General features: G+C 40.8%; 1 protein-coding gene across 4 annotated transcripts; it reads left to right on the top strand.

The window, feature by feature from the left end:
- The first annotated feature begins 53,217 nt into the window (after positions 1 to 53,217).
- On the top strand, positions 53,218 to 129,849 carry LOC148040335 (DNAse I-like superfamily protein). 4 transcript variants are annotated; one of them, XM_087698476.1, is made up of 15 exons: positions 53,218 to 53,634; positions 83,889 to 84,055; positions 84,139 to 84,204; positions 84,283 to 84,335; positions 84,418 to 84,499; positions 84,728 to 84,762; positions 84,888 to 84,972; positions 85,316 to 85,408; positions 106,479 to 106,511; positions 106,591 to 106,673; positions 126,230 to 126,563; positions 126,643 to 126,728; positions 128,395 to 128,479; positions 129,299 to 129,407; positions 129,514 to 129,849. In XM_087698476.1, exons 1-14 carry the CDS (start codon positions 53,265 to 53,267, stop codon positions 129,389 to 129,391), a joined length of 1,665 nt encoding a protein of 554 aa, XP_087554602.1. In that variant the 5' UTR covers positions 53,218 to 53,264; the 3' UTR covers positions 129,392 to 129,407; positions 129,514 to 129,849. The 4 variants fall into 4 exon arrangements, with proteins under 4 accessions (XP_087554602.1, XP_087554610.1, XP_087554592.1 ...); XM_087698484.1 differs by adding an exon at positions 55,398 to 55,490 and having other exon boundaries at positions 129,299 to 129,846; XM_087698466.1 differs by having other exon boundaries at positions 129,299 to 129,844.
- The last annotated feature ends 14,330 nt before the right edge of the window (positions 129,850 to 144,179 follow it).

Genomic DNA, 144,179 nt, shown 5'->3' with positions numbered 1-144,179 from the left:
TGGTACTATGCAGAGTTTTCCAATCACCCTTACCCATCATGCACATGGCACGTTTAGTATATTTGTACATCTCTCTTCATACTTGGCAACGAATACTTATTCCTAATGCATCAGATCACATGTGACTTGCGCATATGAAAGTCTAGGTTTCTATCCATCGGTGCAATTGCATCTTACGAACGGAAACTAACATTTCATGTGTTTCTTTTAATCATGGTTGCAAAGCATGAATTCTAAATGACTATTCATGCACTGAACTAGTTTAAAAACTATTATTTTATGTGAAATAATGGGAAAACCTTATCATTCTATGTGTGTAAAAGCTATCATCCCATGCATTTAAACTTATGCGAACTCCATACTCTACCATTTCATGCATGCAACCTAGCACTTAGAGTAAACAAAAAGTCCTAAGGCTTGTTCTTGTTCCATGCATGTAATTACCCCTTTATTTCTTCTTCTAGAAATAATATAGAATATGCTTAATCAATATTGATTTTAAAACCTAGGATATTCAAAAGAACTTGGGTTTGATTCGTGATCGTAGGCGCATTTGTTGCTTTGGTTGCTCTGCTCGCCTCTCCTGTATTACCGGTACCATTGGTAGCTTTGGCACTTACACTTCCCGCGACTCTCTTTTTGGGAGCCACTTGCCACCCGGAGTTTGGATAGTTCTAACCTTAACGTGCCTTTAAGATGACAGGTTCGGGAAGGAAAGGCCGTGAGAAGGGGTCCTTCGCCGATGAGGGGGTGGCTTGAAGAGTGGCTCCTCAAACACGGCCCTCGACACCTTCCCTACTCACCAACTCTCACTCTCTCTCTCCCTCTCTTCTTCTTCTTCTCCTCTTCTCCTTCTCTCTCTCTCTCTCTTCTTCTTCTTTACTTCTCCTTCTCTCTCTCTCCCTCTTCTTCTTTTCTTCTCTCCTTCTCCTACTCTCTTTCTCCCTCTTCTTCTTCTTCTCTTCTTCTTCTCCTTCTCTCTCTCTCCCTCTTCTTCTTCTTTTCTTCTCTCCTTCTCCTACTCTCTCTCTCACTCTTCTTCTTCTTTTCTTCTCTCCTTCTCCTACTCTCTCTCTCCCTCTTCTTCTTCTTCTTCTCTACTTCTTCTCCTTCTCTCTCTCCCTCTCCTACTCTTTTTCTCTCTCTCTCTTCTTCCTCCTCTTCTTCTTTTTCTCTCCTTCTTCCCTCTTCTTCTCCTTCTCTCTTCTCTCCTTCTTCATCTTCATCTTCTTCTTCTCGTTCTCTCTTCTCTCCTTCTTCCTCTTCTTCTTCTTCCTCTCCTTATCTCTCTCCCTCTTCTCCCTTCTTCTCCTTCTCTTCTTCTCCTCTCTCTCTTCCTCTTCTTTCTCTTCTCTTCTTCTCCTTCTCCTACTCTCTCTCCCTCTTCTTCCTCTCTACTTCACCTTCTCTCTCTCTCTCTCTCTCTTTCTCTCCTTCACCTTTGCTGAACACGAGGGGGGGGGGGGTGGGGGGGTGGGTTTTAGACATTGGCCCCACCGAGGGGGGGTTTCCACCTGACAGCAGCGAGGTGGGGGGGAGGAGAGGTCTCTGTCGGAACCCAAGGGGCACATATGCTATCGTAGGGAGGGGGGAAGGTGACAAGCTCGAGGGGGACCTACTACACGTCGATCACCAGGGCGGAGGGACGCTCTCTGTACCAGGGAGGGGGGAGGGCTACGCTTTATAGGAGGGGAAGGAGGGTCGCATGGCCACCACCCCTCCCACCTGGGGGGCTGCATGCCCCCCCTCACTTCACTTCACTCCCTCTCTCTCTCTCTCTCTCCCCGACATGCTGTCGGCGGGGAGAGAGCGAGGGATAAAAAAATTTACACCAAGGTTGATTTTTTTTTCATTAAGGGGGGGTGTTCCTATGTGGGGGGGGCTGGGGGGGGGGCAGGAATATTACAATGTTGCACCCACAATAGTTCCCAACGAACCCCAACAAAAGAGGAATCTCTTGAACCAAGTCAAACCTCCTGAATTTGATGGGAGAGGCGAGAATGTGGAAGCCAGTGCAGAAATTTGGATTGAATCCATGGAAGATTATTTTACTGCTGTTGGAATTATCCCAGACAACTAAGCCATGATAGCTAAGCTAAAATTAATTGGCAAGGCTCGACTTTGGTGGAAGCAGTGGTCCCGAGATCAAGGTGTCCCTGAAAATACCATTACTTGGGATTTGCTTAAAGAAGTTGTAAGAGGAATGTATTTACCTCCAGCTTATCGCACCTAGAAAACGAATGAGTTCTTTAATTTGAAGCAAATGGGATGGACCCTAGAGGCATATTACTCCAAGTTTGTTTGATGTTTTAAATATGCACCCTCCATGGATACTGCTCAACAAGTGTCTAAGTTTTGCAATGGGCTTAATTCTCCTCTGAACACTCGTTTGGAATCAGCGTGCCCAATAGACCTTCAAGATGCCTTGATTCGATTTGCTCCTATTCTACAAGAAGCTCGGGGAAGTTACTATATGTATATCCTCTACATCACGTGCATTCAAGGCCTATTTATAAATATCCTTATCTGTGAATTTTTCATGAATAAAACATAACCCTTTTCTATTCAATCTATAAATAAACCCTTTATATTACACCCTTCTGTATGTAAAAAATGTATGAAAATTGTATTTTAAAAATGCCTTATTTTGAACCCACACGATGCACACATATATTTACGAGTAACTTACCTGAGACAAGAAGTGCAATCAAAGCCTAAAAATAATAAGTTCTGGAGCTACAATAACTAAAACAAAGGAGGATTTAAAGGTCAAGCAAATTCACATAAAATGTTAATTAAATGGTGCATGAACTACTTGTTAGATTGCATGGACAATATCAATATAAAAATTAATTACAAAAAAATCTTCCATATTTATACTTACACAAAATTATAGCTTTTGTCTAGAATGTGTATTAGTACATGCATTAATTGATAACTGCTACCCGAGATTTGTAGTTAGATTAGTTAAGATTATAATCCGTAGAATCATGATAGAAATAGTTGTAGGTGGATATTGCATAGGTTATGAGGTAGAAAAACTACACTAGATACTAAACTATTAGGTAGTTGTGTAGATGGTTGCATAAACAAAGAACTTAGTATTACAGAAAGATCTATGCAATAGAATAGAACTGAAAGTTGTGCATTAGTTCGTAAAATGAGTAAGGGACTATATGCACACTAGAGATTAGTTAAAGTAAAATAGCTCGATATACCTATTGTCGAACGTGACAAGGTTAAGGATTGAATTACACTTGTTATATTAAAGTAAAAGTCTTGTAAATCGTCTCGTTAGGTTATCATCATCGTATTTTTCTAGGTACCAACTAAAGAAAAATCGTTATTTCCTAGATAGTTCAACATTAAGGAAATATTGGATGGGATCCAAAAATCTGAAGGACAACTTAGACCCTCCCAATCTAATGTATTACCTACTACAAACCTCAAAATTGAAATGGAGGAATATTGCATATTCTTTAAAAATAATTTATGCAATGGTATTGCTTATGTTGGGTAAGTTAGCCCTAAGTGGGAAATTCATGCCTTGTATAACAAAGTTGAAAGAGATGTACTCAACACTTCTTTATGGGGAGGAGAATCCTCATTAGATTGTAAGGTTGCCTTAGCTTAAGGTCTACATTGGCTATGTGAAGTTGTGAGTTACACAATGGTGTGATTGTCATTGCATCATTGATATATGTTTGAAAGGATTGTTTTTATTTGCTAGAATCCAGATCTCTGATTAAAAACATTGACAAACAAGATAAAAGGAAAGATTGCACTAGGCTACCCCCAAGATAGATGTGAGACCCTACTCCAATGAGGTCATGGTTATCACTTCGAGAGTCTTAGACCGACCTCGTAGCAGAAAGGTATGTCCCTAGGGATAGTCTCGGATAGTAGGAAACATGGATGCTAGGGGGGCTCTGGCTATAAATTACGCATTACTCCTAGAATCTGACAAGCCCCTTCGTGACCCAAGATGGGATCCTGGAACCCTAATACTAGTTACAAGGGTGGAATCTTGGTGGGCAAAATACCCTCGTGAAATTTTGTATATATTCCGTAGGGTGGGAAAGATAGAAATTGTAATAAACTTCTAATATAATAAATGGATTTTTTTTACTCAAGGTTTTTTTAAATTGTATGCGTGTCCGTCACATAAATTACATGAAGGAACCTTTGATTTAATGGATTAATTAAGGAAGTTGGTTGTATATATTTCAATAAATGTGTTGCAGGTAATTAAAAAACTAAAGATGATACCGTCACCAAAGGAAAGCGGGTGGGCATGACCTGCGATGGGTCCGTCCAATGGTAGGGTGGTCCCATTTAGCTGGGAGATTTTCTAAATTGGTGATAGAAATAGGGAAATAATAAATTGACCAACTGTAGGAGGGTTGACATACCGCACTCCCCTTCATCTCCCATTCTCTTTGAACCAAGTGCAATGGCAAGTCCGCTTCAGTTCAAGTGATCCTATAAGAAGTGGAAACTCAAATTACTGATGCTAATAGCTGGTTGTTAAGAGACCCGACTAATTTTAGAAACCCAAAATTCAGGTTGATCCTAGTGGGTTATGGTGGCTGAAACTCTTTTGTTGCGATGTAAACTCAGTAGGGTCTAAGTAGAAAACCCCATGATACTCCAAGGGAGCATGGGGCGTCATTTGAAAAACCTATTGATGGACTACTAAAGGTGCACCTTGGAATGAGCTTGGCAGGCACCTTACAATCCATTTGCATCTTAAAGTGTCTATTTAGGGATATTTTTATGAAAAAATATCATATAATGTAAAAAGAATGGTCCATATAATGAATCAATGTGCAATGAAGATTGAAATGCCAAGTTTTCTTTCGTGAAAAAATGAATGATTGTGCATTAAAGTGAAACATTTAAGTTTTGTTGAATATCTAAAGGTGCAAAAGCATGGGTTAGCCTGATTCTGACTTCTTGATATTGCACTGCGCTGCTAGGAAGAAGCATGGAAATAATGTCTTTGCATATCACATGAGTGGTTTTTATTTAAGACTATTCGAGCATGCTAGTGCATGACACACTGCATATGCACAAAGCACGCTATCAAAGAAGAACTCTTGGATACATAGCACTTGTCTGTTGGATTATTGACCTACCTTGAGCGAAAGAGATTCCTTTTTGTAGGTTAAAATTGCTATTTTTAGAAAAATATTGTACAAGAAAATAATAAATCTCTTGAATCAAAAAAATTAACAAAGAAAACTATGTTTCATTGTTCTTTATATTTTAAGACAGTGCATCTCGGGGCCAATCCCTAAGGTGTAGGAGAGCCATTTGAGCCACAACATTCACATGGGGGTGCTCTCTGTATGTGTAAACTGAGGTGAAGTAGTCACTTATGTATAGGAAGCTCCTTGTGCTTAGAGTCAAGATGGGCAAACTATTAGACTACAGTTTGAAACTTATGTCTAGAAATGCATTAGTTGGATAAACCATTTTGTATTATCCAGATGCTCCTAGCCGTGAGTCCATGAGGTTTGTTTGGTGTGTGTGTGTGTGTAGGAGCTCGATCGTTAAAGCCATTGTCGGGTCCATTTTTGGTCCCGATAGGTACTGAGTTTGTCCTAGTAAGTGGTGGTTTTTGAACCTTAGCTAATAGGGACTTAGTCAATTAGTGTATGCCAAAGAGTGTCGAGATAGATCAAATATATCTTGATAGAAACCCACCAAGCCAAGATTCAATGTCAAGAAATAGTCAAAAGGATTAGATAGAGAGAAATAGTCCAATATCACTAAGAGTGAGAGGTCTTATTGATCCAAATATCGTAGTTAGTCCATTAGGGGAAGGAGGAAGCTCTAGCATCCCTCTTTCCTCAAAAAGTCAATCTACTTTGAGTGGGAGTGTAACCTCCTTGACATAAACCCCTAGAGAAAACTCGATCGTTATTATGGCATAACCAATTGCGATACCTAAAAGAACGGAAAATTTTCTAGTGCTTGGTTTTTCCCTACCCATTTTTAATGGGTTAGCAAAAGAGGATACAAAACTCCATATTAGTGATTCTTAAAAGTTAATGTTTAATTATCAGATTTAGAAAACAAGACATCTTATGATGTTCTTTAATATGAATTTGAAAGGAAGACGTGCGGTGTGGTATCATGGTTTAGAAGTTGGAACCATAACTAGGATAGATATATTTTATGCGACCTTTCAAAGAGGGTTTTTCCCTGAGAGAGGTGGTCAATATTGGCTGCATGTTTTGAATGTAACATGTCAAGAGCCTCATGAGAATGCTTGAACTTATGCTAAGAAATTGAAGGAGGTGTTCTACAAATTACAAGTCTCTATTTCCATTCTACCTACTTCCCAACTCTAGTACTTCCTACATGGATTGGATTTTAATATCCAAGTACATTTAAGTAGTGTTTCTCTTGCTAATATAGATGTTGCCATTATAAGAGCGAAGGAGATAAAGACAAAATTCAACTTCCTTAATTAAACAAATTAATCACGGGTTCTTCACGTAACTTAGGCATTGACACAAAAACAATGCCAAGCAAGTTCCTTTTTCTCCAATAATTGCTTTTTATTTATCAAAATCCTGGAGTGCATCCAATATCACACCCAAAGGCTATCCCAGCAATCTACAGGATTGCTGCCCCAAGTTCCGCATGTTGACTAGTACACGAGCCTCGAGATCCCATCTTGAGTCACATCAACCTCTTGCATGGGATCCGAAGGTAAGGGATTTACAGCCAGAGCCTCCCATGGCACCCAAGCGTCCTCCCGCTCCAAGCAGTACCCACGGAGAGACCTCTCGCGGCGGGTTAGGTCCATATACTCGGCGCGGCTAACAACCCCCTTGGGTAGGATCACGCAGACGATTGGAGGTAACTGTTCCTGCCTCTCCATCAAGGCTTTCAACCTGAAGCATTAAGTGATTTCCTTGAATTAGTTCCTTGAGCAAAGAGATCAATTAATGTACCTAAGTACAAGCACAAACATTTTGGAGGTCGTTTGTACGACTAACTGCTAAGGTGTGACTTCTTTTCTCCCGGATGCTCCCAACATCCGATCTTGCGTCTTTTCGCGACTTGGCGAGATCCCAATAATTTCAAATAAGATACACAAGCAAATGGTCTTGGTAAGTTGACTTATACTTGCCCTTTTCCCTTGGGTTTTTCCTTAGAGTATCCTAGTTCCTAACTCAAGCATTAGCTGGTCAGTCAAGGCAACGAACATGCCTTATTTGCAACCCAACCAAGGGTTTTTTTAATCTCTAATTCCAACCAAGCTCAGTTAACACACATGGCAACACATGATTCTTTGTTTAGACCTTCAAGATGCAGTCTAGATGCATGCGATCCTTCCAATTCTCTTAGTGCGGTTCTATGCAGGATTTTCCAATCAACCTTAACCATTGGGCACATTGTGCGTTTAGTATAGTTGTACCTCCTAATGAATTTTATCTCTCTTTAATCCTGGCAACATACTTATTTCTAATGCACCGAATCACATGTGACTTGCGTATATGAAAGTCTAGGATTTTGTCTAATGATGCAAGTGTATCTCATGAACAGAAATTAACATTTCATGTGTTTCTTTTAACCATGATTGCGAAACATGAATTCTAAATGACTATTCATGCATTGAACTGGTTAAAAAGCTATCATTTTATGTGAAGTAAGGCGATAACCTTATCATTTTATGTGTGTAGAAGCTATCATTTCATGTGAGGTAAGGCGATAACCTTATCCTTTTATGTGAGTAAAAGCTATCATTTCATGCATAAAATCTTATGCGAATTCCAACTCTACTGTTTCGCGCATGCAACTTCGTACTTAAAGTAAACAAAACCCTAAGACTTGTTCTTGTTCCATGCATGTCACAAACCATTTCATCTCTTCCACGAGTAATAATACCTAATTAATTTTAACGCTTAGAACCTGGGTTTGATTCGTGTTTGTTGCTCCGCTCGCCTCTCCAGCATTACCGGTAGCTTGGGTGCCTACGTTTCTCACGACTTTCTTCTTGAGAGCCATTCGCCTTGCGGAGAATGGGCAGTTCGGACCTTAACGGTTTTTGGGTTGACAGGTTCGATAGGAAAGACTGCTGGATAGGGTCCTTCACTGAGAGAGTGGTTTGGGTGACTTGTTGTGGTTACTTGCCAACTCCCACTCCCTCCCCTTCTTTCTTTCTCCCTCTCTCTCTTCTTCTTCTTTTCTCTTACTCTCCCACTCTCTCTCTCCCTCTCTCTCTCTCTCTCTCTCCCACTTCTTTTCTCCTCCTTCCCTCTCTTTTCCTTCTTCTTCTCTTCTTCTCCTTCTCCTTCTCTCCCTCTTCTTCTTTTCTCTCTCCCACTCCTCCTTCCCTCTCCCACTCCTTCTTCTTCTCTTCTTCTCCTTCTTTCCCTCTTATTCCCTCTCCCCTCACTCCTTCTTTTTCTCTCCTTCTCCTTCTCTCCCTCTTCCTCTCTTTTTTTCTCCCACTCCTTTATTTCTCTCCTTCTCCTTCTCTCCTTCTTCTCTTCTCTCTCCCTCTTATTCTCTTCTCTCTCACTTCTTCCCTTCTCTCTCTCTTCTTCTCTCCACTCTCACTTCTTCGTTTCCTCTCTCCTTCTCCTTCTCTCCCTCTTCTTCTCTTCACTCTACTTCTTTCCTACTCCTTCTCTCCTTCTCCTTCTCTCTCTCTACTTCCCTTCTTCTTACTCTTCCTCACGGGGCCCCGCGCAGCTGGTGATCGAGGGGGTGGTCATGGTCGTGGCCCAGGGCCCGTTTCAGCAGCATGGTGGGTGATCAAAGGGGGGGTGGGTTATGGTCGTGGCCCAAGGCTGGTTTCAGCAACACGGCGGGTGATTAGAGGGGGGTGGTTATGGTCGTGGCCCAGGGCCCGTTTCAGCAGCACAGCGGGTGATCAGAGGGGGGTGACGTAAGGAAGGGGGGCCATAGCCTTCGTCTGCTGCCAACTATCATGGGGGAAAATGGGCAGAGTCGTTAGCTCGTCAACCAGAGGCTACCGTTGCAGCAAGTCGCGGGGGGAAAACTACATTCGGAAGACCCCCATGGGGTGGTGCAGCACCGTCGTCTCGATGGTGTGGGGTGGCTTCAACCGAGAGCCCCAGGGGAGGGAGAGAACTCCAGTCGGAGGCCCGGGACCCTACGCAACAACTGATGCGGGAGGGTGGCGATGTATCTAGACTCATCTCTCTCTGCCTGGGGAGGGGAGAAGCCTCCCCTTATATAGGGGAGGGGAGAAGGTAGGTGGCATGGCCACCCCTCCCACCTAGAGGTAACATGCCTCCCCCCCCCCATCATCCACCACTCCCACTCTCTCTCCCCTTCCCCCAATGTGCTGTCGCCGGGGAGAGAGGGGGGAGTAAAAAAATTTGTACTAAAGGTAATAGTTTTTTTTTCCCTCTTTTTTGAACTTACAGGGAGGTCCTATGGGATGTTACATCCTCTCCCCCTTAGAGGAATCGAGATGTCCTCATCTCGAGAGGACCAGGCGGTATTGTTGGTTGAGAGTATCTTCGTCCATCCAAGTGGCATCCTCTTCGGGATAATCTTTCCATTGGACGAGGTATTCTCTCAAGGCCCTTGACCTTAAATGCCTCTCCCTGACATCTAGGACTCTATCAGGCCGTAGCTCAAGGACTCCTTAGTTAGGCATTACAATTTTCTGATCATCAAGTATATGATTCGGATTAGGTAGATACTTTTTCAATAGGCTAACGTGGAATACATTATGAACCTTTAGGGTTGCGGGCAGCTGTAGTTTGTAAGCATTAGGTCCTAGGCACTTAGTGATCTTATAAGGTCCACAATACCTTGAACTTAGCTTCTTGTACTCTCCCAAGGACAGTGAACTCTTTTTAGGGCGTACGCGGATGCCATATCACCTTCAACGAAGGATCTGTCTTGCCACTTCAAGTCTGCGTAAGCCCTCTATCTATCCTTGGTGGCTTGGATGTCTTGTCTTATTGATTTGATTTGGTCATCCATGTCTTCTAGCATCTACCTTGAAGCTTCTACCCTCAAAGTTGGATCCCAGAAGCTCAAAGGAGTACGAAAATTGTGCCCATACAATGCTTGAAAAGGGATCATCTAAATACTTTGTTGGTAAGAAGCATTGTAGGCAAACTCAACGAGTGGCAAATATTGAATCCGCTTTTTGGGTTTGAGACAGTAGTATGCCCTAAGCATATCTTCAATGACTTGGTTGACTCGTTCTGTTTGACCATCAGTTTGGGGATGGTAAACTATACTGAAACATAGTTGAGTCCCAATAGCCTCGAAGATAGCCCTCCATAAGTGTGATGTGAAGAGAGTGTCACGATCACTAATGATTCTTCTGGGTAACCCATGCAGTTTGAATATTTCCTTGATGAATAATCTTGCGGTGTCTGAGGCTTTATAGTTTGTCTTGATGACAGGGATGAGATGTGCTACCTTGGTGAGCATATCTACTACAACCATGATAGAGTTATATTCTCCCTGAACTTGGGGTAGGCCAACAACAAAGTCCATACTAATGATTTCCCATTTCATTTGGGGAACGTCAAGTGGTTGCAATTTCCCAGGTATTTTGACATGTTCCACCTTAATGTGTTGACAAGACAAACATTCCGTGGCATATTTGAGAACGTTACCTTTGAGCCTATCCCAATAATAGCTCTTCCTGACCGCATTAAGGGTCTTGGCATAGCCAGGATGTCTTGAGAAAGGGGAGTCATGGGCTTTCCAAAGTATCTTCTGCTTGAGAGTTTGGCTTGCAGGGATATATAATCTTGTCCTAAAGTAGACAAGTCCACTACTAAGACAGAAAATTCTTGATACTTCGTCTTTAGCTTCGGGTCTTGATCCTTGACGGGGATCTCCCTTAGCAATTTCTGATAGACTGGGTCATGACATGCCTCTTCTCTAGCCAGCTCAAGAATTGGGTTGTTTGTCATTGATACCTTCGTGTCTAGTGATCTTGTTGTTGATGGATCTTGCAAAATAAGAGAGTTTAGAAATGCCTTACGACTGAGTGCACTGGCAACTACATTCTCTTTTCCAGGCCTGTATTTGATTTCAAAGTCGTATTCTTCCAACACTTCGATCCATCGACGTTGCCTCATGTTGAGCTTATTCTGGGTGAAGATCCATTTAAGACTCTTGTGGTCCGTCACTAAGGAAATTTTATTACCTAGTAGGTAATGTCTCCAAAGTTTGAGAGCATGGATGACAGCCAACAGCTCCAGATCGTGGGTAGCATAATTCCTTTTATGGCTCTTCAATTTCCTTGAAGAATATGCTACAGGATGACCTTCTTGCATAAGCACACATCCTAAAGCAAGTGCGCTAGCATCAATTACCACTTCAAACTCCTTACTAAATTAGGAAGTTTCAAGATAGATACTAAGCTTTGCTTTAGCTTGTCAAAGCTGGTTTGTTCGACAGGTGACCATACAATTGCTACTTGTTTAATAGATCAGTCAGAGGTGCTGCAATCAAAGCATAGTCTTTGATAAAGATCTTGTACCATCTTGTCAATCCAAGGAAGCTAATTATTTCTTTGACGGAAGTTGGTGTTGGCCATTTCAGAATGTCTCTGACCTTGGCTGGATCTACCGAAATTCCTTCCGCTGATACAATGAATCCCAAATATTCAATTTGTCACTTGAAAAATGCACACTTCTTCTTCTTAGCATAAAGCTTATGTGCTCTCATTGTTTCAAGAACAATGCGAAGCTGGGGCTCATGGTCTTTTTCCTATTTAGAGTAGACTAGAGTATCGTCAAAGAAGACGAGTATGAAGTCATCAAGATAGGGCCTAAAGATATCTTGCATTAACCTGTTGAAGGTAGCATGAGCATTTGTCAGCCCGAATGACATTACTAGGAATTCAAAGTGTCCATACCTTTCCTTGATCCTTATTTGATAATATCTAGATCTGAGATCTATCTTAGAGAAGATCTTTGCACCTTGAAGATGGTCAAGTAATTCATCTATTCTTGGAATGGGCTATTTATTTTTTATGGTTGATTGATTCAACCCTCTATAGTCAATACATAGCCGAAGCGTTCCATCTTTCTTCTTTTGGAACATCACTGGAGCTCCCCACGGCGAATTGCTAGGACGGATGTAGCCTATGTCTAACAATTGCTTGACTTGCTCTTTTAGCTCAATAGCTTCTGGAATGGACATCCTATATGGCCTCTTTGTCACTGGTACAGCTCCTAGCACCAGCTTGATTTCGTGGTCGACTTCCCTTTGAGGAGGAAGTTTTGTCAGCTCCTCAGGAAATACATCTGCGTATTCCTTTAACCATGACGGTTCTTCCCCAGATTCTTGATTCTGATCTAGCTTATTCAGTTTAATCAGATAGACAGGTAGGCCCTTTCTAACTCCTTTTATAATCCGTGTTGCTTTTGCCAACTGTATTTTTGGCTTATCAACCTCTCCTTGAGTTGTAACTAGTTCCCCTTCAGAATTTCGAAAGGAGACTTGGTCCTTTCCACAGTGGATGTAGGCATCATTGGGTATTAGCCAATCCATTTCGAGCAAACATTCATGGACACTTAGGTTTATTACCCTAAATCTCACTGAAGTCGGCTTGCCACCCAGTAGGAATTTCACCTTAGCAGTTTGCCTAGTACAAGAGACCTCACGACCATTTGCCAATTCCACAAGTAAAGTAGGTGCGTCTATTGTGGCAATCCCTAGCCTTTTTGCACAGATCGGTGAAATGAAGGAATGTGTACTGCCAGAATTGATTAGGGTTTTACCCTTCTTGTGAAGAGCAGTGGAACCGTTGCCCTCTCAATGTCAGCATCCATGGATGGATCTTCTTCATCACCCAGCTCCTTGTTGGCAACACTGGAGGTTCTCCCTCTGGCCATGACGGTGGCTCCTTGGCCATGGGCGGCTCCTTGGAATGGCCCTTGGCGATGTCCTCTACTAAGCTTGGGACATTGCCTCTTGAAGTGTCCGGGCTCATTGCAATGGAAGCAACGTAGATTACGGTCGTTACCTCGTGTAGGAACAAAGTTGTTGACATCATTGGTCCTAGCTTTCTTCCTTTGTCCCTGATTCTGACCCTGCGCTCTCTTAGTTTGAGCCTTATACATTCCCTTATTCTGATCCCTATAAGGCCAAGTCCTGTTGTTCCTTGGCTTGGTCTGCACCTCTTGTATTATTGGTGTAGCTCGAATGAGTGCGTCTTGTAGGTCCTTAGGGCGCATTGATTCCAAGCAGGGATTTATGGGTGGATTTAACCCAACACAAAACTTTGACACCTGTTGTGTTATATCCATTGGTGGCGCGTACTTTAAGAGAGAGACGAACTTTGAATAATATGCATCAAGGGATAGTCCAAGTTGCTTCAATTCATAGAGTTTGTTCATCTTCTGTGTGCGGTAGGCAAGTAGCAGATACCTCCCTCGCATAGCTTCCTTAAGCTTCTCCCAAGTGAATGTTCCTTCCGAGATCGCATGGTCTCTGCACCATTGTTTCCACCAAAGTCTTACTTCGCCTGTAAGCTTAAGTTTGGCGAGCATAGCTTGGTTAGCAGGTGTAGTTCCTGCTGCCTCAAAGTAGTCCTCCATGGACTTCCGAGATCGCTTGGTCTCTGCACCATTGTTTCCACAAAGTCTTGCTTCTCTTGTAAGCTTAAGTTTGGCGAGCATAGCTTGGTTAGCAAGTGCAGTTCCTGCTACCTCAAAGTAGTCCTCCATGGACTCGATCCAGATCTCAGTGTCAACTTGAATAGTCCTTCCCTTGCCATTGAACTCAGGTGGCTTAATTTGTTTGAGAAGGAACTTCTTCTCTTGAATCACATCTACACTTAGTGTAGGTCAGACTTGGAACCTGCACTTGGGGTTGCACCTGGGTAAAAAGATTCTTTATGTTAAAAACCTATCAAACATTTCCCATATTACGTTAATATGACCAGCACAACTTTTAGCTAAGTGACCTAATCACTTAACTCCTTTGCCAACATTTACAATCAGGATAGACAATAGTAAAAATCTTGTTTATTCATGAGGGCATATCCCTTTGAGTACATTTATTTTGGGAAAGTAGATAAGCTAATTGGTACATCAGTTTAGGAAAAATAGGATTGTGTTACAATTGGCTACAGGGGGACTGAGTAATAATATGAAGTGGGATCATGGATTTTCAAGAAATGATAAGCCATAGGAAGCTTGGGGTATCCCTTCCTTTGATATCAATTCTTCTCATAGCGCCCCAGCACTTTGATTCTGTCAGCAGGGATCACCTGAGTCACTTCTTCATACACATACTTGTTCTGCTTGACTTGCCGACCGCCATCATGTAGCGTTGCGTTTGCATGAGCTTCGACAAAGATGAACAGCTTTACGATCTTTAAATCCTCCATCCACTTGATTCTCTTCAAGTTGGTCTAAAGGAACGCAAGTCGGTGAGCTGCTATGTAGTATATTCTTGATTCTCCCGTCCACCTCCATTCCGTGTGTACAGGGGTGAAGGATTGTAGATGTGGTCTAGAATATTCATCATACCTAGCCTCTGTCGATAATCCGAAGCACGCATTGTAGTCATAAATATAACCTGGAATTTGTTCCATGCTTCGTGAGTCTCCAACCCAGTATCCATAAGTGAGTAAGGAAATGTTTTCAATCGAAAACACTGCTCTATTCCACTCACCTTCCCCTGGCTGTCCCCTTATTCCCTTTACTTTTCTCCATTAAGTTCCTTTTGTAAATCTTAGATCCTGTTAGTTCGCTCTGATACCAACTGTAATGTGTCCGCTTGTCCACTTGCGGGACACGTCTTAGCAGCCCATCGGGAGGAGGGTCATACCCTGGCACTCGCAGGGAATGACATAGGGTTTGCGATCTAGGACTTCCCGAGTCTATCCCGAGCGGAAGTGTCCAGTCGTTCCCACTTGGGATCGACCTAAGGTCAGGGTTCATTTCCTATGAATAAAGTCTCTAGGAAGAAGCTAGCATCGAGCTCCAGATGTACTACTTTGTGTAGGAACAACAGAATCGAAGCGAATTCATGCTACACTTGGTTCATGGAGAATGGAAAACGGGAGGGATGCAAAGGTCAACCTCTTTGCCATACGGCATAGTCCCATTCCTTTCCCCTAAAACAGAATAAATCGAAAATTCTACATCTATTGTCTTATTATCCCATCATTTGAGAAAAGTTCCCAACTAACCGGGACCACCCTTCCGTAGGACGGGTGGGACCTAAGTCACATCCATCGCACTTTTCTCAGTTTGCTTTAATTATCTAATCCAAATTCCTTAATTAAACAAATTAATCACGTGTTCCTTCACGTAACTTAGGCACTGACACAAAAACAATACCAAGCAAGTTCCTTTTTCTCCAATAACTGTTTTTTATTTATCAAAATCCTGGAGTGCATCCAATATCATGCCCGAAGGCTATCCCAGCAATCTACATGATTGCTGCCCCAAGTTCCACCTGTTGACTAGTACACCGGGCTCGAGATCCCATCTTGAGTCATGTTGGCCTCTTGCGTGGGAGGCAAGGGATTTACAACCAAAGCCTCCCCTGGCACCCAAGTGTCCTCCCGCTCCAAGCAGTACCCACGGAGAGACCTCTCACGGCGGGTTAGGTCCATATACTCGACGCGGCTAACAACCCCCTTGGATAGGGTCAGGTAGATAGTTGGAGGTAACTGTTCCTGCCTCTCCCTCCAAGCTTTCAACATGAAGCATTAAGTGATTTCCTTGAATTAGTTCCTTGAGCAAGGAGATCAATTAATGTACCTAAGTACAAGCATGAACATTTCAGAGGTCGTTTATACAACCGACTGCTAAGCTGTGACTTCTTTTCTCCCGGATGCTCACAGCATCCGATCTTGGGTCTTTTCGCGACTTGGCGAGATCCCAATAATTTCAATCAAGATACGCAAGCAAATGGTCTTGGTAAGTTGACTTATACTTGACCTTTTCCCTTGGGTTTTTCCTTAGAGTATCCCAGTTCCTAACTCAAGCATTAGTTGGTCAGTCAAGGCAACGGACATGCCTTATTCGCAACCCAACCAAGGGCTTTTTTAATCTCTAATTCCAACCAAGCTCAGTTAACACACATGGCAACACATGATTCTTCATTTAGACCTTCAAGATGCAGTCTAGATACATGCGATCCTTCCAATTCTCTTAGTGCGGTTCTATGGAGGATTTTCCAATCAGCCTTAACCATTGGGCACATTGTGTGTTTAGTATAGTTGTACCTCCTAACGACTTTTATCTCTCTTTAATCCTGGCAATGTACTTATTTCTAATGCATCGAATCACATGTGACTTGCGTATATGAAAGTTTAGGATTTTGTTTAACGATGCAAGTGTATCTCATGAAAAAAAATTAACATTTCATGTATTTCTTTTAACCATGATTGCGAAATGTGAATTCTAAATGACTATTCATGCATTGAACTGGTTAAAAAGCTATCATTTCATGTGAAGTAAGGTGATAACCTTATCATTTTATGTGTGTAGAAGCTATCATTTCATATGAGGTAAGGCGATAACCTTATCATTTTATGTTAGTAAAAGCTAGCATTTCATGCATAAAATCTTATGCAAATTCCAACTCTACCGTTTCGCACATGCAACTTAGTACTTAGAGTAAACAAAACCCTAAGACTCGTTCTTGTTCCATGTACGTAATGTCATAAGTTTTCAACACCCTTTTTACATGACATAAATATTTTATTTCAACTTTAGTCATGGCTGGAAGAGACTTATAACAACCCATACTATTGGTTGTACATACATATAGATTTGCTAGAGACACAGTTTCTGTAGCATGAGGAGGTTCAATCTTTTTACGTGACACAATGCCATAGCCTTCCTTTACAGTAGTGCAGCCTGAAAACCCTTGAATTCTCGGGCATTAGGAGGCACATGATAATCATGCAGTCGATCTCTGTTTTGATGATGGTTAACACACAGAGTAAGAAATTGGACAACTCATTCATTATCCTTACTTCAGATTAGAGCATAGGAAGAACCATCATCAAGAGCTTTTGTTTCCAAGCGGGCTTCAGAAATGTAAGGTTGCCCAAGAATGATAGGGCAACTACAAGAGTCTTGAACAAAAAGGTGAAAACTGTCTTTTATGTCTCCAATAGTTACCTACACATTAGGACATGTAGCATATAACTCTCGAGAAGAGTTGTTTGCAGCTCTCATTCGCCAACCTGGATCAACATCTATGGGCCATCCTCGCTTTCATAGAGACTCCTTGCCATGACATTTATCTCAAAACCATGGTCTAAGAGTGTAATACATGATGTTTCTTTTTCTCCAATTTTGATGACTGCCTTCGTTTTTTCTCTTGCCCAATGTGTACGGGAGTAGTGACTGCTTGGAATGAATTGGGCTTCTTCCTCATCATGCATGTGCTGTAGACGATCTTCCTTTTGAGACATGGGCTACCCAATTGGTTTGGACTAGCCAACCATTACATTTTCAGCCTTCACTTCTTTACTTTTTGCATCCATGATTTCTTTATCTTCGGCTTCAATTGCTGCAATTAACTCTTTAACTGCTTCAAGTTGAATTCCTTGTGTAGTCAGCTTCTCTTCATCCTACACAAAGACCCGAAGAGCTTGCAAAAAAGCATGCATTGTTTCTTCAACATCATCACCAACATATTACCTTTTTCTTTTAATTACATTAATAATTACATCATGAAATTCACGTTTAGAAATTCTGAGAATTTCACCTAAGGTAAACTCAATTTTACTTCCCAGAATCCGTTCTTCTAGAACTCATTTGAGATCTTGCAGATTCTATGTCAGACTACAATTTGTAGCCTTGCTGCTTGCCTTTCTTCTTTCCTTCGGTCTTCTTTGTTTGTGGCACATCTTCCATTTCTTGATCTGGGGTTCTTGATCTGGGGTTATATTTTCAACAAGCTTTGGTTGTTCAAGTGTTCTTCTAGTTACCCGTTTCGAAGGGCTAGAAGAGGAAGGCCCTGATTCATCTTCTCTTCTTCTCTTTTCTTCAATCAGGACTTTTTTATGATTGATGTTAGCCAAATGTGCAAAGGTAGAAAAAGAATCTACCAATTCTTTCCAACCAGTTATTCCTCGAATGCACTAATGGGCATTAGTCAAATCACCTTTGGCTACTTTGCCGCGTTCCATTTGATCTAATGCATGCATCCATACTTTAGATTGCACATTAGCTTTACATGCTTTCAAATTTGATCTAGTTGGCTCGATTTGCACCCCATAGGTAGCTGCATCAATTGCTGCGTAGGCATTCTTTAGAGCTAAATCTTCTAATCTTTTCTTTATTCTACCATTGCCAAAATTTGGCTCCAATGGAAGACCAATTTTAGCTGCATGAATTTTTCCATCTTTTCAAAAGACGAGCTTTTGTGCTTTACCCTCACGAAAAGCAGGACATTCCCTCTTGTCATGTTGTTGGCTGTCACATCAAGTACAATGCCTCTTATAGCCTTCTCTCATGGGTCTTTGAGTTGATGATCATCCTCGTTCTTCAACTTTGACATCCAGCTTCTCCACCTTCTGGAACTAATTTTTGTTAGATTTAGATGAAGGTCATGCATGCTTTTAATGAGTTCATCCATGACATCATTTTTAGAAGGAAAAAAAGAAGAAAGAGTTGGTTGATTAGTCAAAGGAATAGGGGATTTTGAAGGTAGAACAAGCTCCATCAATGGAGTTGTTGAAGTTGAAGTAGAGCCCGGTCTTAGTCTCATCTGCTCTCTTTGACCAATCATATTAACTGCATCAGTAACATCTATCTATGCAGTCTTGATTCCTGATTTGGAGGTAGCATCTTAGTAGAGCCCAATCTTAGTCGCATCCGCTCTCTTCAAGCAATCATGTTAACTGCATCAATAACATCTGTCCATGCAGTCTTGACTCCTAATTCAGAGGTAGCATCTTCTAGGCGATCAGCAATCTTCTCTTGCAGAATGGGATCTGCAGCCTTAAGGAATAATTCAATCTTCTGACCTTCCATACTTTGTTGGTCATTAGTATCAAGTTGTCGAAATTTACTTTCAAACTCATGGTATAAAGCTGTTGCAACTTAACCTTTGTTGTGAAACTTTTCTTTGTCATTAGGCCAAGTCTTCTAAGAAGAATTCTTCACGTAGGGCTTTTTTGAATGCAATCCCCAATCTGCATCTCGCTGAAAAAGACCATGGATTCTTTCTTGAAGACCATACTTGGCTAGTCTTGCAAAATAGCGACTCCATGCATGTTGCTGTACACCAAAGAAGAGAATTTTCTCAACATACAAGTGAATGAAAATAGAGACATTTTGACCATTAAATTGTTTTAATTCCCGCCCAACTTCCTCTAGGGCCTTGATAGCTATGGAATTAATCTTCTCTTCATCTTGCCTTTGTTGTTGTTGTTGTAACATTTGGATTTGTTGTTGCTGAGTCTGTTGCAGTATGCGCACCAACTGTTGTAGAGTATCTCCTGAAGAATCCCCCATCTTGGAGTTCTCTTGCACTGACCTTCATGTCGAGTTCACCAATGTCACAGCACGTAGAGTTGAAGGTCACCACATGGGTTTGGGAAGAAAACTGGACAAGATAGATAGAGATGTGTCTTCAAGAGATAAGTAGATTACATTGAATGTTTAAAGGTTCAAGAGGTACTTCACGGTCAATCACAGGGGTTTGAGAGAGAAGAATGTATGGGGGTTCAAGAGCTTAGACTCCGGAGATTGTAGAGATAAGAGAAGGGTTGAAGGTTTCAAGCCAAGTTCTTGAAGATGTTAATAGAGCGTCCAACTACATGTTCCTAGAGATCACAAGAGTATTATCTCATAAGTTCTAACTCAAATCAAGCTTGTTTTCTTGACCGTAAGAGCAATCACAAATTATAAAATCAAGTACAATATGCCATCATGTATCATAAACAACTATACATCCCACCATTCATACATGATGCCATAGCATGAATCAACTTTGCATGATTCCATTCAATGTAGACTATTAGGGACAAAAGCTTACGAGTCAATTACAAGGCTTGTAGGGCAAAGAGCCTTGCTTCAAGAGAGCTTCAAATTGAGTTCCTGATAAGGATAAGTTACCACAGTCAAGAAATAAGAGAAAAAGCTCCTCTTAATTCAACTCAAAGCATCTATGAATGATCTACAAACATTGCCCTGCCATAGGGGCACATAATACTTGCATATTTTGACAAGATGTCTTCCGTAGAGTAAGAAATGAATTAAAAGAGCACTACTGTAGCTAATTCTTTGAATATGACTGAAGATATCAGCCCTAAATTAGCTGAAATATATTTCGAAATTCACCTCTAATGATAGCATAAACTTTCCCTAACACGGTGTTGGTGCGTTTGGTATTGAAAGTCTACCACGGGGGTAAGAGACAGCAAGGTGAAGGGAGATTCATGCAAAGGAGTAGATGGAAGAGAAGGGTTCAAAGAAATAGAAGACGTAGAAGAATACTCACATAAAGAAATAGAAAATGTAGAAGCATACTAACAGAGATGAAGCCTGTCAGTTTATTTCTGCATTATGAGAAGATAAAACTCTTGTAGACAAAAACGTGTATAAAATAATACCTTCCTCTATGCTACTCAGATCGCCAATCTGATGCTTCCATTAGCTCCAAAAGGGGGGTAAAATACTAGCATACCTGGCCAGAATTTTGCCAAATCACTCCCTCTTCATCTCCCACTTTAGAGTGTTGTTCATCTCTTGAAAACAACGATCGCACATCGCACAATTTCACTAATCTTTTTTTTTACATAAAATCCTCTCAAAATATCTGAAAGCTATATGCTTTCTTATACATGTTATCCTAATCTAGAAGTTGTCTACAGTTTTATGGATTTTTACAAGAGATAATATCTAAAATATCAAAATTTGGAAAACTTGTCCAAAAATCTAATATTTTTGAGCCATGGACACTAACACTAAGGCCTAAAGTGGCATTGGCTCTATAGATCTATAAGGAAGCTACACTCTAGAGTTTTTCACACGATGTGCATATAGCAGCATAACAACAGGTATTGCCAGAGATATAGGAGTGCTCGAGGTTGCCGGAGTTGCCACTATCAACACGAAACATCAAGTGTGGCGAATGCAAGTGCGAGCAAAGTCAAAATTCCCAATATTGTCGTGCCAAACCAAGTTATTCATTACTAGGTTATTATTTCTCCATATAAAATAATAAGATTTATACCGAATTTCTACAAAAAATAAATGTTAGCCTTTGCATCAAATGATACAAGAGCTACTTGTTAGATTGCACGGACAACATCGTATAAGAATTAATTACGTAAAATATTAATTCTATATTTTACACTTACATGAATTGACAGTTTCATCTAAAAAGCATACTAGTACATGCATAAACAATTAATTGCTATGATTTGTAGTTAGATTAATTTAGATTCTAAATCATGGAATCATGATGGAAATAGTTACAAGAGGTTATTTCACATATGAATTTAGGCGCACTCAAGACTAGTAAAATAACTCGATATAATTATTGTCAAACATGACAACGTTAAGTATTGACTAACACTTAAAAAGTGAAACTCTATTTAAAGGATCTGTAAGTCATCTCATTAAGTTATTGGCACAATATATTTCTTTAAGGAATTTTACTTATGTTGGGTAAGACAACCCAAATGGGAAATTCATGCCTTGCTTAACATGTTGTAAGAGATATACTTAACACTTCTTTATGAGAAGGAGAATCCTCATTAGAATATAAGGTTACCTTAGGATAAGGTCTACCTTGGCTATGGAAGCTGTGAATTGCATGATGGTTGATTGCCATTGTGTCATTTGATATATGTTTGAAAGGACTATTTGTGTTTGCTAGAATCTAGATCTTTGATTGAAAATATTAACAAGCATGATAAAAGGAAGGATCGCACTAGGCTACCCCCAAGCTAGTTGCGAGACCCTACTCCAAGGGGGTCATGGTTATCACTTCATGAGGTTTCGACCGGCTCCATTAGCGAAAGGTCTGTCCATAGGGATAGTCTCGGGTAGTAGAAAATGTGGGTGCCAGGGGGGGCTCTGGCCGTAAATCTTGCATTGTTCCTAGAATCTAATGAACCCCTTCATGACCCAGGTTGGGATGGAACATAAATGTACTGTAGGTAATTAGAAAAACTAAATATGATTCTGTCATCAAAGGAAAGCGGGTGGGCGTAACCCCGGACGGGTTCGTCCAACAGTAGGGTGGTCTGGGCTAGATGGGAGCTTTTCTAAATCGGCAATAGAAATAGAAAGACAACTAGTTGTTAGGTAGAACCAACTTGTAGTGTTTTAGGGGGCCGGAATGGGATTTTGCCTTATGGGCAAGATGGTTGATGTACTACACTCCCCTCCGTCTCGCATTCTCTTTGAACCAAGTGCAATGGCAAGTCCGCTTCAGATTGAGTAATCCTGTAGAAGTTGGAACTTGAAATTACTAACGCTAGTTGGTTGCTAGGAGACCCATCTAATTTTAGAAACCGGAAAATTCAGGTCGATCCTAGTGGGGGTTTGGCCGGAACTCTCCCGTTGCGAAGTAGACTCAGTAGGGCCTAAGTGACAAACCCCACGACATTCCAAGGGAGCACCAAGCGACATCATTTTTGGAGAACCTATTGATGGACTACTAAAAGGTGTGCCGTGGATTAAAAGTGGTGGACAACTCACACTTTCAAGAAGTCCAAGAGCTTCATCAAGTCCAACTTTCTTGTAGGTACATGGTAGGACATGCTATCTTGGTGTGGGGTGCCATCATGCAAAAAAGAATCAAAGGTGGTGTTTGGTTTAAGGTATTCTTCGTTTCTCCTTACTTCTCCACAGTAGTGGCTATATCGACTATGCCCTTCTCTATTCCCTCCATTCAAGCCCTTCTCTCTCCAACCATACCCTCATTCCCTTCTCTTTCCCTATCATCACTACAACCATGCCCCAACCCCCACCATAGCCAACACCTCTTCCTAACTCTATTGCCACAAAGAAGGAAAATAGTCACATGCCTCCAAGGAAGAAGCCATCATAAGAAGAAGAGCACCCATGACTATCATCACAAGTGGAGGAGTTGTTGGAGGACATAAGCAAGGAAGAAATAAGGGGCTACAATCAAAGGGCTATAATTAGTTAGAGGTACTACGAAGTTAGTTGTGCCCTTTTAATTTTCTTGACTGGTGACTGCTTGGGAAATTGTGAGAGATGAGGAAGGTGGACAACAAACAAAGAGTGTGTTAGTGTGAGTGGGGGAGGAAGTGGAGCACTTAATGAGTTGGTTGTAATAGAAATTGGTTGCCTCAAGGTGTCACTTTGGTCTTACTTTATCTTTCTTGAAATATTCTAAGAAAATTCTATATAACTAAAGACATGCCACTTATCAATTGTCAAAAACACTAACTCATCATTTGCCGATTGTCAATCACCAATTGTCAATTGTTAACCCACCAACTCATCGATTGTCAACTCATCAATTGACAATTTGGACATACAAACCCCAAGATAGAACTCTTCAATTTATCAATTGTCAACTTACCAAATCATGACTTGTCAATTGACAACGTATCAATTCCCAACTCTTAAACCCATAACCCATCAATCTTCATCAACTCATCAATTTCCGATTTCGTTAACAAATTCTCAACTCATCAATCAACACTTGCACATCACAAACTTGTCAAATTATAACCCATCAGTTTTTAACAACTTGTCAATCTCAGCCTATTAATCATCAAGTCATCCATCAAAAGCCTATCAATCACTAACTTGTCGATCACCAACTCATTGATTGCCAACTGCCAATTGTCAATCATTCTCTCATTGAATCACAAGTTGTCAATTAACAACTTGTCAATCGTCAATTTCTCAACTCATTGAGCATCAATTTGTCGATCATCAACTGTTCAATTGTCAACACATCACTACGTGAAGATTGGACTTCTCAAACCCTACTTGTCAATCCCCAACCCATCATATCATCAACTTATAAATTGACAATTCATCAATTGGCAAAGTTGTCAAACAAGTATCACCTTACCAATTGACAAATTTCTCATTCTCATCAATTGACAACTTTTCAATGTTTGAACCCATCAAATCTAGCTTGTCAACGTAGATACCTCATCAATTTTGAACTCTTAAACTTTTTCAAGACAAAACTCGTAAATAGTTAATTTTTCAATCAGGCAAACTCATCGATTTGCAACTTTGTAAGCCATCAATTGACCACTTTTCAATTTTCCATGCTTACAACTTGAACTTGGGGGCTCACAAATTTCCAACTTCTTATTATCAACAACCAATCAAATGCCCATCAATCATCTAATCATTTGTTAACTTATCGATCACACAACTCATTGATCATTAATTGCAACTTATTAGCTTTTTAATTGACAGTTCTTTCATTCATAGTTGATAACTTATTAGTGCTCAAATTTGAACTTTTTGACCTTCAAGATCCCAATCCCCCAATCATGAACTATCAAACTACCAATCTTTCTATATTATCTTGGCAACTCATTGACTTTTAAATTACCAATAGACTTTGTTAGTTGGTTTGGTGGTAACCCTTTGGATTTGTAATAACAGTTTCTTAGTTGCTCTCTTCCTTCTCTTCTTTATGTTTTTCTTCCTCGTGACAAATCCATGAGCAATGGATGGTCCAAGGATACTAACACCATATTTATTGCTTTGAGCCCTTGTGATGGAATTGACAAGTATCAGTATCGTGTCATCGTCACTAATCATCTCTACTTCAAAGAGCATGAGGGGCACTAATGGGACAATTGCCTTGTGATGGCTTTCCTTCTAGGAAAATTAGGGTACATGTGTGTTATTCTGTAAGGCTATCATTGGTTAGGTTGACTATCATGGAGGGTTCTATTTTTGGTAGACATCTCGAGGATATGTATCCAAAGCTGCCTAATGGGGTCTTGAATTGAGTTAGAGCTCTCCTCTTCCTCATCCTAATAGCATGATTGGTCCCACAAGGGCTATGTTGTCATCCTCCTCATAGGTCACGTACATGTTTGAATATTTGTCTTCTTTGGTTGGCTCCTCTATGTAGTGGGTAGGAGCATCGCTCAAAGGATGAGTGACTATGGGGGTTGGGGCTCAAGGTCCCAGGTAATTCACTATATATATACCCTTTATATCACATGTGTTCAATGCCTACTTATAAATATCCTTATTTGTGGATTTACATATTTATTATTGAACTACTAGCCATGGCTTCATAAATGTTTTCCTCCTTGATTCCCTTGACAAATGCTTATGACATAGCCTTGGATTTGGCCTCTTAGTAAGATAGATTCGTTTATATAAGCTTCTCACTTTGGAGACATTTTCACACACTCTCTTCCTCTTATTCTTACAACTTAATAAGCCATATGATGAGGTTGTGTCCATTAACAAGGTCTCCTTTTCCATCATGTTGTTTCCTAACAAGGTTGTTCGACTACATTCTTAAAAGTGTGCTTATCAAGTTTTGTTGGATTGGTGCTAGTATTGATTAGTTGTTGTTTCCTTAAAGTTCCTAAGTCTGGCTTTCAAAATTTAGTTTCATTGAGGGTTCTCTTAGTTTGTCTACCCAAGTTTCAAGTTTGTTTTTTGGGATCAACTTTAACCAACAATTTAACCCTAATTGTGCCTTGTGCTCAAATAGGCTTTCACACTTTTCTAAGCAATGTGAATGGTGTACTTAATTTATTACATTGTGCCCTCATGCTCAATTAGAATATTTTGCTTTCTCTTTGAAAACAATTTGTGATTCTACAAGCAAGCAATTAACTTTATAGTTCACATTTTACTTGTACCACAAAGTTCATTGATAGGTTTCTCTCACGACTTCTTATGGTTATGCCAAGCAAGGTCAACAATGCAACTTTCAGGACTAAGAGAGTATTTATCAAATAGGTATAGACAAGTGGGACGATAGTTGTGTTAATTGGTAGAGGTTCCAATTAGCTGACAATTTCATGCTAATGGTTGATGAGTTTTTGAGTTGACACTTGACAAGTTTATGCATCCAAAAATTAATCCATTAACAAGTTGACGTGCTGACAATTGACAAGTTTCAAACTGTCAAGTTTTGGTTTCAAGATGACTAGTTTAAGCCCCTAGTGAGTCAATCAGGTGTTAAGATTTCTATGATAACTTTTCCAGCTAATAACTCTTCCAATTGACAAGTTTATGGATTGACTAGTTATCAATTGATGAGTTCACAATTGATGAGTTTATAAGTTGATGATTGGCAAGTTGATAAGTCGGTATTCGATGAGCTATGCTTTGATGATCCCCATGGGTTGACAATTTACATGTTAGCAATTGTCAATCAAAGGGTTGATGAGTGGATATTTTAGGGTTTGATAAGTTTTCTAGTGATAAGTCATGGTTTATTGGTTGAGCTTCCAATGGTGTCATCAATTGAGAGTTTGCACAAGTGAGGATAGATGAATTGGAAATTGACAAGATGTCAATTGATGAGTTGATTTTGTAAGTAATGAGTTGAGAGATTGGTGATTGAGAAGTTGGGACATTGAGAGTTGAAAAGTTTAAGCTTGATAGTGATGGATTGAGAAGCTGATCAATTGATGGATTGGGAAATTATCAATTGGCGAGTTGCCAATTGACATGTTGTGATTTGATGAGTTGATGTTTGATGATTGATAAGTTGTCAATTGACAAGTTATCAATTAACGAGTTGACCAATCAATGATTTTCCAGTTGATAAATGATGGGTTGTGAATTGATGCATTGTGGTTTTAGAAGTGGTTAATTGTTATAGGTTAACAAGTTGATGATTGACTATGAGTAGGTGATTGACAAGATGATTGATGATTGGTTAGTTTGATGATCAACAAGTTGGGGGTCGATGAATTGAAAATCGACAAGTGAGGGTTGATGAGTTGAAAATTGACAAGTTTAATCCTCAAGTAGTGATTAGTTGAGAAGGTAGCAATCAACGAGTTGAGAAGTTGTTAATCAATAAGTCATCAATTGACAAGTTGATCCAGTGCTAAGAGCACCACTACTGCTCCTTAGACTAAGAAGGTTGCAACCTAAGTGTAAGGGAGAACCCAATGTTGAGTGATGGTTGGTGGACATAATTGACACAGTCAAAAAGTGGGTTCAAGGAACCCAAGAAGCTTAAACTCTACATTTGACATGAGTGCCAGTGGGTTGCTGAGTACCACATCATGGTCATACCCAAGACTAAGACTTAAAGCCAAAAAAGCCTCCAATCCACTTTGGAATCAGAACAAGCCAAAGTCTCGTGATCCAAGGGAAAAGTGGTAACCAATCAAATCATTAATTTCAATCTAAGGTGTGAAACTCAACCTCATCACCACATTGGCTTTGATTAGTGTAGCAATGCCACTTATGTTATTGTTGGCATAGTATTCCTAACTTTTAGAAAGTGTTTAAATGAATAGAGGAGGGGGAAAAACCATAGGAACAATTATTCCATATGTAATTCAAGGGAACAAGGCAAGCTTTGAAAAAATCAACCCTTCACCAAGAGCTCTTGGAATTGATACTTTTTGGGAAGAAGCCGAGCATCACACTGTCCTTCTTATGGAAGCTCTAAGAGACTCCCCAATGAATGAAATCATTGATAGATGTACCAAAGTTAGCATAATGAATCAATTAGTGCTAGAATCATGGGGAGATCTACCCATTGAAAATGTTCACTTCAACCTCACAATGGTGATTGATAGCTACAAAGTCCGACCACTAGGTGTATTGAAAGATTGGCTGATTAAAACTATAGGTGTTAGATTCACAGTGAATTTTGTGGTTTTGAAAGAATTGTATTATAACTTGCTTCTGGGTAGCCCTTGGATGTGGAATTCCCAATTAATTGAGGATTGAGGTAATTGACTGGTCTTCTTAGGGAATATGCAAGATGGAGTAAGGGTGGAAATGGAAAGTTGGAAAACTTCACATGTGGATGTTATCACTATATTGAATGTGCTTAAGGGTAATACAAGTTGCACTACCAATGCAAAGTCATTGAATAAATATAATCCATGCCTTGATGATGAACAAGATTTGATGCACATCTTTCCACAACTGATCTACCCTTTATGAAGAAAGAAGAGTATAGAAAGGCAAGCAAAATAAACCCTTATACCTACAAACAATATACAATCTTTCAAAAAACAACAAAAAAACAAAACCAAAAGGGACAAACACACACAACAAGCAACCAAGTTATAGTTAGGAAGTTGTTTACCATCGTTTTCAGAAATGAGGGAGGAACTATTGAATTGCTTGTTGACTTTATGAGCCATTGAATTGTATGTTGAGTTTGTATTCGTTATTTAAATCTAAGAGCATTACCTTTGTTCTCATAAAAGAATTACTTTTGTGTTCATCTCTTGGTCATTTTGAAAATTGTGCAAATGTTAATGCTATCCGTTAGAATGACTTACCCTAGATTTCCCATACTAATCAATGAACCCAAAAACAAAGAAAAAACTTGTCCTCACCATAAATCAGTGTAAAAAGTACAACTTACAAAGACTATGTGGAGCCTGAGGAATCTTAAATTCCAACAAATTAAACTTTGAAGAGCTGCTCAATGACAATGGAATGGAGAAAGACCTTGGTAAATGTTGTGGCTACAACTTTATGCTAAATTGTGTAGTGAACTAGCTAGCTCACATAATTGCATGCATGAGTGGGGGGTAAAGGCACACATGCCTATGCCACCCATGTATTCACTACACTTATAGTACGAGCATGCATGTATAGTACAGGTAACAGACACCCATCACTGTCACTTCATTCTTCATTCTTTCAATGACTAACAAATAAGAGAAGGCCGATCACAGATTGTGACTGTTGGAGTTCCCACATCTCTCTCTCTCTCTCTCTCTCTCTCTCTCTCTCTCTCTCTCTCTCTCTCTCTCTCTCTCTCTCTCTCTCTCTCTCTCTCTCTCTCTCTCTCTCTCTCTCTCTCTCTCTCTCTCTCTCTCTCTCTCTCTCTCCCCATAGTTTGCACCTCTCTTGCTTCCACTTGCTCGTGCTCCTACTTGGGTTTCTCCCTTCAACTTGTATGACAATTGAGATCAAGGAGCCTAACCCACTATCGCCTCAACTCAAGTTCAAATACCTATAGTCCATTCATTTATGATAACCATGCCCGAGGAATCCACTATATGTATACCCTCTATATCATTTCATTCAATGCCTATTTATTAAGTAACCCCTTTATATGGGATCCTTTTGTATGTAAAAAATGTGTAAAAATGGTATTTTTAAAATCTCTTATATTGAACCCAAGTGATACATACATATATTTATGACTAATCTCCCTAGGCGACCATGGCTTCAATTTCAAATGTATGGATTTGATCTTCCCTGCTTAACCAAGGCTTCTTTAGGGCATTATAAGGACTTCATTGAGCTCCCCTTGAGCTTTCTTGTGCCACATTTGCTCCATCTATAGTAGTAGCAACCTAAGTAGCAATAGTGTGATTTGCAATTGCTGTTGATATTCCCATTTTTAATCTTCTTCACCACTCCTCGAGCTATTGGATACATAGGTAACCATCTTGGAGACTCCCTGACATTGGCATTTGCTCCCAAAAAAATTTTGTGAGCTCCCTGAGAGAAGATTTTTGAGCCCAGGATGTGCCTAAAATTTGCCAAAAAATCCAAAATTTAGGGGAAAAATATTTAACATCAAAGGCGGCGGCTGCAGCTAGGACGATTTTAAGCACCAAGTGAAAAATAGCTTTTAAAAGATGCCCGAGCGACACTTGTGGATTTTTGATAATTTTTCCAACTGCCGTGCAGGATGCCAGGAGCTGCCAGTCAGTGCGGGATGTCGAGGTGGATGTCCAAGATTTTTCAGAGGCTGAAACGAAGCCCGGACGAGAAGAGGCCAAAAATTGGCCAAGATTTGAAAAGGTGGACCAAAACTTGGACCAAAGGGGGGGTGCCCTTTGGGGACTTTAAACCCCCCCCCCCCCCCCCCCAATTTTTATGAAGATTTTCGTGAAGTAAGTGTGAAGAAATGGCATGAAGTAGCACGGCAAAAAATGTGTCGTCCCCCTCATGGATTATGATTGGGTATATTGTAGAACCTTTGGGCATAGCACGAGTAGGGGAAGATTGGTTTGACCATGCTAAAAAGAATTGCCCTAGGGTTCCAGGATACATGGATGGGATATTAGTAGAGCATGCCATCATAGACACTGGGTCATCCGTCAATATCATGAGTTCAGAGTTGATGGAGCGGTTGGGTCTAGGCATCCAAAAAGATGGTTCCACCCTTCTTAGAATGGCTGGTGATAGTCTAAGGCAACCAGAAGGTTGCGTTACTAGGTCCATGTTATAGTTGCAAGTGTAGAATGCTTCTTGGACTTTAGGGTAATAAGATTTGCAGGACGTCCTAGCTATCAAGTCTTGCTATGTAGGCCTTGGATCTTACGAACAAACTGTCAAGTCGATATACCCGCCGGTCGAGTGGTCCTAGGTAGAGGTGCTAATCGAGTAATAGTCGATGCTTACCATGAGTCTCCTCAGAGTGAGAGAGCTCCTTTATCCTCTACTGAATTAGAGACACCAAATGATCCATCTGGTAGTGAGACATCATCCAGTGATGAATCTAAAGAGGGGTCCACTATAGAGGATATTTATCAGATAACTCTAAATGAGCCGATAGAGCCGCAAGATAGGATAAGAGACGCGGATGTGATTGAGTTGGACCTTGGCACGCCGAATGATTCACGGCCAATTAAATTAGGTTCCATGCTCAGCTCAACAGAAAGGGAGGACTATGTGTCCTTGATTCAAGAATTCCGCGATATCTTTGCTTGGAGTTATGACGAGCTGAGAGGCATTCCTCCCAGCCTCGATGTTCATACTATTCCTGTAAAAGAAGGTAGTCATCCTGTGCATTAGAAAGTAAGGCGTATGCCTTTTGAATTGAGGGACGGGCTATTTGAGAAGTTACAGAAGTTACGGAAAGTTGGTTTAATCTTCCCTGTACAACACACAGAATGGTGTTCACCAGTTGTCATCAGGAAGAAGAAAAACAACCAGATCCGACTATGTGTAGATTTTAGAGAGCTGAATAAGCAGACGGTTAAGGATTACTACCCGTTGCCATTTATTGACCAGATTTTGGATTAATTAGTGGGTAGGGAAATATATTCGTTCATGGATTGCTTTGTGGGTTATACCCAGATGGCAAGCAGAAGAGGACAAGTTGAAAACGACTTTTATTACTGTCTTTAGTACTTTTGCGTACCATGTGATGGATTTTGGTTTGTGCAATGCACAAAGCCCCTAAAACAAAAACCCAACATTGAGAGTAAGTGAATAGTGAATCAGTCAAATGAGTAGCATCAAGAGATGAAACTACAAGAATGTAATCATTAGAACTATACTCCAATGCATTAATCTCCTCTATCTTCATATTAGACTTAAGTACAATCTCAGTGGACGTCACATTTTCTTGTACTTTTCCCTTCCCTTTCTCATTGTACCTATCATTGTGCATTTATGGCACTACAACTTAATGTGACCTTGTTGCCCACAATAATGGCACGTCATAGAAGACTTATGACCCAGGATTTAATACGAGACTGCCCACTAGACTGAGACTTGCACCTATTGGGCTATGACCATGATTGTTATTACCATTTTCATCATTTCTATCTCTAAAACAATAAGTACATAAGAAGTGTGGGCTATATCAATATTCTTCCTATTTATTTATTTTGTGAGTAAAGCACTCTCTACATCACTACATTTAAAACCACCCTCAAGAGGATTAGCACTTGTTATAGTACAAAATGTGTCCCATGGCTTTGGTAGTATAACAAGCAAGAATAAATACTTTATATTATCCTTAAACTTAATGTCCCATGAGACAATTTGATCGAAAATAGAGTGGACCTCATTCAAATGAGTACACGTAGGGGTGCCCTCCTTCATGCAAAAGTCCCCAAGCATCTTCAACTAATAGAAATGTTGAAAAGAGCGCTATCGATTGATGTATGAGAATCACCTTCCATAATGATTGCAAAGTACAAGAGTATAGGCTACTATAATTACAACAAAATAGACCCAAATGTGAGCTAAAAAGGGTGGGCAAAAGGTGGGTAACAAAAAAGTATATAGTTGTGGTAGTAGAGTGCTCAGACAAGGCGTCTACACTCAAAGAAACTACTTGTAAGTAATGTTTAGCATTGTTTTCCATAAAACTATAGTAAATGATCATGTATCAGTACAAAAATGTCAAAAAGAGTAAGCTTTCATTACTAAGAATATCCAGGTAGCAATTCGAGATATATAGAATGCAACTAGCAATGTAGCAACCAAGTGCCAAGAACTATCAAAGCATATGGAATGCCAAATATATAGATGCATACACCCAATGCGCATCAAGTATCCACCACTAACAACCCACTGACAATGATAAATGTAATGAGTATCCAAATTCTCAAAAGCAAATTAGTCCTCAAGAGTCAATATCTACAAGAATAGTGTATACATAAATCATAATTGACCATATCGACTAGTGCTCTTTCGAGTTCCTTGCATTTATAAAAGATTACATGACAAAATCATGGGGGTGGTGGTCCTTCCATATAAATCCCTTATCAAATAGATGAGCATAATCTTCCCCTCAAGGAAATTTTCAAGAGTCAACCAAAAGCAAGGCAATCAAGTCCTTCTCTAGGAAATCATTTTTTGCAAGCAAATCCTTTCACTATTTCAAAACATTGAATAACAAACCATGATAAAAAATACCGTGTAAGCATTCCCACAAGGATCTCTCTACTCGTAGAATTCCTCCTTTAAGGAGAACATCAACTTAAATAATCAATTCCTAAATTTACACACAATTATTTTTGTATTGGGTTCCATGATGACACACAAAGATTTGTGAATCACAATTTCCTAACAAGTGAATACAAGTGTCTCCTATTGGAAGTGAATCCGAAATGTTCAAGAGCATAACAAGGTTCAGTGCATCAAGCATATAACATCTGCAAATCCCAAGCATATCATTGATACATTCAACAACATATACATCTAATATGTCTTCAACCCATAAGTGAATATTCACTTAAGCAAACGGCTAATAACCAAATACATCCAACGGAGCTCAAGTCCAAAACTTGAAAGGTCACCAGATCCATGCATAAGTATCGATGTCAAGCATCAACATAAGTATATGGAAGATCCAAATGGCATGTAGGTATGTAATACATAAAGCTCTGTAACCTACAAGCTTGCTATCCAAACCAGAACCATTCTCTTTTGTGTAAAATAGAGAACTAGAGGCTTCACAAAATCAACTCTATGGACATTCAAATCTTTAGTTCTTGTGGCACTCTTTGTTTCTAGCTATAGAACACCCAAATCCTATATCATATGCAAAAGTTATGACCAAAATGCAAAAGTAATGTCAAGCTGCCATAACGGCACATGACTTTTGTAGCATGCTCTATATCCCCTCAAAATGGATAGAATGGTTGCTTCTTAGCTCAATAAGCACTCAATAAGGCTTTAGCTAAGCCATGGGAAGCTTCTCAATCAACTTGAAACAAGTGTTGAAAAGGTAGGCAAGCCAATACATACCTCAAATGGACTAAAATGGGGTTTCCATGAAAGCTATAAGTCAAGCTCTCTTTCCAGATTGAATACAATGTTGGTGAAGCTCCTCAAATGCATGCTATGATGCCAATTGGAAAGGTGAGCAAAAGATAGAAGTAGGAACATAAGTGAGAAGAGAGCAAGAGCTATGGAGGTTTAAGCAAGAAGAGAGAGACCGGTGTGTGGAAACTCCAACAATCACAATGTGTGATATGCTTTCACTTATTCTATTTGTCACTAAAAGGATAAATAATAAAATAATAGTGATGGGTGCATGCCACCTGCAGTGTATAGGTATGCATGTCTATAAATAAGTAAATGTAGGCATCTAGGCACATACAACCTACATGCTCCAAAAGGGGGGGGGAGGCTAGAACTATTGCATAAACATGATGAGAGATAATGGAAGAAGCCATTCATGTGTGTGAAAACTTATGGTACTGTTGCTTTTTCTTATCTTCTTATGCAAGTGAGAGAGTAAGGGAGAGGGAGGAAGATAGGATCAAAGTGAGAGACATTATGTGAGGAGCTCTTGCATCCTTCCCTTCTTCTCAATCTATTCACTAAATGTGTTGCAACGTGATAGTGAGAGCATGTGAAATAGGGAAAGTGAGAGAGTGAGGGACATCGCAAATATATATGAGTCTTTTCCTTCATTTTCCTTCATTGAACATGTAACCACATGAGAACACCTCTTGCAGCAATCTCCTTCCTAGCCTTCTCCGTCCCCTTAGATTGCAACTCCCAATGCAACAATAGGAAGTAGTGCAACAAGTTCTCTATTGTGGGTTTGAGTATTAGACTAGGTATGTATGTGTCAACGGGGTTGTCTCGGGGAATTGGTGCTTCCAGTTGCATTGGTCCTTCGATATACTTTTTCAATGCATTCAAGGTTGAAGGGCTTTGCTTCAATATTAACCCTAATAATAGGGACATCAGCATTGAGGTCAAAGTAGCTAGCAAGCTAGCATCTGGTTTCTCATGCGCATATTCATCGATGTCTTGTTTCCAATGGTGGTCGTTGTGTAGTTGATGTTGAGCTATGGCTTTGCTTGCTTAAAGAGGAGTTGCATTGGGCTTGGAATTCTCTTCTACTCCCGTGTAGGTAGGAGAAGCAGATGTCCTCATTGTTGACAAGTCTTGCAGCCCTTTGTCCATTATGGGCTCAGTGTCCTAGAGGTGTGCTTGGTGCCAGGCTGCTACACATAAATCTCATCGTGTAAGTCCCCATATAAGGAAGCTGTCTTTACATCCATCTAATAAAGTTTCAGATCTAATTGAGCAACTAAAGCTAGTACCAAGTGTTGCATAGTTATCTTGACAATAGGAGAAAAGACCTTCTCAATATCAACACCATGCTCTTGCTTAAAACCCTTAGCAACCAATCTGGCCTTATATGCCGGCTTGGGGCATGCATGGGTACTTTTCAACTGATACACCAACTTGCATGGTGAAGCAGCTTTCCACTAGGCAAAGGAACCAAATCCAACGTATGTTTTTTCTTCAACGAGTCATACTCTAATTGCATGGGCCTCTCTCAACAGGGAGTATCACCTCTGCACATGGCCTCATCATAAGTAAGAGGTCACCAACATCTATCACCATAAAATAGTCCATGGAGGACTCAAACCATTCAGGAGGATATATATCTCTAGTAAAACTTCTCAAAACTGACTATGGGATATGTATGTCTGATCTAATATAATGGTTACAGGCCACTAAAGCATTAGTTGTAGGCTATCTAATAGTTGGATAGGAGCAAGAGGCTCCTCTTGAAATATCACATGTGTACCTCAACTACATGATCAGGCTTCTTATGGATTTTCTCTTCATGGAAAACATCTCCAATACCAACAAGCAAGTCATTAATCAATGTGATAGATCCTGTCATGCTATGATTGGCAGAGTGGCAAAACCACTGTCAATGAGGGGTAACATGAAATGAAGCCCTTGAATCAATTGGCTAACATTAAGAATAAGCAACTGAGACATCAATCAATTGTGAAACATCAAGAGAAGAAGATGCAAGTATGTAATCACCATCTAAATCAGTCTCTACACTACATTTATCTCTTTAATCTTGATACTGGACTTATTGAGGACAATGCTACAATCATCATTCTTTCCTACACTTTTCTTGTGGCTGTCATTGCCCCTTTTATGCCATTATGGCTGAATATGACTTGGCTTCCCACAATAATAACAAGTCAATGAAGCCTTACGGCCATGGGACTTATTGCGAGACTGTCTCACACGGTCGGTCATTACCACTCTTAGCATCCTTACAGCCTATGATTGTCAAAGCATAAGAGCTACGAGAAGCATCAACATTCTTTTTGTTAACTTATTCATTCAATAATGCACCCTTTACATCTTGCAATTTCAACCCATCAACAAGCATATTTGCACACACAACAGTATGAAATGTGTCTCATGATTTAGACAATGTAGTCAACAAGAATAATGGTGGAAGATTCTCCTTAAAGTCATTCCCCTATGAAGACAAGTGGTTGAAAATAGAGTGAAACTCATTTAAGTGGGTGGACATGGAAGTCCCCTCCTTTATATGAAGTTTCATGAGTTTCTTCAACCAATACATCAAAAGAGACATGGCTCTACTTATCATAGATATCATGGATCTACTCCTATAGCTTTCATGCAATCCGCCCTTTAGAGATAACAGTGTAGAATACATTTTTAAAGAGTGACAAAATGATTGTAGATTTACGTAAGTCATCCCATTCAACCCAAGCCTCCTCACCAAAGCCTTTGGGCTTTACACCTCATATCTCCATGGATTAATCTACAATTTCTACACCAAAGCTTGCCATATCTGTACCTTCTAGTAACTATAATTAGTGCCATCCAATTTGTCAATGCTAAAGATAGCACTCCCATTTGATCCACCAGCCATCATATTAACAAATGAAACCATCCTACAAGAAGACATGCTACTGCAAATGACTACAAATTAGCCCAAATCATAGCCAAGTCAAGATCTAAATAGAAGAAAACACAAAAGTGCAGGATTGTCCACTAATAACCGAGCCAAAAATGAGTTGTCAAATCAAGCATCTACTCTCATAAAGAATGTACAAACTTGCAATTAGAGCACTGCTATAATAAATGGAGTAACGAATCAAAAATCAATTGTGGACAATTGATTAGGAAAATCCAAGCTCATACTGCTAGGTAGATCCTACAACAAATAGGATACGTAAGAGCAACTAGTGGTGGATATGCATGCAACTAGTACCCAAATTTGTCACAACCTAAATGTGCTAGTAAACCATACATCTAGTAGCTTGCATAGACATCATGCATGTAGTAGGCCTCCTAGGTAATAGAAGAGAACTCCCAAATGCACAACCAACTGAGCAAAAAGGTAATCTAGCTCAATACATAGTTAGGAAGCATGTATACTGACATCATGGTGATAGAGATCAATGTCGACATCCAAGACATGTAATCAAATCAGCCCACTGAAGAGTAACCGCATCCAATAAGTATCAAGAGAGCATTGCATAGCTTAATGAGTCCCATTCTCTCAATCAAAGAAGCTCAAGCTCAACTGTATGAATCCAAAGCTCAATGCAAATATCCAAGTGTTAAGTGACTTCTATTGGAACAATTCCCATTCAGCAAGACAAGCTCAATAGATCATATACATGACATTCGAGCATCCAAGATATGTGAAGCATAAGCTGGAAGCATAAAATCCAACAAAGTCTTCAAGCTTGTACTATGTAAGCCACTATAGCAACCAAAGCATGTAACCACTTCCAAGATGAATGCCACCAATCTCAAAAGCTCTTAAGACCATATCCAAGTAAGTGGCTTAGGGCTAAGTGGCTCAGGGCTAAGCATCAATACATTCCAAAGCATCAAGTAGTAATAATCGTTGAGTTTTCTTAATAAATGGCTTACTATCTTATTTATTATAGTAGTGAATATCTATGTATAACCAAATATATTTTATCTCAAAGCAACCCACAAAGCATCTCAAGACATCACCCAAGCATCTTGAATAATGCCATCACAAAATAGGCATAAAATTGATCATGAATGAGTGTCAGACCTTGAGAGTATGATGTCTTAGATGTCTGAACAACCAGTCTACTATTTATTACAGCACACACAAAGGTTGGGGAGTGATGGGACCTCAAATGGGCGAGCATTGGCTATGGCACTAGCCAGACCTCATGCTCATAACAAACAAACACACCCTCACGGCCTCGCGGGCCAGGAGCGTCAATTTGCTGCTAAAGGACGAACTGTCCTAAAGCCTAATCTATACGTTTATAGTTTTGTAGCCCAACGTTTCCTTTTCCATAAACTCCTCAAAGGGAGAACCCATACACTTTGGCAGTAAATGCCACGATAATCACATACATGGGAGGCAACCTCTCGGTAGAAACGCCGCAGCCCCACTGCAGCTCTCCTACATCGCAGGGATTGGCCCCTTGATGCGCTGCTCAACATATAGAACAAATGAACAAACTCCACTTTTTCATTTCGAAAGTACTCCAGGAGATACCATGTGTCCTTATCAAATAATCCCCCAAGAAACGAATGTCTATCCTACGGCTTAGGATGCCTTTCCACACTCAAGAGTGGGTCATCGTCATTGAAAACAGGTGCTATGGATCCAGTCCTTTTTTCCTGATACCATGGTTTATATGCATATGCAAAGGTGGGTGATCCTAAAGTGCTCAAACATAATTTTCAATGAAACACGTGCTGTGCACAACCAGGCTTTCAAATGCTTATTCACTAACACATTGTAGCGATGTAAGGATAGCATTGAGACAACACTCGTGCTACTATCCTCTTAATTAAAATACACGAACTCTATGTCATGATATGCATAAGAGAATCAGCAACAATCAGTACGCAAATCACACCATTCAAACATCCCAACCCCCTACGTTTAGGTATTGCTTTCGTTGCACAGGTGTAGAGGTTCATTTTGTCATGTTTTGATATATAAAAAGCGATAAATCACAACCTTTGACAAAGAGATAGGGAAAACTGAGGCTAAACCTCATGCTTTGCCACTACCATACATCCACAAACAATCATTATATTTTTCCTTATTTTTGTAAGACGTATTTCTATTTTTCCCTTATCTTTTTCATTTTCTTGATTTATTTGGCAATAAAATATGCTATTTTCTGGTTTTTCTTGTTCCAATCACTTTAGCATACTAACATTCAATTTATCTTCAATTTTCCGCCCATGGGAACACCTCTCATCCACCCAAAACGGAAAAACTACCATTTTACCGCTAAAAAAACCGCATTTCGGGTTTACGGGAATTAAATAGAGCATGTAAATCATTGAAAAATCAGTATTTTCTGATGAACATCAATTACTCATGATGCACCCAGCACATAAACAAATTTTCATCCAATAAGAACATAATTATCATCATAAACTATAAAAAATCCTTCATTTTCTTCATAAAAATAGTCATACCGTATTTTTACGTAACTCGAGACGCCTTGAATGACTACATAACTAGCAGACAGAGCCTCCATTCCTCTCAATCCAATGCTATACATCAATCTTTAGCATCTCCATCAATCTTCATCACCATTTCCTTTATTCTCCTTCGCAGTTCCTCCTTCAAGATGGTGCACATGAATAGCCGATAGAGGGGAGAGAGAGGGAGGAGAGAGAAAGACTAGATTCTGATCTCTTCATCCAGACATCCATGTCCCATGCGAAGACCGGCGATAGAGTCAGCCAAGAGGAAGAAGTTGATGCCCAATCTCTGTTGGATGGGTTACTCACAGCCCGGCATTATGATCCATGAGGGGGAGGGTGCATTTTTCACCGTGCTGCTCCACGCCATTTCTTCACCCTTCCTTCACGAAAATCTTCATAAAAATTGGGGGGTGGGGGGGGGGGGGGCGGGGGGGGGGGGGGGGCGGGGGGGGGGGGTGTTAAAGTCCCCAAAGGACACCCCCCCTTTGGTCCAAGTTTTGGTCCACCTTTTCAAATCTTGGCCAATTTTTGGCCTCTTCCTCGTCCGGGCTCCATTTTAGCCTCTGAAAAAACCTGGACTTCCGTCTCGACATCCCGCACTGACTGGTAGCTCCTGGCATCCCGCACAATATTCGAAAAAATTATCAAAAATCCACAAGTGTCGCTCAGGCGCCTTTTAAAAGCCATTTTTCACTTGGTGCTTAAAATCGTCTTAGCTGCAGCCGCCGCCTTCGATGTTAAATATTTTTCCCCTAAATTTTGGATTTTTTGGCAAATTTTAGGCACATCCCGAACTCAAAACCCCGCTCTCATTGGCGACCATGGGATAGGGTGACTTAGCCCGTCGAATCCCACAACAAATCTGCACAAAACCAACCAAAGGAAGTATCAAGCTTATACAAAATAGATACATAATAAAAGACAACACAATGCTCACCCTATCCCCTAACAAAATCAAGGCATGAAATCCACAACGAGTAGGCTTAGCATCATCTGATAGAAGGTCTGAAGCTAGTCACTAAGCGACTACTCCAACACGGCCAAACTAAAAAGAACTATCAAAGAGGTCATCCTAAGTGGTGGTCTGAACTACCTACCTAACTAAGGACAACACAACCAGGAGCTCCTACTAGGCGAGGACTCCTATAGCCTCATCAAGAAGTATTTTCTTTTAGCACATTTTTTCTTTTAGGTTTCTATTTTCCCCATACTCGTGCGTGTAAAAAGGAGGGAGTTGAGCGTAGTGACCCAAGGAGAACAGGGCATCGGCCTCAGGTCCTGTCTCGGTACCCAAGAACCTACCAAGCCCTCGAGAGGCGACACTTAATCCTTTTCTGACGCTCACTTTTATTTTCGCTCCAACCTTCCTTACTTTCTTTTTTTCCAACAAGACGCCACTCCTAGGAAGACAAGGCATTGGCCCCGAGGTCTGACTCATCCCCAGGAACCTACCAGGCCTTCGCAAGGCGATGATCAACTGCTTATAAATTTTCCTTTCTTTCTTTTCTATTTTTATAGGGGCTAGAACTCCTTTTTACACACCTTTGTATATATTTATTTTCTTTCAGATATTCAGGGTTATTCCTCCCTCTCTCATCATCATTTTCCTTTGATAGGCTTCTCTAACTGCATCACAACTAAGCAAGAACTCCTAGAACGGCTGCCTAGCAGGTTAGCAGAACAGGGTCACTAGGACTACTTTTTGAAACAGGTCTTTAGGTGCCTGGCAATGTCGCTACAGGAGGCAACGACTACTCAGCCCTCCCTCAGACATACCTAACCTAAACCTAGGACTTCATGCCTTGGATGCCGGTCCCCAATCAAGAAAAGAAAATCCCCTACAAGTAAACAGATACATATAGCATAAAAACACGGTACTCGTAAAGGAGAGATATCACCTGGATAGGGCCACGAGAAGCTCCCGCGTGACATAGGCTCCTTCCAAGATCTTCTTTAAACCTGTCTAGCACAAGACTAAAATAAGAAACCATTAACCGCACCTGTACTAAACAGACAATTGGCCCTCTTGGCCTAATGAAATAAAACACTAAAACCTTGCGAAACTGGCCCTCTTGGCCTAATGAAATAAAGCATTTCACTACAAAACTGATTAGCCCTCTTGGCTTAATGAAATAAAACACTAAAACCTTGTGAATCTGGCCCTCTTGGCCTAACGAGATTAAATAGAATAGCACCTACACATCCCTCCCCGAAATAGTACAGATATACAATAATATGCTCCTTTCCAAGGAGGAAAAATAGGGGTCGCAGCCCTAAGCTAAATGCATAAGGTTATGACCTATCCCTCCTGCATATATAGCAAGAGGCGTACGCATAACATGTTGTCTAATCAGCCTATGGGTCCAGGATAACAATAATAGATTGGTCTCGGCTACTCTTTGCATCACCCATATCAACCATCACCTGCCATATATTGCATACTCTGATAACATTCCCTACAAGCGACCGGGTCTTATCTCATTATTGATAGCAATATCCAAACTAGGACCACAGTTGAAGAAAAGGTCTTTTTCATAAGCAAGGTTTGCCAGTGAATCCGCAAACTGATTCCAGTAACATGGAATCAGTTGAAGAGACACTCTCTCAAACTCCTCAAGTAGGGTCATGACAGTTCGACGATACATACAAAGGATGGGATTCCGCACTATGTATGTCCCATCTAGCTGATTCAAGATCAACTGGGAATCCCCTTTTACTAACAACTACCGAATACCACCTTGCTTAGCAATATGCAGTCCCATAATCAAGTCTTTATACTCCGCCATGTTGTTAGTGAATCCTGCCCCGAGATAAGCAGCTAACTTCATCGTAACTCTACATCGGGGATCTCGGATTACTACTCCAACACTCCTTGTTTTATTAGGGCCCTTAGATGCTCTGTCAAAATATAATGTGTATGTCCACAATGGGTTTACACAGCCTGCCATCACGAACTCCACTATTCGTAATTATGATAGTCAAAAATTAACATGTTTAGAGGGTGAACTGATGGCTCCATCCCACATTCTTCATTAAACCTCAATAGGGATACTTGTCAACATTCGTAAGCAGTGATGGCAAAAGACTTTGATCTCCCACACAAAGGTTTCGTCTTCTTACTCAATCACTCTGTATCCTTTGCTCCACCAGATAAGTTTCCCATGATGGTATCTCTGCTCTAGATATGGGTACTCCAAATAAGGAATTAACCGCCCCATCAACTAGCTTTAAGCTCTTTTGCAGGTCTCGAATCAGCCCCAGTTCCGTGTTAGCATACTTAGAAATAATAAGGTTTAATCTTATTAAGATTAACCTTATTTTTAAATTCTACTCCCTGCAGATTAGCTAGTAGAGCTGTAGACCTATTTTTCCCTATCCTAACAATCTTGTAGGGGCCATCCCATCTAGGTTCTAGCTTTCCTGGAAACACATCCCTACGCGCATCATAGTACAAAACTAATTGCCATTTTTTAAACATATACTTATTTGCTTTAAGGTGGTGCAACTGCTTCATCCAACGTTTAGCTACCTCCTGGCGTAATAAGCTCTGCAATTTCAGTTCATCCAGGTAGGCTATGGTCGCGAACTATTCAAAGAGTGCATCCTCATCTCCCAAAGAGTGGTTAATTGCAAACCGTATGGTTGGCAACTCGATTTTGAGGGGCAACACACACTCTTCCCCATAAACTAATTTAAATGGAGTATGGCTGGTAGCTCGCTTGAATGTTGTATTGTATGCCCATACTACCACATACAACTTCCTGTCCCAGTCTTGTTTCTTCTCAGAGACTATTTTAGACAAGATACCCACAAGCTGCTTATTAGTACTTTCGACTTGTTCGTTTGCTTGCGGATTATAGGGGGTCATTTTGTTGTGCTTGATTTGCCAAGCTTCAATTAGGCTTTTAATCACCTTATTCAAAAAGTGGGTTCCATGGTCCGACACTAGTTCCTTCGGTGGACCGAAACGATAATCTGCTCTAAAAGGAAACTTGTAGTCTCTTTTGCATTGTCATGCCTCGTCGCCCATGCTTCTGACCATTTTGTAAAATAATCAGTTGCTACTATAATGTACCTCTTCTAAGTAACAGACAACGGGGTGATAGGACCCACAAAGTCAATACCCCACTTCTCAAATGGAAGGATAGCCATGATAAGCGTAAGTGAGCGTTTCCTATTCTCTCTGCTGTCATGTCTTTGACAGGTATCACACCTCGTAACGTACTCAAAGGAATCTTGGAAGATGGACGGCCACCAATATCTAGCTCTTAAAGCTTTCTGTGCCGTGAACCGTCCAGCAAAGTGCCCTCCACATGCAGAGTCATGGCACTCCTCCAAGATGAAAGGAATCTTGTCAGGCATCACACATCGGCGATAGATATCATCAACACCTTGCCGATATAGTGTTCCTGTGATCAAGGAAAACTTCAAAGCATGTTGTCTAATTTTCCTATTTTCTGATTTTGATAAACTAGCTCCAGTCTCTCTCGTTGATAGATAATGCGTGATAGTAGCATATCAAGATGGGATAGAAGCTGTATCAATTTTAAACATTTTTTCAACAATATCACTTCCTTAAACCAAAGTCTCTTTCGGCTCCTCGAAATCCAGAAGGCATTCCACAATCCCCTACAACCTCGGTGGCTTACTCTTAATCTCATAATCAAACTCCTGCAAAGTGATTAACCACTTTGCCAGACCGATCAGGCGGTTGTAGCTTGTTCATAAGCAAACTAAGCCCTTCCGCCTTCGTATAGAAAACTACCTTCTCATAAAGGATGTAGTGCATGAATTTTTTAGTCGCAAAGACCATTGCAAGGCACAACTTCTCCATGTAGGTGTAGTTAATTTCAGATATGCCCAATTTCCGACTAGCAAAAGCTATCGGATGATACCACTTTTCCTCCCAAATTTGGGCTAAACAACAGCCGATACTATGCATGGTGGCTGCTGAAAATATGTAAAATACCTCACCTCTTTTAGGTGCTTTTAAAACCGGTGCTTTTACTCACTCCTGTTTCACATGCTCAAAAGCTACCTTACAAGAGTCACTCCATACAAATAGACAGCTAAAGGATAATAAGTTTGTTAGTGGCAACGTCCTTTCTGCTAAGGCATTTATAAACCTCCGATAGTACCCTATCGATGACAGAAAGCTATTTACCTCTTTCAGAGTGCGTGATGGACTCATAACGACTATAACCTTGATCTTTTCAGGGTCAGTTGCGATCCCTACTGAACTGACCACATGGCCTAGCAATAGCCCATAAGGCACTCCAAAGACACACTTCCGTGGGTGAAGAGCGATACAAAATTGTCTGCAGTGCTCAAAGCACTTTCTTAAGATAATCAACATCCTTTCCCTTACAGTGGGGCTGCCCCCCGGTCATCGATAAATACTTTCAACTCATTTGGGGAGATGTCACCAAAGGTCTTGTTCCTGCTCGTTGCCATGATCCACCGTACACGTGCACATAGACATACATATAGAATACTCAAGTTGATGGGGTGGTTGGGGAGTAATGTTAATGAGCCTTGCATATAGGCTAGGGAGAGGGGAAGAAAGCATGTGTGTGTAAATGACTCAACTAGTTGTGGTTGGGTTCTCTTGCAAGGTCCCCATCACCATTGCCATAACATTAGTGGAGGCATGGAGTACTGTACTAGGGAAAAGTAGTTAGAGTAAAGCAACGATCATCAACATTTCAACTAAATCAGAACTTATTATCATAGCTCCATTATATAATCACACCTACAAAGTCTTCCTAGCCTACTACCTCCTCCATCATCCTCTCGAATTCTTACCATAAGCAAGTGATTTGAGAGCTCCTTACATATCCTCAACTAAACCTTAGAACCCTTGGTATCCTCATGTTACAAGCATGCTATTGCAAACATTACCCAACTGAATTTACATCTAACACCAAACATATAAAGGCAATCCTAATCACCACTGAGAACATATGGCAATCTCGATCTAATGTATGTGTGACTTGGCATGGGCATTTTTTTCAAGCATGTAGTTGCTTTAATTAATGCACATAAACAAAGAGAGGAGGTGGGTGTCATGGAAGCTAATCTTTTCTTTGAAGGATAGATTAACATAAACCATTAAAGATGAGGAAAGACTATCTATGTCAAATAGCATTTATTCTAGTTCACCCTTTCTTCTCCTTCAATGAGGGAAGTTGCTACAAACTTAGGTTTCCTTCATCTCAAAAAGGACATGTGATTTATGCCTCCCATGGGGACTTTCCTCCTATTGCTTATTAAGGTAGCATCCTCATTGCCACACACACACACACACACACACACATGGCATTATCCATGCCATGCTTGTTGCCAAATGGCAACCCTATGAGTTGATAACTATAGGGAGACTAGCATCATGCTAGTGGGTATAGGCACTAAATACCCTATATAAGGTAACCCAAGACTTGAGGAAGGATAAACTTAGCCCTCACCCAATAAAACCCTCATCCCAACCAATTCCTACATAAGGAGTGCCATGCCCATCTTGGACGTTAGATCATATGAGTCATCCATCCCCATAGGTTACCATTAGACCCCTAGACTAGTGGTAGCTCATTTTGGTGAAGTTAAATATGTAGTGATATCACAAGAATCGAGCTCTCTAGCACATGGGTGTCATGCCTTCAAGATATTATATTGCCATTTTCCCATACGTGCATCTCTCTCTCTCTCTCTCTCTCTCTCTCTCTCTCTCTCTCTCTCTCTCTCTCTCTCTCTCTCTCTCTCTCTCTCTCTCTCTCTCTCTCTCTCTCTCTCTCTCTCTCTCTCTCATACATGGACCATTGCTATCATCACCTATATATGTACTTGATCATGGATCCAATGTAAACTTACTTAACTACCCATCCTCGATCAAAGGCAGAGATAAGTAGAACCTACAACTAACAAAATCATGAAATTCTCCTTGTGCACTTCCCACAAATCTATGCAATCTTTCTTCCCACCAAATTTTTCCTTTATGTTCTCTCCTCTCTCTCATCGAGCTTGCATTCCATCCTTGAGTTGCCACATGCTCTCACCCTAGAGTTGCCACGTGGAGTAGGAAAAGTGTTTGATAATGCATAAAGATGAGTGATACATAAGCAAGATTCTTAACATATTCCCTTTTTTTGTTTGCATCACTAGCTATATGGTTCCTCTCTCATGTAATAATAGTAAGATTATAGTAGGAATTTGTTAAACCTCTCATGTACTAGCACCAAAGACTAGAGCCTAGTTGCATCTAGGGGCAATGAGTGGAGTGGAACCCTGCTCCCCCCCACTAACACTTGGGCAGGTCCCTACTAAAACCCCCAAAAAACTTAGGGTTAGCCTAGGTGTAGCAAGGCTAACCATTTTCTCCCCATCTCCTAATGGGATATAGACTATGCTCCCACATGCTAGAATTCATGGCACCACCACTTTCAAATCATTGTTGAATCTTTTCTTCTCACTGTGTGCTATCACATGTTGTATTATCAAGAGAAATCTCATATTAGTGTAGCCAAATACATGCCAAATCTTTAACTATGAGAGTTCGAAAAGAGAGGAAAGAATAGAAATTTAATTTATTTCAATGGATAAGTCTATGGAGTATGATTTAAAATGAAAATTTCAACATAGAAGGTCTATGGACAGTTTTTAGGCTTAGCACATTAGCCTTGTACTTTTCTTCATTAAGAACCGCATGTATACATTTGTTTAAAATAACCCTTGACTTCTTTTAACCATGAATAGGCCTATATATTTCATTTGGGGAAGATCAGCCATGTTTCCACTACTTCTCTTTGTATAGTTTAGGACAACATTCAAAATCCTTTATTCTAGTCCCTTTCATAGGCATAAAGGCTTTTAGCCTCTCTTGAAGATGAACAATAGCAAAGAGAGTTTTCTGATTAGTCTTCATCTCTCTTGATGAAGTACAATAGTGTATGCCTCTTTTCCCACTATTTAGGCCTACTCTATTTTACCCTTTTCTTTCCTTGTTTCTAACTGTATTCTTCTTGCTTTCAACCTTCAAAGAGTAGCCCTTCATAGCCACAAAGAAACCCACATGGTTTAGGCATGTTTTCTCTTATTTCTTGCCTAAGAAGGCACCCATTTCAGCACTATGTTATCCCTATTTTTCGTGTCTAGATTTGCCTTGTTTTCCCCTCTACAATAGGCCAAACTCGCTCCTCTATAGCCCCAAAGATAACCCCCCTCCACTTCAAAGTAGGCCCCTATTGCCTAGGCATGCAATCTGTGATTTTTGTTCCCCTAAAGGTGCATGCATCCATCTATATGTTGTCCAAAAATAGGTCAAAATTTGCATTGCCCCTTCTCTCTCTATTCATGACATGTTTTCTGCCTATTAACTCCACAAAAGTTTTGCTTTTTTAAACCCAATTTTAACTCACTTTCTTAATCTTCGTGCACACAAGGTTTTACACATATTCTTAGATTATCCTATATCTTTCGGTAAAGCACCCCTAAGTCCTATATGATGATCAATGCAATGTACCTCAAGCAAGGTCACTTCAATTGAACCATATTAGCATTTATATATCCAACCTTCCAAGCCACACAACACTAACTTCATAAGGTTTGAGGCTTTGAGTTGCAAGTAAATTGTTTCTATCTTCTTCATCAAACCACCCATGTATGATTGATATTGTGTTTATTTGCATTTTTGGATTTTATCATGCTATAGGTTTGTATGCTTCTTCTACTCTGTGTGCATGCATGCATGCATATATATCTATATTAAGTTCCCCCTCTAATGTAGGGAAATTTACAAATCTACACAACATGTTTATTCATGGCTTATGTCTCCAATGTTTGATTTTGTTGGGTTTAAATGCCATTATGTGTTGGGTTCCAAATAAGATCAGTATTTACAAATTTTGGACTCTTCATATAGGAGGGGAAATTATTGGGGGATCAAATTATTTGCTATGTGGAGAGAGACACATGACTTTGTCATGCTCCTCGATATGTGTGGAGAGAGAGAGAGAAACCTACAAGATCTTTCTCTCTCTCTCTCTCTGTGTGTGTGTGTGTGTGTGTGTGTGTGTGTGATAATGAAAATGTAGATCTTGTAGGTTTCTCTCTCTCTCTCTCTCTCTCTCTCTCTCTCTCTCTCTCTCTCTCTCTCTCTCTCTCTCTCTCTCTCTCTCTCTCTCTCTCTCTCTCTCTCTCTCTCTCTCTCACTCTCTCTCACTCACTCTCTCTCTCTCTCTCACTCACTCTCTCTCTCTCTCTCTAGTAATGAGAATCAAGATGATTAACTAGGGACCCCAATCCATCTATACCATGGGAAACCCATTCCATCTTTAACCACAAATATAATGACCCCAAGCAAAAAGCTAAACCATCTATATGGGCTTTAAAGAACTTATCAAATTTCCATAAATTTTCTTATTGCTTCAATAGTTTGAGAGATTTTTAAGACCTCAATCTCAGACACAATAACAAAATTTGGTTGAATTATGAAAGCAAGGAAACCCCTAGCACCATACACATAATTTCATGAGCATCGGAGGCGAGCTACTTCTCCCAACTACATGCTCAACAGTCCTTCATCCCAACCTTTTATGACTTTTCCCATCCCAATCTAGAATTGAAATTCCTTTTGATCAAGATCCTTTGTGCTCCAAAACTTCTGGGAAAGGCTAACAAATCACTACCCTTGGTGTGACTAGGCTCCAAATGTCCTTAATACGACCATTTTTAATGCTACCCTCAATGCAATTGGGCTTTCCATATTGTAAAAGTGGTCTTTTTAATTGCTAGCCTTGGTGCATTTGAGCTTTGCATATCATAAATGTAATCTTTTTTATTGCTAGCCTTGGTACAACTAGGCTCTACACAATGCTATCCTTCTTATGACTAGTGCAACCTTTTAAATGCTACCCTTGGTGCAACCATAATATCAAACCTTTTAGGCTAAATTTGAGTTATCCTCTTTCTTCCATTCATATTCCTATATGTATTTAACCATAAATCTATCCTTGTTCCTTGCTACACTTTTCTCATTTTTTTCTCCAAGCCTTATCTTTTATGTGATTGCTCTACGTACAATGTGTATAAGCTGAGCCAACACTTATTTATATTTATTCCACTATTAGTCCCCTATAATATGATATAAGAGTATTCATGTCATAACAACTTAAATTGTTGCTTGTGTCGACCTTTCTATGTAATGACCCTTCAATATATTTCCTTGATTTCTAGGTTGCTCTCAATATGTTTCCTTGATTTCCCTTCATATATTCAAGCCCTCCATCATTTTGTGCACCTTGCCAAAGTGCATTTTATATTTGAATCAAGACTCTCAAGACAATGAGGTTGTGCAAAGTAGCTAGCCTCAAACCACACAATGTTCCAACATGCCTCCATATATGCTTAGCTTTCAATAGCATTATATAACTGTAGATGATATGTCCCTACCCTCTTTCCAAATGCTAATGCCCCCATGCAACCCACTTGACCCATTGTAATTATACACCAACCCCCTATTGAATGCATGCCTTCGCTCTCCTTTTTCAATAGTCAACCACCTAGCAACCAAAGCCATCCATCGGCCCAACTAACTAGTAATCAACAAAGTCATCCATGCATCCATACCTTGACTCAACTAGTAAGTAACCACAAAGGCCACCCATCCACACACCCTCCTTTTCAAAACACATTGACAAGTGTAGGGGAAGTTCCATATGCATCCTTTCCATCTAATGGTGGTGATGAGGGCTTGTAACCTCAAAGCAAGCTCCCTCTTCAAGCCAAGGGTTGCAACACCAAGAGGAGAAAAACCAACACTAAGCAAGCAAATAAGGGTCGAGAAGGGAGATTCCATTGGGATATGCAAAGCCCATAACTTTGCTATTGTGCAAAAAGAGATATATAATAGATGCATGTTTGAAGACCAATGTCAAAAGATTAAAACTATCGAGGAGCAACGGGTGGACATGGTCAGCCTTTGTGCTAAAAAAGTGGCATGAAAGTGAATTGGAAACTAGCTTATGAGAAGTTCAAGAGGATGTCATTGTGCTATAGGGGGTTTGTAGATTGGGAGCACAATATACAATTAGGTACATTTACTATGTGGTTTATCAAATTTCCAAGTAGAAGATAACATCAATCACAATAACTTTGACAAGGACATTACAACTTGATGGAAGAGTTGTTCAAGCAATATCAAATTGTCAATGCCATAACTGTATTCTAGAAAGCGATAATGCTACATTGTCTTAATGATATATTGAAGTGACTTTTTGTGACATATGTACATTATCTCTAATACTATGAATGAATTTTTTGACAAGATTATCCATAGTAGGAGCTACTTCCAACTTAGTGCCACGAGCTAGAGTATCTCTCAACAATGCATGTGGCTTCAATAAAACAACAACTAACATTGGGGTTGCGAAGAAGGCTCACAAATAGACCCACACTTTTGATGTTGGCTTGAATGAGGCCACCAAGGATTTGACCTACACAATGGAGCTTGTTGAGGCTTCAAAGGAGAGGCACGATGCTCCAATGGTCCTCCAAGCTTAGCAGCATAAGGAGATGGTGGACGTCAAGTTGAACAACTTGATGTCTCCATGAAATTTGTTGATGGTGTCCTGGGCATGGCGATAGAATAAAGGATAATGGTAGAGAAAATGTAAATGTTTATTGGAACAAACAAAGCCACAATTTGAAATAATGTGATAATGCTCATCTATTCCTTTGCATATTGTAACTAATTTAATTGATGATCTTTTCAAAAAGGTATACACACTCATTGATGATCTATAAATCAAAAGGTGATCGTATTAAACATAATGATTAATTCATATTTTTGTCATTAAAATTGAGATGGTTTCTAATAATGAGATATCCCTAATTTAAAGCAAATCATATTCACTATTTGTAGTGCACACTCATTACTATGGTGCTAAAACAATTTCATGCGTCGTTCTATAAATGTTACCATGCATGCTAGACACATGATTGAATACTCGAATATACAATTTTGAGAGATTTCATAAAACATATGGAGATGGTTTCGATAGTGTTATGAGAGTTTCCACACTCCACAACAATTAGGAAAACCTTGATGAGACCTAAATCCATCATTCACCTAATCTAGCTTTGATTGGGTGGAAGGCCCAAGGGGATGAAGTGTGTTCCATGCTTCATGATAGCCTCAACAACCTCATGGAAGAACTGAGTCACAATCAAATGATTGCAACTAAAAGTGTTAATTATATGGGTGTGATTGTTGCTAGAGGCAAGCACTATCATGACAATGGCAACTTTCTTTTTGACTAAGAATATCTAAAAAGGCATACCTCAAAAAGTGGACTGGTATGTTCTTTTGTTGTAAGTATGAGTGCAATGGGTCATATAATGAAGTGAGCAAAAGATATGATAACCTAAATAGCTTCCTCTAGTGCTCATCATCCTCTTTAGCATAGAAGACAAAGTGATTCCACTAGTGAATGGAGGATTGTGGCTTGATGTACCATCATGAAATGTATTCGCCTACCTTGTGGCAAAGGGGGGCAACTTTTGAATAGAACTAAAGGTGCCCCATAGTAAAGGCAAAAAAGGCCTTATAGCACTATCCATAAAATCATCTTCTTCTTCGTGCACCTTGTGAGTAGCAATTATAAAAGAACTCTAAAGAGATTCCCAAGTAGTTAATTAGCTAAGAAATAATTGCTTGAATGAGGGGAGAAGGCGTCGCATTTGGAGTCTCACTCACCTACACCGAGCTTTTGCATCATCCAACAAGGGGGCTTGAGTTTTATGCATTCCATGACTCCCTGTTTCTTATATGATTTCAATGTTAGAACATTGGGGAGATGGAAATAGAAATATTTCAATATCTCTATCAAAGTGGACAAACTAATAAGATTATGGCATGAGCATATAAAAAAGGCAACACATGGTTGAGTTAAACCAGACATGTTTGTTATTGAATTTTAGCAAAAGTAATTGGGTTTCATCGCATGTAAACATGCATGATTTGGATCGTGCAATATTGAAGATTCTATATTATTTTCTGCAAGCATTCAAGAAAAATTAGGTTTGTAGCCTCATTTTACAATTCTTCAAGGAAGCCTTTCCTACAACAATGGGTTGGAATTTTGCTTCCAAATGTGACGAGCTTCAACAAATGAGAGTGTTCGGGTGGTCCACATACTTCAAGGTTTGAAGGTACATCTCTTGCTCCATCAGGTTTTTTTATTGTTTTTGTCAAATTTGCATCATATTTGCATATTTTTGAGTAGAATAGTTTCTTGCATATGCATTATTGTATCATGCAACATGTTGATAAGCCAACCAATGTTTGGGTTTTTGTAGCAATTGATAGATCAAACACAAATGAGCCACCACAATACAATTCTTCAATGACCCACAACAGTGATTGGTTTAAACATTGATTGTTTCACAATAGAAGGCGAGTATTTCTTAAGATCACATGTCAGCATCAGCATGCCTTCAAAACGAAAGAACACATGATACCTGCAATTGTTCTGATTAGGATAAATGCCAACATTAGGTGATTGCACACCAATAGGAGATAGAGAACAAAAGTAGCTTGAGATGGTCAACAACAAGAGATTAAGGAACTTGTGATTGAGCAACAATAGATATTTGGGATGCAAGCATTTGATCTGCAAAACAAATAGTCATTTTACGTGGTGTGGGCTATAACAGGTCTTTGGGTTGCAAACAAACAACAATAGATGTTTGTATACCTGAAGGTATTTAGGTTGCAACCAACAAACAATAGCACAACAATCGTTTGAAGAGGTGTTTGGGGTATAGTAGGTCATTGGGTTGTAGCCAACTAGTAGCAAGCATTTGGGTTGCTTTGGGTTGTAGTAGGTGTTTGGATAGGAGCAACGGCCAAACAATAGAATGTCTTTGGGCTGCCGAGAGAGAGAGATAGAGAGAGAGAGAGAGAAGCTTTACGGAAAAAAAAAAAAGAGAGAGAGAGAAGCTATTAGACCAGCTACATCAACTACGTTAACATGCCTTTTCTCATTGAATTAAAAAGCTATTCTCCCCACTACCCTTGCGTGAACATAAAGTCACTCGGGGCATCTTAAAAGAGGATCGATCGAGGAAAAGGCAATGCAAGGTAAGCTTTAAGACGGACACAAAAGAAGATCCTTTTCTATGTCCGCCGTGTTCCCGACTCCCTGCTTACCATTTTTTAGTCGCGTAATTTCTGAGATATCAGGATCACGGCGTGGCTTCAGAGGAGGGGGCTTCGGTCATCAGCAGGGCCGCGATGGAGGCGGAGGATTCACCTCTTCTGACAGTAGCAACAACAACGGGCAAGAGGCTCCTTTGACAACCTGTAACATGGCGTCATTGCAGAACAGATTCCCAGCCCGGCGGAACAACGGCAAGTCCACAGAATCCTCCGGAAGTGGCAGCCAGCGATACCCTAGACCCTCTCGAGACAGAGCCTCATCCACAGGGCGGTACAGAGAAGAGCACCGCCATTGGGTCCACAACGGTATAACGCCGCCTCCCTCATCAGGTAGCCTTCGTCCCCCGCCCCGCTTTCCTTCAGTTGCACAGAAATCCGTCCTTTAAATGGATTGAAATTCAAGTTTGGTCCGATGAAGCGGGCTATTTTTCAGACATTTTAGTTATAAAACTTGCCAATGCCATATTTTCCCCCCTAAAGACCTGTCACATTTCAACATTTTCCTTTTATCCGTTTAATGGAAAAAAAGTATTTTTGTGAACACTCGGTCCACAATGGTAGGAAGAACGATTGTATTAATTATGGATTCAAGAATGAAGGTTGAATATCGCACCCAAAGGGAGGGACCTTTTGTCCAAATACTAGTGGAGAGAGTAGTCAAGAACCATTGCTACCATTATTCCATGAATAGGTTAGCTCACAATTTGAATGAATAGTGGAGCTTGATAACAAATTCTTTGCTTGACTTCACTGAGGAGAAGGATCAACACTTGGTGGAGTCGACAAAAGTGCTTGGCTATCACAATGGAATCCTAGAGTTATTATTGAATTTCTATAGTTTGCAATGAATACATGGTGTAATAGTAGGATGCTTTGTTATATTGAAACATGTATAGATAATTGCACATTGGCAATACATGGAGTAACAATAATGTGCTTGGTTACTTGAAAACATGTATGAATAATTGTACATTGATAATTTATGTAGTAATGACAATATGCTTGGTTGCCGGAAAACATGTAGTAATGAAAATTGAACTTAGTAATTTAATTAAACTTTACAAAGATTTTTAATTATAATAAACTTTAATTCTTGTACCTCTAGCTTTTGGCATGGTGATCATTGCAACGGCAGTGAAAGATTTGATACTAGGATATGTGGTGGATAAGTGTGCGGGTCATGTGGTACACGGCTAGGGCTAAAGGAACAATGTGCAACGTGAAAATTTCATTGCAGTGAAAGTTTGTACATTAGAATTGAGTTACATTGCATCAGTAAGCAGATCACTTAGGGTACGTAAGTTATTAACCCACAATATAATTCTTTACAACACTTGGTGGAGTCGACAAAAGTGTTTGGCTATCACAATGGAATCCTAGAGTTATTATTGAATTTCTATAGTTTGCAATGAATACATGGTATAGTAGTAGTATGCTTTATTATATTGAAACATGTATAGATAATTGCACATTGGCAATATATGGAGTAACAATAATGTGCTTGGTTACTTGAAAACATGTATGAATAATTGTATATTGATAATTTATGTAGTAATGACAATATGCTTGGTTGTCGGAAAACATGTAGTAATGAAAATTGAACTTAGTAATTTAATTAAACTTTACGAAGATATTTAATTATAATGAACTTTAATTCTTGTATCTCTAGCTTTTGGCATGGTGATCATTGTAATGGCAGTGAAGGATTTGATACTAGGGCATGTGGTGGACAAGTGTACAGGCCATGTGGTATACGGTTAGGACTAAAGGAACAAGGTGCAATGTGAAAATTTCATTGCAGTGAAAGTTTGTACATTAGAATTGAGTTACATTGTTTCATCAGTAAGCAGATCACTTAGGGTACGTAAGTTATTAAGCAGACTTGGAGCTAAAGTTTTGCCCAGTGAGCAATTGACTTATGACTAATGACTAAGTCATTAATTAGCCCTTAATAAAAAATGTGAGATGATTTAGAAGTAGTTGATTATGTATTTGGAAAGCTTATCTTGGCTATTTGGGTTTTTTTTTTTTCTCATTTAGAGGAACCAAAGTTTAGAGATAATCACTCTTTTCTTTCTTGTAAAAAATTACAGATTTCAGCCATGGAATGAGCTTATAGTATAGATGGAGTATAGGTAACTACAAATTTTTCTCCTCTTGGCATGGGGATTCCACTGGGCAATCTTGTAAGTTCATATTTAGTAACCTATGCTATTGGTTTTGAGTTAAATATAAAAAAGAGAGGTTACAATGATACTATGGGTTGAGATTCTTTCTTCTTTTTTGAGATCTCAAGTCTAGTGCATTTTCTAGGCAAATTTGTTGCGAAGAAAGCAACATTTTGAGAGTTTCATAACAAGAAATTCCTATTGTTTGTGAGAGGAATAGTGTGGGGTTACATGGAGACTATGTAGGAGAGTTATCTCAGCAAATGCTCTGCAAAATTGGGTTCAAATAGTTGCTGTCATTTTTAGGATTTGACAGGTCGAAGTGTTTATTCGCAGCTTTGAACACTTTACAGCTAGTTGGAGGCTAGCAGTGAAGGTATTAAAGCTATTGTGCACTCGTGGATTAGTCATGTCATGAGAAGTCATTGAAATACAATCATTTGTAATTAAATTCAATTATTTTTTAGTAATCTGAAGAAATACCAAAATGTACATTAAGCTTTGGGGCCAACAAATGTCAATGTGTAGTGCAAAAGTACTATAGCTCTAGTTATATGTGGAGTTTTCTTACTGAATTTATTGTTAAGCTGAATTAAGTGTTTACTAAAATGTGGTTGCTCTTTGGGTTTCCAAAAGCTGGTTTTGAAAGGGTTGTATAAGTTGGATTCTTATGAGAGGAGAGTATAGTTGCCAAGGGTTTTTAAAATGGGAGATACAAAATGAGTTTTATAAGATTCATACAAGTTTCTTAACATGTTATAAATGAGTTTTACTCGAGATTGAAAAAAACAATGAGACTTTATACGTATAGAGTATAACTTGTATAATGTAATTTGTTATCATTCATGATCCTATACTATGGAAATGAAGATTCAACATAGTATCAATATTCACATGCACCATGATCCATTATCCATGATAATATTAGTTTTTATTATAGAAAAAGCTATCAATATGCACATGTATTACGGATAACAACTCGAGCAAAATTCTTGCAATCAATGTCAATATTCATTGAAGTGTGTTTAATGAATCCATGACAAATGTTGACGACAGAAATTTAAACACATTTTTTAGGTATTTTTAAGGGTAGGGCTCTTTTGGAAGTTTAAAAGAAGTGTCTCATAGGTTTGTGAAACGCCCAATTATGAAATGAGTTTCCTAACCTTATAAAAGAAGTTTCTTGGGAACTATGGAGGAGAGCATTAAAGGATGCATTGATAATTGATGCTAAAGTTATGGATGACCTTAAGTTTTGACATGCTCGGTTCAGTCATGTAAATTAGTCAACTTCTTTGTTATAGAAGCAAAGTAACCAGCACCAAAAGCACATTAATGCTAAATTATTATTATTACTATTAAATGGCTTTCTTTTTTGGCAATAGGTCAAATGCATGCCCTTGATTACTCTAGCTAGCTACCATTGAAATTTGACACCCTTCTTCGAGCAAATACCTCATTTCATGGTGCTGCTCTAGTGGATGCATCGTTCGTGTTGCCTCAAGAGTAAGGTGTCCAACCACACAGTCTTCTAGCCAAGTGACCTGATTTGGTGTGCTTCTATTACAAAAAAGTTAACCAAGAATCTAAATCCTATAATTAGAATCGTCCAATCTTTCAGTACTCCTGAAGGATGGACCTTGAATCCATCAGTGATGGTTAGATTAAAATATACTTGTTCAATATGAAGGTTTCCCCATGCCCTAAGAACTCTTTGGTTAACATTTCTTACTACTGCTCCTATATTGATGATTCCCATCTAATGGGGTCGCCTAAGGGTTCCAAGGAAGGACGACATGATACTCTGTTCCTTCCGAAAGGGGATTTACTTGCTTGTTTCTAGCTAGGTGACCTATTTCAACACTCTTCGTAGGCGGTATTTTGACCATTTGATCTGTTGCCACTTGCTTGGGACCGTCCATTAATTGTCTCTGTGAGTTTCAGCTACATTTTTAGCTGTTCTAAGCTGCTAGTCCATGGTAAGTTAGAAGTCTTTTCATGTTTTAGAAGCTTTTAGCCATGGTTGAAAATAGTAGTGGTTGTAAGCCATTGAGCTCCAAGAAGCTTTCTTATACCTCTAGCAACTGACAATGAATCGTGTGGAATGTAAAAATATAATTCTTATGGAGATGCCTCGATGTATGCTTTTGTACAATAAGCTTCTCCCAAAGTTTTGTTAGATGCTAGTATTTGCTCAACCTATCTTCTTAATTGTAGCACTATCAAAGCATTCGATGCATTTACACTGTTGGCTTTTGTATGATGCATAGTTGTCTATGTGTTACAAAGTAGTTTATGCTAAAGTCATGGTAGATAGTCATGCACCATTGTATTCAAGGCATCAAGGCATTGTTGACATAGTGAAGTTAGTAGAAACTTTCTTGCCTTGCCTAGCTTTGAGATGCGATGTAAGTGTAGTTTGTAATAACACATATAGTATATGCCCCGCAAGATCAAGTTTGACCAATAGAAGGCCTCATGTTTGTTGCACCCTTTTGTCTATACGAAATTGACCATGGGAAAGTAAAAATATGGTTTTATATTTGACCTTTCTAGAGTACTAGAGGGAACGATGACATTTGCATTATTGTTCATAGGCTTAGCAAATCAACCTGAGTAAAATTGGACCTGCCTGTCCGATCGCCATAATCGGACTATCTCGTCTGATTCCTAGAATAATCGGACCATCCCATCTGATTCCTAGAATCGAACCATCCCGTCCGATTCCTAGAATAGGGCCAATTCACTAGAGTTTGAATAGAAGGTTTTTAAACTTGCCCCACAGTCCTCGGCACCTTGGTCACATCTCTGATCCCCCAGGGAACCCAATTTAGTCTTGGAAGCTAAAGGCCAGACAGGGTAACCGAAGATTCACCTCGAACAATTGGACACTGGGCAGACCGAATTTGGAATTGGACGTGATGTTCAACGACCAGCCAACCAACTAACCAACCCTGAAGCAGTCTAGTACGGACGAAGATAAAATTGGATCGCAAGGCAATATTGTCTATGCAAAAAATCTTGAAGTATTGTGGTGTGCCTCAGTCTAGTGGTAGAGATATGCATGTGACAAATTTACTTTGGAGAGTAAATTTTGAGAATACGGGCATTACTTTAAAGTTCTCATCTTCTTTTCATCCTTAGATGTGAAGTTAGAATAAGCTAATTTCAATATACTAGATCTTCTCAAATACTATGTGTTAGAGTATAAACCAAAGTCAGAATAGTAATTATCAACATCGTGCATAGTTCCCTTGGCAAAGGTGCCTTTTGAAATAGTAGAAGGTGGAAAGAAAATCCCACCCTTTCACATTCAAAAGAGATGCTCTTTGAAGATAAGCACATTGAGAGATAGATGTGAAGTTAGATCTCCAAAAGACCCTAGAAAACGGCTTCTACTATATTCTTTTTGCTGTCAATGTGCACAATTTGAAAGTGAAACATTGAGAGGAAGTTTACGCATCTCATATGCTTCTCAAATAACTTTGTTTGGGTCAAAATGTAACGTAATGTTTGATGATCTGTTTGCATAGTAAAAGCCAACACTAATACTCCGTAAGAGAACGATGACTTGGAGTGAAAGAATAGGATTGCGATTGAGATGGCGAGGACCATGTTGGAGCATCGGAAGGTGCCTCTGATTCTATGGGTAAAGGTGATCACCTATGTTAGTTGTTCTAAGCATGACCTTGTTTGAGGCATATTTTGGTTAGAGGCTTGATGTTTCTTACTTTAGGATTTTCATGCTAACAGATATGTCAGCTCATGTGTGAGTCTAAGCTGTAGAGGCTTGGGCATATTATTTAGGTTATTCAGGCATTTTTAATTGTGCCATTTTATGGTCATATTGGGCATTTATTGCTCGCCGACCAGCATTAAATGCTAGCTGACCTGACATATTTTATGGCATTATTTGTGCCTATTTATTCTGAGCTCCTCCTCCTCAGTTGGTTAGTTCACCACCTGGAGGTCCCGTGGAGAGAGGAGCAAGTGCCGGTGCCCACGCAGCTAGTGACTCACTGTTGTATGCGACAGTCTCGTGTTTGATATATGGATTCTATTTCCTGAGCATACATGTGAGTTCTCATTTGTATTGTGTTCTTTCTTTCCCTTTCTCTTTTGTCTTGTGTTTCAACAGTTTATTAAAGCTTATGTTTACGCTTCCATTGCTGCACCACTTCTGACATGGTATCAAATTTCAGGATTTGTGCTCCTATTGTGTTTTCTTGCTGATTTCAGGATTGTTTTCACCCTTGTTGATCAGGTGACTGTTGCTCCATACAGGCGACCTGTTTTACCTGCGTTTTTTGCAGATTTGCCATCGCCTGCTGTCTATAGCCCCTCTATTGCTTGCGTTTTCAGTTTTCAAGCTGCTGCGATAGTTTTTCAGCCTATTTGTGGCAGTACTCAGCCTGTGAACCTGACTCCTTCCTGGTTGGGTGACTGTATTTTCAAGCCGTTTTTGCTGTTTTTGGCAGTTTTTGATTGATTTGTTGATTTTTTGCAGTAGCTTTTGTCTTCTTTTGGTCAGATTTTGGGTTATACTGTATGTGAACTCTTGTTTTTGCAGTTTGTGCTTGTGTTTTAGCTGTGTTTCCTCTCCAAATACCTTCTCTTCTCTACTTCTCTTCTAAAACCTCTACAGATGGCTCCTCCATGCACATCCACTGATGATACATTACATGGAGGTTCAGGTGAGGCTCTTGCAACTTCAAAGAGGGGTTTGAAGATGATGAAGTCAAAGGCCCAGTGTTACCATTGTGGCAAGATGGGCCATTTACAGAAGGACTGCAAAGAGTTAGCGGCTTCCAGGAAGATAAAGGAGAAGAAGACGAAGCAGGATGTGGACTTCTCTGACGAGTCATCATCTGCCTTAGATTCCGACTCAAATGGATCCCGAAATGCAACAAATAACCTTTGAAAGTGTATGGCAGCAGCAAACACAGATTTGAAGAGTTTGGATCAATGTCGAATGAAGCTAGACAGATCGGAAGAGAAGGCAACAGACTAAAAACTATTAGTAGGATGCATGTGACTTCTACAACAACAAAACACAGCAGTATAGATGATGTGGTGGCTGTAGAGCAACAGCTGATTAGTAAATGTAGTAATATTGATATCATAAGTAGTCAGGAGGCAGTAGCAGGCTGAAAACATAGGTTGGTCTGATCTGCAGCAGTCAAACACAGCACTCTGATGGTTGAGAATTGTTATAGGTTGATAAAAAAAGGTTGGATGCTAGCACCAGTTGGTGGACAACAGCTCGAATTGAGATATTTGTTGGGAAGGGGTGTGGACAATAGAGGATAGGCACAAGCAATTTGCAAAACAAGGATACATTGAGTGGTGGGCAGCTTGTCTATTTATAGCTGAGTGGATGCTCCCAAATTAGGGTTTGGCTTATGGGATACACACACTCTGTAGGAATGTGTTTCTTTGTAATGGAAGTTGATAAAATTAAGTTCTGGGGTTGTAATAAAGAGCTAATAAGTTTATAATGCATTTTTTAGCTCAATATCCCCTCTTTGACCTAAAACTAGAATTAAGAAGGCAATTCAAACATTGCTTAAGCCCATAATCACCCAAGACGTTCCACCCCAAAAAGCATTGCTCAGTGATATACCAAGACTACACAAGCAATTGATGGAGCTGAGAGTGAACACGACGGATAACACACACAGAGAGTAGAGAGCAGTAGAAAAGAGAGAGTGAGCACGATACCTCTGATGTTCGGTACAAAAGACTAGTATACCTCTTTAGGTTTTAGATAGATATATATGAAAGTATAAATGTGCTAAGGGTGTGTTCACACCGTGTACATATAAAAGGCATGATGGCCCTTTATTCCCAACAACCTCCCACCTAAAGGCAATGTACCTTAAGAGGAGAAAAGAATCGACTAAGGCTAGATATGCACAAAGCTGAAATACATATACCTATCCAACTCCCATCATTTATCGACAATGAGCAAACCGCTCTGCTGGAAGACCCTTCGTGAGAAGATCTGTAGAATTATCATCTGTATGCACTTTGACAAGCTCAATGCTCTTGCTGTCAAGTACATCTCTATTGAAGTGATATTTCACTTGTATGTGCTTTGTCTTTGCATGAAAGACGGGATTCCGTGCCAGCATGATAGCACTTTGACTATCACAATGGAGAACAAGTAACTTTGTAATGCCAAGCTCTCTCACCAGACGTGAAAGTCATAAAGCCTCCTTGCATGCCTCAGTGGCAACCGCATACTCTCCCTTTGTAGGAGACAATGCAACACACTTTTATAGCAGCATGATAGCACTTTGACTATCACAATGGAGAACAAGTAACTTTGTAATGCCAAGCTCTCTCACCAAACGTGAAAGTCATAAAGCCTCCTTGCATGCCTCAGTGGCAACCGCATACTCTCCCTTTGTAGGAGACAATGCAACACACTTTTATAGCATGGAGATCCAAGAGACTGCTCCTCCTGTGAAGGTAAACACATACCTAGAAGTGGATTTTCTATAGTCTGCATGACCAGCATAGTCTGCATCTGTAAAGCCAATGACAGATGCCTTCTGCTTTCCAAAGTAGATGCACAAATCCTTTGTGCCTTTGAGGTATCTCATAGTACCTTTCATTGCTTTCCAATGCTTTTTACCAGGGTTTGCCATGTATCTGCTAACCACTCCCACTACAAAGGCAATGTCAGGACGTGTAGCAACCATAGCATACATCAAACTGCCAACAGTTGAAGTATATGGTATCTTGGCCATTTCAACCTTCTCATCATTAGATGTAGGGCTGTCCGCTACACTGAGTTTCACATATGGAGGCAATGGAATCCCAATTGTTTTCCCCCTCTCCATATTGAAACATTGCAAAAGCTTGGAGATATACTCCTGCTGAGATAGATTGAGTAATCCTTTTGACCTATCTCTGAGTATTCGCATGCCAAGAATGTGATTTGCATCACCAAGATCCTTCATGTCAAAGCTGCCATGAAGACTTTGCCTCAGTGAGTCCAAGGCATCAGTATCCCTGTCAGCAATCAACATGTCATCAACATACAAAACCAAGATAATCAGGCTGCCATCTGCTGCCTTCTTGGTGTACAAGCAGTGATCCACTTGACTTCTATGAAAACCTTGAGATTGCATAAATGTATCAAACTTATGACACTAGTCTCTTGATGCTTGTTTCATCCATTACAAACTCCTTTTGAGTTTACATACCATCTTCTCTTTCCCTTTTGCTACAAACCCTTCAGGCTGCTGCATATATATGTCTTCATGTAGATCACCATGTAAGAATGCAGTCTTTATATCCATCTGTATGAGCTCCATATCTTCAGCTGCAAAGTGTACAAAGGCTGTAGTACAAAGTTACAGGAGGAGTTTACAAGCTTATGTCAAAAGCATTAGGGCTAGGCAATACAAGGCTAAAAAAGTCTATTAGAATAGAAGGGCTGATGAGGTTTGTCCTTCTCCTGGTGGTCTTCTTATTCTTATTCTTCTTTTGCTCCATGGTCTTCTTCTTATTCTTTAACAACAACTAGATAGGCCTTCTGGGACCTTTTCCTAGTACGACAGAATTTTTTCGTGTGCTTGATCCTTTTGTAGAAGTCACATATCAGTTGATCTTTCTTGCCTTTGTACCTAGTACCTATATATAACATTTGTTCATTTAGAGGCGCTTGGTTTTTCTTTGGATTTTATCTTCTTTTCTTCTTCTAGCAGGGAGGCCTTAATGTCAACTACTTTAGGACTAGGCATGTTGATCAATGTAGTTGACACATTATTATAGTTAGGAGGCATGCTTTTTAACAACACACCAATACAAATATCTTCATCCATCTTTAGATCAATTCCTACCAACTGAGTTAAGAGACTTTCCATATAGTTTAAGTGAGTTGCAAGAGATGTGTTTGATTTCATATCTAGCCTTAAAAATTCAATCAGTAATCAATACTTAGATGGCTTTGATTGTGCACCAAACAAAGTATCTAATCTCTTCATGTATCATTAGAGGGTTCACAGGTATCCACATGGTGGATGTAGCTATCATCCAATTTCAATTCGATAATGGCATGTGCCTTATCATCATTCTTTTGCCATGTGACTGCAAGGTTCGCATCCCGAGGCTTCCTCTCTTTGCCATTTGTGATGGCCCAAAGACCCAAGCTCAAAATGGTTCTCAATGTAGTCATCTTGACTACAGGAGAGAAGATCTCATCAAAGTCAACTCCATGTTCTTGCTCGTACCCCTTCGCAACTAATCTTGCTTTGTACTTTGGCGAGGAACCAGAAGTGACCATCTTGTAAACCCATTTGCATGGAAGGGTTTTTTGCCCTTTAGGCAACTGCACCAAGTCCCAAGTGCCATTTTTCTCAAGAGATTCCATCTCTGACAACATGGCTTTATACCATTTCTTGCTGTCCTGTCTGTCCATTGCTACCTTGAAGCAAGAAGGTTCACCACAGTCTGTCAACATGACATAATCAGCCACATTATTTGCACTAGGAACGAATCTATTAGGTTGTCTAGTAGCCCTAGACGATCTCCTAACCCAACGATCATTGTTTGCTGGCTGTTGAGCCTGCAAATTTTCATTTTCAGCTTGTTGTCCTGGCATTTCAGCCTGCAAATCAGCATTAACAGCTTGCTGTCTTAGTTGTTCTTGCACATCCAGTGGCTCATCATTATGCGCAATGGTTGGTTGATCATTTCGAGCATTATTTTTTTGCATTTGCAGGTTCATTTACAGCAAATATTTGCTATTGTATAGCAGGCATATTTTGTTGTCCAAAAGGTATTTCTTCCCAGAATACAACCCTATGGACTTCCTTTGTTCTTTCGGACTGTTTGCGTATGCGATCTTCTCGGAAGATAACATCATTGCTGTGTACTACTTTTCTTTTCTCGAGATCCCATAATCTATACCCCATTTCACCTTCATCACGATATCCTAGGAAAATACATTTACAGGACTTTGGCTCAAGTTTGCTGCGTTCTTCCTTACATATGTGCACAAATGCTTTGCAACCAAACACTTTCAAGTGTGCATACGAAGGTGGCTTGCCCAACCACGCTTCTTGGGGAACTCCCTCCATCCAAATACCTGTTTGGTGACCGATTAATTAGGTGTATGGCTGTCATAATAGCCTTTGCCCAAAAACTGAGGTAAAGTAGCATGTGACAGCATTGTATGGACCTTGTCTTGAATAATTCGATTCATACGCTCTGCAATACCATTTTGGGGCGGATTATGAGGGGCAATGAGCTTCCCCTTTATCCCTTTGTTGTCACAAAATGCCTGAAAGGCCTTGGACGCATATTCTCCACCATTGTGAGAGCGAAGACACTTAAGTGTCTTATTAGTATGATTCTCAACCAATGCCAAGAATTTTTGAAACTTGTCAAGCACTTCGTCCTTGCTACGAATAGGGTAAACCCATACCTTCTGTGTAGTATCATCGACAAAGGTGACAAAGTATTTCTTTTCCCCTAAAGATAACCCTGGCATTTGACATATATCGGAATGTACTAACTCTAGAGAAGATTTCAACGAAAGAGACTTCTTATGAGACGTCTGTGCATGTTTACCATAGACATAATGATCACAATGCTCAAAATCAACATAACGAAGACAAGGCAAGTAACCCAAACGAGAAATAACTTTCATTCCAGTTTGACTCATGTGTTCCAACTGGCCATGCCACAAAGAAATACTTGGATGGTTAGTCATGGCAACAACACGGTCATGCACACTAGATACATGAAGTGGAAACAAAGTATCACTCTTGCAACCTCTGTCAATCACTCTAGATCCCTTACAGATCTTTCATTTTCCATTACCAAAGGTGGTATGAAAACCATCATCATCTAGTTACCCTGTGCTAATCAAGCTCTTCTTGAGCTGAGGTACATGCCGTACATGTTGAAGTGTAAAGACAGAGCCATGCTAAAACTGTAACTACACACTGCTAATACTTGCAATCTCACATGCATAGTTGTCCCCAAGATGGACAACACCATGTCGACCCCCTATATAGGCAAAAAACCACTCATGATGAGGGGTGACATGAAAGGAAGCACCTGAACTGCATGTCATCATCTGTATCTGCAAGTAAAGCATGTGTACTAAAGTGTGAAGAGACAAAGAGTACGTCATTTCCATTGCCATTGTCATGAGTGACTACATTCACCTCTTTAATTTTGACACTGCTATTCTTAGGCTGACTCTCTTCTCTTCCTTGCTATATTTATCTTCTTGCCCTTTCCTTTCTCTTTTTTCCATTTGTAGCAGTTACGTTTAAAGTGACCCTTCTTGCCACAATGTCACAACTCTATAGAAACAGAATTTGTATCCTTTTTTACTAATTTGTCTATATAATGATTGATTAAAAATTTGTTTCCTTTGCACTAATTAGATATAAAGAAAAGTGCATTGGAGCTGGCCACTGATGAGTAGTCACAGGTTATGGTGGACCCATGCGGTGGGTTAGAGAAAAGATAGTTCACACTTCCACCTATATGGCCTGATTGGGCGCTTGTGACCAGAACTCACGCATATCAGGGTTAGACTCGCACACAGAAAGGATTGATGCCTTGAAGTGTGGGCTAGATCCGCCAGAACAAACAATTACAATCGACAAGATGGCATGATCATGAAATGCTTATACAATGTGCATGTGTGGGCTGAAAGCTTGAACTGCACATTTCTTTGAATAGGAAAGTCACATGAAGATTCTGATACCGTTTTTGCGATGTATACGGAAAAAGCTTTCATATGACACCCATATTGGGGGGTCCCTAAATTTTAGGAGGACCCTAAATTTTAGGAGGTCCCTAAATTTTAGGAGCCTCGAATTAGCCTAAAAATGCTAGTCCTAAAAAATAGAGATGTCATTCTAAAAATAGTAAATTCTGTACTCTGACTGTGCTTACTAAATTTGGTTGTTTCTATTCTTGACAGTATTCAGCCCAAAAAGGAAGGCCATAGAGAAGAGACAAGTGTCTAGACACTTGTCACATAAGTTTCCAAGTGTCCCACCACTTGTCACATCTCATGACATGTGGCTGGACACTTGTCTTGTGCTACTCCACTTTCCCCTTTTGTACTAGCTCTTCCCCCTCCTATAAATAAGAGCTCGTTTTTCTTCATTAAGCATCATTTTTCTTTGTTGTAAACTCATGTACAACACCCACAGATAGCCAGAAACTGGCCCCATCCATCCCCATCATCATCCCCCACTTCTCCATTATCAAATTCCTCCATATTCCCTCTTCTATCACTGCTGTTTTACAGGACAGCAAGCCTGTAAATTCATTACAGCACCTCCTTCTCGAGCTCTTTTTTGCATTTTAGCAACAAGAAGCAAGCCTTATCTATGTACTACTGATCAACGATGGAGAAAGGCTGATTTCCCCTCTTTCTTCTCTCATACTGTAAAGAAATCAATTCTTATCATTGCATAATAGATAATGCATGTGTGTTTGACATCTTTGCATGATCTTGTGAGAGTGAGAATTACTTCTCCTCACTCTCAGGTTGATTGTAACTGAGCTCTACCCTAAGAGACTTGGGTTGAGCAGAAATACATTCCTTCGGGGGGAGAGGGGGGGGGGGTTGCCCATCTTCAACTCTCAATCTTGTCTCCATTACTTTTACATTTTCATGGCTGTAATTTTGTGAGTAATTTTCATTTTCAGCTTGAAGTGTTCATTCTCTTTTATATTAAATCTTGAAAATAAGCAAATATCATAATTGTTAAGCATACTACGTTGTTCGGGGCGTTTACACACAATGATGGCATTCAACATCCTTACCACGTGATTTATTGCGTCCCTTTCTATCAAATTTGCCTTTTTGCTGTGATCTGTCCCTAGTATGCAAAGCACTGGAAGACTTACTGGATGCATTGTTCTATCGATTTATTTCTTCCATGAGTAGAGCACTCTCTATATCAACATACAAAAGTATCGCATTAGAATTGCTCATAGCAGTCTTGAATGTATCCCAACTCTTTGGTAGAGTGCAAGGCAAGAACGTAGCCTTAAATTCTTCATCAATCATGAACTTCAAGGTAACCATCTGGCTGAAAATGGAGTTAAACTCACTCAAGTGAGTAGACGTTGCTGTACCCTCTTTCATACGCAAATCCATAAGCTTTTTCAGCCAATAAACTTTGCTTACGGCACTCTTCTAGGCATATAGTTCTTCCAGTTGAGTCCAAATAGCATAGCCAGAATCCAAACCTACAATGTTAAACAGCAAGGCATCAAAAATCGATAGCTCTATGGTTGAGCGTGCAAGCTCATTTAACTCATCCCAATCATCCTGTTCCATATCTGCGGGTTTTGCATGCTTCTTTTGCAACAGGATATTGTAGCACTGCTTTTGCCAAAATGCAAAGCTATGTGCTCCTTCAAGCTTCTTTATGTGCATCAGATTACTGCTGTCATTGCTGCCAGCCATGATTTTCAGCCCAAATGTGACAAAAAAATCAGCAAATGCAGGCCCAAAACTGTCACCCAAGTGACCAAGGTACAAACAAGTACTGACCAGCAATAAATGACCACGTAGAAGCACAGATTTCAGATCTATGAATAGATTTTCAGAAGCACCAGATCATGTGCTACAGCATTGCACAACTGATTACAGCTGTTCCAAGGGCATATACATCACATTACATGAGAAATCCCAAATTTTAGCTGCAATTTCTGTTGTACATGTACCCAAGGGCATAAGATTTGACACGAACGGCCAAAAGCCCCAAAAATTTTGTACTTTAAAGCATCAACCACACATCTGCATTTTCTCTGTCATGTATAGAATAGGTCAATTTTGCCAAAATAGAGCAGTTTCAGCAAAACCCCCAAATTTTTACCAAGTGTTGATGTTCAAATTGTGTGGAATTCAACCAGCATGTACATAAAATAGCCAAATGTTGCACAGATTTTACCCAAACTGCAAAAGCCCCAAATTTCATGGGGTCCAATGTGCATCAATGTCGTGAAATTGGGTAAATTTCAACCCAATTTGTGCATGTACATGAAAAGCCCCAAATGTTGGAGCAAGATTTTACAAATTCCTGCAATTTTTGAGACAAATTTGCTTGTCCTACATCACATTCCCCAAATCTGGGAAAAGCCCCAAATTTTTTGGCCATGATTGCACAGATTTCAGTGAAATTCACTCATCCAAGGAAAAATCTCACTTGCATTTGAGAATCCCCAAAATTTTTTTGAGGTCTGCGCATTCAATGTCTACAATTTTTGGTCTAGAGATCATTGCAATGTGTGTAAGGAACCAAATTTGGGAAAAGTCCCAAATTTCAAGACACAGATTTGCACTTTGTGCTTGTAGGTGTGAACACCCGGTAGGGGGAAAAATAAGATGAAGAAAAAAAACAGGAAAATGGTGCGTTGACTTGCTACCTGTTGTTCGTGTAGCCCGACACCCTGTCCCGTTGCGTGCTTTACTGAAATCGCCCTTTGGTCATAGTCCGTGAGCCTGTGAGCCGTGCTGGTCCTCCGTGCCTTGTCTGTTGCAGCCCCACATTGCCAGGCTTGCCTGTTGCGCTGTTACGTGCTAAGCCTACGTGGATTGGTCGTCGATTGCTGCCCCGACAATGCCTAGTCAGCTGCCCTGTCGCCTGGTCTTCAACATCCACGACTACCTTTTATAGCTCACAACATGTCGTCTGTCTTTAGAGGTGACTTTTTTGTCTTGCGCCTGCACCTTGAAACTGTCGCCTGACAGAGATGTGACCTGTTGATTTGCACGAGCTCGAAGGAGTGCGAACGCCTGAACCGCAGCTTTGATACCAGTTTGTAGTGACGGGTCCGGCACGGAGATCGAGACAGTCAGTCGTAATACGCAGTGAGAGATAGAGAGTGTAGAGAGTGAGCATGTTTGTAGGTACAATGATGAGTGTGTATCTATAGGTTTTTAGATAGATATATATGTGTAAGTACAAGTGCTAAGGGTGTGTTCACATCCGAGCACATTTAAAGGTACAAGGGCCTTTATTCCCAACAGACAGTAGAGAGTAGGAGGGCGAGCGACGCTCCCCTTGGCAGAGCACCTTGCAACCCCCCTTGCTTGCCCCATCCGGCAGGACCGCAGTCCCCCACATCCACCATTCATGCCACAAACTACCTCACTTGAGATCCCACAACCTCCACACCCACAGCCCCCCCTTAGTGACCTTGGCCCATATCCCCCTCCCTCCAGGGCCACCAACCCCTCCCACACTCGCCACGTACCTTCGACCATCTCTCGATCCTCTTCCTCCCCACCACCTCCCCTGCCAAGCACCATACTGAAATTTTCTTCATGTTTCTTCCATAAACTCTCTTCATAAGCTCCAATATTGGTGTGTAAACCTATGGAATCTTTAAAATGATCATTCTCTTCATATGAACCCGTTCTTCCATGCAATGTGCCCTAACAAAAATATGCCTTAGAATAGAACTTTGCTCATCCACTAATAATTTGAGATCAAATGCAATGTCGAATCCATGATATGCAACCAATCAAATGATGTTCACACCAAAATTATGAATGCACTGAGGAGAATGTGCCTAGCCTAACTACAAGTGCTCATGCCCCTTGATCCGCACCTGGTTCAGGTGATCCCCCAACAGACCCAACCCCCCTCATCCCACAGGAGGTGATGAGCGACAAACATCAACATCCTCCTCGGACCAGTAGTTTTTTTTCTCCCACATAGCCACCAGCTCATTGGTCCCTACCGCCCGTCATACTTTCCGAGACAGGCATAACTGTTGCCACAGAAGTTTTTCCGCAGTGGCCCATGGTTCTATTTGAGAGTTGTGGAGCGTGGAGAGCTTCCACTACCTCTAGAGGTGGGGATCTTCGTGGTTCGTAAGTCAAGGAGAGGCAAGGTCCATCTACTAGCACCGCCGGATGGACCAAACTACGCTTTTTTCCTTCAGTCCTCTCACTCAGGGGATTGGACGATGACACAGATAGAGGAGTTGACGAGTCAGGTGGCGGATCACATCTCCCAGTGGATGGGAGAAGAACTAGCACTGTTTGCACAGCAGTGGCTTGGCTGCATGATGGACATTAACTGGTGGGCTAGTGCCGAGGTTCCACATTTGAGCATTATCTTTCGAGCCCCTCCATAGTGGAGAGCTCCCAGGGATGTGATCGAGTGGCCCCTGGCGCACGCAGTCCGTTTCTACCAGTGTATAGAGTCACGACTCTCAGCATGGCTGATAGATGCATTGATAGTACCACCTGGAGCATCTATTACCCCTATGGTCCAACTGAGGGCCACCATGGGAGACTGGAGTTCGCCGTCTAGACCCGCGGCAAAGCGTACTTGCACGCCCCATGGGCCATAGTTTCTCCTCCTCATCAATAGCCTCCACACCGAACAGATGCCTGTTCGGCCAGTCACAGGTTTCCCCATGAGCTTACACCTTGCATCCTAGAATGTGAATAGCCTCCACTACAGTGAGGCACGTGGTTCCAGAAAGTTGATTGTTCGGTAGGAGCTGTAGCCTGCCCTTGCCGGACGGATTGACATCTTACTAAAACAGGAGCACAAGCTCACTCCCACCCAGGCCCAGCGGGTAGGAAAGGTACTCTCGGGCAGCTCGCACACTGACTTGGAGCATGCCATAGGTGCCCACAGCAGGAGTGGATGCGTATGAACCTCTATTGGCCCGAGTCTCACCGCGTGTGTATGAGACCACGGGACGGTTAGGGCACGCAACAGGTTTTGGGTGGAGATTGCGGATGGACTCCCAGAGGTGGACTCCTGGATCGTTTTTCTAGCCTAGATGAGGTGATGGAGATTGCCACTGACTACTATAGATGCCTTTTCCAATAGGAGACAACCTTAGCTAGAGGACAACGATGTAGATAGCAGATCTCGGATCACAGAGGAGATGGGATGCTCCCTTTTATCCCCCTTCACAGAGAAGGACTAGAGGAGGCTTTCCATACACAGGACGGGCATAAATGCTTGGGAGAGGATGGTCTCTCTAAGGCCGCCTTCACTACCTATTGGGAAGTGGTGAAGGACTCTCTATTGATGGCCTTTCAGGAGATTTTCACTTCAGGAGAGATGATAGGGAGTCTTTCGACAGGCCTTATCAGTAGGGGGAGACCGGTTGGAGCTTTCCTAGTGGAGACCGATCACCTTATTGGCAGTGGCCTATAAGGCACTGGCAAGGATGATTGGTAGGTGACTACGCCCCGTGCTTCAAGACATCATCCATGATACACAGACAGGCTTTGTCGAGGATAGAAGTATCCTAGACAATGTATTCTGTAATATTTCCATGCAATAAAAGTTAGTTGGTTAGTTCGAAAGTTAGTTAGTCAACTAATAAGTTAGTAAGATTACTAACTAAAGACTAAGGTAAAAACTAACTAACGTTAATAGCTAACAATTTTATATATATATATATATATATAAACGAGAGTCGTAAATCCGATATTTTTCTCAGATTGACAAAAGAACCGTAGCCACCCTTTATGGAAGTTACAACATGACATGAACGAGACTTATGAGCCATATTAATCACTAGTATTAATATGTATAGTATGGATGGTCTAAAAATATTAGATTTTGCGTAAAACTAGCATATTCTAGATATTTTAGATATTATCCTAAAAAGATAGAATTGGATGTTATTTAAAAGAAAAGACAAGTGATGTTTTAGTTAGTTTTGGAGATTTTATAGAAAGAAAAAAATAAAGGAAAGTGATTGGCAAAATCGCGCGCGCTGCGATCGCAGTCTACTGGCAGTAGACAACACTTTGAACAGAGAAAAGGAGGAGTGAATTGAGAGCTTTCTAATCAAGTGTCTTGGGGTTTTACCGGCCTTTTGGATCGAGTGGAACCATGAGATTTATGAGTTAAGCATCAGATCACCGAGTTTTCCAAGAGTCCCTCCACGAAGAGCTCTTGTTCTTAGTCTTATCCCCTCCTCTCTAATTCATTATAAATATGAGACATGGGGAGGCACAAGAGAGCAGGAGACCCCGAGAGATTGCGAGAGAGAGGTAGAGGAAGGATATTCCTCCAAGAGATTGAGAGAGAGAGAGAGAGAGAGAGAGAGAGAGAGAGAGAGAGAGAGAGAGAGAGAGAGAGAGAGAGAGAGAAAAGAGTTATCCCGAGAGGCTATACAATTTTCTCTATCTCGATCCTGGACTTAGCCATCTTCTCTTACACACTCCCATCCCGAATCTATTCCGTCTTCTTAATCTCTTGAGTTTACTTGCGGACGATGGCCTCCAAGCGAAGAATGTCGCGCGTGGATGGCAATCCTACCACCAGCAACGAAGCTTCGGGCAAAGGCATCACTGTCAATCCAATTGCGATACTGGTCGTAAGTAATGTATTTCCAAATTGATAGATGCTTGTTTTGATTCTTGCATGAGATACATTAGGCTCCATACTATGATGGACGAGAATAGGTCATGGGAAGGGATAGACCTCTTCTCACATATTTGAAAGACGGAGTTTGCAAAGTGCATGTATCAAGGGAAGTTACTTTGCACTTAGTTGCGTATGGTTTATTCGTTGATAGAGCAATTGGTCAGGGGTTATGAATAGCATAATCGTAAAAAAAAAACATTAGAAATTGTGCATACAAGTATTAAGTAAATTTTGTATAGAATTGCTCTTTGATCCCAAGGGGGAGAGCGAATATGCGAGGGAATTATTATCGTGTCTATTTTTGTATTGCTTGTGAAAAATACAATTAGTTTTGTTGGTTGATTGAACAACACCCTAAATGTTTTTCTTTCAATCAACTGATTGTTGCATTGTGATTTGGATAAATATTCCAAGGCTTGTGTTGATGGCAAATGCATGGCAGGGGTCTGTAAGGATAAGTTGCCATGGAAATAAATGAATGTTTTCCTAGAAGATGATATTAGGGCTGATTGCCTTGATTATGCTTGATTCTTAATTGGTTAATTAAAAAAGAATATTTGCACGGGTGGATCATCTCCAAGATCGCACCACGGATTACCTCGAGAGGGCACTGCTCTATTTACGGGCCGAAGGTCGAGTGGTGAAAAGGCCGACCACGGAAATGGCATCTCACTCCTAGACCGCTTGTGGTTTAGGTGGAGCTCTGGACACCCCTTGCTTGTCTAGAATGAAGTTGGAGATCTCTTTGAGCCCAACGTCTGGGGCGTTGGAAGATTCTATTCTAGATAAATGATGGAAATTATGGTGCCATGTGATTTGAACCGGGTACTGCTGTTTGACAGAAGGAATACATAATTCTCCTGTACGGGCAAGAGACAAAGATTAACTTGAAGATAAGTTAACGAAATGTTTGTCAAAAGAACTGCTTGTTTTGTTTTCGTGTCTATGCTGTAAATTACGCGAACGAACCTTGTTCCCTAAAAGGCTTAATTAATGAAGCTGATTTTAAATGTTGCATATAAATGTGGTAGGACCTAATTAGAAAACTAAAGCTATCAAGGGAAGTGGGTGGGCGGAATCCTCAACAGGTCCATCCTACGGCAGGGTGCTCCCCGAGAACTAGGAGGCTTCTCACAAGGATTTATTGCCGTTTGACTTTAGGTATTGTTAAGTTAGAACCCGATTCATGCCGTTTTAGGGGACTGGAATGGGACTATGCCCTATGGGCAGAGAGGTTGAGCAGCGCATCCCTCTCATTTTCCATTCTCTTTGAACCAAGTGCGGTATGGATCTGCTTCGGATTGGATATCTTTGCGTAAAGTAGGATGTCCAAAACCTGACGCTAGAATGATGTTAGGAGACCTTGGTCCTAGGAACCCAGATGTCAGGTCGATCCTAGTGGGTTTGGCCGTGGACATTCCGTTGCGAGGTGGACTTGGGAAACCCTGGGCGACAAACCCCGAAACATTCCATGGGAGTGCCGGGCGGCGATGCTTAGAATCGTTTCTTGATGGACCGCTAAAACGTGCTTGGACAACTGATAGGCGGACACGTTACATATTGACTTTCTTTGAGGTGACAGAGTGGGCTCAACACAGGGGGCAGAGACTGGCCGTACTATTGGATTTTAAGAAAGCCTATGACAGGGTGGACAAGGATTTCCTAGAGGGCACCATGGTGAGATTGGGTTTCCTCCAGGCTTGGATTTGCGGGGTCTTCGTACTTTATAGATCGGCCACTAGCAGGGTTCTCATAGGTGGTAGGCGAGGGGAGGAGTTTCGGTTGGAGAGATCGGTCCGGCAGGGCTTTCCCCTGGCCTCGTACCTGTTCTTACTCTTTGCAGAGACGATGTCTCACTTCCTCAGGTCACGTGTGAGCGGATTACGCAGCCTCCGACTTCCAGTGAGAGAGGAGACCAAGTTGTTAGACTCAGACTATGTTGATGATATAGCACTCTACATAGAGAACAATGAGTTGATGCTGGAGAGAGTGAGATTGCCTCTTGAGGTGTTCTGTTCTATAGTGGGAGCGAAAATCAACTGGCGAAAGTCGGTTGGTTTCCTTATAGACTCGGACTCTAGTACGGAGTGGGGCGTCCACTTGGGATTTAGATGGGTGAGCAGAGGGTAGACCGTCCGGTACCTAGGGTTCCAGGTGGGACTCGACATTACTCCCTCCTAGCAGTTTCTTCCAGTCCTCGATTCTATTTGGAGGAAGCTGATCTACTGGAGCACGGCTCGCCTCTCATTAGCTGGTCGAGCCCTGGTGGTTAACCAGGTCCTTCTAGCGACGGCTTGGTACATCGCCTTGTGTTGTTGCTTCTCCTCATCTTGCGTAATGCAGCTTCGCCGCCTATTGCGGAACTTCCTTTGCTTCGGGTCAAACGGCTCCGGGGATTCTAGGGCCAAGGTAGCGTGGGCGACCATCATACGGCATTGGTCAAAGGGAGGGCTTGAGATCATAGATCCAAAGTATCAAAGTATGGCCCTCTTGGGCAAGCTAGTTGTCCGAGGCCTCACACCAGGAGGGCGGATTTGGAAGGTCCTATTGTAGGAGGGTCTTCAGGATTGTAGACCGAGGCTTGGTGGTGAGTGGAGGCCGTCCCTGAGATGGATCTTCACGTCAGCCTAGATCACCCCCCCAGATCAACTTTCCTACGCAGCTTGCTCCATGTGTGGTAGGGCCTTCTTAAGGCACTGATCTAGAGCCCTCCAGGCTGTTGGGAGGAGATAGACCGTTAGCCGATGATTTGGAATCCCCAGGTCAGAGATTGGGAAGGGGTGCAGATTGGCAAGCGCCCCCACATCCAGTAGTGGGCTGGTTGGGATGCTGGCCTAGCTCGTACCATCAGGACATGGCGGGAGGTGTACAGGATGGTGGACGACAAGGTTCTGCAGCGAGTATCAGGTTGCGAGAGAGGAGTGGTGTTATATTAATAAGGTAAATTACGGGAAACAGGCACAAGGGATAACCGTCCGGGGGCCTTGGCGCCCGAACGGGGTTTAGGGGAGCCTAGAATTAAAGAGAGTCCAGGAATAGTAGGACTCACCAACAAGTGACGGCTGGCAATCGGATTACGATGAGAGTTGCTAGCAATAACTAGGCAAGGTTGGGAGGAAAAAAGATCTCGTGCCCTTTGAATGTCGGACTGAATTCTCTCCCGTTCTCTTTATCTTTTCAGTCGTTTATAACATTGGTATCAAAGCCACCATCGCATCCTGCTAGAGCCATCGGGTCCTGATCTTGTTAGCTATTCACGAAGTCTTTTCCAGGCGATTCCGAGGTCAGGTGATTAAGACGAGGGCCAGGCGATTTGACGGACACGTCATCCATCACTTGTTTAAAGACGCCGCAGGGAGACGTTGGTCGTGTGACGTCACCAAAAGTGTGACATGTTGCAGGGAGACGAAAAGCGTGAGACGACTGCAGGAAGACGTAACGTAAAGCGTGAGATGGTACTTCACGTGCCACACGTCACACGGTTGTCTTCGGAGAGCAGTTATACAGCGGATTCGTCACCAGCCGACTGAAGCCAGGAGTCAAATCCGTTACCAGCTGATTGAAGTCAGTCAGACCCGTCCTATACATAGAAGACATACTGGTGGTTCACGTGATAGTCCCGTTTTCTGCCAAAGAACTTCATTTCTAGCGTGATTGGCTTAGTTCGGGAAGATGAAAATTATTCCTCACTCTTCGGGCTTATTAATAAAACCAGCAATAGTTGCCCTGTTATTATAACCAGGGAAGTACTTTACTTTGTATGCAAATTTCTTATCTTTGCTTTCCAATTCCAGTGTATTAATGGCAGAAAAAGGGAAAGAAGGAGTAATGGAAGGTTCTAGTTCTGGGGACCACCCTATGGTAGATCCCCATGAAACGGAGATGCAAGAAGAACAATGGGAAGAATTCTTTGTTACACGAGAACAATTTGATGATCTAACTGCTCGTGTGCAGGCACAGGGGGCTCAAATGGAATTTTTAACTCAAACACTCACTGAAATAAAATCTCAATTAACTTTATTACTAGAAAGGGATAAAAATAAGATAGAAACCTCGGATATCCCATCTTCATTGAAAGATTTAGATGTGACTATGCGAGATCCTAAGAAACCCCACCACAAGTTGAGGGATAATCCAGTTCTAAAAGATATGAAACCCCCTCAGTTTCACGGGGAGGAAAAAGATAGAAATAAAGACACTATCTTTAATTTTCTCCAAAAATGGGAAGATTTACATAAACTTAAAAATACTCCACCACATCTCCAAGCACTGGAGGCCAGTTTAACTTTGGGGCCAAAAGCGTATAAATGGTGGCGAATTTTAAAGGAGGCAAATAAAATACGTGAAACTTGGACTCAATTTGAATCCGTCTTTTTGAAATAATTCATTCCTGAAAATGAAATGGAAAGAAATTGGGAAGATTGGGATTATGTCAGACAAACGGGAAGACCCCTGCTAACATATTTGGAGGAATATTGTGAGATAATCCTCAAATTGGAAGGAATAGATGAATTTCAAAAGACAAGAGGATTCACTAGGGGACTAGATAAGGCCTGTAAAAAGGAAGTAAAACTTGATTTCCAAATTATGAATATGGAAAGAGCCGATATTGCTTTAGGGAGGGAGTGGCTATGGGGATTGGAACCATCCTTAAAACGTAGTTATCATCATAATACATTGGAATTTGAAAGGGATGGTAAAACTTTTGTAATTCAAGGTGAACATGAAGTATCTGATAATCCTTTGTTGTGTTGCACTGAGGTTCAGAAGCTGATAAAGAAGGAAGCTTGTGAGGTATATATGTTATGGTCTCTTCCTGTACAAAACACTTTTACTTTTTGTAATATTAAGCAACAATTTTCTTATGTTTGTGAGTTGAATGTAAATAATGAATTAAGTAGTTTGTTAGATGAATTTAAAGATGTGTTTCCTTCTGATTTACCAAGTGGCCTTCCACCAGATAGGGGTGATATAAATCACCCAATTGACACAAATAAGGATACACACCCTATTTCTAAACCACCTTATAAGTTAAGTGAAACGCAGCACCAAGAAGTTGAAAGACAAATTAAGGATTACCTTGATAAAGGGTTTATACAACCCAATAATTCACCTTGGGCTTCGCCAATTTTATTAGTTAAAAAAAAAGATGATTCTATGCGACTTTGTGTTGATTACAGAGCACTTAATAAAATAACAATGAAGAATAAATTTCCTATGCCTAGAATGGAAGATCTTTTTGATCAATTACAAGGGGCAAAATTCTTCACAAAGATAGATTTAAGATCAGGCTATCACCAAGTAAGAATTAAGGCACAAGATGTTCCTAAGACAGCATTTCGTACTAGATACGGGCATTATGATTTTTTGGTGATGCCTTTTGGCCTCACTAATGCACCAGCTACCTTTATGAAGCTAATGAATAGTGTCTTACGGCCCTATCTAGGACATTTTGTAGTAGTCTTCTTGGATGATATCTTAATCTTTAGTAAATCAAGAGAAGAACATTTGGAACACTTACAATTGGTATTCCAACTGTTAAGAACACATTTCCTTTATGCGAAGAAAACTAAATGTGAATTCTTCGCACAAGAGGTCAAATATTTGGGGCATATTATCTCGAAAGAGGGAATCAAGATGGATCCAGAAAAAGTAAGGGCAATTATTGAATGGCCATCTCCAAGGAACCTGGAAGAGCTGCAGATCTTCCTAGGTTTATCTAGATTTTATCGTAGATTCATTCGAGATTATGCCAAAATAGCTGTTCCAATGACAGACCAACTTAAAGGGAAAGGAAAGAGCTTTAATTGGGGAACAGACCAAAATGAAAGTTTTCAAAAACTTAAGGTAGCTATTGCTACAGCTCCAGTACTATTAATTGTGGATCCCAATAAACCATTTGTGGTTGAAGGTGATGTCAGTGATAAGGCGATAGGCGCGGTCTTATTACAGGAAGGTCGATCAGTTGCTTTTGAAAGCAAGAAATTAGACCGTGCAAAACAGAATTTTTCTGTTTATGAGAGGGAGCTGTATGCAATAGTACATGCAATGAAGAAATGGAGGCACTATCTGTACGGTGCCAAACTTTTGATCTTGTCGGATCATGAAAGCATTAAGTGGCTTAATGATCAACCGGATCTACAAGGGCGTAAAGCCAGATGGGCCGAACTTCTCCAAGAGTTCGACTATGAAATAAGATATAGAAAAGGAAAGTATAATATAGTAGCTGATGCACTCAGCAGAATACCCATCATAAATGAATTGATTTTTACTCAGTTCACTTCCGACTTGCTTGAATCTTTAAAAGGGAAATGCAAGGTTGATCCGGCATATTCCAACATATGGGAAGCAATAAAAAATGGGGATCCAAATGAAAGTGCTTCTACTGAGGAAGGAATATCTGAGGATGTTCAACAAGGAAATGGAGCATCAGGGGTTGTTAAACCGGATTCAAGTGGAAGAATTTTACCATTGATAATGGTTATTTACTCTACAAGGGTAGGGTATGTGTCCCGAAAGATAAAGAAATAAGGCGCTAGATACTCTTTGAGTGTCATGATACCCCTAGCGCGGGACATCCAGGAGTTAATAAGACTTATAGTCTTATTAAAAGGCAGTTCTATTGGCCTGGAATGAATAAGGACGTCCTTGACTATGTGGTCAAATGTAATAAATGCCAGGTTAATAAAGCTGAAAGATTGAAAATGAGAGGACTTCTCCATCCACTAGAGATTCCTTCAGGAAAATGGGAGAGTATCTCCATGGATTTTATTGTTGCATTACCCAAAACACAGAGAGGGAACGACTCTGTGTGGGTGATTGTGGATAGGTTAACCAAAATGGCTAGGTTCATTCCAACTTCAATTGATGTTAAAACACAAGAATTGGCTAGATTGTTGGTAGAGAACATATACCGATTGTATGGCCTTCCGGCAAATATAGTTTTTGATCGGGATAGAAAATTTGATAGTCAATTTTGGCGTGCGGTATTTAGGAAGTTGGATACTAAACTTAGCATAAGTACGGCGGGCAAACTGAAAGGGTTAACCAAATCCTTGAAGATATGCTTAGGACATATGTAAGTAAAAGGCAAACTAATTGGGAAGAGTATCTACTGATAGCAGAGTTTGCATATAATAGTGCCAAGCACTCTTCCACTGCATATAGTCCATTTATGTTAATGTATGGGTTTCAGCCCAGAGCTCCTCATGCAGTAGGACTGCATAAGGAAAAGGTTCAGGCAGCCAAGGACTTTTTGGAGGATATGAATAGTATGTTAAAATTTGCTCAAGAAAATATTAAGAAAGCTCAAAATCGAGCTAGAGCTTTTGCAGATCCTCACCGAAGAGATGTCTCCTTTGAAGAAGGAGAATTGGTTTATCTTAAAGTGCCTGAACAAACTAAAACCATGAAAACGGGACAATGTCCAAAGCTTTCACCCAGGTATTGTGGTCCTTTCACAATACTTAAAAAGGTGGGAGAAAAGGCTTACAAGCTCCAACTACCTACTGGTAGTAAAATACATCCAGTTTTTCATGTGAGTAAGTTAAGGAAAAAGCTGGGTGATTTGGATAATTTAATCTTAAATGATAACATTAAGGAGCTATTAGATGACCAATCTATCCCATATGAACCAGAAAGAATATTAAATGTTCGTAACAGACGAACAAGGAATACAATTTATCAAGAATGCTTGGTCAAGTGGAAAGATTGTTCAAAAGAAAGCTCAACATGGGAGCGAGTAAGTACCCTAAGGAAAAGGTTTCCCAATTTACAGTTAGACCTTCCAAGTATCGTTTTCGAGGACGAAACCGATTTTTAAGGGGAAGGAAATGTTATATTAATAAGGTAAATTACGGGAAACAAGCACGAGGGATGACTGCGTCCGGGGGCCTTGGGCGCCTGAATGGGGTTTAGGGGAGCCTAGAATTAAAGAGAGTCTAGGAATAGTAGGACTCACCAACAAGTGACGGTTGGCAATCGGATTACGATGAGAGTTGCTAGCAATAACTAGGCAAGGCTGGGAGGAAAAAAAATCTCGTGCCCTTTGAATGCCAGACTGAATTCTCTCCCGTTCTCTTCATCTTTTCAGTTGTTTATAACAACTGGAGTTGAGGAGAAGGGAGATAGATGCTACAATACCTTAGGAGTGGCTTGCTCCCCCGATACGAGGGCCGATAGAGGGCCACTAGGTTTTCACCAGCAGGCATCCTCCTACAGGTGGCAGGTAGAGTGGGTGGCACTCCACTTGGGACTTTCTTCACTGTACAGGAGGGGGGGCGTCTGGCTCTTGACAGAGGGTAGCAGGATGAGGGGATAGCTGTCCTTTCATGGAAGAGGATCGAGGTGATTGGCCTTCAGGGGAAGACATGGCGGGTGCACCTTTTTGTCTTCTGGCGTGGCGTCTCTGGATCTAGGAGGGCAAGCCACTTGATGAGTTGGAGTGGGATCCGGGAGAGTGGCTATGGCCGGCCACGACGGTTGCCAAGAAGCCACCGAGGTTCCTGGAATACACCGCCAGGATTGGCAGACACGTACTGATGCAGGAGGATATGGATTGGGCGCCGTCACGAAGCAGGCACTGGCCGAAGCACAGCATCACGGAGCCTTTCCAATGTACCTTCTAGCGCCGCCTATGGGATAGTTGGAGGCCGAGGAGGGTATTGTATTTTTTATGGTTGGTGGCACATGGAGACTTGGCGGTGGGAAGTTGGCTTGCCCAGATACAGAGGGAGGGAGGTTGTAAGCTTTGCACATAGCAGCCTCTGGAAACCCCAAAGCACTGTCTTTGGTCGTGCAAGGCGGCACAACTCGTGTGGAGAGGAGCATGTCGAATCCTTCTCCGTATTGCACCTAGCCTTGGATGTATCTCATGGGGAGCTTTTTGCTGGCAGGCAATCAGCTAGGGCCGTCACCTTCTGTATGAGGCCGGGATGCAGGACACGATATTCATTATCGAGGCAGGGTCATGTGCAGTGGTCGGTTTGGAGGCTCTACCCATCTGCTAGGTACTAGAGCCCACAACAAACCACTCTGAGGTATGGGAGATCATAGGGAGTCTTACTGGTTGGCACATCTGGAAGGCACGGCGTTAGGAGGCTTTTGGCAGAGAGAGACTTTCAGTACAGGCGACCTTACAAGAGCTTTGAACCTCCATCATCCACTCCCTCTGTGGTCAATGGGATTAGGTGCAAGGCGAGTCCAGGGCTCGTCAGGAGCTTTGATGCCATTTCATGCGCACTTGGGGCGGCTAGGACCTATTTTTCGTGATGCATGGAGGCAGCTCCAGATGGCGATACACCCCCCCTCCATGGCTTCTTGCCCCCATCCCCCCCAGACTGCCTTGAGAGGTTTGTACACATGATGTAGTTGTGACTTTCATCAGCTCTAGCTATTCTGTTGAGCACGAGCACTCCGTTGTAATCAGTTTTTTTTGAGTAATATAATCAGCCACATTCTATTTGCAAAAAAAAAAAGAAAAAAAAAAAGATAACGTAAGCAATCAGGCAGCAGCAGGCTGAAAACGCAGGCTGGTCTGATCTGCAGTAGTCAAAACACAGTACTATGATGGCGCTTGTGGACAGCAACCTTGACTTGAGATATTTGTCGGGAAAGGGTGCAAACAGCAGAGAATAGGCGCCAACAATCTACAAAACAAGGATAGGCTGAGTGGTAGGCAGCTTGTCTATTTATAGATGAGTGGATCCTTGCAAATTAGGTTTGGGCTTGTGGGACATAAGACACTCTCTAGGAATGTGTTTCTTTTTAACGAAAGTTTGGTAAAATTGAGTTTTGGGGTTGAATAAAGAGCTAATCAGTTTACAATGCATTTTTAAGCTCAACAGTGAGCGGCTGATCTAGAGACTTTGTCAAAGACCAAGGAGTCGGGGAAGATTTGGCCTCCTCCCTGATGGGCTAGCGAGACCCTTCATAATGCAAGCATTGAAGGTATTCCTGAGGAGTGGGAGTCCTAGGATGGTCAAGGTGTTAAGATGGGTCAAGGCGTTCTTGTTGTGGTTGGCACATAGAGGAGAGTTTCTACACACACATTATGGGTTGATGACCCATGCCATGGCGAATAGGGAGCCCGCATCAGCTGAAGAGGCATTGAAGTATGAACATTGGTGAAAGGCCATGGAATAGGAATTGGAGGTTCTAGAGTGAATGGAACTTGGGTGTTGGTGCCAAGGCCCGTTCATCACAAAGTGAGAGGAGTGAAATGGGTCTTCAAGACCAAATACATGTTATCCTTGGATGTGGATGGGAGGCTACCGTTGTTGTTCCTTGTTCATTATGGGGACAGCCTTTTATCTTGGCATGTTGCACACTAGTGGATTTCGTTCCATGTATCATGTATACTTTGTATTTGTGCTATTATTGATGTTTTGTCTCTGTGCATATTGAGTTTTTTTCTTTGCTTATGATTGGGTCATTCTAACATCTTCAAGGGTCTCATGTTAAAACCCTTGAGTAAGGGGACCTGCTTCTACCAATGAGCCATGAGCTAGGGTTACCCACTGGTCACTGATGCAAGTGGATTACCTGAACGGGGCCAAAATCAGCATTTTGGACCCTTCCTGTTATCGGACAAGAAACAAATCCAGTTAGCAACATATGAGAATTACAAGAACAGAAGAGATAAACTTTTGTGTCATTTTTCTTCAGAGGATGCAGATGCGAGTCTTCCAATGGTTGCCTTAGTTTACAGGCCACTTGGACTGTTGCAGACCGTGCCATGGTGGCCTACAACACTTGTACTTTTCTGTATGTTTTACTTAGGCTAGTGTACTGTTACTTACGGACTTGACAGGGGTTGTACAAGTGAAAGGATGCTGGATAACATATGTTTGAATAGTATTAATGTGCTGTTTCATACTGATTTCCTGTTCTTAATGTGCTGTTTCATACCAATTTCTTATCACAGACTATTTATTTGCTTCATGTGACAGAAACTGAATCCTACTATCATGAAATCTGCTTTACTCACAACAGTTGTCCTCTGTGACAGTTAGATTTGCTATTGTTTCATACAACATTCTGGGGGTAGACAATGCTAGCCAGCATTGGCGAGAGCTGTATGCCCACATCCCATACTATATAATGGACTGGGATCGACGAAAGGAGAGGCTTCTTTTAGAGCTTGGCTTGTGGTCTCCTGATGTTATTTGTTTGCAGGTCTGGCTTTGTGGAAATATTGGAAACTAAGACACTTGCTATGGGGTCACTGCTGTTGTTAAATGTTGTGTTTTCCTACACAGGAAGTTGATCGCTTTGAAGACCTGCAAAATGAGCTTGTTCAACAAGGCTATGAAGGTATCTACAAGGTATGCTTTTGGCCAATTGGTAAGTCCTTTGTTTCTAGAATGTGGTCCGGAAATGATTAATTTTGCAGCAGTCTGCAGGGCCGCACTGGTGGTTCTACTGATGGGTGTGCTTTATTTTGGAGGACTCGAAGGTGAGCTACATGTGATATGTTAGCGTGTTTTTAGGGGAAATGAGAAGAAAGTTGAAATATTAATTTTTCTATGGTTAGTCAGATTTCAGCTTCTTCAAGAGGAAAGCATTGAATTTCAAGAATTTGACATGCGACATAACGTTGCCCAGCTCTGCATTCTACAGGTGAATGTTGCAGGATGGCTCTTCTATACTTCTTGACTCAAAAGACTGCTTAAAATTGGCTTTGGCTTTTCCATGGTTTGCATGAAGCATTTGGCTGTATTGTTATTCCCTTTTTAGAATGTGCTTTGACCCTGGAGTTTGAAGCTGGGATTTGAGGTTGGTCCAATTATATAAGTACAACAGTCCTGTGTTTGGGGAATGAATTAGTTTTTACTGTTATTGACTCAGGCAGAGCAGGACAAGGGCAAAAGCCAGACAACAAAGTATGGTTTGGAAAGTAATATTTGATGTTTTTATGGACTTTTTAACAGGACATAGTGCAGATATTTTGAATGGGAGTTTTTGTACGTTTTTCTTGCATGACTCATTTTAGTCGAATCTTTTGCAGTGAGCATGCTGTTGATAAACGCTTTGTGGTTTGCAATATACACGTGCTTTTCAATCCTAATCGAGGCGACATAAAGCTTGGCCAGGTTTGTAGCTTCTATGCAACAAGGTTGCTGGTTTAAAGGCTGTATCTAGTATGGGCTCTTACTAAAACTGCAGATGTGAATATTTGTCAGATGTTATTGTTTCAAAATTCAGTCACATAGGTGCATGAAAATTTGAAATTCTGAAATCTGAAAGTATAGTATGAATTTAGCAAAATGTGTAGGTGAATTGTGCCCTTCCTAAATTTAAGGGGTAGTTTGCACATTGACAAAACTTTTAAGATAATTATTTGGGATTTTCTTAAAATTAGAATCAAGTTTGTACTTATTTCTGCAGAAGCTGCAAATTGAAAGTTCATTTTGGGTCTTGTTTGCTTATTATCAGGTGCGTCACCTTCTTGACAAGGCATATTCTTTGTCCCAAGAATGGGGAGGGATTCCTGTCATAGTTGCTGGTGATTTCAATAGCATACCCCAGGTAATCATTTATCATAATGTAGCTTACATTTTTAGATTCACCATTATCAGCTCAGATTGAAATCTAACAGTAGCCCTTAGTCAGTTTGGGTTGGCCAATTGATCACGAGTGCAAAAGCACCATTATCCACCATAAGTTTAGGAACGCTATTGGCAGAAAGATTTTCTTCTTTATGATTGACGTCAACTCACTTTTGGCTGTTTATCAGCATGAGATTTTGCATGAGTTGCCTTGTGATCATCTTTTTTCCTCTTGAAATAGTTTGGGCATATGACCCTTTCCCTTGCACAAGTGAAGTCTTTGTGAGGGTTTGACTTCTGCTTGTGGAAGAAGATGAAGTGGAAGTAGAGCAGAGCATCCCCAAAGCCTCCTTTGTTGTTTGGTAATCCTGATGATATTTCCTTGCCTTTGTTTGTAGAAGCATTATGCATACATACTCTCATGACTTGGGCTGCCCCTTATTTGAGCAACTTGAGAATTAATGCTATCAGTTCATCAAAGGCTGGGAAATTAGAGCGAGGAGAAATTGTGTTACATCCTTGGACATCATCAACAAATGTTTGCAGCATTTGCCACTAAGGGTCACTAAGTGTGAATGCTTCCTAAAAGTTAGGACAATGTGAATGCGCTCATGGCATTTATTTTTAGCTAAAGGGTTCTGTAGTGCATATGTGTTTATGGCACTTTTGGGTTTGGGTGGTTGACAATCTTGACAAAGAGTCTTCCCTAGTGGAAGATCAGGTTCTTACTATCTCTATTTAAGATATACCGTATCCGTCTCTCCCGATACTAAACTCTGCGGAAGCTCATTTATCTTAAGATCGTGTTAACTTATAAAAATACTAAGGACTTGTTTGTTGGCCATAACCTGTTGGGATAAAGGCCCGGTTTAACCTTCGTCTTTAGTACACACACATTATTTAGTTGTACATGTGAATGCACCCTTACGTGCCCTAAGTATAAATACATTTTATTCTTTGTGTACCAACACATTGTTGGTACACTTATATCGCATCGTACTTTCACTCTGCTCTCTCTCTGACTATCTTACCAGCCGTCACACTCTCATGCTCACTCCTCCTCGAACTTCTGCTTATCCAGCTGAGCTCCAACAACTGGTATCAGAGCTTACGGTACAAGATCGTCAAGCATGCAGATGGCTGGAGTTCATGTCGAGTAGGGAGATGACTGGAGTTCGTGTCCAGCAGGGAGTCAGCTGGAGTTCGTGACCAAATTGGAGTTGGGTGCCACAAACTGCTGACCAGTGTGACCAGCGTGGACCAGCGGGCAGCAGCAGGCGTGCAGTAGGCGCAACGACCAGCGGGGAGTAGGTGCAGCGGGCAGCAGGCGTAGTGTGCAACGGGGATCGTGCAGCATGCAACGGGGACCAGCGGACGACGTGAGACAAGGGACGTGTGGGATGGATGCTAGCGGGCTGTCAGTCACGCGACCCGCCTGACGGGTCAACAGATCCCCTACGTCAATTTTTTAAAAAAATCAAAATTTTTCTTTTAATATTTTCAATTACCACTTACGCTTGGCGGGAGTTCACGTGCTGGAGGCACAGATCTCATATTTGTGCAAAATTGAGCCTGAAATTTGGTGCTTTTCCTAGATTTGACCTCGTCTATGCTTGGTAGTGATATTCAGGTCAGAAATTGCAGACATTGCGTATGGTGATCTCAATTAAATTGGGGATTTTGCCAAATTTGTCAGAATTTTGCTCTTTTGAGTAAAATTTCTTGACATTGGATCCCAAAAATTTGGGGATTATATGTATTGGCAAAATTTTGCTCAGCCATCTTAAAAGTCTTTTATTCGGGATCTCGTTGGGAGCTTTCTTTGTCAAGTATCTTGGGATATGCTTTAGGTTTGTCCGGATTGTAAAAGGAACAAATTCTATGAGGAATCTAAATGCTTTGATGGCTTTAATCATAGCCAATATCTCCCGTGATAGGAAGGATAGTTTTGTTGTTTGCTAGAGAGAATACCCGAAGCATATTTGCAAGGGTGTAAAATGGAAGATTCTTCTTCTCATAAACATGCTCCCCACCCTGAATCTTGTACACAAAACTAGTGGTAGTCCAGTTGGCAAGCATAGAGGAGAAAGATGCTTAATGATATTTTTTATATTTTGTATTGCCAATGTATGAATGGAGCACCAATGGAAATGATCTTTTCTAAGTAAAGGATAGAGATCCTTTGAGTAGTTGGCAATATTTAGTGTAAATAAATTTATCCAATTTAAGCAACCTAAGAACTGTTGGAGCTGCTTAACAAAGGTGAAAGTATTTGGCATGTCAAGGATTTTTGTAAGCACATGATCTTGCAATTTTACTGAGCCTTGACTGATTTCCAACCCTAAAAATTCCACAGTTGTTTGAAACATAATAGACTTGGTTGGAGATAAAACCATTCTTGCATCTTCAATGGCCTTTGCAGACTGGGAGAGATGTTTCAAATGATCTTGGACAGTTTATGAGAACACAAGTATATCATCAATATAAGTTAAGCAAAAAGAAAACTTGCCAAATATGAAATCTATCCATTCCTGAAATTTAGTAGAAGCTATTTTGATCCCAAAGAAAGGACAGTCCACTGATAATGTCCTTGGGACACACAGAAGGCCGTTTTGTAACGTTCTGCGGCTTTAATGGGGAGTTGCCAAAAACCAGATTTAAAATAAAACTTACCAAAAATATTTGCCTTCTTCAACCTTTTTAATAGCAAGTCCTTGAGAGAAATTGGATGACCATGTCCAATCAAAAATTTGTTTAATGGTTTATAATTAATAGCCGTTCTCTTTTTACCTCTCTTTTACTTTGAGTGCTTATTGACATAGAATGCCTGACAAGCCCATGGGGAGTTTGTTGGCTCAATCAGTTCTTTCTCAAGAAGAGTTTGTATCTCTTCTTTACATACTTCAAAATCTTCATCTTTCATTCTTGGATGTACTGCCTTGGTCGGGATTGCATTAGGCTGGATAGGAAGAGAGATTGCATAAATATCCCTTTTCCCCCTATATATTAAGGGATCATCATGCATAAATGTTTTGAGATGCTCTTGTATCCTTTGGATTTCTTTGTCATATTTTTGCATTTCATTTTTTATCCAATGAGTCCTAGTAGCATCCTTTGATGGAAGAGTTGATTCTGAGATGGAGTAGATGGTTCTGCCAATCTTGGGCAGAAGGGGCATGTCCACCTGTTTTTCTTTATTGGAAATAGTGAAGTGGTTGGACCAGAATGTGTAAGCACCAAGTGTTGTAAGATATCTGTACCGATGAGAATATCATATCTCATCTGTCTCATCAACTGTATTTTGATGGGAACTTTGATAGCACCAAGTTGGAGATATGCCTGGGTGACATGAATAAGTGTAATCTTTTTATTGCTAGATAGCTCTACTATGATGGGAGTAGTAGCCTTGATACGACTCTTTGGAAAGAGTTCAAATGGAGCAATAGATAAATTGGATCTTGTATCCAGTAAAGCATCAACATACATTGAAAACTGTGGCATATTTTTTAATTGTACACAAACCATTGGTATTGGTTCACCAGTGTTAAGAGCATTGACCTTATGAACTTGTGGCGGAGCTGCCCATGAGTACTTGAGATATTTATGGAGGAGGAATTTAACTCTTGAAGAAGCAGTAGTGGCTTGAGCTAAATCCTTTTGGCTTGTCAAGAGTCTTCTATATATTTTACATAAAGAATTTTGCTCTTGTTGCATTAAAAGAAAAGCATTTACCATGTCGAAGCCTGCTTGTTGTGTTCCTATGGTTACGGAGGAGAGTGACTATAATAGCTAGGAAGCAGTCCTTGGTTGATGAAGCTTTTCAAGGTTGTGTGGCACAAACATATTTGCTTGACTCTTTGTCTCTGGTGCTAGTGTGCCAGGCTTTGGTAAATCATAGGGGTTGGAGAAGAAATCTTACCTTATCTTATTTTTGTGCTTTTTCGTCTTTGATGATGAAGTTGTTGAAGTATGAGAATCAGATGATTCTGATGAACTCTGTTTGATCTGTTTTCCCTTTGATTTCTGGAAAAATCACTTCTATAATTGGATGTAGAAGCACCATCCACAAACATTTTATCTCTTTTTCTTGGAAAATATACTTCATGGGCATTTACTGGTTGGAAATTGGCAAGATGAATGGTATCATCATTTGAATCTTTAGTGATGTCTGAAGCTGTATCATTATCCGAAGATTCACTTGAAGTTGTATCTGCAATATACCAAGAAGTATTGCTGGTTGTTGATTCAGTAGATCCTTCTGCACTATCAGTAGCATTTTCACTTTCACTGTCATATGAGTAAAAGCTTTCAGTGTCAGAAGAATAATCTTAAGAAGAGTCGGAACCATAATGATGCATGTTTACTTTGGCAGAGTTGGCCTGATCTTTGCCCTTCTTGGGACACTTGTTAGCCGGATGAGATGAGCTGCCACAAATATAACACTTGAGATCTTTCTTTTTTTAGTTTTTGTCATAATCCTTGTTCTTATCAGATTTATGATAAGACTTTCCTCTTCTGTGGCGGTGTGAATATCTTGAGTGGCGAGAGGGCTTGTGTCCATAGTCTTGCCTATTGAAGTAAGACTTGGAGTTTGTATAGTTTCTGTGGTGGCGAGAAGAATTCCGATACCGATGACTAGAGTGACTATATCTATGAGTAGTATCACAACTACATTTTTCACAGCCAAAATCAGCATCAAACTTAGAAGTAATGTTACAAATAGATTGGGGGAACTTCTGGTTGAGTTGTGTCATCTTCTGATGATGACAAACCTCTTTAATTGTTTGCTCTATGGTATGTATAATCTGACCTACACTATCTGTAAAGTCCCTATTCTCATTTTTCATCTTTTGTTTACAATAGAATAGAATTGGCTTAAGAAAAGAATAACCAGGTGTTCTTTTATGGAGTGGTCGTGCGGGTCAAGTCCTTCATATAGAAGATCTCTCATATATATCAAATATTCTTTATACATCCTTGGATCACATAAATTTGACTTGAATAAAGCTTCTCTTGCTTCAAGCACATCATCTAGTTTATTGCTGATCAGTTCACCAAGTAGAAGTTTCTATACACCCACAGGTAAAAATGACAATTGTCCAGCATGCAGACCCAATTGAGATTAAGCCAGAGTAAACAAAAAGGTTGTGGCTTACATTAAGATGGGTGTCATTGATGACATCTTGACTGACATCAAGGGTTTAGATACAGGTTATGCCATATGGGAGAAGCTGAAAACTACCTATGAGATCACCACACTTGTTAATGAGGTGTATTTAATGCACAAGTTGGTAAATATGCAATTGGATGAGTCAAAGCTTGCAGTTGAGCACTTGAGTGCATTTACAACGATTTTAAATCAGCTCAAAGATGCAAATTTGGACTATGATGATAAGTTGAGGGCGATCTTTCTGATCATGACACTGTTGGACTCTTGGTGGTTTCACTCAGCAATAACCCCAATCTCTCATATGACGGGGTGAGGGGTTCTATCTTGAATGAATAAATTAGAGATATGTCTAGTGGAGAAGGCAGCAACTCAACTTATAATGTAAGAGGCATGGCTGAAAAGAAAAATACAGATGCAGGACAGAGAAAAAGGAGTAAGAGCAAAGGAAAGGAAAAGAGCGACATTACTTGCTATCACTGTGGTCGGAAGGGCCACAAGAAACCTGATTGCAGGTATTACAAGAAGGAACAAGAGAGAAAAAAGAACTGAAAAGAAAAATGCAGATGCAGGATAGAGAAATAGGAGTAAGAGCAAAGGAAAGGAAAAGAGTGACATTACTTGCTATCACTGTGGTCGGAAGGGCCACAAGAAACCTGATTGCAGGTATTACAAGAAGGAACAAGAGAGAAAAAAGAATGTAGGAGATAAAAAGGAGGAGGAGGATAAGAAAGATGCATTTGAGGCAACCAAAGGCAAGGAAAAGGCCAATGTGGCCTCTAGTGTGGTCATAGAGGAGCTTTCAGATATAGAGGCTGATGTATTATGTACAGTTGATTATAATGCCCTTGTATGTCACATGAGGATATGCAGATTACCAAGGCTGATGTAATTGATGCACTTATGTTAGTTGATGATGGTGTACTCAGACTTGCCTCTTTCCATGTAACTCCTTACTTGGAGTGTTTTGCTATGTTCAATGCAGGTAGTTATGGAAAGGTGTATCTTGGAAATAACCATGCTTGCAACATTGATGGGATTGGAACTGTACACACTTGTCTTTAGACAATGGGCAAGAGCTTGTGTTGAAAGATGTCAGATATGTGCCTGGCATTAAAAAGAGTTTACTATCAGTTCGTTAGCTTGACTTGCATGGTTACACTACACTGTTTGGTGGTGGTTTGTGGAAAGTGAAAAAGGGTTCCATGCTGATTGCAAAAGGAACCAAGAAGGGCATTGTGTATTGTTTGCATTGTAAAGCCTTGAATGGCAAGTTTCTTGCAGCTGCTGAAATTTTGCAGCCACTTGGAGTTATGGCATAAGAGATTAGGCAATATGAGCCAAAAAGGACTTGATGTCCTTACCTCTCTGAGGAGGGTTGATGGAAAAGGCTCTAAATTTGACTTTTGTAATGAGTGTCAGTTTGGAAAGCAAATAAGAAATTCCTTTTACTCTGGTGTCTCTCGTAAGTCTAATGTCTTGGACTTAGTGCATTCTGATGTATGTAGTATGCTCGTGAAATCTTTGGGTGGTGCCGCATATTTTGTCTCCTTTATAGATGATTGTTCTAAAAAGATTTGGGTATATGTGTTGAAAAAGAAAAGTGAAGTGTTTGCTGTTTTTAAAACTTTTCATGCATTTGTGACAACTCAAATAGGTAGAAAGCTGAAATACATTCCTTGTTTAAGTATAAATCTGTGTATCCCAAGTACACCATTCCTACTCCTCCCAAAGCATATGCATGTATCTCTAGTACCACTCAAATACCTCAAGATGCCTCTCATTTTTTCCCAATGCTTCTTGCCAAGATTTGACACGTATCTACTCACTATTCTGACTACAAAAGCAATATCCGATTGTATGGTAACATGAGGCTCCTTCCGAAATATCACTTTGCATACCTCAACTACCTGCTTAGGCTGCTTATGCATCTTCTCTTCATGTAAAACAACATCATGGCTACAAATGACCTTTCTAGCCTATGGATCCCATAGATGATAGCCCATCTCACCTATATCCCCGTAACCAAGAGAGATGCATTCCATTGATTTAGGATCCAAGTTATTGCATTTATTTTTGGGAATATGGCGCAAGCCTCATATCCAAAGAAACGTAAAAATAAGCATGTAATGAAGGTTTTCTAGATCATACCTCCTCTATAACTTGACCACCAATAGCAGTACATGGGGATCTATTTATCAAGTGTAGGGCAGTAGCAATTGCCTCACTCCAAAAATGTTGCAGTAAGCTTACTATTGATAATGGGGGTGAGTTCACATCAACTGAATTCAAGTCCTTTTGTGACTTGCATGGAATTAAGAGGGAGCTTACAGCTCCTTACATCCCTTCTTCAAATGGGGCGACTGAAAGATATAATAGGACTTTATGTGAAAGAGTGTGGTGCATGCTGTCCACTGCTAATCTCCCTCATGAATTTTGGGGAGAGGCACTCAAAACCACGGTTCACATTTGTAATTGCTCTCCAAATAGGTCCTTAAATAATGGCATCCTTGAGGAGGTTTGGTCTGGCAAATCAGCCTTATATGACCATTTATGCATATTTGGCTATAATGCTTTTGTGCATGTTAGAGATGTGCTGAGGAATAAACTTGACCCAAAATCCACCAAAGGCATTTTCATGGGCTATGGTGATGAAGGTGAATTTGGCTACAGAGTGTGGTTACCTCAGTCCAATAAAATTATTCGCAGTGGTAATGTTGTGTTAGTGAGGCAAAATTGCTAAAAAGGTACTCTAGCCTCTAATGAAGATATGAAAAAAGTCAAATTTCAAAGAGTTTGTAGTCCCCTACTACTTCAGAAAATGAGCCTCATGGTGTTGTACCACAAGCTGAAACTGATGATCAACCAGTTATTTTTGAGCCAAATGATGATGGATAGCAAATAGGAGCACAAGGAGGTCATGGACAACAAGATAGGCTTGCTGATTATGAAAATGCAGGTGCTGGTAATGAAAATGAAGGTGTTGTACAACATGAACAACATACTGAAAATGGCTTACAGTAGCCAATAAATGCTGAAAATAATATATCTCCAGATGTAGATCCAATTCCTAAAAATGTTGATCATTGGGTGAACAGGTCTACACGCGTAAGAAGGCAACCACATAGGTTTGAGCCCTCCTTGCATTATGTGATGCTTACAGATGAGGGTGAGCCTTTTACATACAAAGAGGTCAAGTCATGTGAGTTCAATAGTAAGTGGGAGCTAGCTATGCAGGAAGAGATTAAATCTCTATATGCAAATGATACTTGGGATCTTGTGTCGTTGCCCAAAGAAAGGAAGCCTTTTCCAAACAAATGGGTGTACAAAGTAAAGACAGTTGATGGGAAACCCAAGTACAAGGCAAGATTGGTTGCCAAAGGGTATGTACAAAAGGAAGGGATTGACTTCCAAGAGGTCTTCTCACCTGTTGTGAAGATGACCACTCTACGTGTGTTTTTTGCTCTCACTGCTGTATTGGACTTAGAGCTATACCAAATGGATGTAAAAACGGCTTTCTTGCACTGAGTACCACTAAAGTTGAATACATATAAGCTATTGAAGCTTCTAAGGAAGCTATATGGTTGAACAGACTTACAGAGGATCTCGGCATGTCTATGGGTACTGCAATTTTGGGATATGATAGCCAGAGTGCTGTGTATTTGGCTAAGAATGCCATGTGTCATTCATGTACAAAGCATATAGATGTGCGATATCAGTTCATTAGACAGATTTTGGAAGATGGTCAAATCACATTGACCAAGATCAAAACACAGGACAACCCTGCAGATGTTCTCACTAAAAGTCTAAGCAAAGCTCAGCATGAGCATTGCATTCGACTAGTGGGAGTTGGTTAGAGGTTCACTTTGGACCTTTAAGTGGGAGGTTGCTGGGATAAAGGACCGGTTTTAACCTTTGTGTATAGTACACGCATATTATTTAGTTGTACATGTGAATGCACCCTTACGTGCCCTAAGTATAAATACATTTTATTCTTTGAGTACCAACACATTGTTGGTACACTCATATCGCATTGTACTTTCACTCTGCTCTCTCTCTGACTATCTTACCAGTTGTCACACTCTCATGCTCACTTCTCCTTGAACTTCCTGCTGCATCCAGCTGAGCTCAAACATAACCTGCATGTTTGTGTATGCTCATGTGCTGAATAGTACTAATTGGTTGAGTGTCTTATCCCTTGTAAATTCCCATTGAATTCTTTTATCCTTGGTATGTTGTAAGAGGATTGCCCCATATATACATGGCCATGCTGCAATGAGTGTCTTCATGGACCGATTGCTGTGCATGGCCTGTCTCATATATGCAAGATAGACTGATTGACGCCACAAATTGACCTACTCATTTGTTGCCTCTTCAACCTAATGGGCTGCCCATTGAAATCTGTAGTTAGTCTAATACTTTTTCTAGCAACTGATCTTCTAGTCATTGGAGACCTACTTGTTTCATAATTTGCCTTATGAAATCCTCAGTGAACATCTTTCTTAGTTCATTGGCCATTTGTGGAAAATGAACATCTATACTTGGAGTCCCACTTTGCATTGTGGTCCTTCTATCTTGGGACTGATGGATGGATTGAAATGTGTAATTACACCTTGGAGACATTGGCCATTTGTGGAAAATGAACATCTATACTTGGAGTCCCACTTTGCTTTGTGGTCCTTCTATCTTGGGACTGATGGATGGATTGAAATGTGTAATTACACCTTGGAGACATATGTTCAATATATGTCTCCTAGTGTTAATCTTGTTGGGGAGCATTTTGTCTCATCGACCACATAGAGTTCCCTTGTAATTGCACTAAGCCTTTGGCTATTAGATGTAGCCCGTTTTAATCCTTGTGACTTTGGTGAAGACATGTGGATGACTGTAATTTATGGCACACTAATATTGTTAACTATCTTCATAGTACTCTAGATAAGTTCTAATTACCAAGAAGGTTAGCTAGAGCATTTTCTTGCTTGGATCTATCTCATAATACCTGGAAATGTCATTTCAGGGAAGCCAAAACGGTATGGTCGTTTTGGATTGAAACAAGACCATCAAAAAGGCGTTTCAGGTTGGTCGTCTTGCGGTGCAAAAAACGGTTTATTCAAAACATTTGCGCCTCTATTTTTTACCTTGTCTCTTGCGAATTTGGTCTGCCTTATACATTTTGCCTTCGCCTATGACCTGTGTGTGTTTGCGGCTCGTGAGCTCACTACCACCATCACCTCCTCCTCCTCCTCCTCCTCCTCCTCCTCCTCCTCCTCTTCTTTTTACTTGTTCCTTCCTTCCTTCCTTCCTTCTTTTTAGGCCAATGTAAGATATTTTCAGGCCCTACCTTGACAAGTTCATACTCATGATATTTGATAATATCTTGACCTACTAAAGTTTGAAGCAAAATACCCAAGTCATCTTTGGGTCAGCTTAGAAATTCTTAGAGCACAAAAAATCTATGCAATTGGGGGCAAGTGATCTTCCTTTCAAAAAATAACATTGAATGCCTTAGGTTCACTATTTTTGTGGCAAAAAAAATTATTGATCCCATCAAGGTTCAAGATGTATATGTATAATTTATCGTAATGTAGACAAGTGATAAGAGAGAGAGAGACTGTCACGAAGGAAAGTGATTGATTACAATATGAAGAGTATTTGCATGCAAAGGGCTCAATAAACACTTTGACACAATATAAAGAAGGAAAGATGGACTTGGAGATTAAATCACAAGATGGAGTTAGCAAACAACAGACATCCACTGTATAACCTGAATTGATCTTGAAGATGTGCCTTTAGAAAGCCTTAGTGTCCACCAAACTTCAGCCCATAATCCTTGGAAGTGACTAGTAGCAGTTGTGGAGTAGAGTTAGTTGCTTGAGAGATGTAGAAGACTTCAAAGCTTAGAGTAAAAACTACTGTTGCTAGGAGGAATCATTCTGTACAAAGTTGTATTGAATCACACATTGTAGAGGTAGGCTTGACTGTGTGGGGGGGGGGTCTGTATGTGTGTGTGTGTGTGTGTGTGTGTGTAGAGAGAGAGAGAGAGAGAGAGAGAGAGAGAGAGAGAGAGAGAGAGAGAGAGAGAGAGAGAGAGAGAGATTTTGAATTAAGTGGTAAATATTTTACATCAGACCATCAGGTCGGCTTAGAAAAAAGCAGAAAATAACAGTCACGAAGGAAAAGCGCTAAATTCAATTATCTTCACGAAAAAGAGAGTTTTTAACATTAACATCTACAAAAGGCCCTATGAGACCAAAATGTTACATGTGAAAAGTCGAGGAATTTTCCCAAGTCCCAAGATAGTTGCAACCTAATGCTGTGACTAATAAAATGGAAAATGAACAATAAACGATACATAGCTGATGAATACAAAATGATATCTAAGCTAGATACAATATGGAAGTGCATAAGAAGCACTCTTATCCAAGATACCTCTCATGGGTCTATCTAGCATGTAGAGAGATTGAAGCGGTGCGCTATGGTCCCGTGATGACTGTGTAGTATCTTTTGTATCACTGTGTAGTATCTTCTATATTTGCAGGTGATGCCTCTTGCAATGGTGGGATGACGGGCTTTGCATCTCTTTGTGGCTATGTCTAGGGTGGTTTCTTGTGGTGAGACCACTAGTCGATCCAATAAAGGCTTTGTATTAGAGGGAGTAGTCGATGCTTGGTAGAACTCTATGAGTATACGCTAGTATGTGGCTCTGTCTCTTTGCTCTTGGGTTTGCAAGAGGTGCTCTCTGTGACGGCGTAGCTTTAGTGAAAAAGCCCAAGACATTCCTAATCTGGGAATCCATCGCCTTGGATAGTGGTCCAAATCCCTCTCTAAACAGGCAATGGAAATACCCTTTGATCTCATAAACGCCCTTTGACCTCATAATACACTGGACACCTGCATAAGTAATGCTACTTTGCCCTTGGTTCGAGTTGATAAAGCTAGCAAATCTTGTCCTCCAGGGGGAGGGAGTTTCCATCATATATATCTATCTCGATCCGCAGGCTGGTGTTAAATGGATTTGCGCAAAAGATGCTTTCTATAGAAAGCCATCTTTGTCCCCAGGTCCTCAGTAGGTGTCACCCATGTCCTAGCTGTGTGTATTTGAATAATTTCCATCTTGATGATGTGGTTTAGCTCCTCTCGGCAGAGTTCCAAGTGAGGGCAATTCAAGCTGTACTATATCCATATATAATCCATATAGTTGTAACAATGCCTTTGTCCAAGCATAAACTACACACCATCTCCTAGCACTATCACTGCTGTTGCAACGGCCAAGAATGCCTTCATTGATGAGACACGTTTTAACGGGTCGAATTTTACCACTTGGTCGAACTTCATGCAATAAGTGCTTGGATCTCAAGGACTTTGGGACCTCATTATGGAGAGTTTGCAATGCCACGCTAATGTTGAGTTAATACAGGGATTGCTTTCCGAGTTCCACTCTCAATTATAGCATTTTCCCCTCTCATTTGAGCATTGGAGTCATCTCATTGACCGCTATGCGGTTCAAGATTGCACTTGACGTATCAATCTCGATTTTGAACTTCAAGAGTTTTCCATTAAAGAAGGGGATGATCCGAAAGTCAAGTTGGCCAAATATTGGCGTTTACTTACTGAGTTTGCCACTACTGGCTCCCGAAAGCTAGATGACGATCAGGCTACGTTCTTCTTGAACAAGTTGTCCAACAAATACTTCCATTTTATCAAGCACATTATCTCACTCTCGAGATTGCCAACCTTCTATGAGTTTTGAGTATTAGTTTTTGCATTATGCAAGGCTGCACAATCAAGTCCACAAGAAGTCCTCCACATATATCCATTCAGAGGGGCGAGGGTCAGTTCTCTCTTCTTCGGGAGAGAAACCACTAGTAGTAGCAAGAACTTGCAAGATGCGAAGGCAAAGCCAAAACAAGGATGACACCACTTCCTCCGATGGAACCAAAGAAACATGATCCCTTTGATAGTAAATTCCTAAGAAAATAGGTTTTGCACACACTGTTAAAGGTCGGGTCATGTGGATGAGGATTGTTGTATCAAGGCCTAGGATATTTCTCCTAGAAAATCAATGCAGACTGTTGCGACTGCTTGCACTGGTAGTTCAGTGCGGCTACATCTCTTGTTGCTGCACCATGTTTCATTTGCCTTTGTAGGGATTGGTAGGCCATTAGGTAGCCGGTGAGCACCCTTTGTCCGATGCCCTGTCCTCTTTGAGGTGACTACTTGGACTCCCTTGGTAAGATAACCATTGCCTTTGTAGTCTTGGTAGACACCGACATGTACCCTTTGTTCGATGCCTAGGTTGCTTTGGGGTCAAATGCCTTGGGATAAACATTGTCGGCCTTCCCTTTTAGACTCAGTTTTGGGCTTGAGAGGGGGTGTTGAGCTAAAACATGCTTTACAGCTGATTAGCATTTTAAAACAACCCAAAAACATGCTTAATTAATAAAAAACACAAATTTGGTGCGTGGTTTGAGAGAGTTTCGGTGGTCCCCAAAACCGTAATTAAATTTTGGGCACCCTTTAACATCTATAAATAGATAGGCTGCCCACCATTCAGCCTTATCCTTTTGTGCAGGTTTCTCACTCTATTGTGCAGATTTCAGCCATCATCCACCTACCATCTGTTGTCTAGCCATCATTGATTGCAGCCCATCACTATCTAGCCCTAGGTGGTGTGTTTTCAGCCATGGCCTTGTTGTTTGGAGGTTTCCATTTGCTACGTCATCATAGCACTTGATCAGCTTGTGTTTTCAGCATTTGGTGCCAGGTGACAAGCTGCTGCCATCTCTCCCATTGGGCGACTGCTGCAATACTCGGGCGACTGCTGCAATACTTGTGTTTTTGCTGTCTAGTAGGCTGTTTATATCAGAAAACACTCTCGTATTGTCACTTGATAATTCTCTGCATTGGGTGATCGGTTTTCAGCCTTGATAATTCTCTACATCGGGTGATTGGTTTTCAGCCTTCCTTTGGTGGTACACTGCTGTGTTTACCAAAATTCAGCCTTGGACTGCTATGTTTTGGTGACCATCTTGCTGCCCTTCATTATTCAACGCTCTCTCATCTCTGACTAGTGGATGTCACTCTCTGACGCTGCATTGCTTTGCCCTTGGGCATTTTGTGCACTCTTATATTCATTCACAGCATTCATTTACTTTAGAGTTTATTCTCTCAGTGTTTGTCTTTGTGTTTGAGTTTTGAGTTTTTGTGTTTTGCGTTTAGGGTTTGAGTTTTACTTGTCTTTGTCTGAGTCTTCATGTTTTAGTCTTGGTCATATATGTTGTGTTTCCTCAGTGTTGGTTGATCACTAACTGCGAGTCGCCTTTTACCAATAATTGGCGAATACCACCTCGTTTGGCTAAATTTAGTCCCATAAGCAAAGCCTTGTATTTGGCCATGTTATTAGTATAAGTGGTGCCTAAACACACCCCCATTTTCAAAACAACACGACGATGGGGGTCTTCTATGACAACCCTTACACTCGCATGCTTACCAGGCCTTGAGAAGCTCCATCAATATATAATGTATAAACTGAGGCTTCATTGATGTAACTTGCCATAACAATCAACCTACTCGTACTTATGATAGTCAAAGTCTAATCTAGAGAGGGATAGTTACAATCCCTCCTTCTTTACTAAACTCAATGGGGAAGCTAGTAAGAACTCGATGACAATGATGACAGTAGACTCGAATGTCGTGCGTAAAAGATTTGTCTTGCCACTTAGTAATATGGTAACCCTTACTCCACCAAATCACTTTGCCTCGGTGGTAATGTTGCTCGAAATATGGATGCTCAAGATAAGGGATGTCTTTTCTCATCCAATAGTCAAATCTAGCATATCTTCCCAGCTCCATCCCCATATATGGGGACCCCATGTAGAAGTGATGGTGCGATCAAAGTGTTGAGAAGCCAGAGCTTTGTCTAGGAGGGCTCCTAAAATTGTATGCATGCACACTGACTCTCCATTGACCTCAGAGCTGCATAGCCTCATGTTCCTCTATCCCCTGCTGCTCTTTTAAGTTCATAAAGTGAACCTTGGCCTTGAAAATGCAATCCCCAAGTAAACATATCTCTGGACCACTTGCATTGTCTCCTCTCCATATGTGAAAGAAGGTATTGATCGTCGAATCTAGTGGAAAAGTATCAAACACCATAACCTTGTTTTTTGTAAGGTTCATTGTGAGATCTTTGTTGTGACAAAAGGTCTATAGTATAGTCAAATTTGGTTAACTGAAGCACCTTTGGATTAGAGACTATCTTTGGTTGGTGACCAAGACTAATGTTGTTTGGGGTCTCCATAAGAGTAGTGAGTGGTGGAAATTGACTATTATGGAAGGGTGGCTCAACGAGGCTCCATCCAAAATTCAAAGTCTTTATTCAGAGATTGTTGATTGATGGTCAACCCCTCACCTCGGCCCTTTCCAGGTGTCGTATTTCCAATGGCAACTATTTCTATTGTACTACTCGACTACCGGTGTGGAATCTTCCCACCATTGACCACAGCTTTGATACTAGTTTGAAGGGGAGAGTGCGCAATGGAGGTGCGAGCTAGAAGTGCGAGCAGCAGTGTTGAGAGTAAGAGAGAGTGAATGCAAAGATAAGTGTACCATATTGTAATGGTACACAAAGAATAAAGAATGTATTTATATGTTAGGGTACAATAAGGGTGTACTCACACCCGTATAACTTTATACACGGAGATGAAGGGACTTTACATCCAACAACCTCCCACTTAATGGCTTGAAGTGATACCTTTAAGCTAACCAACTCCCACTAATCGGATGTAATGCTTATGTTGAGTCTTTGCAATGTTCTTAGTGAGAACATTTGCATGGTTATCTTGGGTTTTGATTGTAGTCAATGTGATAAGATCATCATCCAAGATCTGTCAAATGAAGTGATACCGCACATCTATGTGTTTGGTACGTGCATGGAACATGGCATTCTTAGCTAGATACATTATATTTTGGCTATCACAACCAAGCATTGGAGTATGTGAAGAAAGACCAAAATGCTTGACCAGACCGCCAAGCCAAATAGCTTCCTTAGAAGTTTTGGTGGCTGAAATATATTCAGTCTCTGCAGTACTCAATGCCATAATTTTTTGCAACCTTGAACACCAAGAGATAGCCCGACCAGCCAAAGTAAAGACATACCCATTGGTAGATTTCCTAGTGTCAAGGTCTCTTGCTATGTCCAAATCACAGAATCCCTGCAACTCTAGTATACCCTTTTCATAGCATATATACTTCTCTTGTGTACCTTTCAAGTATCTAAAGATACATTTCATTGCTTCCCAATGTGGCTTGCCAGGGTTAGACATGAATCTACTAACAACTCCCATTGCATGAGCAATGTTAGTCTGTGAGTTGCAACCATAGCATACATCAAAGGTCCACAAGTTGATGCATAAGGTATGCCTTTCATAGCACTAGCAGCTGCATCATCCTTTGGGCAATCAACTTTGCTAAGCTTTGTATGTGGCGGTAAAGGCACACCAAGAGGCTTAGCACCAGCCGTATTAAATTTGTCAAGTACTTTGCTAATGTACTTGTCATGTGAGAGAAACAACAAGTGCTGCCGTCTATCTCTTTTAATGCTCATGCCCAAAATGTGTTCAATTGCCCCTAAATCTTTCATTGAGAAGGCTGAACTCAGCTGCAGCTGCCTTTTAAGAGGATTCAAAGTACTCTTATGCTTTCCTGCAATTAACATGTCATCCACATATAAGACCAGCACAGTAAAGCTTTCATCATCAGCCTTTTTAGTGTATAAGCAATGATCTGCATGATTGCGCTAAACCCATGACTGAGCATGAAAGTATCAAACTTTTATACCTCTATCTAGGGGCTTGTTTTAGCCCATAAAAGTTGTGTTTCAGCTTACAAACCGAATGCTCTCTCCTTGGAATAGCAACACCTTTAGGGTGTTTCATGTTCAGCTCTTCATCCAGGTCACCATGAGGAAAAGCAGTCTTCACATCCATTTGATGCGACTCTAAATCCAAGGATGCAGTGAGAGCAAACAAAACATGGAGCATAGTCATCTTCATCATTGGTGAAAAGACCTCATGGAAGTCTATGCCTTCCTTGTGTGTATAGCCCTTAGGCAACCAACCGTGCCTTGTGCTTGGGCTTCCCCTCAATACATTTTACCTTGTAAACCCATTTGTCAAGGATAGTTTTCCTATCCTTGGGTAAAGGTACAAGCTTCCGTGTGTTATTTGCATATAGAGATCTCTTCTTGCATAGCAAGCTCCCACTTTCTCGTTTTCACATGATTGTCTCTCTTTAAATGTGAGAGGCTCACCTTCATTAGTCAACAAAATGCAATCCAAAGATGGCTGAAACCTTTGTGCCTCCCTTCTGATACGTGTAGACCTTCTTACCCAATGATTTGTATTGTCAGGCAATGGGCCTACATCCTCAGGTATGTGCACACCATCACCTGGTGGCTAATTTTCAGCATTTCCATGCTGTTGTAACCTGTTTTTAGCATGTTCTTCTTGCTGTCATTCCATCCAGTGCATCTATTTGCTGTTCATTATCTTCTGGCTGTAGCACAGTGGGTTGTTGCTCATTTTCAGCATCAAAAGGAATAGAATCTTTAGCTAATGGTTGTTGAATGGTTGGCTGTTCATGTTGAAATTTGACATTCTTTTTGTCAAGGTCACCATGTGTAGCATGTTTTAGCAACTTTGCCTCATTAAATACTACATCTTGTCTGCGTACTATCTTCTTTCCCTGAGGAAGCCAAACTCTATGATCCATCTCTTCCTCATCCCCATATCCCATGAAGATGCCCTTGATGGATTTCATGTCTAGTTTAGTCCTTTGATCTACACGAACATGCACAAAGGCATCACAACCAAAGACACACAAATGGTCATATGAAGTAGGTTTGCTAGACCAAACCTCTTCAAGAATGCCATTTTCCAATGCACGATTGGAAAAGCGATTGCATACGCGAATTGTAGTTTTAAGAGCCTCTCTCCTAAACTGCTGCAAGAGATTAGTTGTAGATAGCATATATATGACTCTCACAAAGTGTGTGATTATATCTTTTAGCCACGCCATTTGATGCAGGATCATAAGAGGCTGTCAACTACCTCTTAATGCCATGCATCTCACAAAACTTTTTGAACTCATCAGAAACATACTCCCCTCTATTATCCATTCTTATAGCTTTTAACTTAAGCCCTTTCTGTGTGGTAACAAAAGCACGAAACCTTTAAAAGCATCCAAAACTTTCTTTTTGCTCTTTAACACATACATCTATGACTTTCTATTGAAATCATCAATAAAAGTGATAAAGTACTATGCATCCCCATATGAATTAACAGGCGTAGTGCACACGTTAGAGTGTACTAAATCAAGAGTATTGGACTTCTTAACGACACCAGAGTAATAAGGAAACTTCACATGTTTTCCATATATGCAATCATTACAAAATTCGAAACTTGAGCCTTTTACATGAAGTCTCTCTAAAGAGAGAACTTGAAGGCCTTTTTGGCTCATATGACCAAGTCTTTTGTGCCAAAGTTCCATCTGTGAATGAACTTCAGCCATAGCCAAGAACTTGCAAGGTAATGCTTTACAATGCATATAATACAAAGTCCCCCTTTTGTTGCCTTTAATAATTGACATAGAGCCCTTGTGGACCTTCCAAGATCCACTACCATAGGTTGTAAAATACCCTCTTTCATCAAGCTACCCAACTGGTAGTAGGATTTTCTTTATACTAGGTACATATTTGACATCTTGTAAAATCAACTCGTGGCCGTTTTCAGGGACCAACTAGACCCTCTATCTCACATGCATAGTTGTTGCCCAAGTAAACCTTGCCTAGGCAACTTGCAGTGTATGTAGAAAATGACTCAACAGAGGAGTAACATGAAAAGAGGCACCGCTGTCCACTATCCATGATTGGGACAGCTCATCATGGGCTGAAAGTAAGACATCAATTACTTTTTTTTTTGTTGATGTGCATATCACCTACTGCTACCATAACATCCACATCATTGCATGAGGCTACAACAAGTACCTCTTCAGTGTCAGGAAGTTCTTCAATGATCACACTAGATGAAACATTTGCCTTTGTAATTTCTTTGTAGGAAGAGCTGTCATCATCTTTCTTGTCATCCTTCTTTTTCTTTCCTTGGTGTTTCTTTCTTTCTTGCTCTTTCTTGTAGTAGTGGTGATTGGGCTTTTTATGTCCTTTACACCCACATTGATAGCAAGTAACATCCTACTATTTGCCCCTACTTTTACTCCTACTTTTGCCTCTATTTGCTGCATTACCCATCTTCATTGACCTGCCTCTAAGATGATAGGCTGAACCATTGCTTTCTCTACTAGACTTTCTTTTGATCTCCTCATTGAGGATAGAGCCTCTAACACCATCAAAGTTTAAGGTAGTGTTATTGCTAAGTGAAACAACCAAAGCCTCTCGGCTATCATGCAAAGTCATCAACAAGAAAATAGCGGCTGTAAACTAGAGTCTTGCAATTGACTCAAAATCCCTGTGAAAGCACTCAAATGCTCAGATGTTGGCTTAGACTCATCCAACTCCATGTTCACAAGCTTGCGGTTCAAAGTCATGTTACTAGGCTGAAGGGTCTTCTCTATTGGTAGCTGGATCTTGTTCAGCATGTTGGCCTGCTCCCTTAGGAGGATGTAGTTTCTTGGCATACAACTTGCGCATTAGGAAAAAAAAAGAGCAATCAAAACACCATAGTCTTTTCTTTTTTTAGACTTGATTGCCTCCTGGAGATTCTTCACTTCATTGCTTGGGATCCCCTTGGCTCTAGAAAGGAGGCTTGTTCCTTGCAAGTGAGGTTTTTTCCACATCCACGTTGCTCGATTGGCTTGATAAGTGATGAGCACATGGAGCGTAATAAATTCAATAGGATGGCACAACTGGTTTTGAGGACTATATGAGATGATGTCATTCTTGGTTAGTCTTGGGTTTATTCTTTCCATTGTATTTGTCATTACTTTCGGGCACCTCAAGGTGCAGAATGATTTGGTTGAACTTGGAGGAATAACTTTGGCAACATTTCCCTTTCCTTGCATTTCAACCTTTCATCCCCATGGTTGGATTGGCTTTTGTGCAATCAGATGATTGTTTCAAACGGTCAATTGCTAGACTTGTGATGAGGCTCTTCAGCTTTTTATCTCTTGACTAGTTGCTAGACAAGCGTGGGTTTCATTTCCCGTGTATGGACTTCAGTGACATGTCAGCGTACAATCATCAGTCATCCGTTCTTGGGTTTTGGGCAAGATGCCTTTCATAGCCACTTTACAGCTGCACCATCCTTGTCTTTTTCATTTTTGGTGTTGGAGTGGTCTTTGGCACATCTGGCAGACACTGAATGCATTTATTTTTGATTCGGTCTCAGGTATGCGTGGTCACGTGGCCGTGTCCGTCAAGTGTTGGAAACATGCAAAGCTTTTTTTGATAACATAATCAGTCAGGGCAGTTTGTTCTAAAACAGTTGTTACCACTCAGAGGATTCTTACAAGTTTGTGCTTATATCTGTATAGAGTTCAATGATCTGGCCCTAAGGAAATACATTAATTTGGCACACACACGCACGCACACACACAGAGAGAGGGACACACACGTAGGGACAGACCCCCCCTCCACCAGGTCCTGCACTGGAATGGGCTAAAGAACTGGAGTTGTGCCATTACACATGATGCGGGCCTGCTGATAGGGATTAAAAGTACCATACTGTGTGGAGGTTGACAAGATTAAGGGACATGCCTAGATGCAACAAAGAGTGGAGAGATTTTTTCCCTCTTATTGGGTGGGGGAGGAGAGAGGAAGCAAGGGAGCAAGAAAGGTTCACCTCCAACTCTTTGTTTCTGTTGAATATTTCAGAGCCCACTTTATCAATATCTATGCAGCTCTAAGGTAAGTGAACTGTTGCATGGATGTCATTATGGATTAAGGAAACTTATTGTATTTTTAAGCAGTGACTTTATATATGCAGCTTGATGTTCTATGCTTTGATAGGCGAAGCATATCTGGACAAGTGGAGGACTCTCGTGCAATGGGAGGATCTAGAGTGGACAGGTTGGAAATATGTGATTTCCTGTTCTTGTTCCTATGTGCTGTGTCATATTGAAACATTTTGAAGAGCTAGCATTGAAGTATATATTTTGGTGATTGTTTTGGGAACTCGTATTGGTTGGTGAATCTCAGCTAGGCAGCTAAACATTTTTGTGCAACTCATCCAGCTGACTTTGAAAAACAACAGAAAGCCTGACTATAAAGAGCTATATAGGCTTTTAACTGCAGTTTGGCATAATACATCTCTCATGTGAGTTGATGATGAAGCAAGATGCAGCTTGGATCTTGTGTATTAGCAATCTTCGTATGATGCCTGAAATTAACGGGCCATGGCTTCTATGTCAGCGGTTGTTGAGTGGCAGATCTAATCACATGGTCTGCCTAGCACCTGCAGAGTAGGCAGTGCTGGTAGTGGTATTGCCAGTGGTGGAGAGGGGAGCTGCTATGGACAACTTGGTGTTCTACACACGTTTCTGTCCCTGGCAAGATTGCATGGCAACATGCATGGGACTGCATGTTTATTTATTTTATACTGCAGAGCTTCTGTAGCACGTTAATTCTTCTCAAAGCTGTAAATGTATGTTGGCTTCTAAGGTTCTAAGCTATCATTATGTCTTATTCACGCCTAGTGCTGCTGTTCATATACCGTGCTGGAAAATTTGACCAGTTCAGGTTTCACTTTTCTGCATTGTGGCAGTCAACTATGTAGGGTGGTTGATGACTTGGAGGCTGACGATACGTGTGGTTGACTTGAATTGTGGTTGATTTTTGCCCTGACTGGTAGAAGCTTTTGATTTGGTAGGTTTGAGCAGGCTGGAGAGCAAGGGAAGCTGGCATTCACGGCTAGGAGTTCTACTGTGTACTACATGCAAAGACATGTCCTTAACAAGATTACGTGACAGCATTTGTGGGTGCCGTGTGTTTATCATTTGCAGCAGATGTTGCTTCCTGGGGTTTTGCAAAACCCTAATGTAGGAGACATTGGAGACAGTTTAGGGTCGTTTGGTTAATTCTAACCCTAGATAGTCCTAAGGATATTGATGTAAAAATGAATTTGGAAAATGTAGTAATTCATATTTCCTTTTTGTACAATTCCTAACCCTTTGTGGTGGAGGGTAATTGCCTTAGCCAATTTGGTGGAAGGTGTAAAGTTTAACTTGTTGGTGTGTCCATTTTAGATAGTTTGTCGGGTGCCCGTACACTGGTCCTATAGTGGCTGATCTGCTGGTCCTCGTTTGTGACATTCTATGTCTGCAAATCTCGTGTAAGAAGACAGCAACAGTATAAACATCTCTAGTCCGTATAGGCCATCCCCTAGAAAGATGTCCAATGCCTGCAAAGAGAGACTCTCTTATTACATGGGATAGTGACTTATACTCCAATAATTTATCTAAGTGCCTTTGCATTCCTTCAAGATAGTTGGCTATCAGTACAATAGCATCAACATAGGTGAGTTGTGATATCTGGATGCTAAGGGTTCCATGCCTGTGGTAACTCTCTCATGCTGCATTGATGATTTATTCTTAATTAGGGGCCTCTTGATTTGCTAGAGAAAAATTAGTCTTTCCTCATGGTTGTCAAACTGTACAGTGGCTTTCTTTATGATCCTGAAGTGGAAGATGGAGATAAAAAAGAGGTGTTGAACTGCTGTTGTGAAAAATATGAGTGAGGAGAAGAGAACTGAGAGATTTTGATGATGAAGAAATGGAGGATGAAGGTGGAGATGGTTGTGAGCAACTTTGGGACATTCTTCAGCTGCTATACAAAAGATTTTAACAAGTAAACTTGATCTAAAATGAGAGAAATAGAGTTATTTTTATGAAAAAGGAAGTTTCAAGCACAGATAAATATTTGATCACTTACAAGTGGAGGCACACTAAGAAGCTTGAATAACAAGTGTCTTGACACTTATCTCATCTTCAAGGCTTTCCTTCTTTGATGGAGAACTTTCATGAGTAGATATAACTATTGGTAAAAAGATAAAAACTTGTTACTAGAGATTTTCATCTAGGATATAGGTTCCCCGCCATGTGATGTTGCTGTCTGCCCACGCCTCCTAGTGCCTGGTCTCTGCCAGGCCCATTGCCTCACGCTTGGCCTACGTTGTCACTTGCAGACCTGTCTCATCAGGTCAATCTCCGTGAGCCCATGACTAACTACCAAGCTCTTAGCCAGGGCTGCCACTTAGTGTATGAGGCTGAAATTGACTGTTGCTCCCTCTGTCTGCAGCAACGTTCCCCCCGGTATCACAACAGCTAGCTCGGTAGGTCCTCAGCAGTGACGCGCAATGGAAACCTCTGGTCAAACACCGGTGTATTCTGAGAGTGCCCCCTAGTCAAACACCTTGCGCGTCGTTCTTTCTGAGGAACAACTCCTGAAAGAAACAGCAATCTTTCGATAGGTTGTAGGACACTCTCCATCCAAGGCCCAGCTTCAGGATTGGCTTCACTCCATGCTACGCATTGGTACAATGCAGATTGTAGAGGCAGTTCTCATGGGTCAGGGGATCTTCATGGTCCAAATCATCTCCGCGGATGCAGCCCGTGAGCTAATGGATAGCTTACATTATGTCTCCAGGAAGGGGGTCATCTATATGGTTTCGTGGTATAGTGGCTTCATAGTGGAGGACTTTGCGCTCCACAACAGGTTTCCTAGATACTTGGTCACCCTTCTATTCCCTGGACTGACGATAGAGTATCCTCAATTAGTGGAGGACTTTGGATAGCTTTTCAGCACAGTTCTTTCTCTCTTCTTCGCGGATGCAGTGACAACCGTAGGAGTCCCGAAGGTACGGGTGGTTGTGGAAGATACAAAGAACACACCGTGTGCCCAAGAGCCACCATGGGGGAATAGAGTTCACCCTCCAAGCCTGTGGCCAAGCGCATTCGCATGCCCCATAGCTCTTCTTCTTCATCAACATCTTCCACACCGAACAAATGCTTGTTCGGTCAGTCACAGGTTTCCCCATGAGTCTACACCTAGCGTCCTGGAATGTGAACAATCTACACTATAGTGGGGCACGTGGTTTCAAGAAATTGATTGTTCAGCAAGAGTTGTAGCCTACCCTTGCCGGATGGATCCCCTCCCCCCCCCCTTTCGACCAAGCCCATTGGGTGGGGAAGGTACTTCCAGACAGCTCACACACCTACTAGGAGTACTCCATCGGTGCCCACGGCAGGAGTGGAGGCGTATACACCTCTATTGGCTCGAGCCTTACCACCTATATGCGAGACCACGGGACGATTGTGGCAGGGACGGTCCTATGGATCAGACTGGATTCAGGGGACTCATGCCTTGGAGTCCTCAATGTTTATGCTCCTACTGAGGTTAGGGCACGCAGTAGGCTCTAGATGGAGATTGCAGGAGGACTTCCAGAGGTGGACTCTTGGATTGTTGGAGGAGACTTCAACAACCTTGAAGCCTTAGAGGACCAGCAGGGTAGAAGCAAAGATTACCAGGGTATGGCAGGGGAGGAGCAAGAGGCATGGGAGGTCTTTCTCCTCACAGTAGGAGTACATGATGCTTGGCAGAACCTAGCTTTTCACAAAAGAGAGAGGTCGTTGGACTTCTCTTGGGGATATAGATGGCTGGGCGGAGCTCTTTTGGAGCAGATGGACCGGTTCTATGTGGGAGAGTGGGGGTGCTCTAGAGGAGGCCAAGTAGGGCAGTTGCCTGGCACCTCTTTGTCTGATCACTGCCCAGTTCTCCTCACACTTGATGCTTCTGCTTCAACCCTTGACACGCGATCCTGTTGGATCCCTGAGTCGATCTACAAGAGGGATGAGGTAAGGAGGCAGATTGAGTAGCTCTGGACTAGGGAGTGGACCAAGGGGAACTAGATCGCAGAGGAGGTTGTAGAGGTCTTAGCTGAGTCAAGCAGGATTTGCCAGGAGGCAGCCCTATAGGCTAGGCAACAGCGTTGGGAGGAGGAGAGAGCACTTCGGCGAGACCTAACAGCCACTCAGAGACTACTCCAGGAGGCACCAAGGGATCCCACTCTCCACACGCATGAGGTGCATGTACGGGCATCCCTCGCGGGTCTTGAGGACATGCGCTCTGAGTTCTCCTTCCGTACCTCAGCAGCCTTTTGGGCGTGGAAGGGGGACACGATGTGCAGGGAGTTTTTTCAGGTGCATCAGCCTCACACCTCAGAAGATCAAATTTGTAGCCTCCGTGATCAGTATGAGAGAATTTGCTCTAGCCCAGATGAGGTAATGGAGATTGCCATTGACTTCTACAGACAGCTTTTTCAGCAGGAGGCAGTCTCAGCCAGAGTACAACGTTGTAGACAATAGGTCTCAGATTGCATTCTGTCCCTCGTCACAGAGAAGATGGGACGCACCCTCCTAGACCCCTTCACAGAGGAGGAGCTAGCTGAGCCCTTCCATGCACAGGATGGGCAGAAATGCCTGGGAGAGGATGGTCTTTCTAATGCCTTCTTCAATACCTACTGGGAGGTGGTGAAGGACCCCCTACTACTAGCCTTTCAGGAGATTTTCAGCTTAGGATGAATGTGAGGGAGTTTATCGGCAGGTCTTGTCAGTCTCCTCACCAAAGGGGGAGACCTGTTGGAGCTATCCCAATGGAGACCGATCACCTTGTTGTCAGTGGCCTATAAGGCACTGGCCAAGATGATCAGTAGTCGACTCCGCCCCGTGCTTCCATATATCATTCATGACACTGAGATAGGTTTTGTCCATGATAAGAGCATCCTAGATAATGTCTTCACTTTCTTCGAGGCAACTGAGTAGGCTCAGCACAGTGGTTAGGGATTGGCAGTACTCCTCTTGGATTTTGAGAAGGACTATGACAGGGTTGATTGGGACTTCCTAGAGGGCACCATGGCGAGGTTGGGCTTCCCCCAAGCATGGATCAATGGGGTTTCTGCACTTTACAGATCGGCCACTAGCAAGGTTCTCATTGGTGGTAGGAGGGTGGAGGAGTTTCGGCTAGAGAGATTTGTCTGGCAAGGTTGCCCTCTTGCCCTGTATCTTTTCTTACTCTTTGGGGAGGCGATGTCCTACTTCCTCCGCTCACGTGTGAGCGAGCTACGTGGCCTTTGACTTCCAGTGAGGGAGGAGATTGAGCTGCTGGACTCAGAGTATGGAGATGATACCGGTCTTTATGTAGAGGATGATGAGTTGATGTTGGAGAGAGTAAGGCTAGCTTTGGAGGTATTTTGCATTGCAGTTGGAGCGAAAATCAACTGGCAAAAGTCGGTTGGTTTTCTTACAGATCCGAACTCTAGCACAGAGTGGGGTGTCCAGTTGGGGTTCAGATGGGTGAGCAGGGGATAGACTGTCCAATATCTAGGATTCGAGGTGGGACTCGAAATCACTCCTGCCCAGCAGTTTCTTCTAGTTCTCGACTCTATTAGGCGGAAGTTAATCTATTGGAGCACAATCCGCCTTTCCTTAGTGGGCCGAGCCCTGGTGGTCAACCAGGTCCTCCTAGCAACGGCTTGGTACACCGCCTCTTGTTGGTGCTTCTTCTCGTCTTGTGTGGTTCAGCTTCGCCACCTAGTGCTGAATTTTCTCTGGGCTAGCTCAAAGTTCTAGGTATTCCCAGGCCAAGGTGGTGTGGGCGATCATCATTCGGCATCGGTCTGAGGGAGGGCTTGGGATCATCAACCCTGAGTTCTAGAGCTTGGTCCTTTTGGGCAAGTTAGTGGTCCGTAGTCTCATACTAGGTGGGCAAACCTGGAAAGTCCTTCTGCAGGAGGGTCTCTAGGAGTGCAAAGGCTTGGTGGTGGATGGAGGCCATCCTTGAGATGGATCTTCATGACTGCCCAGATCACGCCACCCAGATCTTCCGTCCTCCGTAGCTTACTTCGAGTGTGGTAGGGCCTTCACAAGGCCCTAGTTCAGAGTCCCCCAAGATGTTAGGAGGAGATAGACCGCCAGCTGGTGGTTTGGAATCCCCAGGTCAGAGATCGGGATGGGATACAGATTGGTGAGCGCTCCCACATCTAGTGGGCTGGTTGGGAGGCTGGCCCGGCTCATACTATCAGGACATGGCGGGAGGTGTACAGGATGGTGGATCAGGAGGTGTTGCAGCAGGCATTAGGTTGTCAGTGAGGAGCTGAGATGAGGAGGAGGGAGATTGACTCAGCGATCCCTCAGCAGTGGCTAGACCCCTGGATCTGAGAGCCAGTGGGGCTTGGTGAGGTGTGGATTGCTAGATTCTCACCGGCAAGTATTCCCTTACAGGTGGCAGGTAGAGTGGGCGGTGCCCCCTACGGGATTTTCTTCACTGTGTAGGATGGGGGGCGGTTGGTTCTTGACAGAGGGCAGCAAGATGAGGAGATTGTTGTGCTTCCTTAGAGGAGGATTCGTGTGGTTGGACTCCAGGGGAAGACCTGGCGACTGGACCCTTATGTGCCCTGGGAGGAGTTTCGGGAGTGGCGCCTTGGATATGGGAGAGCATGCCACTTGATGAGCTGGAGTGGGATCCTGAAGAGTGGCTATGGCCGGCCATTGCGGTCGCCAAGAAGCCACTGAGGTTCTTGGAGTACATAGCCAGGATTGGTAGACATATACTGAGGAGGACATGGATTGGGCGGCTTGGCTTAGCAGATACTAGGCGGAGCACAACATTAGGGATGCCTTTTGGTGGACTTTCTGGCGTCACTTGTGGGACAGGTGGAGGCCGAGAAGGGTGTCGTATTTCCTTTGGCTTTTGGCACATGGGGGTTTGGCTGTTGGGAGTTGGTTGGCTCAGATGATGCAACAGGATGGAGGTTGCAAGCAGTGCCCACAGCAGCACTTGGAAACTCCAAAGCACTGCCTTTGGTCTTGCAAGACGGCACTTCTTGTGTGGAGAGGAGCTTGCCATATTCTCCACCGTGTGGCACCAAGCCTTGGATGTATCTCGTAGGGGGCTTTTTGCTGGCAGGCAATCAGCCAGGGCCATCGCCTTTTGTATGAGGCCAGGATGCAAGACTCTATTTTCCTCATCGAGGTTGGGTTTTGTGCAGCGGTTGGCTTGGAGGCTTTATCCAGCAGCCAAGTATTGGATCCCATAGTAGAGTGCTCAGAGGTATGGGAGATCATAGGGAGTCTTACAGGACGGCACATTTTGAAGGCAGGCTGTTAGGTGGTTTTTGGCTGGGAGTGCCTTTCAGTATATGCGACTTTGGCAAAGCTTTGGATCTCCATCATCCACTCCCTTTGCAGCCGTTGGGACCAGGTGCAAGGCGAGACTTGAGCTCGTTAGGAGCTCCGTCTTCACTTTTTGCTCGCTTGGGGCGGCCATGACATGTTCTTCACAATGCAGGCGGGCAGCCCCAGAAAGCGATACACCCCCCCGCCATGGCTTCTTTCCCCCATCCTCCCCAGGCCGCCTTGAGAGACTTGTATACATGATTCGATTTGTGATTTGCATATTCTCCAGCTAGTCTGTTGAGCACGTACACTTCGTTGTAATCAGTCTTCTGAGTAATATAATTAGCCACATTTTACTTGCAAAAAAAGAGAGTATATATAACTAAATTTGGTAAAATGTAAAAGGTCACAAACTTACTATTTTTAGAACATCATCCCAACTTAGACCTAGTATTCTTCATTTGAATCCCTTGGAGCTGTATATTTGCGTAGTAGCTCTTCATTTCTCTTAATGCAATATAGCCTAAGGTCAACCTTTGTTGTGTGGCTGTTCTCATTTTTATAGTGGTATTAAACACCACAAACCTTCTTTGTTACCTCTCCATAGAGTAAGTGGACCCTATGGATAAGACTCCTAGATATGTATCCAAATCCATGTACTAGTGCATTCCATCCCCTCTTGCTCATAAGTAAACATTACTGCTGATAGCCCACTATGATGTGGTACTAAACACCACAAACCTTAGTTTTACCAAGGTTGCCTAAAAGCTCACTGTCTTGTGCATATAAATAGTGATTCCAAATATCTTTGTAATCTTTGTAGAGAGACGATGATCAAGACATTTTCATTTGCATATATCAAGAGAGATATTGAGTTTGGCTCCTCTATCCCCTTCCTTGGAGATATAATGTCCTTATGGTGGGTCCAGAATTCGTCTTTTGAGGGTTTTGGGAGACAAGGGCTTAAGTAGTGAAAAGTTAGTCAAAGGCATAGTTGACAAATACGAAAGATATGATACATCGTGGTATGATATGATATGGTAGTAAATGATACCTTTAGATTTGATAAGGTACTATATATGATAAAAAAGATTGTTTTCAAGAAAATTAACATGATTATTTTTTATAACAAATAATAGAACATAGGTTTAAAGCCAATTAACAATGCCATACAATATAAGATGCTCTATGGCATATGTTGCATACATAACATGCACTAGAAGTAGATAGATCATACTAGATGTAACCAATCTTTATATATCAACTATTTGGCTCAATGATTTAGATTAATTTGATGTTCGTAGGGCTTGAAATGGGAATTATATATTCTTTGGATATTTAAAAGAAATATGGTCGAGGAGGAATTGAAAGTTTAGTTGAATGGTTGGATCAACCAAAAAGCCTAGGATTAAGACTTTTTTACACTTCTCTTTAGTAGCATCTTCTTCCCACTTTTGGCACCCAAGCCTCACACCTATATATGGGAGATCTCTCTCTTTACTTCCACAAACTCTATCACTGAAATCTCAGCCACATGCTATTTATTCACTTATGTGATTCTCATCTAAGGAGCACTTTCTACTTAGGTTGATCAAATGCTCTAAACCAAATACTAGGTTCCAAAGACCCTGAGATTCAAGTACTTGTTGCATTAGGTTGGACCAAGTGGTAACATTTGACCTGCTAAAACGAGTCTTATCCATAAAGGTATTCTTGGCCGTAGCAACACGAGTGGCATTGTTGATGAGGAATAGGATAGCTAGGGTGGGGGAGTGTAGTACACTAGGAAATTAATCCCAGAGTGCCAACCATACATGTGAGATGTGTGCATAGTGGATCTGAAAGTTGGCATGGGCTGATTGGGCACGGGCATGGTAGCTGCCTATGTAGCCCGAGGAGGAGAAATAGGGACATGATAGGCAAAGGATGGAAATCCATGGATGGGAGTGACCCATGGAGTGAGATGGGTTAGGGCCCACCATAGGTAGAAGAAAGAAAGCTTGGCGTTAGAGAAGTTGATAGATAGGGTGGTGAGTGTCCAGGTGGAGTGAGAGGGATACCTCTCATTGCCATTCAAGGATAGACAGATATGCTCACTTGAAGATGTAGTAACACACAATAAAGTGTGGCTTGTTATTGATGTACCAAGGGGCAGAGTGGCGTTCACTTGTGGGTAGCTAACATGTGGTTTAGGAAAAGAGAAAGTGCTAGGAATTGAAATAGATGATCCAAATCCTAGAGTAGTTGATGTAGATGTGGAGTGCAATCCTAAGTTATTGAAGGCAAAAGAAAGAAAATATATGTCTTGACCAAAAGATTGAGGGATCGGAGGGTTTTGAGAAAAGTGACTACCAACTCCATACTCAAATGGAATAGAAGTGTCAGATATACATGTAGAAGCATGTTTTCTTCGATAACCTCCTCAATTTATATTCTCGTGCTCAAACTTGTCATTATTTGGATCTTTCGTACCAAAAGGAAACCTAGGGGGTGGGGGTATTTGATTCAAATGACTCAATGGTGTTAGATAGAATTGACATTGGGCTTGGTTGTGACGAAGAAGATGGATCGCGAGTTGTCCCAAATGGTGTATGTTCTCCCTAATGTGAGAGATGGCTGGCCTCTGGATGTATTAGGAGCAAGGTTTTTAGGAGTTAGAGAGTGGTAGTTGTGACCATATGTAACCAGCCTTCCTTCCATGGATGGGTGGTAAATCCCTGATTACAACTTCATTACAGCAGCAAACAATTAATGCAAATCTGAAAATACAAATTTACCTACTGATCTTGGACAAGGCACACGTGATTGGCCCCAAAATTGGTGCCCCTTTTGGTATTTCTTTAGCTTTATTGAAGAAAAAGCTGATTTACAATGGGATTCTTCCGATCCCCTTTGCAATCCAAACTCCCCTTGCTGTCAAAAGTGACTAGCAAGTCTTCAGTCTATTTTGCCCCTTGATTCAGGTGCTTAATTGGCCTTCACCCACTTCATGGATGATGGAAATGCCCCAAATTCAATGGTTGGCTAGTCCTCCACCTGAATTTAGCTGAAATTCACCTTCAGTCCTATTGAATCCAAGTCTTGGAGCTTCCAATTTTTGGCATGCTTCCTGAGGCTGTTGCTAAACCCTAATTAAAATTAGGGTTTACAGCAAAGAAATTTACAATTTCTTAGTTTCCAAGGATCCAAATGTTGAGATCCTCGGAGCAAGGCTGTGAAATGGTTGGGAGATGAGAGAGAAATTGTAGAGAGAGAAAATTCAGAGTTTTGTTGCAAAGAATGAAAGAAATTGGTCAAATGCAACCTCAATAGCTTGTAGATGCAAAGAATTGAACAAAAATCAGTCATTTACTACTGCTGCACTCTCTCAACAGCTTGTAGATGTTGTCAGCTACTGTTGATTGGTCTTCTCCTGCCCGTGGTTGCCTCTGAAGGTCCTCCAATGGTTGCAAATCAGACCAGCAGTATCTCCTTCCTCTCTCTTGCAGGTTGAATACACTAAAAATGCCTCTCCAGCCTCTAAAGACGTTTTTCAGTCTTGCATGGGCATTTTTGACAAGTGGCAACCTTCCCAAATGGTTTTTTCAGCATTATCCATAATTAAATATTAATTTTCAGTCTTTAAATACTGAAAATTAATCTAATAATTATGTCGGTGCCCTGAAAAATAATGTGATTAATTAAATTGGCTAGGCAACTTGCATTCTGAAGTGTCTCTGCACCATCTTTGACCACGGATTGGCGTTAGGTACCATTAAACGCCACTTCTCTAGTGTGACCAACCGACACTTATGTCCAAATGAATGTCCTAGGCCAATAATTAACACCAGATACCACCAAGTACCTGTGCAACATAACTTATAGCAACATTTGCCTTTGACATCCCGTGATGTTCTCGGGTCGTGGGCTTGTAAATTTACTTTAATCTAGTTGCACCTCACATGTGCAACATTTACTAAATCATGTGATTAAAAAGTAATCCACATGTTAAATGAGGTTTCAAAAATACATGTCCTCATGACACCATATCTCATGTGCAAGTATTCTTGGAGCTCCTCATCTGTTATGAAACGTGTATTTGGCCGAGAAGAAGAAGGTGAAGGTGAAGCATCATCTTCCTCTTCGAGTTCATAATACATCCTTAGGGCCTTCAATGATGGAGAAACTTGATAAGACATTGTAGGATCCTGAGGAGGAGTTTTAGATATTGTGAATTGGTTACATGTCATTTGTGTATCTTGCACAAAACCAAGCCTGCAGGATAGTGATAGGATACTCTTTACAAGAGCACCAGCTCTGATACCATGTGAAGACATGTTGGGGTTTGCACTAAGAAAACATAGAAGGTATGAACACGACTAAAACACAATAACTAAGATGATAATGCAAAAATGCAAAACACAAACACAAATAGAGAAGACAAAGAACTTTGAAGTGAATGAATCAATGCTGTAAATGATGGAAAGAGTGTACAAGATGCTCAAAGACATGACAAAGAGAGTAGTTATAGTGTGATGTCCATTGGAGATGGATCCCAAGTCCTATAACCACCAATCCGAGCTGAAATAATGCTGAGAATGGAAGGGCAGCAGGCTGCTAACCAAAATTCAGGAGCCACGAGGCTGTATTTGGCTGAATGCAGCAGTATGCAACCTGAAAAGTGATGGAAAGTGATCAGTGAGGTTGAGAACAGTCACGTGACAGCTGTATAAGGGTGTGTTGATGCAGGCCGGGCTAATTGGCAGTAAATGCTGGCAGCAGATTGAGGAGACAGACGACAGCTGTTGATGTGGTGGATCTACAGCAAAATGCAGCCTGTTCTAGGGTTGCTAGGTGGCTGGCAGCATCAGGAAGCTTGTTGCCTCATGGGGCTGCAGTTGATAGGGGTTGAACAGGTAGGTGGGCTGATGGCTGAAATGTGTAGTGAAGAGTGATGACATGCAAGAATGGGACGAGGCTGAATGGTGGGCAGCACGTCTATTTATGGATGAGTGGATCCTCCCAAATTAGGGTTTGGCTCATGGGGCACAAAAACTCTCTAGGAACTCTCTTCCTTTCAATGAAAGTTCGGCAACATTTGAGTTTTGGGGTTGTCTAAAAGCGCTAATCAGTTTGTAATGCATTTTTAGCTTAACAATGTGAAACTTGTTAGGTTAGGTTTCACCAACACAGACACACGCACGCGCGCATGCACGCTCATAGTAAACAAGTGAATAACGACGGAAGAGTGTTGGAAGCGCGTGCTCACAATGAATAAGTGAATAACTAGGGAAGAGTGTTGGAATGTCACATCCACCATGTGAGAATGATATGAAAGTACAATCTCTTAAGTTACTAAATACCACACCCATTGATAGGTGTTCACACGGGGCAAAAATCCTTCTCTAGCTAGAAAGTAAAATGTGCCTATGGATAAGGGAGTGTTCATACCTGAACTTACGAGGAACATGATAAGTGTAATAAATCCCCCTCGAGTGAACGATGTGAATGTATATAGGGGATAAGTAGATCAATCCCCAAACGGTATCAAGTCTAGAGCTTTGCGAAAGGCTTCAAACTCTCTAGAGAGAGCTTTTGTAAACACATCTGCCGTTTTGTGTAGGGACATAAACCAAGTGAATCCCCCTTGTATGGAGCCTCTTTGTGACATAATGATAATGCACCTCAATGTGCTTTGTGTGAACATGGAAAATTGGATTCCTCGCAAGTGTCATGGCACTGTGATTGTCAGTATAAATAGGAGTGGGTGACTGCCCCATACTAAGATTGACTAAAAGGCATTTGTGCCATACAGCCCAATCATTGTCTATGAATGCGTGCAAGCAAAGAGAAGTGCCTTTAGGATAAAAAAAGGTCCAATGTTTGAGTGCCTTTGAGATAAGGAAAGACACATTTAACTACTTGCCAATTTGTAGTAGCAGGGCTATGCGTAAAGCGTGCCAACTAAGAAACTACAAATTGAATATCTGGTTTTGTATTACACAAACACAATAGACAGCCTACAGCTTGCTGGTAAAGAGAAGAATCAAATGGATCTCCTGCACCCTCAAGTGTCAATGTGTGGCTTGTTCCAACTGGAGTAGAGATAGGCTTGGAGTCTTGCATCTGAAAATGCCCAAGAAGCTGCCCAATGTACTTAGCTTGTCACAAAATAATGCTCCTCTCAACTACAATAAAATGTATGCCCAGATAGGTGTAAGTGGTTAATATTTGTTACATCAAAAGCATGCTACAATTCAGCTTTTAAGGCTGAAATCTGTCTCGACTCTCATGGGGTCTAGTCAACAACATGTTATCCTCATAAAGAATGAGAATCAAGAGGTTATCCCTATCTTTACAAACATAAAGGGTGCTTTCAGTGTGTGAATTATTGAAGCCAAGAGCAATCAAGTATGCATGTATCTTTTCATACCATGCCCTACATGCCTGTTTTAAACCATAGAGGGCCTTATGCAATGGGCGCACTTAGGTTTGTGAGCCGTTTTAGACAAAGCTACCCCTCGATTAGTACGGAGTGTAATTAGCTTGCATCCATTGCCATTCTTTACAAGGCCAAGAAGGTTTTAAAGCATACAAACACGTCTGATTTGTGTCTCAAATCATATGCCCAATAGTGACGAGTCATGTCATTAATGAAGGTAACAAAGTATAAGTATCCTTCGATGGATTTGACACACACGGGTCGACAAACATCACTATGCACAAGTTGTAATTTCTGATCAGCATGTGTAGATCCACCTTTGGGAAATGAAGCACGATGTATTTTGCCAAGTGCCTAACTCTCATATACATTATGAGTAGGTGCTTTCAATGGAGGGAGATCGAACACCTTATTTTTGTTACTTAGGCAAAGCAAATTGCAATAATTAAGATGACCAAATTGAGTATGCCATGACTCCAATAATGTGTCATCCACAATGGTGGCATCTTGTAATACATCCTGTGATGCTCTCCTCTCATACAAATCAAGTTGATAGAGGCCATTGTACAATGTACCGGTGACAATGAGGACATCCCCATCATTACAATCAGAGACACTATATTGATCCATGTGAAATTGAACCACAAAACCAATACATGCAATGAAATGCCTTGAATTGCATATGAAGCATTATTTGCACATACAATGGATTTTCCCTTTTGTACATTTGCATATGATACAAACAAGTCACAAAAGGATATTATGTGCTTGGAAGGTCCATTGTCGAAATACCATGTGTTGCAATTTTCAATCACTGATAGACCATGTTCATGTGAAGAAGGATCATACGAGCAACGTACAACAAAAGCATAAGACTATTGACCAATGTCCAAGCTTGCTAAATGTGCAGTTTCATCCTTTGTACTTGTTGAAGTTTCAAGAATACTCATGCTTGATTGTTTTTTCTTTTTACTTGCCATCCTCTTTTTGCATTCTTTAATAATATGCCTCTTTTTTCTACAATAATTACATCTCCTTTTCTTAGCACCGTTATCCTTAGTGCTTGAAGAGTTTGTGAAAGAAGTTGTTTTGCTCTTACCCTTGGAGTTTGAGAACTGCCATGACTTTCCTTTGTTCCGATGGCTGGTTGAAAATGCTTGATTGTCCATGCTTATATTAGAGCAATTCACCCATGATTGCTCTTTTTACAATAATAACGATACCAATGCATCAAATGTGTATGCCTTGACATCTCCTTTTGCAAGTAAGCAAAGTGTAGTAGCAAAACTCTAATAAGCATCAGGTAGGCCAGCCAAGGCTGTAGATACAAGAGAGGCATTGGGAATTATTTCATAAATATTTGCAAGCTGCTCCATGATGTCCTTGACATATGTAATGAATGCATCCATTGAATCATCCTCTGTCATGTACTCCATCTTAAGTTGTTTGCCCAAATAGGCTACATGAGCCTCACTGCGTACCTAAGACAATGATGGAAGCTTATCCCAAGCATCATAAAAATAGGGAACGGCCATTTCAGCTTGTAGGAATGGCCTAACGCATTCCAAATCCTCCTCTGAGGTGAAACAACTAAGGAATGTTCCTTGCCATTCCCAAGCCCGTTCCCTACCGTTCACCTTGCTGTTTCTTGATGTCCCCCCTGTCGTTTCTTGTTTGGAACGGGTGTTCCAAGTCTGTTGACCAAAAATTGACGATTTTTCTATTTTGTATTCTTGCTTGTGTCACACTCATTCTACCACATGTTCATCCATCTCCATTGCCTAATGTGCATGCACTAATCTCTCTCTCTCTCTCTCTCTCTCTCTCTCTCTCTCTCTCTCTCTCTCGGGTTGAAGATACAAAGTGTCAAGACAAGCCACAAGCCAATCATGAGTCCATGGAAAGTTCAAATTTGATGCATTATCAATTCTTGCAAATCACAATCAAATTTCAACCCTATCCTCAATTCCAAGGTAATCACCCATTTATATTGTCTAATTTCAAGGGAAATTAGGGTAATTGGGGCGTTTGGGGCAATTTAGGGAAATTTGGACCAATGGGGGTAATCGAGTTATTTTTGGGACATTTGGGTCAATTTGGAGCATTGAGGGCTATTTGGGCAATTAGAGGGACATTTGGGGCATTTGGGAACGTGGCATTTTTGGGGCGTTGAGAGCAATTTGGGACAATTTTGGGGCATTTAAGGCAATTTGGGTGATTTGTAGCGTTGGGGAGACTATTGGGGTAATTTGGGTCATGGAAGGCATATTTGGGGCATTTAAGACATCTGCCGTTCTCCTCGCTCCAGTTCCTTGACCTTGGATGTTCCCCTCGTTCCAAGGGTCCCATTCTCGTTTCCCGTTCCACGTAACCAAGATGAATGAGTTGATGGAATCGCAAACGAGTTTATCCACACGTGTCAATCATGCACTTGCTATTTACTCTGCAGAGTTGCATGAACAAGCTAAGGGTTTATATGGTGTTGTATGCAAGACAAAGCACACCCAGAGTGTTCTTCAACAAGTCTCGAGTGGTTTGGGTGGTGAAGTGAGGAAACTTTCAGCACTTGTCTTTGAGACAAGTAGGTTGATGAATTTGTTGTTGAATGATATGTGGGCATCGTTTTGGGGGCATGGAGATGACCGCGAGCCTATGATTTGCCAGAGGGGTTGTCGACTACTCCTGCAACCAACCTATATTGCCCTATTTCTCACAGCTCAAGAGAGCCACCAATAAGTTCCCTTCTTTGCTGCCCAAACCAATACCCTGAGGTCAAGGAATATTTCATCCCCTTCCTTCTTGCCAAAGCTACCCGTTCTACATGAGATTTGTTCCTTCCTTTCCACAAATGGTTGCTGCCCTTAAAGACAAGTTGCACCTATTTTCTTCATGCTAAGTACTATTCCTCTTCACCCCACTTTTCTCCACTTTCCCTTCCCCACACAAGTCCCATAAGTCTCCACTTATTCCCATGCAAAAGGTCACATGCATTCTAACTCCTGATTACATACTTCCAGACTTTCCCGTCTCCTCTTGAGTCCAACATCAATTTTAAAAAAGAACAACTCCTATTCACGCACGATCCTCTTAATAAGCACAAATTTTGGGGATTTTGCTACAAGCATCAATTTCCACCAAATTTCTTCAAAACTTTTGGGGCTTTTACCTAAAAACCCCAAATTTCACCAAAATTTTGGGGATTTTGTGTTCGGTGCACAAAAATTGCCCCATTTCGCACCAAAAGTTTTATCATTTAGGAATGCATTCGTCGCATCCATTTGCTATAGTTTCCAACATTGGAGCCTTTTTAGCTGCAAATTCTTTATACTTTGGACAACAGCTGTTCACAAATACCAACAATTTGCAGCAAGAAATGGCAAGGCAAAATTATTTGCTCAATATGTTTGGGGACTCCAATAAATTGGATGGCACTATCTAGCGACATGCCAACCAATGCCAGCAAATGTCATGGGCATTAGGCGAGATTTCATGGGATTGAAGCGTTTTGTTGGACGGGATGGAGCTACAACTGGTATACGGGAGAGAGCCGAGTGTAAGGCTTAATGACGGCAGTGGTGGTGGTGGCTTATGAGCGAAGTGGTGGCGGGTGAGAAGATATATGGTCCTTTTTCCTCACCATTTGAACTAGTATTAGAGTGGGCATTTAAGGAGCTTCAGCCATTCTATTTCAACCCAAGATATCATTGTTAGGTTAGGGTTCAGTAGTCAACACACACACACACACACACACACACACACTCTCTCTCTCTCTCTCTCTCTCTCTATATATATATATATATATATATATATATATATATATATATATATATATATATATATATATATAGTGAACAAATGAACATCAAGAGAGGAGTGTTGGAATGTCATATCCACTATGTGAGATAGATATAAAAGTAAAATCCCTAAGGTACTAAGTACCACACCCAGTGACGTGTTCACACGGAGAAAAAACTCTTTTCTAGTTAGAAAGTGAAAAGTACCATGGATAAGGGAGTGTTCACACCATAACTTAGGAGGAACATGATAAGTGTAACAAAACCATTGAACCATGCAGCTGGTAGTACCATGAGGGTATACCTTATGCATCAGCTTGTGGATCTTTAATGTATGCCACGGTTGCAACTCGCCTTGACATTGCTCATGCAGTGGGAGTTGTTAGTAGATTTATGTCTAAACCTGGCAAGCCACATTGGGAAGCAGTGAAATGTATCTTTAGATACTTGAAAGGTACACAAGAAAAGTGTATATGCTATGGAAAGGGTACACTAGAGTTGTAGGGATTTTGTGATTCAGACATGGCATGAGATCTTGATACTAGGAAATCTACTAGTGGGTATGTTTTTACTTTGGCTGGTGGGGCTGTCTCTTGGTGTTCAAGTTTGCAGAAAATTGTGGCATTGAGTACTACATAAGCTGAATATATTTCAGCCACTGAAGCTTCTAAGGAAGCTATTTGGCTTGGCCGTTTGGTCAAGGGTTTTGGTCTTTCTTCACGTACTCCAGTGCTTGGTTGTGATAGCCAGAGTGCAGTATGTTTGGCTAAGAATGCCATGTTCCATGCACGTACCAAACACATAGATGTTCGGTATCACTTTATTCGACAAGTCTTGGATGATGGTCTTGTCACACTGACTAAGGTCAAAACCCAAGATAACCGTGCAGATGTTCTCACCAAGTGTCTTGCAAAGGCTGAGCATGAGCATTGCATTCGTTTAGTAGGAGTTGGTTAGAGGTATCACTTCAGGCCTTTAAGTGGGAGGTTGTCGGGTGTAAAGTCCCTTCGTCTCCGTGTATAGTCTTACGGGTGTGAACACACCCTTAATGTACCCTAACATATAAATACATTCTTTTATTCTTTGTGTACCATCACAACGGTACCCCTATCTCTGCGTTCAGTCCTCTAACTCTCAACTCAGCTCAGCCCTTCAGCTAACGCCTTAATCTCGCACTCCATTGCGCACTCACCCCCTTCAATAACTCTCTAGGATCGTATTTCTTTTAAAAAAAGAAAGTTTTTCATTAATTAAGCGTGTTTTGGGGCTGTTTAAGTCAAGCTAATACATTTTTAGCTTTATAGGGTTTAGTAGCGTGTGCACACACACTCACTCACAATGAACAAGTGAACATCAAGAGAAGAGAGTGCTGGAATGTCACATCCACTATGTGAGAATGATATGAAAGTACAATCCCTAAGGTACCAAGTACCACACCCATTAGCATGTGTTCACACGGGGAAAAAACTATTCTCTAGCTAGAAAGTAAAAAGTGCCCGTGGATCTCTACAGGGCACCCCCAATTCAGGTTTGCCACAGTCCTGCTGCTCTTGACAATGCACGATCACTGTTTGGAACTGTCCTACTGCTGTCTGCAGTCCCCTGCTTTCATGACTGTTGTTTCCTGCCAGGCAGTTGATTGGCTCATTACATGCATTCTGATTCAACATGCTTCTGCTGATGCATGGCATCATCATCTCCTCTTGTTCACACCACTCAGACCACACCACTGAGTGATGATGGCCTGAGTGGCCCCTTTTTCTCTGCCTTTGTTTCAAGCCTCTACCTTTGCTCTGGCTATCGCAGTTGACCTCTCTGCCTCTAGAGCATGCATGATATTCTTCACCTTGCTTGTTTGTCTACATTACACCTTGAAATCCTTAAACTGTAAATTTGGAGAAGAATTCAGATTGTGGCAACCTCCTTCAACATCAGAGTCGATAGAAGAAGAAGAAGAAGAAGAGAAGAAATAGAAATTAAGAGGAACAAAAAGGCTTTTGAGAAAGCAGCACATTTGATATGTATAAAGAACGGACTCCTTTAAGGGGTTTGTGACCCACACCATTGGATTCTTTTGTTTCACCTGCACTCATATTTGTCAGTGAGTGGTGTGTGTAAGGTGAAAATATTAATAGGTCACTTGGAAATGCACTTCTGCATGTACAATATTCAGTGGTTTTTGTTTGGTTATTCTTTACTCTATGAGATTGAAAGGCTATGATAATAAATTTCACTTTTCAGGTGGACGTCTGCAGCTGATATTCATATGATTAATAAAGGTCAAGGGTCATGCAATAGCACATCAAGCAGCTCATTGGAGTGGCGACAAGAAATAACAAAGTATGAAAATTCTCAAACAGATGTTTGGCAGGAGAGCACAACACAGTTTTCCAGCCAAATGGTCTCTTCTGCTGAGCATATAGCTATGCAAACTTCAAGTCAGATTATTACTACTCATAATCAAAGACGACCTTATCCATGGGGTTCAGATGAGTTAAGACTGGCTACTGGGGATGCTACAGAAACACTCGTGAATCACAAGTTCAACCTTCAAAGTGCCTATTCAAGTGTGAAGGTGGTATTGGAAGCCAGTAGATCCCCTTTCGTGTTCACATTTCATGTGCATTTGGCGTATAATTTGTTGTCTTCTATAGGGGCCACTTGACACGAGGGATTCAGTTGGTGAACCTCTAGTAACTACATACCATGCAAAGTTTATGGGCACTGTTGATTACATCTGGTATGCGAATTATCTTGGTTATGGCTGAATTGTTTTTGATTACAGAAGGTGATGAGAATAAATAAGATTCTAATTTCTAATAGGTGTGTAATTATGGGGCAATGGAACTTTTGTAGCAAAAATTTTGGAGCTTAAGGAAATTTTGTTTTTTGGTGTTCGAGAACTATGGTTTGCAGTTGCTATGTATGTGAGGTGAAACTGATATACTTTATTGTAGCAGTAGTTTTGGGGAAGCACCATAAGGTGTTGGAGACGGAATCTGTGTTGTTTCAAACTAGCTGTGTGTTCTGATGAGAGACGTAATGATGAAGATAAGGCTGTGTGTTATCTTATGAAACCAACGCATCACCTATTCATAGCTTGATAGAGAACAGGGGCTTATCACCCGGAGCTTTGGGTTTGTTGGTTTAAAAGGTGAAACGGACACATGTTATAGTTACCTTTTCCAGCATGTGGTTGGGGGAAGACATTAAGTGCTGGAGAGGATGGTATCACCCTTTTAACAATCTTCCAGAGTTGACTATTTGTTCTCAGTAACAAAAGACCACCAGAATAATTTGCATGGCATTTTTGAGGAAGGTGTGACTCGTGAGCCTCCTAACTGTCACCTAATGGTGGAGCCAAGGGTTAGGAAAAAAGTCAAGATGGTACAAGATTAGTGAAATGTTTTCCTCTATGTTGGCCTTGAATGCTGGGGCATATGCCAAAGTAAGGACATGTTTGATGAATATATACCTCTATGCTTTGCCAAAACTACCACTGAAATGAAGATACAAACTGGGGGGCACTATGTTGGGAGTCTGCTGCTATTATCTCATATTATCATATTTCAGGACTCAATGAGGTAGTGGGCCAACAAAATGCATGAGAAGCCAATGTTACAGGGGACAATTTGAGACATCAAGATCTTCCCCCCTCTATCCTGTCCATGCGTCCCTCTCTCTGCCTGTTCTTCTCAGGTTCTTTCTTCTTTTTTTCATATTTTGAAAACTCCTCAAAATAGAAAATTTCACTATATAACAGCCCCAGAAAGCATATTTGAAAGAAACAGGTGTTTCTATTGTTTGGTAGGACAAAATAGCTCATAGAAAGACAATGGTGGGCTGGGCGCTCCTATTCTCATTCTCCTGACTTTTCGTAGCCATCATCTTGTTCAGCTTGTGATTACCATCACTCTCCCTGCCTGCATTTCATTTCCAGTGTCCTCGCATTGATCATAGTTTTCCATTTTTACAAGATGTGAGGGAATGGTACCTTAGTCATCTTCCATGGTGGAAGGAAAGGAGGTTTTACAGGGTGCCTACCTTTGAACCCAATATGAGTATTGAGAAGTCCTCAGATGGAGGGAAGAGAGGCACTTCCAGCTTCAGAAATCCTGGGGACAGCTGGCTAAGATGGCAAAAAGAGAGTCTTGTGGACATAGTAATTCTGGGTTGTCTGTGAGAAATTGGGAGAGTGTGGTTTGATTTATTTTTGCAACTGTGAATATTTGCCTTTGCAATGTGCTTTTGTGGTCTGACTGTTGACATGTTAGGAAAAAGCACTACAGTGTTTTCCTTCGCAATTTGCTTTTGTGGTCTGCTGTAGACGTGTGAGGAAACAGCGCACAAGAAGGACGACCTTTGAGATCTATCTCTACTTACTTCAGATCCACTGTTTATGGTAGGTTTACAGATGGGCTTGTGCCTCTCAAGGTGTTGGACTTTCTACCAATTCATATTCTTCAAAGGACGAAGGGCCTTCCTTCAAAGGTTTGTAGCATGTATTATGAGTTTCTTCTATGGTTTTCTCAAGCTTGTAGCATGGGATAACAGCCTTAATTAGTGAAAGCTAGAGTCTTCACTTGAAAATGTGTGTGTTGCATGTGAGCTCTGCTTTGTCTTATTGTCTTTGATTGAGTAACTTTTTAAGGAGGTATTGCAGTCAGAGATGATGGAACTGATGTGAAAGAGCTAATAATGATCAACTTAACATGGATTTTTTTTGTAGTATCTTATGATCTTATTTATTTTTCTTGTTTTAGTTGGTATCATAGGCTCAGTTGTGTGCCATCATCTTAAGAAGCTTGCTTGTCTCAGGGTAGGGCTAGCCAGTTCTCTAGGAAGATCATTACCCTGAAAGAGGTTATTCCTAAAGTGGCAGCACATTATATGACTATTAGATAGTGGAGATGTGGAACTATCTACACTAGTCACAGGTAGCGCTTGGAAAATGCTGTATTAGGTTCTCACAATTGGTTAGGATTATGTGGTATACAGTGACATGAAAAGGAATTCATCCCAAGATCTACGAAAAGGACTCTGCAAACTGGGGAACAATCCTAGTGGATCTTGTTACATACTTAGAAAAACAATGTAAGGGAGTATAGGGCCCAAGATCTCTTGTATGCTACTGGATTTGTAGACTCCCATTTTGGTCCTTAAGATATGTAAATGTAAATGCATACAAGTTGTGCTTTTGAGATGTAAAAGATTGGTGTAATGTTTTCATTGGTGCTGTGAGTCTCTCTCTTATACATGCTTACAATTGTCAAACATTACACTTGCTTTATATTGATTCATTTTGAACAGAAATGGGGCAGTGATCATATGGCCTTGGCGTGTGAGTTTGCTCTGGTGGGCAATAAAAGGACGTTCCCAGTTAAAGATAGCTCTGAGGACTAAGAGGCTGGTGACCAAGGTTGGGTTTAAGCTGGGTTTTTGTCACCTTGTTGCTGTATACAGGAGTCAAAACTGTCACTCTTTATCTTTTTGCTCCTTGCCTGTTGGTTCACTGCTGGATCCAGGTCTGCTGCACCTTCAGTTTGATAGCTGCCTTGATCTGTGGAATGAACAATGGGGACTACTAGAGATGTGGCCCCTTATCTTGTTCTCTTAGTGGATGATTTGAGGGTTCTCTGCCCTTAGCAATTTTAGGGTGCTTCATTTTGCTGCCTGTGTTTGCAAATGACTCATTGCTGGGCAACAGAAATTGTATTCTTTAGCTTGCTGGGGCATGAAAATTAAACCTTCAGTCTGATAGTGGGCTTTAAAATACAAAGTTGAAATTTGTGAATCACCATAGAAAATCAGTATTTTGCACATATGTATGTATAAAAAATCAGTATTTTGCACACGAGAGAGAGAGAGAGAGAGAGAGAGGTTTCAAAGTTTGGTAGTTGCATATTCCAAGATTGAAAAAACTGTAAACTAGATACATGAAGTGCTTTTCACAAAGTAGTGTCTTCTTGTACCACCTTTACATGTTTTCATCGTGCGAGGTCATGAGAAGGTTCTCTTACAAGGGAGGGTTTTGGGTGGTTGAAGTTACATGAGAAACTAGGATCTTTAGATAATTCGAGTTTTATGCCGGAACTCCTACTTTAGTGCATGCATGATTGTTCTTTTTTATGTTTAAATTGATTGATGTTTTAGTACAAAGGTTGCTATTTTTTTTGCAAGAGTGTGTAGGCTTATGCAGGCAATAGGTCTGTTTTATGTGTGAGAGATGTACATCTACTCTAAAGAGAGAACTTTACATGTGGACCATGTGATTTGCAAGCCACAAATATCCTTTGCTTATTCAAGTACATGTGTTGTTTTGATTTCTCAAGAATATTGTTGACTTGAATATTGGGTTTTACAACACCTTGTAGAATATGCATTGAACATGTTTTCTCAATAAAAATTGACGTTGCTACTTATTTCTAATGTTGTGTTACCTCCTATGAGATCCAATAATCCAGGGTCCATACAACTTTAATGATGAGATTTATAAACAAGTTAAAACAAGTTTTAGTACTAATTACCCGATAAATCTTTATGATTATGATTATATAAGTACATAGACTTACGAACCAACATGAACCTATGCAAATGATTTATATCATGGCTTTAAATCGATTCTTGCAAATGTTTCTCCTCATGGCTCCATCACATGATTAACATTCCATTCATTGTTTGTATGTTGAACAATGTATTGATATCTTGTGTTGCATGACTTTTCATTGTTGTAATATTTATTTGTTTATCAACATGAGCATTGTTCATTTGGGTTTTACACTATGGATATCAATATAACTTCAAGACATTAATGTTATTATTGAAGATAACCTTTTTTTGATAATATCACACTACCAACAAGTATAATGACATGCACAACCTAGCTTACTAATTCATGTGATGATCATCGTGTCAATCAAAACTTGCATTATAGTTTATGACCTCACTTTATGCTTCCATTTATCTCAAAGTTTGCATAGGCAACTCTAATGTACGGATTGCAAAGTACAATATCTGTTCCTTGAAGTACCATTTGAGAAAAGTTTCCCCCCCAAAAAACCTATGCATGAGAATTTTGTATTTCTCTTTAGATCATCATATGGATCTATCCGTATCATATACCCAAGAACTCGATATATTTTCCTACATTATTCAAGTTTTTACATGCCTAAGCTAACATCATCACCGTAGGTACAAATACATGGATAGTTCTTCATTTTTAAGTAGCAATGAATAAACATTACATGAAGGACTTTCTTATAAAATATGTTCCACAATGATAATGATCTTGCACGTACATAAAATATCACAAATATTACCATGTATTACAAAGCATGTTGGCATCCAATCCAATGTGTTTGGGAAGATACTAGTCTTGTCTAAAGGTTTTGTATTTGCAACCCTTATCTCATTAGTAATAAAGATACGAGTTATAGAAACACTATATAATCTATTATGATGGTCGATTCAATTGGATATAATTTCCACATTCAGATGTGTAAATAATGTATCTTGATGATTTATAATTAAGTAAGATTTGAAGCCTTAAGCAAGTATTTGATTTCACTTACATATATAGGTTTTAGTGTGCTTTGGTCCCAAGGATGCTAATAGAAGTATCGAAATCCATAGCTTCTCAACAACTTCATTATGTTTGTGGTCATCTATAGGTTTCCTACCCTTTGTGCTATGTGACTACATACTAATGCGTATTACATACCATGCACACTATTTTAAATGGGTGCAAACATTAATGAACTACATATAAGAAGTAGCTTTTTTACTTTGTACCAGTCGTTGAATTTTAGAACAAAGTATGAGTTAATATTGTAGACATTGGTGTGCATAAAATTGGTATTAAAACACATCTATTTATGAAATGTGTGGTAAAGGAAAATAATAGCTACATAATGTTGGTTATTTAGATTGCTTTGCAATTGGAGATTCATAATAGACACTAGCGTTCCGCGCGCGCTTCGCGTGCATCGAACACCAAGTGAAGTTGCTGTGCGATACAATCCATTTCTCATCTTTCTCTCTTCTCTTTTCCCTCTCTATTTCTAATTCTTTCTTCACCCTCTCTCTCTATCTATCTCCTAATTTCTTGTCTAATTTTCTCTCTATGCCTTCTATTTTAGTTTATTTTTCCTCAAGGTTTTTTCTCTCTTTTTTTCTCTCCTTGGCTTTCTTCTCTCTCTCTCCCCCCTTTTATTCTCCCCTCTCTCCTATCTTTTTCTTCTCTCCCTCTCTTTTTTCATTTTTCTTCTTTTTCTTCTCTCTCTTCATTCTCTTTTAATTTTTTTTGTTTCTCACTCTCTCTTACTCTCTTTTAATTTTTACCTTTCATCTCAATTATTCTCTCTCTCTCTCTCTCTGTGTTTATATTCTCTATTCTTCTCTCTCTCTCTCTCTCTCTCTCCTCTCTTTTCCTTCTCTCTCCTCTATTTTTCCTTTCTCTCTCTTTAAATTTTATATGTCCTCTATAATTCTCTCTCCATGTGTTCCCTCCCTCTCTCTCCTCCCTTCTTTTCCTTTTTCTTTTCCTTTCACTTTCTTTCCCCCCTTAATTTCTCTTAAATGATGTAAATTTTATATTTTTTCTATATATAGTTCTCTCTTTATGTTCATATTCTCTCTCTTCTCCTCTCTCTCTCTTCCCTCTTCCTTCCCCCTCTCAAAAAATATTTAAATTAAAAAAAGACGTATTTTTTCTTTTCTCCCATTTCTCTTGCTCTTTTTCTCTTTCTTCTTATTCTTCTCTTTCTCTCTCTCTCTCTCTCTCTCTCTCTCTCTCTCTCTCTCTCTCTCTCTCTCCCTTGCTTTTCTTCTCTCTTTTCCCTCTCTCTCTTTTCCTTCTCTCTTGCTCTCCTCTTTTTTCCTTTTTAATATTCTTCTCTCTCTTCATTCTCTCTTTAAATTTTTTTCTTTTCTCTATCTTTTAAATTTTATATTTCTTCTCTCTATAATTCTCTCTCTCTCTCTCTCTCTCTCTCTCTGTGTGTTTTGATTCTCTTCTTCTTCTTCTCTCCTCGCTTTTCTTCTCTCTGTCTCTCTCATTTTCTTCTCCCTCCTCTTTTCCTTTTTTATTTCTCTCTCTCTCTCTCTCTAATTTTATATTTCCTCTCGATAATTCTATTTTTCTCTGTTTTCCCTCTCTCTCCCTCTCTCTCCCATTCTTTCTCTTTTGCTCTCTGTGTATCTTTCTCTTAGTCTCTCTCTCTCTCTCTCATATTTTTATTTTCCTCTTTCTTTCTCTTTTAAGATTTTTTCTCTTGCTCTCTTTTCTCTCTATATATGTTCTCTCTCTCTTTCTCTTTCTTGATCTAATTTTCTATTTTCTCTCTTTCTCTCTCTCTCTCTCTCTCTCTCTCTATCTCTATCTCTTTCTCTTTCCTCTCTTTCCCTTTCTCTCCCTCTATTTTCTCTCTCTTTCAAATTATATATTTCCTCTTTGTCTCTCTCTCTAAGTCAAAAACTATATAAAAAAAGTTTAATTTAAAAAAGTATTCTCTTTTCTCTGTCCCTCTCTCCCTTTGTGTTTTTCTCTTTCTTATTCTTTTTTGTACCCTTCTCTTTCTTCTTCTTCTTCTATCTCCCTCTCAAAGTGTGTGAAAAACTATGTCAAAAAAATGTTTAATTAAAAGAAAAGTCTAAATTTAAAATTTTAATCTGAGAGAGAGAGAGAGAGAGAGAGAGAGAGAGAGAGAGAGAGAGAGAGAGAGAGAGAGAGAGAGAGAGAGAGAGAGAGAGAGAGAGAGAGAGAGAGAGAGAGAGAGAGAGAGAGAGAGTTTTAATTAAAAAGAGGAGGGGGAAGAGAAAATGAGAGATTACACGTGAGAGAAAGGGGAGGGGAGAGGATTTTAATTAAAGAAGGGAGGTTTAGAAAATGTTGTAGGTTTGGGAAGCTCTCTAGAGGTTCGAGGCTTTTTAAACCTACAACCAAAATTGATGACTCTAGAGGTAACATACAACACTCTTTAAGTATAGGGTTACTTTAGTTACATTGCCTTTGTGTTGTTTTGCATTGTATTTTTTCAAATGTTAAGTTAACTTTATTTAGTTTCATCATTCTTATAAATTTTCATTTGATACATATGGCATGGTAGACAGGATATATTTGAAGTTAAGCTCCTAATTTACAATTGACATGTATTTTTTATCACAATAAAACATAATAGCAAGATGCTTTCACACTAGGTGATACCCATGATCATATTAGGGCTATTAAATATTTGTTTCCTAGTTAACTTGTATATTTCTTTGGGTTAACTTATTAAGCATGTTATTTTATGGGACTCTTTAAAATTCACATATATGTTTCTACAACTATTCAAAGATATTTGGCATAAGAAGAAGTAATAAAGAAATAGAATGTTTTTGTACTCGTATAGAAATGGTTTTAGTATGAAGCTATGCAAACATCAATTTCAAGAGGAATATTAATGTTCTCAATATTGTTTAGAGCTCCTCAATACATAAAATAGTAATTCCAAATGGGTCTATTTAGTTTTTTTAAATATCTTAAAAGCTTGTGATAGTTATCTTACATGACCTTGTTGAATTTGTAGATGAGGAGAAGAAGATCTGCAAGAATGGTAAAAATTACATAATGCAATGGAATGTATAGAATCTTAGCAAGGAATAGAGAGTATGCAACAAATTAGAGAATAATTGAGATTTCAATAATTACAAATAGACTAATACAAAGGTGGCTCTATTCATTCATGTGCAAGAGTCCTTTTAGGGGAGGCTTGGGGTTCTCCCTCCTTTTGGGGGGTCCTTTTTAGGGCCCTTTGTGAGGTCTTTCTTAGGTTGTTTCTTTGGGTTCCCCCTTTGGAGTTTCTACTTGTCTTTTTTCCTCTCTTGACCCTTTTCTGCACCCTTTGAACCCTTTTCTTCATCTTGCTTATGCTTTTAAAAACATTTGCACTCTTCATTTCTATAGTGGTCCTCTTTCTCTTGCTATTTTTAGGGGCCTTCTCTATATTGACAATAGCAGCTAGCTTCTTACTTGCATTTAGCTTTTGCCTACAAGTGGTTCCTTAGCAATAGTTGGCTTCTTAGATAAATCTTGTCTCTAAATCTTTGGAGAATTTGGATATGGAGATAGGTCAATATGGTTGTCAAGAAGAGGTATTTCTAGCCATTTTTCAATTTTGAACTCTTGGCAAAGCATTATCAGAAGTTTTAACTTACTCCTCATTGTAATGAATGCTCACATACAAGACATCCCTAGGGTTAACTCTTGCAAGAACAAGTCTATACAAGTTGCATTTGTGTTTGTAGATATTAGAGGATATGTCACATATACTTTTTTTGGCTTGCTAAATGGAAATATGAGCATAAGACAACTTCGAATACAAATTCAAGGTTAAATGAGTTGGGACTCAAGACTTATAAAATGTCTTTGAAAAATGCAATATCTTTATTCAAATAGGCACTACCACTTATGGAAACCCTACATAACTCCCTAAAGTGCACAAAAGAGGTTTAAAAAAAGACTCAGGCCCTAGGACATGTATATAGTGTTGGATTGCCTTCTTGCATGGCATAGGGTCTGGGTCCCACTTTACTCTCTTTTGTGCTCATAATGCACTTACATGGGGTCTTTCACAAGTTTTGAATCCAAAGTGATCAAGATAACTAAAAAAATTTAAGTAAGGAATTATCCACAAGTGTTGGGCCCTTTATGAGCTAATAATATGCAAAGGATGACTAAATCAAATTTGAGCATACCTTAGGAGGACTTGAATTTTTGTGTCATTGATATCCTCGTCCTTGCTAACTTGAAGGAAGTCAATCAAGAAGTTATATATGCAAACTCTTGAAGGAAAGCTAGTGCACTTGTGTACCATTTGACATTGAGGTAGCACTTTTCATAGATGTCCTTGACGAGCCTTAGAAGTGGAGCTTTGAGTATTAGCAAGTGGAAGGCTTTTTGTGCCTTTATCATCTCCCTTGGGGCATTCAATTGCCAACTTACCCTCCTCTTGAAAAAATTTTGTGCATTTTCTTGTGCATTACTAAACATTGCATGAGCAAAAGGCCCCCTGTTTGCATTTGCCTAAGTTTCCAGCTTGGGAAGCCTTAGAAGTAATAGTGTTGGATCTTGGAGCATATGATTCCTTGATTGGTGTGCTTTGGAACTCTTCTCTATCTTTCTTAGTATTTTCTCCTTCTATTGTTGCAAGCCCTTGAGGATGTGCTGCTTGGTTAGGAGAGCTCTAAGCTTATTGGATGTCCTCTTAACTTGCACCTTGTGGAGGGTCTGCTTATTCTGGTCTTGAACCCCTAGAAGAGTTTGCCTCTTTTGGTCTGCTTATTCTGGTCTTGAACCCCTAGAAGAGTTTGTCCTTGTGGAGGGTTTGCTTATTCTGGTCTTGAACCCTTAGAAGAGTTTGCCTCTTTTGGTCTTGCAACCTCCAAGGTGGGTGCACTCTAGCCTTCTTTTGTGTCCATTGGAACCCCTGGAACCTTTGGAACATGTCTTGTTGTGTGTCTCACCCTTGCCATGAAATACAATTGTGGATATTAAAAACATCAAGATAAGTGAAAAATATGAAAAATATTATGAAGAAGGTATGCTAAATCCTAGCATTTGAAACAAGAAACATAGTTTGCCTCTGTGCATGCCATAGGGTCCACATTCCCTATAGAGAGTAAAAGCACTTGAACCATGTTTTGAATGCCATAGAACATCATGGACGGCATACCTTTGGAGGTGTTGGAGGTTGAGGGAAATAAGATGGAAGCTTGAAGGTTGGAAATGAGCTAAAGGGTGGGGGCTGGTAATCTAGAGGGTGGAGATAACAAGTTGGAAGGAAGGTGCGGGCTAGTAAGTTGGAAGGAAGGCAAGCAACAAGCACACAAGGTTGGGTGAAATAGTAAAAAGCAAAAAAATAAAATTTAACATTAACTTTATACTTCTCACCTCACAAATGGCCAATACTATTATGCTTGCTACGTGACACCCATCCATTGCTCTTAGTAGTCACGATGACATGTGGTAGGTTGTGGATGGTGGCATGTGCAAGCTTGTAATGTTTTCAATTGAACATTTGACATGTGATAGTCATACTATGATTTACGCGAGACCATTGCTACATGTGGATTGTTGGCATCATCCATGATTTAAAAATCCCCTTCTAAAGTCACCTAGTTGTGTTGATTGATTTTTTAACCTTAATGAGTCCTCTTGTAGCTCCATTGTATCCATGAAGTTTGGTATAATGTCTCCATTTTGTCCATTTAGGGTGCATGAATGTTGTCTCTTAACTAATTAAGCACTTTCCTAACACCTACTTGTGCATTGTAGGGTTTGAATTAAGGTAAGCTTGTTTCAAGGGTTAATGTAATCTTCAAGGTGTTCCCTTCTCATGAAAGAACTTTTGAGATCTTTTTTCCTCTAAGAAAGAGTCTAAATATTTCTAGAAAAAAGTTGCAAAGGAATTTATTTGTTGTAGGACCAGTGAACTTGTGTGTACATGTGGACTTGTGAACTTTGGCCTTCCATGATTCTTTAGCAATTTTTTGCTATAGCTGAAGCATAAAAGTTTTTCTAGATCACATATGGTCACACTAGCAAGCCCCCCTTTTGATATAAAAATATTTTAATCGGCATTATATCTTGCATGAACCTTTGGCAATTCGAAGATGTAGTTGCTCACTACTTGGACCTAATCAAGCATTTTTTGACCCAGACCCAATGGCCTCCCTGTGTACCATGGGGTTGGGGTTAGCTTGGGATGCTTTTATGGAATAGTTTTAAAATTTTTACTATCTTCCTCATTTCAATGCAAATGGAGGCCAAATTAGAGAAGATTAGAGATATTCATGATATAGAGTCAGAAGATATAGACATTAGAGAGATGATACCAACCAATCTAGAAGAGCTTCTAGATATTTGAGAGGAGGAAACTAGAGATATGATACAAAAGCAAGAAGATTGAGGTATTGGAGAGGATATTTGTGTTGCAGAATGTCACTGTAATAGATGAATACCTAGTAGAGAAGTTGTTCTCCTTCTTTTACAAAGGTAGATATAATTCATACTTTGAGCATGCTAAGAATATGTATAGTGCACCATTCAACATGTAGAAGGTCATATTTTCCAACATGTTTCTATAGGATGCGTTAATTACCTTCAAAGAGATGGTGGAATAAAAAAAAGTATTAAAGATTTTGAGACCAACATACACTACCCATTTGAGAAAAGGAAGTACATTCAAAAGACAATTGTAAGGAAAATGCTCCAATAACTTCCTAAAGATTGCACAAAAACATTGGAGTAACCATTCCATAAAAAGAAATGTGAGCTCTATGAATTTTAATTTATGTTTATGAGCTTCTTGCTTTGTTAGAAAGAGCCAACAAACCCAACAAGAGTTCCCCACATCATTGTTACTTGTTGCAAGATGTTAACCCTTAGAATGACACAAGGCACAAAGGTGCAAAACAACACAATGTGCAAAGAGACTTATGAAAGAACATGAAAGGACAACTTGTTGGAAAAAGAAGACCAAGAAGTGTGGGAAAAATGTTAAAAATCAAGAACAAGACACGCAAGAAATAAAGTGCATTTTTTGCCTCTTATAAAAGAGTGCTAGGCTCCCTCCTGTGCAAGTTGTAAACGAAAAGCCATGTAAAAGAGCCATGAGAATAGGAAAATAATAGGAAAAAAAGTGGAAAAGAGGACCAAGGCTGGATGGTTGGTCGTGGAAAAGGATTGGGTGCCCAAGGGGAGAAGGGCATGCATAAAAGTAAAAAGGTGAATGGATAAGCTTATTCTTGGTGTTTGTGCAAACTAGCTCTCTTCTTGTTCTTGCTCTAGCTTTCTTCTTGTGCATGAGAGAGGGAGAGTGTGAGTGTGTGAGGGTGAGGGACCATGGAGAAGCTCTTCTTCATCTCTCTTCTTCCCCTCCTTCTCTTCTCTTTTCTCACTCATGCAACTATGGAGGTTGGAGGTTGAAGCTTGGAGATGGAGCTTGCTTGAGCAAGTGCCTTGAATCATGGATCCATTGAAGGATTGAAGAAAGAGGACTACAAAGATCGAATTCAATGGTAAGCTCACTATATCCTTGTGAGAGAGCATACATAGCTTTGTGAGAGGTAGCAATTGCAATCCACTTGAAACGCTTGACTCAATAAGTGGTCTGTAGAGTCTCAGCGATTGATAGCAATAGTGATGACATTTTGGTTTCGTTGCCGGGACCAAGGGATTCAAGGTTGAGTGCTTGCATTCTCCAATCGAGCGACAAAGTAGGAGTTTGTCTCTCTGAAACCGTGCTTGTTTTTTAGGTAGGAAGCAAGGGAGTTGGAGGGTATTCGATCTTCTTTGCTTGATAGTTTAGGTATTTGAAGATTTAGAAGCATTGGTTACATCAATGGTATGTTGTTTTTTATTAGTAGGATGCATTAAGGTTTGGGAAATAAGGAAAAAAGAAGCAAAAGATAAGTCTCTGTGTAACAACCAAGAAACATGGGAGCAAAGATAGAAAAAAAAAAGAGATTTTGAATATCTAGGAAGAAAAACAGGTAATAAGGGAAGAAAGAGAGAGCATTAAAAGGAAGGGAAAAGGGGGGGGAGAGCTCATTTGAGTTGTGAGAGATTAAGAGAGAGAGTGGCATGTTAGGAGAGAGTGGTAGGCCGAGAGAGCAATGGCACATCAAAAATCCATTGTAGCATTACTTTCAGTGATTCCAAGTATGCTCAGAACCCTCCTTGTTACTGAACAATAAGGACATGATCATAGTTGGAAGTGCATGCGAGTGATTCATTGCCATCAATTTTTTGTCATTCGACGTGTTTTTTTCGCTATACTCGAATGGCATTCCTCAAGCCTCAGATGACCAAGTCCTAATCCAATCCCACTTAGATGACCGAGTCACTTAAGTCCACTGGAACATACTTACTCAGACTCGAACACTCCCACTCATACGGTCGAGGTGGTTCACTTAGACAACCCATTCTTGGATACCTCAGATGGTCGAATTGTCCTCTCGAACACATCTTCTCAGACTTGAATGGACATCCCCGTTTGAGTTAGACCCACCATTTGGACTGGGCAAACCCACCACTCAAATTGCCAAATTTGGGACTTGGATGGTCAAATACCTGCAACTCGAACATTCGAATTGGAAGATTACCAGGACTAAAACATATTCTTAGGGACCATCCAAACCCCCAAACATATCGAAGGCTATGAGCTAAATACCGAGTGACCCTAGTTGGATTCCAAACATGCAAGTGTGACCATAGAGCTAACCAACACTAGAATTTTCCATGACATGCCCAAGAATTGACCAAATTAGCTGATCACTTACAGCTTGCTACCCAGTAGAGACACTGTTTGATTGCCTGGTAGGTGTGTGAATGATTTTATGAAAGATTGCACATTGCATTGTAGGCAATTGGGTGCATGAGAAAAGTGGAAAGCCTGATTGTGCACATCTCACCTTGCATTGAAAGTTGAAAGCCTGATTGTGCATGGCTCACCCTGCATTGCACCATTTGAGTGCATGAGTAGTTGTAAACTGGCAAAGTAATTTCATTAACAAGGAGCATACTAAAGGGAAATCAAGTTGAGAAACAAACCTACCAATAGGACTTGCAAAACCCTTGGAACCAAGAAAATAAACCAAGAAAGCTATCACTAAGAAGTGAATAGCCTCAAACCACCCGAGAACCAAGTGAAGAAAGGAACAAACCATAATTAGAGACATGTCTTTAGCCGACCTAATCACCTTCATTGACACCTTAGTGGTTCAAGATACCGCTAACATGGCAAGGGCTACTACGAACACATGTGACCAAGACATTGACCTAAGAGATTTTTTGGTCGACACACAACACCTCATATCACAATACGATCATCAAACGAAAATAGTAGATAGGGAGAGAGTTTTAGAGGTTGAATGAGCTCCTCACAAAGTGAATGTTAGAAAACACTACTACAAATCCAATCATAGCCAATCTCGAGGAAATGCCGATAGGGAGAGAGTATTAGAGGTCAATCTTAAATTGAGTGAGCTCCTCACAAAAGTGAATGTTAGACAACACTATCTCATAGCAAAGTGGAGGAGCCATTCATTGCTAGAGCTCGACAATCACCCTAAATACTAGAAGCCAGATCAAGATACCTATAGTTGTAGAGCAACTTGAAAAATATTAGATAGGTAACGATCCTTATAGCTTCGTTGAGTAGTTTGAGTAGGTGCATGAGGCAAACAACCTCATGGACCCCACTCAGCATGCTCAAGATTTTGGACTCTGCCTGGGAGACAAGGGACGAGAACTTGGTTTACTAGCCTAGACAATGTTGAGTGCAATAACTTCAATAACCTGAAGAATCTTCATCAAAAGATTTTCTGAGGCTAGATACTTAGGCAACCTCATTGTCAAGCTAATGAATGTTAACAAAAAAGACAAGGAGAAAATTCGAGACTACTTCACTCATGTGAGAAGTCTTTATAAGAGGATTCTAGCAGCAGCGGAGTGACCCAATGAGAGAGAAGTTTCCACTGTGTTTATCAACGGAATCCAAAACGAAGAGCTCCATAAGGCCTTAGCTAGTAACTCGAACCTATAGAGGGACGTGTTAGCCAAGGTCTTTGAAAAGAGGCAATATGCGTGGACGACTTGCTAAGAGAGAGAAGCTCAAGAATCACATTGCAAGAGAACATCGCCTCTAGGAATACCGAGAGAACCACGATCCTTATAGGATAAGGAAAAAAAATCGACCAAAACCAAGAAATAGTTGACTTGAAGTTAGAGTTGGCTAAGCTACAAGAGATTCTAAAAAGGCCACTGCGACTCCACATGTAGTGTGTGCATTGTGGCAGGAATCATCTTTTAGATGAATGTCCCGACACCCTAGATCACAACCTTGTGCTAACTGCAGTAGACTTGGACATGATGCATTGCACTGTTGATTGCCAAGAAGGCTCCTATATCCACAACCCTATACTCATTAGTCCTACTATCCAGGGAATAGGCAGCCTAACTTTGGAAGAGAAGCTCTATTAGCTCTAACAGTGCCCAATGACTCAAAGCCAGCTACCACTAGGATGGACATCAACCCACATGAATCCCAAGGCCACCTGGACACATTGTGATCCATCCACCAAGCGATGCTCTGGTACACTTTGTAGAGGAGCCACTGGAGGATGAAGCGTATGAAAACCACTATGTCTCTTATGATAAGGAGGGTAATCCTTTATTGATGGACTTTAGACCAATGCTGCTTATGGCTTGATGAGGGGGAAGAGGTAGACGTGTAAGAGGGGGACCTGAACCAAGAGCCACTAGCATGTTGGATTTGTGACATCCCCAACACGTTTCATCTCATTTCCCTAAAAAGGAGCAATCAATTAGGGATAAGGCCAACTTGAGATGTCCAAAGTGTGGAGTTATGCATTTGTATGCTAATTGCCCTAGAAGGAAACCCTTCACTAGTACAACAATTGTGCCATCAGTACCACTTATACTTGTTAGTTTTGAAACACTTGATGATGAATCCACACCAATCCCACTCATTCAACATCATGACGCAAGCCCAAACGAAGCAAGCCGGTATCTCATTACTTGGACCTAGCAACTTAGATGCAACCTCTGAGGAAAAAAAGAGCTGGAGAAGGAGAAGGAAGAGGGCGGATGCCAAGATAACACTCAAATTTGATAGTGGCATCACACTAACCAAAGGAAAATAAGTTACATATGCATAGACAAAAACCTCCACTCCTAAGATAGTGGCAAAGGGAAGTGCCAAGGTTGGAGAATACCTCGACCCAAAACAGCAATTAGAAGTCATAGACAAAGTCGAAGAGTGGGTGAGAGAAGATCAAGCTCACCTGTAGAATGCAGAGCCTATCATGGATGATGAGATTAATGCGCTCTCTAGCGTGACTCCACTAGTCTTCCCTATGCACCTCAGATCAAGAGGTACATCAATACCCCATGTAGCATCACACAAGCGGAGTTTAGATGCCATGAACAAATGAATTGCTCAACAGTATTGGCAGAAAGACCTTGAGTTAGAAGAAAAGGAAAATGTTGGCAATTTTCTCACAACATTGATATCAACCCCTGTAACCTTGCAATTTAGGATAATTTCTTAAGCAAAACCCCATGCTATGGCAGGTATTGAAATAGTGTTGGGTAGAAAGAGCCGATGGATATGGAGCAACCAACTTACCTAACCATGACATAAAGACACATATACCAAGCTTAACCTTGAATCCATTATCTAAAACTTTACAAGTGAATGTCTTTTGAGAGGGCATAGAAATGCATGCAATCTTACTTGTTGTTGCATTAGATGATGCCACACAAAAGGGAATTATGGACACAGAGCAAGAGTTAGTGTGCTTAGCCATGAAGTTCTACAAGCTTGTGGGAATCCACTAGTGGAAACTACATGGTTTAATGTTACACTAGCAAATGGAATGAAAGTCAAACCATTTGGAGTGCTAAAAGATTGACCTTTGAAGATAGCAGGAGTCCAATTCTTGGTTAACTTCATAGTTATGAAGGGAGTGGACTACAATATTCTATTAGGAAGGCCATCGATGAGAAATGATCGAGTGATAGAGGATTGGGGTAATGGCCTAATATTCTTGGGCAACAAAACGGAAGTAGTTAGGGTAGAGATGGACACTCAAAAAACCTCATGAGTTGACCTTGATGCTATCTCTGCAATACTAAAGGGGACTCACAAGGAAAGCACAAACATGGACCTCTAACTAAGTATATTCCTTGCCATGAGGATGAGCATGATTGGATGCATGTATTGGCAACCATTAACTTGCCATTCTCAGATGATGAGAATGGCAAGTTAATGGGAATTTCACGCAATCTTACCTGTTGTTGCATTAGGTGATGCCACATGGAATGGAATTGTGGACATAGGAGCATGAGTTAGTGTGCTTAGCCATGCTTTTCTACAAGCTTGGGGAAACCCATTAGTGGAAAGTACACGATTTAATATTACACTAGTAAACGAAATGGAAGTTAGACCATTTGGAGTACTAAAAGATTGGCATCTGAAGATAGCAAGATTCCAATTCTCGATTAACTTCACAATTATGAAGGGAGTGGACTACGATATTTTGTTAGGAAGGACATGGATGATAAATGCTCAGGTGATAGAGGAATGGGGTAATGGCCTAATATTCCTAGGCAACAAAATGGAAG

This window comes from Lygodium microphyllum, chromosome 2 (genome assembly GCF_053477565.2).
Source record: "Lygodium microphyllum isolate KBCC chromosome 2, Lygodium_microphyllum_v1.1.10, whole genome shotgun sequence".
Taxonomy (NCBI): domain Eukaryota; kingdom Viridiplantae; phylum Streptophyta; class Polypodiopsida; order Schizaeales; family Lygodiaceae; genus Lygodium; species Lygodium microphyllum.
The sequence above is the reverse complement of the archived record's forward strand: the minus strand, read 5'-3'. Positions and strand labels throughout refer to the sequence as shown.

Coding starts and splice junctions, on each gene's coding strand:
- LOC148040335 (XM_087698476.1), top strand. CDS start 53,265: ATGTCCGCCGTGTTCCCGACTCCCTGCTTACCATTTTTTAGTCGCGTA. Junction 53,635..83,888: donor AACGCCGCCTCCCTCATCAG/GTAGCCTTCGTC, acceptor CCTCTGTGACAG/TTAGATTTGCTATTGTTTCA. Junction 106,512..106,590: donor AATATCTATGCAGCTCTAAG/GTAAGTGAACTG, acceptor TTATATATGCAG/CTTGATGTTCTATGCTTTGA.